This window comes from Echeneis naucrates, chromosome 11 (genome assembly GCF_900963305.1).
Source record: "Echeneis naucrates chromosome 11, fEcheNa1.1, whole genome shotgun sequence".
NCBI lineage: Eukaryota > Metazoa > Chordata > Actinopteri > Carangiformes > Echeneidae > Echeneis > Echeneis naucrates.
Window position 1 is genome coordinate 13,938,910 of NC_042521.1, and position 135,334 is coordinate 14,074,243.

General features: G+C 40.9%; 11 protein-coding genes across 23 annotated transcripts; 6 read left to right on the forward strand and 5 right to left on the reverse strand.

Annotated features, from left to right (window-relative positions):
* Nucleotides 1-9,484: 9,484 nt before the first annotated feature.
* LOC115050761 (sodium-dependent neutral amino acid transporter B(0)AT1-like) lies at nt 9,485-13,861 on the forward strand. The gene is made up of 12 exons (XM_029513809.1): nt 9,485-9,686; nt 10,031-10,171; nt 10,365-10,502; nt 10,593-10,774; nt 10,888-10,998; nt 11,622-11,734; nt 11,815-11,943; nt 12,036-12,192; nt 12,309-12,513; nt 12,619-12,778; nt 13,343-13,505; nt 13,661-13,861. The coding sequence occupies exons 1-12, from the start codon at nt 9,488-9,490 to the stop codon at nt 13,859-13,861; spliced, it is 1,899 nt and encodes a 632-aa protein (XP_029369669.1). The 5' UTR covers nt 9,485-9,487.
* Nucleotides 13,862-15,579: 1,718 nt separating this feature from the next.
* LOC115051456 (sodium-dependent neutral amino acid transporter B(0)AT1-like) lies at nt 15,580-23,746 on the forward strand. Its single transcript, XM_029514853.1, has 12 exons — nt 15,580-15,778; nt 18,427-18,567; nt 18,710-18,847; nt 18,939-19,120; nt 19,664-19,774; nt 19,852-19,964; nt 20,111-20,239; nt 22,421-22,577; nt 22,656-22,860; nt 22,965-23,124; nt 23,271-23,433; nt 23,597-23,746. Exons 1-12 carry the CDS (start codon nt 15,580-15,582, stop codon nt 23,744-23,746), a joined length of 1,848 nt encoding a protein of 615 aa, XP_029370713.1.
* A 1,925-nt stretch (nt 23,747-25,671) lies between these two features.
* LOC115051095 (sodium-dependent neutral amino acid transporter B(0)AT1-like) lies at nt 25,672-31,873 on the forward strand. Of its 2 annotated transcripts, XM_029514386.1 has the most exons (12): nt 25,672-25,990; nt 27,085-27,225; nt 27,368-27,505; nt 27,615-27,796; nt 27,884-27,994; nt 28,501-28,613; nt 28,759-28,887; nt 29,022-29,178; nt 29,257-29,461; nt 29,575-29,734; nt 29,822-29,984; nt 30,148-31,873. In XM_029514386.1, the coding sequence occupies exons 1-12, from the start codon at nt 25,792-25,794 to the stop codon at nt 30,313-30,315; spliced, it is 1,866 nt and encodes a 621-aa protein (XP_029370246.1). In that variant the 5' UTR covers nt 25,672-25,791; the 3' UTR covers nt 30,316-31,873. The 2 variants fall into 2 exon arrangements, with proteins under 2 accessions (XP_029370246.1, XP_029370245.1); XM_029514385.1 differs by having other exon boundaries at nt 29,022-29,461.
* Nucleotides 31,874-34,080: 2,207 nt separating this feature from the next.
* slc6a18 (solute carrier family 6 member 18) lies at nt 34,081-38,802 on the forward strand. Its single transcript, XM_029514855.1, has 12 exons — nt 34,081-34,234; nt 35,046-35,186; nt 35,554-35,691; nt 36,174-36,355; nt 36,445-36,555; nt 36,654-36,766; nt 36,855-36,983; nt 37,067-37,223; nt 37,355-37,559; nt 37,635-37,794; nt 37,894-38,056; nt 38,596-38,802. The coding sequence occupies exons 1-12, from the start codon at nt 34,093-34,095 to the stop codon at nt 38,800-38,802; spliced, it is 1,848 nt and encodes a 615-aa protein (XP_029370715.1). The 5' UTR covers nt 34,081-34,092.
* Nucleotides 38,803-39,686: 884 nt separating this feature from the next.
* Nucleotides 39,687-47,217, reverse strand: tert (telomerase reverse transcriptase). 3 transcript variants are annotated; one of them, XM_029514384.1, is made up of 16 exons: nt 46,955-47,217; nt 45,592-46,873; nt 45,334-45,523; nt 45,102-45,255; nt 44,837-45,004; nt 44,582-44,743; nt 44,393-44,494; nt 44,184-44,269; nt 43,960-44,076; nt 43,793-43,864; nt 42,929-43,117; nt 42,546-42,672; nt 41,429-41,490; nt 40,989-41,113; nt 40,756-40,893; nt 39,687-39,823 (listed from the first exon to the last, which is right to left on the reverse strand). In XM_029514384.1, exons 1-16 carry the CDS (start codon nt 47,168-47,170, stop codon nt 39,720-39,722), a joined length of 3,294 nt encoding a protein of 1,097 aa, XP_029370244.1. In that variant the 5' UTR covers nt 47,171-47,217; the 3' UTR covers nt 39,687-39,719. The 3 variants fall into 3 exon arrangements, 2 of the variants coding, with proteins under 2 accessions (XP_029370244.1, XP_029370243.1); XM_029514383.1 differs by having other exon boundaries at nt 45,102-45,523; XR_003841259.1 differs by lacking the exon at nt 39,687-39,823 and having other exon boundaries at nt 40,773-40,893; nt 40,989-41,160; nt 45,102-45,523.
* A 762-nt stretch (nt 47,218-47,979) lies between these two features.
* On the forward strand, nt 47,980-52,581 carry rbbp4 (retinoblastoma binding protein 4). The gene is made up of 12 exons (XM_029513382.1): nt 47,980-48,164; nt 48,772-48,922; nt 49,022-49,167; nt 49,330-49,503; nt 49,663-49,778; nt 49,916-50,076; nt 50,239-50,365; nt 50,524-50,601; nt 50,770-50,846; nt 51,186-51,243; nt 51,337-51,447; nt 51,819-52,581. The coding sequence occupies exons 1-12, from the start codon at nt 48,149-48,151 to the stop codon at nt 51,879-51,881; spliced, it is 1,278 nt and encodes a 425-aa protein (XP_029369242.1). The 5' UTR covers nt 47,980-48,148; the 3' UTR covers nt 51,882-52,581.
* nhsl3 (NHS like 3) lies at nt 51,974-94,885 on the forward strand. Of its 9 annotated transcripts, XM_029513366.1 has the most exons (14): nt 51,974-51,992; nt 62,251-62,344; nt 63,144-63,224; nt 65,281-65,519; nt 66,009-66,085; nt 66,220-68,083; nt 87,865-88,023; nt 88,258-88,301; nt 88,415-88,553; nt 89,118-89,225; nt 89,318-89,484; nt 89,576-89,761; nt 89,880-93,354; nt 93,709-94,885. In XM_029513366.1, the coding sequence occupies exons 6-14, from the start codon at nt 67,852-67,854 to the stop codon at nt 93,747-93,749; spliced, it is 4,551 nt and encodes a 1,516-aa protein (XP_029369226.1). In that variant the 5' UTR covers nt 51,974-51,992; nt 62,251-62,344; nt 63,144-63,224; nt 65,281-65,519; nt 66,009-66,085; nt 66,220-67,851; the 3' UTR covers nt 93,750-94,885. The 9 variants fall into 9 exon arrangements, with proteins under 9 accessions (XP_029369226.1, XP_029369222.1, XP_029369223.1 ...); XM_029513362.1 differs by having other exon boundaries at nt 65,281-67,065; nt 67,611-68,083; XM_029513363.1 differs by having other exon boundaries at nt 65,281-67,065; nt 67,679-68,083.
* On the reverse strand, nt 52,834-56,896 carry sync (syncoilin, intermediate filament protein). Of its 2 annotated transcripts, none has more exons than XM_029513372.1 (6): nt 56,754-56,896; nt 54,126-55,441; nt 53,826-54,040; nt 53,508-53,715; nt 53,212-53,336; nt 52,834-53,152 (listed from the first exon to the last, which is right to left on the reverse strand). In XM_029513372.1, exons 2-6 carry the CDS (start codon nt 55,431-55,433, stop codon nt 53,104-53,106), a joined length of 1,905 nt encoding a protein of 634 aa, XP_029369232.1. In that variant the 5' UTR covers nt 55,434-55,441; nt 56,754-56,896; the 3' UTR covers nt 52,834-53,103. The 2 variants fall into 2 exon arrangements, with proteins under 2 accessions (XP_029369232.1, XP_029369231.1); XM_029513371.1 differs by having other exon boundaries at nt 54,126-55,628.
* A 233-nt stretch (nt 94,886-95,118) lies between the features above and the next one.
* Nucleotides 95,119-99,647, reverse strand: yars1 (tyrosyl-tRNA synthetase 1). Its single transcript, XM_029513373.1, has 14 exons — nt 99,510-99,647; nt 98,951-99,022; nt 98,707-98,853; nt 98,430-98,605; nt 98,212-98,341; nt 97,947-98,027; nt 97,413-97,505; nt 97,172-97,307; nt 96,973-97,058; nt 96,719-96,854; nt 96,512-96,609; nt 96,184-96,377; nt 95,940-96,081; nt 95,119-95,747 (listed from the first exon to the last, which is right to left on the reverse strand). The coding sequence occupies exons 2-14, from the start codon at nt 99,005-99,007 to the stop codon at nt 95,637-95,639; spliced, it is 1,587 nt and encodes a 528-aa protein (XP_029369233.1). The 5' UTR covers nt 99,008-99,022; nt 99,510-99,647; the 3' UTR covers nt 95,119-95,636.
* LOC115050536 (SOSS complex subunit C-like) lies at nt 99,592-100,634 on the reverse strand. Its single transcript, XM_029513394.1, has 2 exons — nt 100,066-100,634; nt 99,592-99,730 (listed from the first exon to the last, which is right to left on the reverse strand). The coding sequence occupies exon 1, from the start codon at nt 100,478-100,480 to the stop codon at nt 100,169-100,171; it is 312 nt and encodes a 103-aa protein (XP_029369254.1). The 5' UTR covers nt 100,481-100,634; the 3' UTR covers nt 99,592-99,730; nt 100,066-100,168.
* Nucleotides 100,635-101,637: 1,003 nt separating this feature from the next.
* On the reverse strand, nt 101,638-116,592 carry mfsd2ab (MFSD2 lysolipid transporter A, lysophospholipid b). Its single transcript, XM_029513374.1, has 14 exons — nt 116,402-116,592; nt 113,542-113,667; nt 112,578-112,702; nt 108,716-108,839; nt 108,124-108,202; nt 107,837-108,012; nt 107,583-107,673; nt 106,970-107,088; nt 106,651-106,734; nt 104,888-104,971; nt 104,578-104,690; nt 104,352-104,495; nt 103,809-103,985; nt 101,638-103,717 (listed from the first exon to the last, which is right to left on the reverse strand). Exons 1-14 carry the CDS (start codon nt 116,483-116,485, stop codon nt 103,663-103,665), a joined length of 1,581 nt encoding a protein of 526 aa, XP_029369234.1. The 5' UTR covers nt 116,486-116,592; the 3' UTR covers nt 101,638-103,662.
* Nucleotides 116,593-135,334: the final 18,742 nt, after the last annotated feature.

Genomic DNA, 135,334 nt, shown 5'->3' on the forward strand with positions numbered 1-135,334 from the left:
TTAAACATAATGTAATCCAAAGTTTTCCTCAAAACAATCTCACTGTGTGTCCGCACCGTGTGTACACAGTACATGTGTGTGTATTGCACAGAATGTTGGTGTGTTAGAGTGGAGGAATCTTCAGTTAGTGTGTCGGTGAGCGGATGATTATCGAAAACATTGTTTGTAAATCGCTCTCACTGGCACATAATTTGAGGTACACACGTCATTTTCTCCAAAGTAGTAGAGATTCTTGTCCTCTCCTGAAAAATGGGTTTACTTTAACAGTCGGGCAATCCAAATTTGAACTGTGCCCCTCTAAAGGACATGCTCACCCCTCATATTACTCCCCATGTATTTTTCTCAGGCAAGAAGGAGAAATTTTCATATTTTTAAATCGCTCCCGTGTACACAGTTTACATCCTAGAAACACTAAAATACACACACAGCTTCAGACACGTGTTGTGGCGCTTAGTGTCTTAGTGTCTGTTTTATGATAGGAGTTACCGTTTCGTCACAGTATTGCCCCAGAGTGAGAGGCTTTGCAAAAGAAAGGAATCTGTTATCTAATAGGCTTTCTAAGATGATGCAAGCCAAGCTCACACACACAGCTGCAGTCAGTGATGTCATCAGACTGCTGATAAACTCTTACTACTGAGATTTGTGTTACACCGCAGGACACACACAGACACACACACACACACACACACACACACAGACTGATATACAGACACACAGCTGCAGTCAGTGATGTCATCAGACTGCTGATAAACTTTTACTACTGAGATTTGTGTTACACCGCAGGACACACATAGACACACACACACACACACACACAGACTGATATACAGACACACAGCTGCAGTCAGTGATGTCATCAGACTGCTGATAAACTTTTACTACTGAGATTTGTGTTACACCGCAGGACACACACAGACACACACACACACACACACACACACACAGACTGATATACAGACACACAGCTGCAGTCAGTGATGTCATCAGACTGCTGATAAACTCTTACTACTGAGATTTGTGTTACACCGCAGGACACACACAGACACACACACACACACACACACACACACAGACTGATATACAGACACACAGCTGCAGTCAGTGATGTCATCAGACTGCTGATAAACTTTTACTACTGAGATTTGTGTTACACTGCAGGACACACACAGACACACACACACACACACACACACACACAGACTGATATACAGACACACAGCTGCAGTCAGTGATGTCATCAGACTGCTGATAAACTCTTACTACTGAGATTTGTGTTACACTGCAGGACACACACAGACACACACACACACACACACAGACTGATATACAGACACACAGCTGCAGTCAGTGATGTCATCAGACTGCTGATAAACTCTTACTACTGAGATTTGTGTTACACTGCAGGACACACACAGACACACACACACACACACAGACTGATATACAGACACACAGCTGCAGTCAGTGATGTCATCAGACTGCTGATTAACTCTTACTACTGACATTTGTGTCACACTGCAGGATACACACAGACACACACAGACTGATATACAGACACACAGCTGCAATCAGTGATGTCATCAGACTACTGATAAACTCTTACTACTGACATTTGTGTTACACTGCAGGACACACACAGACACACACACACTGATATACAGACACACAGACTGATATACAGACACTGATATATAAACACACACACACACAGACAGACTGATATACAGACGCACACTCACGGACTGATAAACAGATACACACACACACACAGACACTGATATACAGACACACACACACAGACTGATAAACAGACACACACACACACAGACTGATATACAGACACACACACACAGACTGATAAACAGACACACACACACACAGACTGATATACAGACACACGCACACAGACTCATAAACACACACACACACACACACACAGACTGATATACAGACACACGCACACAGACTCATAAACAGACACACACACACACAGACAAATATGCAGAAGCACACAGACATACTCTCATTCATCAAGGTCAAAGTCCTGTCTGTCAAATGACTGAATCTAACGCAATCGGTTCGATGAACCGAAATTGAATCAGGGTGACTTTTGAGCGTGTGTCGGTACGTAGGTTGATTGTCCAGGTCCCGTGGCACTTCAAAATTTCCGTGGAATTTTCTATTTTTTTCCTTTCTTTCTTTCTTTTTTTATTTTACCACAATCCAACTGTCATAATAGTTTACTTTTATACAGTAAAGGTTTTTTATTACTATTATATCAATGTGAAGAAATTACTATTAATTTTATTGAAAGGAAAAATAACAGTCAACAGTATGGAACTTTTCCAACAGTTTATTCTTTGTTAATATTCTTTAGGAAGTGAATTATCAAATACATCTCTTCTCTCTTCTCTTCTCTTGTCCAATAACAGAACAGTGAAAGGTTGTTTAACAACGAACATTAGCACATGTGGGACAGTATGTGCAAACGTGAGCATGGGCTTTGCAGACGTATTTCTCACACGTGCAGCACACAACTTTCGTCTTGCAGTCCTTCTTCCAGGGGCAGAAATTGCATCTTTTTCACTTGCCTGGCCCAGCTGCAGCCTCATGTGGCTCGGGACAAGATTCACCTCCCTGAGCAGCTCTCACAATTGTTGCAGAGGCTTCTGTGCGGGGTAGGCGCTACCTTCTTGCGATGCATGTTCCTGTTCTTCGTCTCAGCCATTCAGGTTGGGTGGCTCCACTGCCATATCACAAAGGCATTGTATGATGAGACATCAAGGATGTTGTGGAAGATGACCAGGGGCCAGCGTGCAGTCATCCTTCTGCGGCTGTATGTTCCAATAACTTTGTCAAGGTTGTCCATGACCCCTTTAGTGTGGTTGTAGTCCAGGATGATGGCTGGCTTCCTGTCTTCACGATCAGTGATTTCAGCTGCCTTGTGCAGTGTAGTCAGCAGGATCACTTTCTTGTTCTTTTTTGGGAGGTAAGAAACAAGAGTGGTGGTGGGGGTGAAGGCAAACTAGCCGAGAAGCCGAGAAGACCAGTCTCCCTCTTGTTGCTAGGAGTGCAGGGGGGAGTTCAGGCTTGTTTTTCCAAACAGTGCCAACCATTTTGATTTTCCTTTTCAGGAGCTGCTGGCTTAGTTCATAGGAGGTGAAAAAGTTGTCACATGTGACATTGTGCCCCCTCAGTCCAACAGTCAAATCATGTACAACACAAATCCCCTGGTTCTTCTCGTTTGCTCCCCTGGGCAGCTTCCTAGTGTAGACAAGTATAGTTGGATTATCACCACAGGCCACCCATATTTTGATGCCATATTTTGCTGGCTTGCTTGGCATATACTGCCAGAAAGGACAGTGACCTGATACAAAAAAAAAAAAAAGACAAAGATTCCAATCAGTGAGTGTGAGTGTCACAGAAAAAAACCACATGAATCAACAAAGTAAAAATATTAATTTCAGGTAAGTAACATTACGAAAATAAAAATGTACCTTTGAATGGAACCAACTGCTCATCTCCTGTGACTTCAAGTCCAGGGTTGTAAAGGTATGGCAGACGCTCAACCCACTTGTCCTAGACGTCTTTGATGGCTGCCAGTTTGTCTGTCACACGCCTTGCTGGTCTTGACTGATCTTGTCAAATCTTAGCATTCTTGAAAAAGTGTGGAAGACTTTCAGCGGCATTGCCCTTCCACTGCCCTTCCACTCTCTGCATCCCAGAGACTAGATGTAGCCGCACCACGAGACCTAAAGACACCTGCTAAGATCAAAAGCCCTAAGTAGCCACGCAGGCCAGTCTGATCCCTATTTTTCCAGTTGTCTCCATATTTACGGGAACCCTCCAAATTTGTCATTTCCGGTATGATCTTTTCAATGGTTGGTGTGATGAACAGGAGGAAAGTGGAGGAGATGCCCTTGGCATGGGCAGCTGAATATCTTGTTGGCCCCGGGGTCATCCTAAAGATTATTTGTGCTGCAGCTCTTCCTGGGGTGCCGTCCGTGTTTGATGAGGACCATGTTATTTTACTGTTCTCGGATAAAAATGTCTCTCTGTCAGCTTGGGTCATTTCTTCTTGCCCACTCATGGCTTCAGCAAGGAACCAACTGGGGCTTCTTTGGTCGGGGGTATCTTCATATCCTCTCCACTGAATGTGTTTTACATTATGTTTTTTTTGTTTAGTCTGGGATCTTGTGTAATGTGAGGGGTTAGCTGCAGGTCAGAGGTGCATGTGCAAATTCAAGTTCAATTCGTACATCAATAGGAATCCAGTTTCTCTGTTGTGTGTGTGTTAGTGACAGTTTGTGTATGTCGTGTAAATGCTCTTATAACAAACGGGTCAAAAATGACTCATAAGACAGTGGTGTACAGCCCATATGGAAATGTAAACAAAACCAGAGTTTCACTTTTTTTAATGTTGGGGTCCCTTTAGGAAAAGTCATAAAATTTCAAGTTGAAAAAAGAGTGTTATATGGGTTTTGTTGCAGCTAAACATTTTGGTGGGTCATTTTTGACCTACAGGACAACACAAAGGTTAAAGAGGCTCAGATGTACCTTAGTGCTACTCTGAAAATCATCATTCCCAATAAGATCACATGATGTGTTTTTCAGGACATTGCCTGCATGTTGATAAGGCTGCACATATAATTTTATTGGGACATGATAACCACAAACACAATGTATGACTATCAGCCATTTAGAAATGACTGATCTGGATGCTGATGTTATTCCTATTCCTTTGTTTGCCTTCAGTTGTCTGACTTAACAAAACGTTTAATAGATTGAATCAAATATCTAAACTGCAAAAAAAAAAAAAAAAAAGAAAAAGAAAAAGTGTAAAGTCAAAACACAACAAAAACATATCTTTGCTCTAGTTCTCATGTATTTCTATTTCAAGTATGTGCTTCCTGGTGTTTTGGTTTTGTTTGTTTGTTTGTTTTGCTCTTGTTGTTGATGTAAATTGCACCCTGTGGAAGTTGCTATCCGTGCAGTGCAGCCAGAGTTCACTGATTCATTTGTCAGCAGCTTCTGTAGCAACCTTTAGACACCTCCAATGATTTCCCAGAGCATTAAGGGGCAAACTCCAAGTGCACCTTACTGTATTCTCCCTTATCGAAGAGGAACTCTGGAGACTTTTAATCATCTGTAGTTAGTCAGATGTTGCTCTGCAACCCTGCAGTCACTTTAGTGGCCTTGACTCTGATCTTAAAGGGCTTTCCAATAAAATTTATTGAATGTCTGTTCTCCTTCCTATAGTCACAAATTCACACAAACTTCTCCAAACGTCTCAGTAGGTTTCTTATTAACAGTTTGATTCAGGTTGGTCGTTTTGTATAAATCGCTGAGAATTTTTTTGTTAACGCAACAAACAAAAAATGGTTAAATATTGCTGGGGCAGAGTTAGACATATATATTGTGGTTAAGGTCTGAACTGGTTACTTTTCATTACAAATCTAAAACTTAGAATTGGTGTATTTAACTCATGCGTCTTCCATGTCACCATTAGATATGAAAACAGATTGGTAAATGATTGATACGTGATATTATAAGTTGTGGGAAAAGATGCAAATTGCATTAATGTTGACTGTCTATCACCACAGAGAGAACCAGGCAAATCCTAGAAATTACTGACGGGGCTATTCAATCATAGTAAAATTGTTGTGCTTCTAGACTGGGAGCTGAAAACACTCACACACACCATTCCTGTTTGTGCTTGGCACCAACAAGCTTCCTCTGAAAGCATGCCTGAAAGTTTCACTTTGGATCAAGAAGCTGGAGTCATTCCACAAGGATGTGATCTCCTATCATGGGAAAGATGGAGAAAGAAGCTCGAGACAGCCCAAAATAATAAAAAAACAAAAAAAAACACCCTCGCTTTCGACTCTAGTCAATGTGACACTACAAAATTTCCACAGTGGAAAGTGAAAAATGAATAAACTGACATGTAATGTTTGGTGGCATCACTAATATTAATGAATTACATACAACCCAATTTATGATAAAAGCATCTCTTACAAATTACATTAATCAATCAAAATCACATTAATTCAGAATAGATTACAGTTTTGTGGAAAATAGAACGCAGAGGGTTCAAAATAAAACCCCAAGATACAATCCATTGAACAAACACACTCAGTATTGTATAATAAATTGTATCATAAAATCATGATGCATCATTTGCATCTGCTTTAAAAGGGATTTAGGTAGAATATTAACTTGTACATGTGAACATCTCTGTGTGGCACTTGAAAGTCCATCTGGCATCATCATTCCACTCATGTGTTAAACCACTACACACACAGACAACCACTGAGCAAAGAGGGGTTTTTTTTTGTGCGTGGTTTGTGTTTAGTAGCTGTTTAACCCGCCTATCGTCCTCGGGGTCAACTTGACCACAGTCAGTCTTTATCATTCAAAAAGTAGTTTTTGGGCTTCATAGTTCATGACTTTTCCTAATTTGAGGGGGACAACTAATCATGGAAAAAATTACCATAATGATACTTTTTCAATTTGCTGTACACATTTTGTACACGTCAGTATTCCTCTGGGATCAATTTGACCACAAGCTGCTGAAGCTGTGTAAAACATGCCTGTCTGTGTGTGTGTGTGTGAACTCACCTACCTACACCTGCATGGCGATTATTTGCATGGCGACTTTTGATGTGTGCTTGTGTCAATTCCAACAATATATGCTGAGCAAACCTGCCATACACAGCATCAAAATTAGGGCAGCATGTGAGCCCAGCAGTCCAGCTATGTCTGCAATTTAGCTGGACTGTGAGGAAAATCTCTTGAAGTAACACCTGAAAAAAATCAAGGTCACAAGGGGTGTGCTTGACAATGGCTAAAGGACGTCATTGGCATCACATCACATGCGATCACTTTCCACATCTTACTCCCTGGTAAGGAACCAAAGCCCAGGCAGGTGCCAGGTTTGTCCCACCCAAAAGGATTCAAAGACAAGCATGACCTGTGCTCTCTCCAAAAAATATGTCTGCAAGGAAGCACGGTGGCATAACGGCATAACGGTTAGACTGCAAATACATCTTTTCAATGTCCTTTAAATTCACTTTCTCAGTGTCTTCCCAACACAAACCTAACAATGTCCTCTTGGTGTCTTATCTTAGTGTATTTCCATGGCTTTAAAACGCCTGATGTCTGAATTGTTACATAAATGCTTTGATGATATGTTTAAGGTGAAAAGTTGAGCAATCATCCAAGTGATTAAATTTTATCCTAAAGTGGGACATGAATGTATGAACCGATTGTCAGTATCATGGGCTCATGAACTCATTGTTTCCACTCCACAAGGTTTTCACTCAACAACACCTATAAACTGCAAAGCGTAAAGAGCAGGCTAAATATGGAAACATCCAAAGGGTGCTGAAAAGGGTAAAAGGCAGGAGGGGAACTCAGAAGTGGAAATGCAATTTCCCAACCATCCCCGTAACAATGGTGTAAAGATAAAGAACAGCTACCTTTCACAGCATTCAAAGAGTCAAGTGTTTAGTTCATGTTACTATTTATAGGTTCAGTGACTTGAGTAAGTGAGTGTAAGACATTTTTCTGTAGAGGCCATAACTTGACTCTATCTTGACTCTATCTTGACTATTTATGAGGATCATAATTTCATGGATGATTCATCTTTTTTTTGCATTGTACAAGCTGATTTAGACCTCTGCTATCTCCTGACAGTGATAGTGTACTTTCAGCCCCAAACCTAATCCACCTGAATCATCACTGAAGATAACAAAGACAATAAAACCTCCTATCACTGTCTTTGGGTGGCTGAAATATATATACTATGATTGCCACGCCCTGTAGATGGCTTCTCATAATTTGTAGTTAAAAATATTAATCACTACAGAGAATGAATTGGAGAGCTACCCAATAAAAAATGAATAAAATAATGATGATAAAGAACAACAAAAAAAAAAAAAAGCCATCAAAGCCAATGATCACACAGGGTTAGATTAAAAGGTTTCACACAAGGCCTTCACATTTCTTCAATCTGCCTGTTTATCTCAGCTTACCTTGGCATGTCCACAGTTGCTTTTACGATCTCTCCTTTCACAGCTTCAGTTGAGCTTCAAAATTTTCAAAGCTAGTTAAAGTCCAAGGTAACTTTTGAATTGTCACACCCTGTATGTTCACTTTCAGAATGTCAACTCAACCCTTCAGCGAAAAGCCGATACCGAACACATCAGAAGTTAACAGCTTTCAGAGACGGCACTGTAAAGTTTTAAAAGCCATATCCGTATCCGAATTATGAGAAAGTAACTCTCTGGGATTTGAAGCGCAAATCCCCTCCTGACCTGTCCTATGTCGCACAGTCAGAAGGAAAGAGACACAAACTGACTACAAATGGTCTTCCTAATTGTTTCATACATCCCATCACCATTTTGTGTATCATTGTGGTCATTTTGAAGCACTCTGTAGTAATTTTATGTCTTCTTTGGTTATTTCATGTCTCTTCGTAAACTCACAAATGAGATTAACTTTCCTCTCAGAAAGCATTGCAAAGAACCGTGTCCCAAAAACTTTAAATTCCCATCATCTCACAGCTATAAATGCCCACAACAGCCACAACAGCCTGTCTTTAATGATTGGATTAGAAAGGAGATTACACCCTTAATATGGCAATCGTTCTGAATTGCTTTATTCTTATACTACAGGGGAAAAAATATGATTCAAAGAACAACAGAAAAATAACTTGCTACTTTCAAATAGTGCTTAGATGGTTGTCATTATAAGAGCGGCTCAGCAATTGATCTGAGATAGTCCGAGAGAATGTTGACTTTGCGTGCTGACTGAAATGATTTTACTTCATCACTATGCAATAAAGCTGTCTCAAGAAGGTATTGAGTATTGTCTCATTGTTAAGATAAGCATTGGTGGAAAATTAGCCGCCTCTACTTCATTCTGTGAATATACAATAATAATAATAATAATAATAATAATAATAATAATAATAATAATAATAATAATAATAACAATAATAACAATAATAATAATGATAATAACAAGAACAATAACAATAATAATAATAATAATAATAATAATAATAATAATAATAATAATAATAATAATAATAGATATTATAATTTTTATTATTATTCCTCCCAACTTTCAAAAATTCATGAATGCCAAACTCATCTTTCACAGAAACACGCATCTCATGTGATTTATTAACTATTACCCCTGAAAGTTACGCCTGTTTCTGCTGAACTTGCTGACATTGCATAGTACAGCAGAGCCTGTAATGTGCTAGTGATAACTATAGGGTAGGTGCCATAGGTCGCATTTAATACCTCTCAATCTCCAGGGAATCAGGAACGGCTTCCGCAGAGCAGACTGTCTCAGGAAGGACACACAACCTCTTTTGTGCGTGAAGGCAGCAAACTAACAACCACTCACCACCGGAGAGATTGAAAGGAGCTGCCTCTCCTAATTCTGCTTCCAGATAAGTTTAAAAAGTGTCACAATGAAGCTAAAGTTACCAAACCCAGGACTGGATGACCGGATCCCGTCTCACGAGGAGCTGGAGAAAATGGAGAAGGAGGAGGCTGGGGACAGGCCAAAGTGGGACAACAAAGCCCAGTACCTGCTCACCTGTGTGGGCTTCTGTGTTGGACTTGGCAATGTCTGGAGGTTCCCATACCTTTGCCAAAGTCATGGAGGAGGTAAGATATTTCTATTTGAGCTCTTCTCTTCAAAATATCTAAAGAAAATTACGAAGAAATGCAGAAAGGAGTTGACTTTTTGTCACAATCATAGGTGTAACACATATAAGGGCTGTGCTTCAGCTACACAGCGGGGTGCTATGCATTAGAACATGTGAGTCAGATAACTGGTGCATATTCTGCTGAGCTTAGATAATTAAACATGTTTTTTTTTACAGTTCATGGGTGTCTTTATAAGAAAAGCTTGTGAAAGGAATAAGCTGCTGAATATTATATATTATATATTATAATATATTTTGCAAAACTAAAGAATTAAGTCAGTCACCCAGCTTGTACCTTTACAGGAGCCTTTATGATCCCATTCCTGATCCTGCTGGTTCTGGAGGGAATCCCGCTGCTGCATCTGGAGTTTGCCATTGGTCAACGCCTGAGAAAAGGCAGCGTGGGTGTGTGGAGATCGATCAACCCCCTCCTGACTGGAGTCGGTGGGTAAACAAAAAACACACATGATAATTATAATAACTAAAAAGGTAATAATATTGTTCATATAAACAGCTATTTAATGTTTTAACAAAAAAAAAAACAAAAAAAACTTTGATGGTTATTGATGGCGCAGCCTCACTTGAGCCATTAGAAATAAAAAGCACAACACGACTTACTGTTCCATTCCCCCTGCAGGTATTGCATCCTTGCTGGTCTCATTTTTGGTGGGCATGTACTACAACACCATCATGGCCTGGATCATGTGGTATCTCTTCAACTCCTTCCAAGATCCTCTGCCTTGGAGTCAGTGTCCTCTCAATGCCAATAAGACAGGTATGCCTTCATGGGTCAAGATAGCAGCCACCCAGGGAAGGCTGAGGGTATCTGACATCCCGTTCCTCATTCTTAAATGGCTCTTTGCAGGTGTGGTGGAGGAGTGTGCTCGGAGCACCACTGTCGACTACTTCTGGTACAGGGAGACACTCAACACCTCAGCGGCTATTGATGAGTCCGGGGGCCTGCAGTGGTGGATAGTGTTGGCCCTGGTGGCTGCCTGGACTCTACTCTATGTTTGCTGCATCCGGGGCATCGAAACCACTGGAAAGGTCTGAAAGTCAACATTGCCTCTGGGTTATCAAATAAAGGACTGATTTCTGCCACCATGCAGATATGTTCATTCAAATATAACTCTGTATTTTGTTATTCTCTCACTTCTCAGGCTGTGTATATCACATCCACTCTGCCATATGTGGTTCTCACCATCTTCCTCATCAGAGGACTGACTCTGAAAGGCTCAGTGGAGGGAATCAAGTTCCTCTTCACCCCAAAGGTAAGTACGGTTGTAAAACTGCATCCAACACTAACATTTGTCGGCATAATTTATTTTCAAAGGAAAAAAAAAAAAAAAAAAAGTAATACATAGTGTCACACATAACCCTCCAAAACAAATCTCATTTGGTTTTGGTATGATTTATGTAAATTAAGTATAACATGTCAGCAATAGAAAGTTAGTGCTGCTGGGAGATGGATGTTGGCCGCGTTCACTTGTTTTCAGTCTTTGCTTTGAACATAAATGAACGAAGTTTTATGGGAGCCTACTGTGGAGATAAAACAGGCAATAAACTAAGTTGTAGTTAACAACAACGATCCATGTCTGAAAACACAATGTGCCACTTAATTTGCAATTCAAATAGAGATTTATTGAAGTGTCTCATACATGCTTTCATTGACTGATAAATGTTGATAAGGAAAGTTCAAAGACTGATCTTTGACTAAATCATGGACAGACAGTTTCAGTAACAAGCGCTTTAGAAATGAAATAAGAACACAATTCAGTAGTGTTCATTAAACTGTGGGGAAATATAGTGTAGAGCAGACACATTACAACACGGAGTCATTAGTGTCAGAATCTCAGCTCAGTTTTGCTGATAATTTCTTTTGATTCTCTTTTAGGTGAGTGAGTTGCTCAATCCGGCAACCTGGCTGGATGCAGGTGCCCAGGTTTTCTACTCCTTTTCTTTAGCTTTTGGAGGTCTCATCTCTTTCTCCAGCTACAACTCTATTCAGTAAGTGACAGCCTCAAGTGCACAGTTACACAAAATGCCCTCTTATGAAGAGCTCTCTTCACACAATGTTTTCCCTGTAGCAACAACTGTGAGCAGGATGCCGTCCTCATCTCTATCATCAACGGCTGCACCTCAGTGTATTCTGCAACAGTCATCTACTCCATCATTGGCTTCAGGGCCACAGAAAAATATGATGACTGTATATCAGAGTGAGTTTCAAACTTAAAAAAAAGATGCCTCAAGAAACTGGTGCGAATCATTCATATCAGGCTGAATTAATCCTGCTGGGTTTCTTTTGCAGCAACATCTTGAAATTGATCAATGCCTTCAACATTGCTGAAGGCGAAATAACAGACAGCAACTACAAAGATTATCTGGGCCATCTTAATCAAACAAATCAAGAAATTGTCCAAGGTCTGGAGCTACAGTTCTGCGACATGCAGAGGTTCCTCAGCCAGGTCAGTGGAAAGAATGAATATTTGTCAAATATTTGTTCCACTAAAATCTGGACTTTTAGTCTCACAGGAATGATTAAACTGAAGATCAGCCATACCTTTGTTGTTTACTCCTTCAGGGTGTGGAGGGAACAGGTTTGGCCTTCATTGTGTTCACAGAGGCCATCATCAAGATGCCTGTTTCTCCTCTCTGGGCTGTCCTCTTCTTCGTCATGCTCTTCTGCCTCGGCCTCTCAACTATGTTTGGCAACATTGAGGGAGTGGTGGTTCCTTTGCAGGACTTAAGACTGTTGCCTCGAAGTTGGCCCAAAGAAGTTTTCTGTGGTAATTATCTAATGTTTCCTAATAAATTCAAAAACATTATTCACATGGGATTGTTAAATATGATCTACATGAGTGAATGTAACCCCCTTTTTGTCTTTTTTCCAGGTCTGACTTGCTTAATATCTTTAGCTCTCGGGCTCATATTTGCTCAACGCTCTGGGAACTATTGGTTAGCTCTTTTTGACAACTTTGCAGGCTCTATCCCACTTCTGGTCATCGGGTTCTGTGAAATGTTTGCTGTCATCTACATTTATGGCATCGATAGGTGAGTCTGTCCAGTAAGCGTTGCTGTAAAGTTTTGTGCCCTCATTGACCTAATTAACAGCCCAAAGCCACCTCTGTGCTTTTTCATATGTTGCTAATATGGCACAAATACACACACAGACTTACAATGTAAAGCAATACTAGAAACATGTAGTTATGACCGGTAACAAAATAGGAAATTATTACTTACTGTATTCTGACCTTGGGTCAGAGATAATGTGTAAGTCATCATTGGGGAGATAAAAAAAGTACACAGTATCTTGTGATTTAGCAAGACTATTTAGCAAGATTTTTTTTTCCAGTGCTTCAATAACACTGTTGATCAAAGTATGAAAAATATAACTGACATCTTAGCGAGATACTTGCTAAATGTTTAAATGATTGCCCTGTTGTGTTTTTGCGCATTAGAGCTTTAGTGAGAGTGAACGGACAGAGCGGAGCTCTTTGAAGTCTAGTCTGGCATTAACCTGTCAAATAGACATCAGGCTGTACAAAGTTGTCTTTTATGGATGCTTTGGTACACACTTATCTGACATAACATCTCCCCCTTATTGCTTCCATGCAGGTTTAACAAGGACATTGAGTTTATGATTGGCCACAAGCCCAATATTTTCTGGCAGGTGACATGGAGGGTGATCAGCCCACTCATTATGATCTTCATCTTGATCTTCTACTTCGTTACCCAAGTATCAAAGACGCTCACCTATTTGGTTTGGGATCAGGAATCGGTAATTATTTGGAGTAAAATCTAATGTAGTCACAGCAAAAAGACATTTTTAGATGTTGTTGACAGAGCTCCATTCTTTTTTAAAATGTGATAGAAATCACTTTTGTGAATTGTAAACATGTTAATTTTAACATTTCCTCTCGACTCTGGCTCTAGGTGGATTTCCCCACCCTTGAAAAGCAGCCTTATCCCTCTTGGATCTATGTCATCGTCTTCATCTTGGCCGGAGTTCCCAGTTTAGCCATCCCAGCTGTTGCCCTCTTCAAATTCATCCAGAGCAAATGCTGCAAGAAGGACTACAGTGCCAAGACAGTGGACACTATCTCTGCCAAAATACAAATGAGTGGCAAAATGTAGTTTTCCTTTTGATTATTTAAAGACAAAATGAGTCAAGGTGGAGTTGTTTTATTCTTGTTGTAAATTATTGCTTTTCTTCATACCCTGTGCACTGCACACAAGTGAAAACTGACTGGAAAAATAGTAAAACTTGAAGTCTGGAAAATATTTGCTCTGGAAAACAGTAATTGATAGCACTTACACTTAGTTTACTCGATTTTCTGACCCTTAATATCCCTATATAAATTTATTACTGTCCTGTTTACATCTCATACTTTGTCTGGGAAATGTGCATTCCTACTAAGAGTAAGAAAGGGGGGCTGATACGACTTGGCTTAGTCTAGCACAGAAACTGGAATGAAAGAAAGAAAAAAAAACCTAGCCTAGTTCTGTCTAAACATTAAATCAACACATATTTGTCTAATCAGTAAAAATAACAAGGTAGAAAAATCCTAGTTTGTCATTTAGCCAGATAAACTGATTCCCCCAGTTTCCACTCATCATGCCAAGTCAAGCTGGCCCTCTTCTGGCTGTAGGGGTATGAGAATGACATCAATTGTTCCTCACTCTCTGTAAGAAAATGAGCAAGCCATTACAAAATATTGTAACTTGACATGTTTCTACCATGGGACCAAAAATAATGTATTATTTTAATATTTTGTAAATAATCTTAAAACAAATGAGTGAATTCTTAAAATTTTTGACATATCGGAAGTACGTGTCTTTTTTAAATAAAAAAAAAAAATGCCACATTCATGTCAGCTTTGGTTTTTATTTTACTGTGATGGAGTGTTTTATTCTTTGGTGTATCACTGGACTGTATTTACACTGACACTAAATGTCAGGTTATAGTCTGGTAATAACCTTCTCAACAGTTAAAATTAAAGTATGGAAACTCTGGCGGTTGAGTGCTTAATGCATATGCTATATTATTGCAGGATACAGTTCCATCACAGGACCTATGCTGCAGGTCACACACACCCTCAAACAGGCAACTCAAAGCCATTTCCCAACAAGTGCCACTTGACAGTGGCAGGCCATTGAGAGGACCGTTATTTCTGCATTTATTGGCTTCTATGAAAATAGAGAACTGCTTATGCTGCAATGATGGCAGCTAGTTGCTATTTCCAAATATATTTCTTTAATAATAAATAATAATTCAATATCTACGCCTGGTGAATGTGCCATAATGTTTAACTTGACCTAATTTAATCTGTGATAATGTTCTACAGGTAAATGAAAGAAATAGTAACATATTAACTGGTTGAATGCTCAGCTGGCTGTAAATTTCCGTAACCTAAGAGTTGGACTGGCTATGCAGATAAGTGAAAAAAAGGCTATTTTATGGACTACAAAAGCTTTATTTGTTGGGAGAATAATATATGTTGCAGAATGAAACTGCATAAACCACATTAGCAACATGACATTAGCCTTTTTTGATAGTTCAAAGATTTTTCTTCAAGTGTTTCTGTCTATGTGAGAGGTTTTCAGTGTAATATGTTTTATACATACATATACACACATACAGTATATATACATATGTGTGTTTGTGTGTGTGTGTGTGTGTGTGTGTGTGTGTGTGTGTGTGTGTGTGAAAGTGTTCTGGCTAATTATTGATCTGTAACAGTAAAAAACTGTAAACATGTTTGAAATGCTGATGACTTGGATATGGACATTCACACTACTGTAGGCCCTTGTTAAGATACGTATCCCTCTGCTTCATCACCCAAGTGATCAGCATGAAACTAGTCTTTCCGAACCCAGGATTGGATCTCCGGATACCAAACCATGAGGATCTTGACAGGAAAGAGAAGGAGGAGGCAAGTGGCAGGCCCAAGTGGGAGAACAAAGCCCAGTATATCCTAACCTGTGTGGGTTTCTGCATTGGGCTTGGCAATGTGTGGCGATTCCCTTACTTATGTCAGAGTCACGGAGGAGGTAAGATGTGATAGAATTGAATCTGTTCAGCTTGAATAAAAAGTGTTTCTCAAATGCGTAGCTGTAAATGTTTGTACATTTGATATAAGGTTGAGGTGACCAGTGATTTATTTATTGTGATCTTCCATGTGTGACTTTTAGAGAGGGACAGTTTGGAGAGCAAATTTGTCTCCAAAGGGGTTACAACAGGAAGAGCCACTGCTAAATATCAGAAACACAAAACTGTTACCACCTCAGTTTCAACAAAATCCCTGGCCGTTTGGAACTGAAGATAAATGGAAAGTTAAATATGTAACTCATTCACGGCTATGACAGGATGAGGGCGCATCAATGATTCTCAGGAGTTCTTCTGGAGAAATGGTTAACCTATGAAATGACATGATATGATATGAGATAGAAAGATTCTGGGGGTCAGCAGCATATTGTCTCAAGTTACTGAAAACTGAAAACTGAATGCCGAGAATCCCCTGTTAACTTCAAGGGGTCAGGTCTATACAGTTCAAGCTGCTGTCCATAGTCCATGCCATCATCAGCAGTAATGTAGGCAGTAAACTGATTTTATACAAAGCAGAAAAAAACATTCATGGCAATAAAAAGTACATAAATTTTATTTATAAATAACTATTAATCTCTGTCAGCAGCTAAGGACTATTTTTCAACATATCATCTACGTTATATTTCATCCCCGGTCCAGTTCCACCAAATGAAAAGGCCGCGTTATGGTTATTTATCTATAACCTTTATTTTGAAAGGAAAGGAAAGTCCACCGACAGCAAGCTCTCTTTTTCTAGGACACCCTGAACACATTACAGACAAACACATCAAAACATCACAGGCACATAAATAGAACATATTTAATGAATGCACAACGCATGATTTACAACTAACATTTGTGAAAGGAAACACAATCTGGAAGTTAAAGAATTACTGGTAACAAGAACAGGCACTTGTGATTGCAACAGTGAGTAGATAGAGCTTTAAAAGCTTTCACAGAAATGAGATTATTAAGTTTTAACAAATTCTGTAAATTATTCCAACAATTCAGTGCATAGAAGGAGAAGGCTTTCCAAGGTTGGTATGTTACAGGGGGAATGTTCAGACTGATGTAGGACTGTGAGTGCGTCTGTGGACAAATGACACGGAGATTTAAAAGTGAGATTAAATATGAAGGAAGCTTTCCAAGTAGGGCCTTCTAGATAAATAAAAAACGATGTTCTTCTCTACAGATGGCAAGAGGGGACCAGCGGACTTTACTATATATTTTTACTTTAGATGTGCAATGGTGAGTGGTGAATGGATCACCAGTAACGAAACGTAACATACTGTGGTAAATTGCATCAAGAGGTTTCAGGGTTGATGGAGCAGTATTCATATGACATCACCAAAGGACAGGCATCATGGATGATTGCACAATGGTTTTTTTGCAATAAGTGGAGAAGCAGTTTTTATTGCTATATTGAAACCCAAATTTTGGCTCTATGTTTTTTTGTAAGACGTCCCACATGGCTATGAAAAGAAGGTATTTATAAGAGTTGACCATTTCAATTGGGTCACCATTCAGAAAAAGAATGCCCAGCGAGGGGTCACTATTAGTGGGATCTTGTAAATAACATGCATTTAGTTTTACTAGAATTCAGAACTAATTAGTGAGTGATGAGTGATGATTGAAAAGGATTGAAAATTATTGAAGGTGGCCTGAAGATTCATGACAGCTGAATTGAGGGTGGAAGCAATGCCGTACAAGATTGTCCATCTGCAATAACAACTTGGGATCTCCATGAGAAATAACCAACCGACTGAGAGGCTGTCTAAACCGGAGGAGCAGAGCTTATATAACAGGATATTGTGATCGACAGTATCGAAAACCTTTGACAGGTCGATGAAAAGTGCTGCACAGTGCTGGTGGGCATCAAGACCGTTTATAATGTTGTTAACAACGAGTGTTGTGGCTGTTATTGTGCTATGGCCAGGTCTGAATCCAGATTTTTGCGGTTGGAGGATGTTATTTGATTCATAAAAAGTCCACAAGTGCGCATTTACTAAGGATTCTAGCACTTTTGCCAGGCGGCAAAGTTTTGAAATTGGTCGATAATTGTCTAATATTTTAGAGTTTCCTCCTTTGAAAAGGGGAACGACCTGTGCTGAATTCCATACAGTGGGGATTATGCTAGGATAGGTTAAAAATGTGGGCTAAGGGGGAGGCAATTAAGTGGGCACTCAGGTGAAGGAGAAATATGTCCAGACCATCGTCACCTTTAGATTTTTTGAGGTCAAGAGAGTTGAGAACATGCAGGACCTCTGTGTGGATAACAGGTCAGAAATTGCTGCGGGAGAGGGAAGGGGGGAGTTAGGCGCAGCTGGAGTTTCATGCCAGGAGGTGGGATGAGTTGCAGCAGTATTATTATAGCAATGTTGACATGAGTAACTGCTTGTCATGCTAATGTGACATGACTCGTTCCAAATATACCTACACAAGGACAAAAAAGAGAAAGGCTTTCTTGACCTTTAGAAAATTATCAAAAATGGCCGATTGACCAACACTGTCATCCAAATCATCAGCCCAAAAGAAAGAGGAACTTGACTGCATGCTGCAGTGACGTGAACAGTTGTGTTCGCTGACAGTGAAACTGATTACCTCCATTTTCTAGGTGCCTTTTTGATTCCCTACCTGATACTGCTGGTGCTGGAGGGAATGCCTCTCCTGCTGATGGAGTTCGCCATCGGCCAGCGTCTCAGGAAAGGCAGTGTGGGAGTGTGGAGGTCGATCAGCCCATACCTGACTGGGATTGGTAGGTGAAATAGGCCGAAGGAATAATTAGTCCAAAGTGAGGGCAAAATTAAAGAATAATTAAATAGAATCAAAGTGGAAAATCACCAAAGAATTAACCCAATAAATATCTGATTTCATGCAATCTTGACGCTGTCTCGTAGGTATAGCCTCCATGTTGGTGTCCTTTTTGGTTGGACTGTACTACAACACCTTAATCGCCTGGATCATGTGGTATTTCTTTAATTCCTTTCAAGACCCTCTGCCCTGGAGTCAGTGTCCTCTTAATGACGATGGGACAGGTACTAAAATACACACATTTTTAATCACATGCACACTAAAGCATCCAGTTTGTATCATTATTAGTCATGTACATTTTTATTGACCCCATAGGTTTTGTGCCCGAGTGTCAACAGAGTTCCACCATAGATTATTACTTTTACAGAGTGACTTTGAACAGCTCAGCCACTATAACGGACTCTGAGGGGCTCCACTGGCCCATAGTCATCTGTCTTTTAGCTGCCTGGACAGTCATCGCTATCTGCTGCATAAGAGGCATCAGCACATCAGGCAAGGTTCGTTGAACCCTTCAATTACAAGAGTACAAGGATAATGGTGGTAGATTTACCTGGCAACTAGAATTTCATAATCATTGAGACAATGGGTACTTAATTCCAGATGGCATTAGATAAAATCAGACATACTTAAGTTTATCAAATAAAAGACTGATTTGTATAGTTTAGGCATTTAAGCTCTTCGATACAAGGGTTGGTTGAAAACGGTGTCACCTGCTAACAACTGGTTTACGCCAAACCAGGATGCTAAGAACGCTGTGGTTGCTGTTGCCTAAGAGCGAAAGGTCAAAAATTATTTCCTGCTGCCACATAGCTGTCATTAGTGTTAACAAATGTTTCCTTACCAGTTTACCAGAAACATGGATTGGCCACCAAACTTCCCTCCTGAGCTGTTTCAAGCTGTGGAAAGTAACAAGAAATCTTATTCAGTGACAGCAAACATACAGATAACCCGTTTTAAAGACACCAAAGCAAAAAAGAAATGAATCAAATATGTATCATTTCCATTACCAAATATGTGCTATTTCCATGTTCCAACCTCAGGCAGTGTACATCACAGCCATCCTGCCGTACATCGTGCTGGCCATCTTCCTGATCCGCGGAATGACTCTTAAAGGAGCTCTGAGTGGAATAAAGTTCCTCTTCACACCTAAGGTCCGTTTCAAATCGCCACAGTGGAAAAAATGTGCTGCATCTCAAAGCGATATTCCAATATGGCTTTGCTCTTCCAGGTTGGGGAGCTGAGTAAACCTACAACTTGGCTGGATGCTGGTGCTCAAGTCTTCTATTCTTTTGGCCTAGCATGGGGAGGCCTAATCTCTTTCTCAAGCTACAATCCAGTTCAGTAAGAAACTTTCAGAACATACACAAAACACCCACTCTTATTTAGCTCTCATAATTAAATAATTTTAATTATCTAAAAAAAAAAAAGATGGTAGCCACTGTGGGACACAAGGTGTCCTAACTCCTTTGCCTATATTCTTTTTCAAGCAACAACTGTATGCAAGATGCCGTGATCCTGACTGCGATAACTGGCTTCACCTCAGTCTACGCCGCCACAGTCACTTACTCCATCATCGGCTTCAGGGCCACTGAGAAATATGACAACTGTATCAGTGAGTGAGTACAGTACAGTTCAATTACAATAAACAAGTCTGATGGCAAAAGATACTGACTGTACTTATTAACAATGGGTGCAGCTGTTGCTATATTGTGTATTATTCACATGCACATACAGTAAGGTCCCTTTCATTCCAGGGATTCTGAAACCTGAGGTAGAGTCAGTCTTATTCCTTTCAATCACAGAGCACACAAGCATTCACACTTGAACCCAGGCCTAGGTTGAAACCGGAGTACCTGAAGAAATCCCACGCAGGCACAAGGAGAACATGCAAATTCAACACAAAAAGGCCACGGGCCAAGGGCTCAAATCCAGAAACCACTTACTGTGAGACGACAGCACTAACTACGGTACAGCCAGTTAAGCTCATCGCACCAATACATTTTCTCTTCCACTGAAATCGGTAAGCTAACAGCCCCAGCCTGCCACATTCTGAACCATTGTTGGCTCCAGTCTCCCCTGAAGGTGTAACTTTGCTAAGAGGTTGAAATCATAAACCATTGTCTTGTAGCTTCAATAATGACTGAAATTCTTGTCAACCACCTGCAGATCTTTCTTCGTCGAAAGTTACCCACAGTATTGTTGATGACGCGCTGGCTTGAAAATAACACAAAGATGAGAATCTGAGCTAAAACAGCACAACCTTGTAAAATGGCCAGATGTTTAGCAAATGTCTGGCTGCTTAAGCTGCATATTAATTTGAAATATATTTTGAAATACCTTTTGACATGACCAGACATGACTGGTTTTAGGATGAACCACAGTACCGAGACAGCACTTTTAAAGATTTTAAATGACACCAGGTGCAGTTTAGATAACCACAAACTGACAGTCTTGGTTTTACTGGATCTTAGCGCAGTCTTCAACACAGTAGACCAGTTCCTCCAGAACGCATGAAATTAAATGTGGGGACCCCCCAAGGGTCAATTTTAGGTCCACTTCTTTTTAATCTTTACATGCTTCCCCTTGGGGATGTCATCAAGAGGCACGGCATCAGCTTCCACAGTTATGCTGATGATACGCAGCTGTATCTCGCCATGTCTCCTGATGACACAGGACCACTTGATGCCCTCTTTAACTGCGTTTTAGACATTAAATCATGGATGGCAGAGAATTTCCTACAGCTCGACCAGGACTAAAGAGAGGTTTTAGTCATTGGTCCTGAAGGCCTTTTACCAAAACTACAAGATTTTAAACCTTCACAATCAGTAAAGAACCTGGGCGTTATTTTTGACACTGAGCTCACTTTTACTCCACACATAAAGAATATTACGAAGATAGGTTTTTACCATCTGAAGAACATAGCCAGGGTACGCCTGCATGCTTTTATCTCTGGCCGTTTAGATTATTGTAATGCCCTGCTCTCTGGTCTTCCTAAAAAGAGTATCACTGCATTGGCTCCCCGTCTGTTTCAGGATCGATTTTAAGGTTCTTTTACTAGTTTTTAAGTGTAGGTCTTGGGCCATCATATTTATCTGACTTGCTTTCATCATATCGGCCCTCACAGACCATTTAACCATTCCACGAGTTGGAACCAAAACCCACGTTGAGGCTGCATTCAGCCATTATGGTCCACAACTCTGGAACAGCCTGCCAGAGAGCCTCAGGGCTGCAGAGACTGTCTGTATTTTTAAAAGGAGGCTCAAGACACACCTTTTAAGTTTAGCGTTTAACTGATTTTATCTCTTTTTTTTTTTACTCTAAGTCTTGTGCATTTTTATTACCTTTAAACATTCTTAAATCTTCTTATTTTTAGACATTTTTTGACTAATGTATGTACTGTATTTTAATCTTTTGGTTTTTAGTTCCAGTGTTTCCTCGTGGGGGTTTCCTCCAATGGTTCCTCAGTGTCCTGCCCACTGTGTGGGCGGTTTTGTGTGTGTTTCGGGGGAGGGGGTGGGTTTTTCACTTTGTGTTTTATATTAGTTGCGTGTATTTCATGTTGTTGTTTTAACTCCGTGTAGCACTTTCTGCTGCATTTTTAATGTATGAAAAGTGCTATATAAATAAAGTTTGATTTGATTTGATTTGAGATGCTGTTTCAGATCTCTTACAATCACACTACTAAAGGTTCAGTCAGACCTTATGGACAGCAGAGGGAGAGACAGAAAGATGTCAGCTCATGTTTTAGAGACTTCTGTAATCCAGAGTTAGTAATCAGAAACATATTGTGTTTCTAGAAACATCATGAAGTTATTGAATGCGTTTGAACTTCCCGAAGAAAACATCACTACAAGCAACTATGAGACAATGTTCACTCATCTCAACGGCTCCTATCCTGAGATTGTTGATGGACTGGCCATGAAAAGATGTGACATGCACAAGCTCCTCAGTGAGGTACTAATATTGTTGAATATTTTTCATTTTCTTCAGTCACGACTGTGTTTTGCTCTAATCAGCACTGTGTTTGCTCAGGGAGTGGAGGGAACAGGTTTGGCCTTTATTGTGTTTACAGAAGCCATCACCAAGATGCCCGGATCTCCTGCGTGGTCCGTCCTATTTTTCGTCATGCTTCTCTGTTTGGGGGTCTCGACCCTGATTGGGAACATTGAAGGAGTGGTGGTGCCCTTGAAAGACCTGAACGTATTCCCCAAAAGCTGGCCCCATGAAGCACTGACCGGTAATCTGCTTTTCAAAGAGCAGTCAAATTCTCAGCTTTTGTTTACAAGTGAAACACCATGTGCATTTCTCTGTGCTCTCTGTTTTCATTTGTGTGTTTTTCAGGAACAACATGTGTTGTCGCCTTCATCATCTCCCTCATGTTTGCGCAGCCCTCAGGGCTTTATTGGGTAACGCTCTTCGACAACTTTGCTGGGTCTGTTCCACTCCTGACCATTGGACTGTTCGAGTTGTTAGCTGTCGTTTACGTCTACGGCATAGACAGGTCAGTGCTCCTTCAGGCTATTTTGCCACTGTCTGTGCCGTCAGTCTGTGTTTGCATTACATCTTTATTTTGCTCTCACTATGACAATACATTTTGCGACATTTCAAAACTTGTCAACAATTTTATAGAACCCTCTTGTGTCCCAGGTTCAATGAGGATTTGAAGTTCCTGGTCGGACATAGGCCTTCCATTTTCTGGCAGGTTTCGTGGAGACTCATAACTCCTTCAATCATCGTGGTTATATTAGTTTTCTATCTAGTGACCCAAGTCCAAGAAAAGCTCACCTATTTGGTCTGGGACCCCAACTCTGTAAGCGCACAAACTTTGTTATCAGCTCCTAAAACAGTGTAGGAATTTCCTGGTATATGCAGACAATGTATATTGTATGCAAAATGTTTTTTTTTCTTGCACTCAAGATAAAACGAGCCTTTTTCTACTAAAAACACTAACTATTCTGCTTTATCTTGTACAGGTGGAGTTTCCATCTCTGGCATCAGTGCCATATCCCTCGTGGATAAGTGCGGTCATATTTCTTTTAGCAGGAGCCCCCTGTGTTGCCATACCTTTGTATGCATTATGTCGTCTGGTCTTTGTTGCAACTGAAAGTATAAGAAAGAAATGAGACAAATTACCTAAGAGGCTTTAAACAATTTGAATAAATGTTTGACAAGGCTAATTTCAGAACACAACAAGATGCATGATTATCCACTTTGTCGAACATAAATTCCCATTATCAGAATGCTGACGTTTTGCCTGTTTACATCCATGCATATGTATGTTTGAACCATAATACTGATGTTTTATTGACAAACTTCATTGGAGTCCTGATACTTCTGCTTGTTTTGTGCAGTTATATAGGCGGTGTATAAATATACTAACTCCATGCCCAGATTTGATTTCTGGTTGTATTGGACTTTATCATTTGCAGAAGCAAGGTAAAATAAGCTCTCCCTCCATACATACTTTCTACCCACTCATCATAGTTATATATAGGGCATATGCATGGTTGTAAGGTTTTACTGTTGAGATGTTTTGTCTTTGTGCAATATCATTGTAGATAACTTTATAAAAGGTGTCTGATTATTTTCATTTTAGGTTCCTTTCTGCTTTTTTAAATTCCCTTTTAAAATTTCAATCAAATTTTCTTTCCTTTCTTTTTCAACACATCACTTCAGCCCGAAGAAACAGACAATAATGGGCAGCCAAATGGTCAAGAGGGGGCGCCATCATAGTGACACAATGTCTTAACTGGGCCTGGCTCTGACTGGCTCTGACTGCAGACATATGATACAGAAGAAATGTTAAATACACATGTGAAAATGTGACTGGTCTGCCATGGTAGTGAATGCAGAGAGGGATTGATGAGCAGTCTGCGGTGCTCATACATTATACACTAAATAACATTTACAACTAATAATAAGTAACTTAAATAACTAACTATAAGCGCAAAATGCATTTGAAGCATATTCTAATCAAAGTGAACTTTGTTTCTTGGTCATGAGTACAACTAAACATTTGGCTATTATTCACAAAAAATAATGATAGCAGTATCAGAAAACTTGACTACTTGAATGCCAATGTGCTGGTGACTCATTAAAGATTTGTGGTCACTCATTAATAAGGGAAAGGCATCACGGGAGACTGAAAATGAAACGCTATGACCTGAGGTCTATGATTTTAGACACATGCTACACAGTGAAATTAGCTGTACCCCTTCCAATGACTGTCAGTACAAAATAGCGATGTCTATGTTTAGAACACGATGGAAAAAGACAGCGTAAGAGCAATGTGGTTTTGGGTTCCAATATCAATCAAAAATGATATTGACACCCTTTATGTCCTGACATATTGTCATGCCACGAAGGAGTCGGTCCATGCTGGAAAATTACCATGACATCAAAAGTTCTTGAGGTTCAATACACAAAAACAACAACAACAACAAAAACCCAGTAAATTTGTAGATGTCCTTTCTGCCTTTTTTTCCGCAGGATATAATCATAAAGGATTGCTGTGATGCTACAATGATCATCACCTTTCATTTTTCATTTCATTTTTTCCTCCCCTCTATGGGAGTTATAATCTCAAACCAGTTGATAAGAATGGGTTGTTTACTCTTTTCATCCTATTCATCATTATTAAACAGCATTAATAGGTTGATGCACAATACCGTCACACATCAACAAGGGCCAGGGCAACTGAAAACTATTTTTACTGTTAGTTTTAAGTAGGTGTTGTTTTGTTTTTGTTTTTTTCGGAAAATCATCAAACTGTCTATCATCTCTACATGAGTTCATAAATCCAGTGACATGGCTGGAAGCAACTGAAGGTTTTTTCCCTTTGACACACTTGGAGGGTGGATTTCATTCTTAAGCGGAAACTCTACCCAGTGAGTGACTGCCTCAGCTGTAAAGTTAGAGTTAGTTTGGCGAACCTTCCATTCAACAGTCCTTTTCACTTGATACCCCATATTAATATTCTTGGAGCAACAACTCAGCAAGACTGGTAGCATAAAAATAGAAGTACAGAGTGCGCAATAGCCAATCTGAACTGCACCAGATAAAGTAAAAGATCATAAACATGTCTCACCCTTGGCAAGGGCATACTCCAGCAGCTCACTTCAACTGACAAGAACGTTAGTGTGAACATCTTTGCTTCAGCTGGGTTGCAATGGGGCTGGCCTTTCCCAACTCGGGCCTGGATCTTCGAATCCTTAACTATGATGATCTGGAGAGACTGGACAAGGAGGAGGCCAGCGACAGGCCCAAATGGGACAATAAAGCCCAATATATCCTCACCTGTGTTGGCTTCTGCATTGGGATCGGCAATGTTTGGCGGTTCCCTTACCTATGTCAAAGTCATGGAGGAGGTAAGTCAAGACAAAAGTGATGGAGGAACATCTGGCTGAATGGCTGAGCGTAACAGTTAGGTCTTTTTTTAATATCTTATTCCTGGAAGGACTGCTGACGGTATGTCACGGAAGGACCCTTGGACCCCTGAACTTTCAAAGAAATTGCTGTTCTTTTGAGTTTCTTTTTCATATCTGTCTGCGTGTAAAATGAATCACTATGCAGCCGAAATATTGACAATCAATGTAGAAAGGATTTAGATTTTCTCGTATGTGATCAACTCGCTGTTGGTTTATGCAGGCAGCAGAGTACATATAAGGATTGTTCCATTTTGTTATGGCTGGTGGTTATGGTGAGCATCTTTTCTACTCTGTTGCTAGCTTATATTTCCAAATATGTCTATTGTGGTTTGTGTTTGTTTTTGGTTGCTGCAACTGATATCTGGCTTTGGATCGTCCCCACTGGAAGGAGTCCCATGTTTGCAACTTGAGAGTGATTACGTCAAACATCTCAATTACAGCCAAGTTTGATGAGTTCTAAAACACTGCCTAGGCAGTGTAGTTATTATTATTTATGTAGTTATCGCGTGCCTTCATGCTGGACATTGCTTAGGGTCAGGGGTTTTTCTTCCAGGAACTTGACATGTCAAAACTTTAAAGATTGACAATGCAGCAACCAGGAAAGATGCAGATTCTGTTGGAATTGCAGAATAACAGTGATATTAAGAGACAGGACAGGCAATGTGTAACTGATAGAGCAGTATAGTCAGTCCTCGCATCTTTGGAGCCACAATTTGTATTTTTATGACTGCGCAAAATTAACCAAAATTGTGGCAAAAAAGGGTATTTTTGTCTGAAAACCGACAGTAATCAAGCTCTGATCTCCTGAGTCACTGAGTGACAGAGGTCACAAGTACAACACCCAAGGGTCATTAATGATATTAATAACCCTTGTAACAGCCTGCAGTAGCTTACAACCAAAGATAAAGTTTTTTTCCACTCCCAAGTTTTATTTTCCTGCTCAAGCAGGCAACACTTATATCCGGGCCGTTAAAGAAAGGTTTAAGATTGTCAGTTATAAAGTCTACCATTGATCACCAATGCACATTTTCCAGGTGCCTTTTTGATTCCCTACCTGATACTGCTGGTGCTGGAGGGAATGCCTCTCCTGCTGATGGAGTTCGCCATCGGCCAGCGTCTCAGGAAAGGCAGTGTGGGAGTGTGGAGGTCGATCAGTCCATACCTGACTGGGATTGGTAGGTGAAATAGGCCTAAGGAATAATTAGTCCAAAGTGGGGGCAAAATTAAAGAATAATTAATTAGAATCAAAGTGGAAAATCACCAAAGAGTTAACCCAATAAATATCTGATTTCATGCAATCTTGACGCTGTCTCGTAGGTATAGCCTCCATGTTGGTGTCCTTTTTGGTTGGACTGTACTACAACACCTTAATCGCCTGGATCATGTGGTATTTCTTTAATTCCTTTCAAGACCCTCTGCCCTGGAGTCAGTGTCCTCTCAACGACAATGGGACAGGTATTCAGAAATACTACACATACACACACACACACACACACACTTGCGTAAGCACCCTACACTGTGCTCATGATGAATATATTTTCAAAGATCTGTTTCTTCCTTGCAGAATTTGTTCCCGAGTGTCAACAGAGCTCTTCTGTGGATTACTATTTTTACCAAGTATCTTTAAATAGTTCAACCTCAATAGCTGACTCAGAGGGACTCCACTGGCCCATAGTTGTCTGCCTGTTGGCTGCCTGGATACTCATCTGTATCTGCTACATCCGGGGGATCAGCACCTCAGGCAAGGTTTGTTGAACCCTTTGTTAAACAATATTACTGAATTACCACCGTCATTATTATTACACCCTTTTTACTGTGCTGTCATCACTTCAGGCGGTGTACGTCACTGCCATCCTGCCGTACATCGTGCTGGCCATCTTCCTGGTGCGAGGACTGACTCTTAAAGGAGCTCTGAGTGGAATAAAGTTCCTTTTCACACCAAGCGTACGTTCACTTCTTGACAGGGCAAGACTCTATATGAACTATATATGAGATGGGCAGTCATGCACAACAAAGCAATATATTAAATATTAATTGAACACCCAAGAAATTAACCCCCCCCACACACACTTTCAGTACCATGGATAGCCCCACCTGGCCAGCCAAGCTTGTCAGGTAAGATATAGTGCCAAGTTAACAACCTCAGATTCCATCCTAATCCTCAACTCTATGAACCATAACCCAATCAAAACTAGGCTTCAAACTAAAACAGTGGTATGGTAGACCTTTCATTCAACAGGGAATTAGAAAAAAAGACCTCCCATGAGTTACCTTCTGCAGCTGAAGTCAAAGGAAGCCCCCACTATTTGAGGGAGTTCAGCTTTGTGGATCTGTTCTAAATGAACATGGTGAACAGAAAAGCTGTCTGATTATTTTTGAAAATTTGACAATGGGAAAAGTCTGATACTTGGCCAGCCACCGGTGTTTCTCAAAGCCAAATGATTTTGCAGGTGGAGGAGTTGATGAAGCCTACAACTTGGCTGGATGCAGGTGCCCAGGTCTTCTATGCCTTCAGTATAGCATGGGGAGGCCTCATCTCTTTCTCCAGCTACAACCCTGTTCAGTAAGTGACATTTAAAAGACCTGATGTCCTCCATTACCAAAAACAAACAAACAAAACAGCCCGTTCAACTCTTATCTAGCCCACTTCATAAGAGGGCGGCTTCTGTCAGATATGAGGCACCCCTCATCTTCTTCTCTTTTTCAAGCAACAACTGTATGCAAGATGCCGTGATCCTGACTGCGATAACTGGCTTCACCTCAGTCTACGCTGCCACAGTCACTTACTCCATCATCGGCTTCAGGGCCACTGAGAAATATGACAACTGTATCAGTGAGTGAGTACAGTTTCAAAGACCGTAAGCAGGCCCTTTTTTTTTTTTTTTTTATTTTGTGATAAACAACTCCGAGTGCATATGTGTATTTAAAAATATATGGAGAGTTGCTAATCAGAAACATATTGTGTTTCTAGAAACATCATGAAGTTATTGAATGCGTTTGAACTTCCCGAAGAAAACATCACTACAAGCAACTATGAGACAATGTTCACTCATCTCAACAGCTCCTATCCTGAGATTGTTGATGGGCTGGCCATGAAAAGATGTGACATGCACAAGCTCCTCAGTGAGGTACTAATATTGTTGAATATTTTTCATTTTCTTCAGTCACGACTGTGTTTTGCTCTAATCAGCACTGTGTTTGCTCAGGGAGTGGAGGGAACAGGTTTGGCCTTTATTGTGTTTACAGAAGCCATCACCAAGATGCCCGGATCTCCTGCGTGGTCCGTCCTATTTTTCGTCATGCTCCTCTGTTTGGGGGTCTCGACCCTGATTGGGAACATTGAAGGAGTGGTGGTGCCCTTGAAAGACCTGCACATGTTTCCTAAAAAATGGCCCCAAGAAGCACTGACTGGTATTCTGTTTCATAGTTAAAATGTACATGTCAGCTTTGCAACTCCAGATTAATTGATTTTCAGATAAACAAACTCTCTCTCTCTCTTTTTTCTGTGTGTGTGTACACTTCAGGAACAACATGTGTTGTCGCCTTCATCATCTCCCTCTTGTTTGCGCAGCCCTCAGGGCTTTATTGGGTAACGCTCTTCGACAACTTTGCTGGGTCTGTTCCACTCCTGACCATTGGACTGTTTGAGTTGTTAGCTGTCGTTTACGTCTACGGCATAGACAGGTCAGTGCACAAACCTATATTTAATGAATATGGTATTGTATGATACTACTCAGCTTTTTAAACTTTTAAAACCATTTTGTGTGTCAGATTCAATAAGGACTTGGAGTTCATGATTGGACACAAGCCCTCAATCTTCTGGCAGGTTTCATGGAGACTGATCAGTCCTCTCATCATCCTGGTTATATTAGTTTTCTACCTGGTAACTCAAGCCCAGGAGGAGCTCACCTATTTAGTCTGGGACCCCAACTCCGTAAGCACATGAACTTTTATCAGTAATCTAAGAATTCACATTTGGATGTCTGATTGAAAAAGAGAAAGCGATGATGATTTCTGTACCTAATGCTGAATCTTGCTTACACTACAGGATATAATGATTCCTGATATCAGTAATCTTACTGTTTTGTGGTTTACAGGTGGACTTTCCGTCTCTAGCATCAGTACCCTACCCCTCATGGATAGGCGCAGTCATATTTCTTTTGGCAGGCGTCCCCAGCCTTGTAGTGCCTGTGTATGCATTATGTCGGCTGGTCTTTGTTTGCTGTAAGAAAAAAATCACATCAAGAGAACAAATTATGCAATGATTGTAACATTGGAAAAGATGCATGTTTTTAATTTATTTGCCGTGTTGCTTTGACTAAAAACATGTTTTATTTATTAGCTTTTCAGATGCATTCTATGGGGTATGCGCATGGCTGAACTGTTAGTGACATTGGTGACTGCTAATGTAAACTGATCATGTTTATGCTCCAGTTTTGTGGCTGAACTATCATTACATTTATTGTTTTACAGCCTTTTTTTTAAATAATTGCAAGACTGTTTTTCTTCTGCGCTCTATAGCTGCTGATCCTGTTCAGCAACAGGCTTATAGATTTGTATATGAACACAGCATGCTTGTAAGTTTAGTCACTATTTTTTTTGTCCCTTTAAAACACCAACACCACTTTTAACAGAATTTTACCTCCATGTTGTTAATTATTCAATAATTCACAATCTACTCCTAATTTAGCTGATTAGCTTTGTTATAATTTAGGTATGTGCATGAGCTGTAACTTTGCAGTTCATGGCTAAGAGGACTTTTTATTCCATGACCAAAACTGTATATGTTTGGAAAGAGAGTTACATTAACTTTATCTACAATCATCAAAGGGAATATCTGCTTGCATTACAAAAACTGGCAACACGGGCCACACACACACACACACACGCACCAAACTGTCATTCTAAAGTCAGCAGAACTATGCTGAGCTGTTTAAAGAGGTGATGAGGTGTGGGAGCACTACCATGTTGGCCTACAGCCTCATAACCACAGAGGCCATAAGTCTGCTGAGAATTTTTGGACAGTACAGAAGATGAGACTCCAGACAATGTTCATGTTCCCAGACAAGAAGAGACAGCTTACAAATCTGGAGTCACTCTGCAGTGAACACAAGACAGGGATGAGTATCAACATTATACACACCTCCTTGTCCCTGTCACACACACAAACACACACACACACACACACACACACACACACACACACACACACACACACACACGTACACACACAATTCATAGCTGCAGTTTGTACAAACCATGTCAGGTTATATTGTGTGCTAACAGTGTCAAATACAGGAGTTAATAAGCTTTTAACTAAAACCGTGGGATGTGAATACAAAATGTGTTCTTAGGAGTTTCAGTATCCACAGTGTTCCAGTTACGCTTCTGTGGAAAATTACAGAGAGACAGAGGGTCAGGATAACGCCAGGTCAGCAACCTATCACTGGGCTAATAAATACAGAAAGACCACATTCTTAATGTGGACATATTAGAAACTCACCTGACCTGTCTGAGCCACTACCCACCACATCACGCCTCAGCAATGATATTAACAACATCAAGATTTGTAGTGTGAGGTATGATTTCAGATATTTGTAAACTTTACCAGCATTCATGTGACTGTTTTGTCTCATATAGAAATGTAGCATACTGTATGTGTTGACTAAAAGTGGATATATTATCATCACATGCTCTGAATATGTGACAATATTAGTTCATAACATATGTGAAATATCTGTGGCAAAGTCTGTACATATGTTAAAAATAAAAGCTGATGAATTTTTATATGATGCATCATGGTGTGAGCACATAGTTTATGTTAATGACATATTTGATTTATATAAGCAAGTTTAATAAAACAATAAAATTGATATGGTTATAGTTGTTGTTTGTTTTTAATTAATATGAAACACAACCATTTATGCATCCCTGTATGTGCATAGCGCTCTCTCTCTTTTATAGATTTAAATAATATTTCTAATATGTAGTTAGGTGAATAAAATATTTTAACAGGCACACTTCTAGAGGTTTAATAGTTCATTTCTGCAACGAATTTAATTTTATACAGCTCCTGTAATTTAATATACAAATACATGAATTTGGATATATGAGACTCACTGCTCTACAGTATGATGAACTAATCAGTGTACATTTTAAATCTGTTCTTCATTAGCTATTATTTCACAAAATAACAAACACAACAAAAACAATATCAGTTTGTCTATTTCTACATTCCCGCTCAGTGATAATATCCTGTGATATATTATGCCTGAATTCACAGTGATACTAAGGTGAAAGTTCACAGATGCAGAGAAGATATGTACATATGAGGCTTTTATTATTGTCATGACTATTATATTGACTCAGTTGCTTTTTAATCAGCAGATAAGCGTTGTGACTACAATTGCAATCTGCAATCAAAACGGATGCTGCAGATTAAGAAAGACTGGACCAAAAACTTGCATTTGATATTGAGGATGATGAAACTGCATCTCATTCATATCTTGTCAGCCAGTTTCAGCCCTCTATCTATTTGCTTCTCTTCTCTGTAAGCTTACATATACTTCCTAGTAAAGCTGCTCTCAGCCACTTGTTTTTCTGTTTCTGTAGCCAGAATATGAGGCGTGGCCAACTATGACGACATGATAACCAGCAGTAATTTCCAAGCCATTTCCCTTCTGCTGTTGTGCGTTAGTAAAATGCAACAAAATCGGTACCCACATGAGTCAAGACAAACACTGTGGTATGACTTTGGCTATATTTACTTGTAAAATGATCAGTCAGAGACAAAGATAGAAGCTAGAAGTTCTTATTTTATCTGTCACACAGTACACAACCGCCCAAAGTGCACCTCTGCCCATCTGTCAGTCACTGAACAGAGTAGACAAAAGAGGTATGCTTCATTCTTGTGGGGCAGCAAAACAAATTTGCTAAATTGGCGACACTGCAGGCTGTAAATATGCCCCTGGAAGGTAATGTTCGCGTTATCATGGCTCAGTCACATGGCCTTCAACTGGCCAATTGTGTCACTTTTTAAAGTGTTTGGCTAGCTGAAGTGGGTTAAAGTGTTGTTGTGTTGTGGTACCCATAAGCCACCCATTGAAAGCAATGCAATATCCATTTAAATGTATGTGTTTTCAGAATGTGTCTAGAAAAGTCAAAATTTTTCTTTAGCACTGCATATTCCTCATTACTCAAGTACCAACACACCAACACTGTGCATTAAGTTGCAGTTGACCTGAGTGAATAGAGAACAGCTGAACTTTACATTGATTTGACAGGAAGATAAAGTGTTGAAAATATCCTAAACTATATCCTCTTTTTAACAGATAATGAATTGCTTATATATGTATATATGAGCATCTTTTTATAGTATTTTATATGTTTTTTTATGATTTTTTCTAATTTTAATCATTTTGTATTTTCTAAGATTGCTGAAGCAGACACATTTGGACAGATACTCAGAAATTGTTTTTCCCTGGAGGTTTTCACTTTTGACGATATCTACAGTAATTTACTGTACATTTGTTAATTTTACTGTTCTGTTGTAACAACATTTAAGTAAAACGTCTCTCTTTTTTTTGCATATTAATGATCAAATTTTGCTCTATGATTACGTTTGTTTGGATTACTAAACTGTGGTCATGACAAAACCTTAATGAGGTCTCTTTTTTATTGACTGCATCTAAACCTTTTACAACACTGAACCATCATCACCAGGTTATCCATTAATTTGAGGATTACACCCATTTGAAACAACACAGTTGTTTGAAATCTGAAATTCTGACTCATGGCTGAATCTGATAAGCTATTAAAAGACAGCCCACTAAAAGGAGTCAGATAGAGGGCAAGAGGGGAACAGTGGACATCAGTGACGCTAACCTGCTCATGTCAGTATTCATTCTGACGTATACTGAGGCTGAGATCAGGACAAGAACTCTGGATTGAATGAAGAAATACACACTACTTGTATGAAGCGTATGTCAGAAAAGAGGGATACATCCTGTTAGATAACTGTAATTGCACTAAGCCAGCTGAGGATGGGCAAAAAAAACAACTCCGGGGCTCAGGAGAGGCCTAAATGGGACAACAAGGTGCAGTATCTGCTGACATGTATTGGTTTTGCAGTGGGACTTGGAAATGTTTGGCGTTTTCCCTTCTTGTGCCAAATCTATGGAGGAGGTGAGATGCTACGTTTACGTTAAATTTTCTGTTGACATTGCATAATATCTGTTTGTAAGAGATTAAGTGTTTTATCACCTGACAAGAAATCTAGGGATCTTTAAAATTGCTTTAAAAAGTTAAACTGTCAGATCGGCAAAGATTGTCCTTTTGTTTTAGTGTAAATTAATCATCAACAAATGGAGCTGGGTAATCATTGTACACAGTCTCATCTATGCTTACCTGATCAATAGGGGACATTTCATTTCTTTTCTCTAAGTAAACCAAATTCCAGGATTTACTTCTTCATAGTACTAAGTCAGGTGTCTTCAAACCCAAAAGAACACCTGACATTCATTGGCTAAGTAGCAAATCACATTAATTTCACTTTAGTGTGTTTGATAACCACATTATTTCATATTTGGGATTTAAATACCATTTTTTAAATGTTTGCACTCCCCTGACTTTGCTCCACTCATGTTTTTAGCAACACTGAAAAAAAAAGAAGAAAAAAAAAAACAGTCAGCTGATTTCAAGAATATATTTCCATCTGCATCAATCTTTTTGTTTGGTATTTCCATTTTTATACAGCCCTGAAAAGAATCTGCCCTACAAGTTACATCAAGTGCTTTGATGTAACTCCATTGTCATTTATATATAAATAAATTAATTTGTTTTGAAACCTATTATGCTTTTATTTATTTTATTTATTATTATTTATTTATTAAGAAGCATTTGGACAAGACAAGAAAATGATCTTGACATTTCTTTGCAAAGAATGTTGGTAAAGGCTCCTGTAAAACTCTGAATGTTTGCCAATGTTCGTCTTCAGGTGCGTTCCTCATCCCCTACCTGATAGCTTTGGTGTTCCAGGGCCTCCCTCTGCTCTACCTGGAGCTGGCTATAGGACAGAGGCTCCGCATGGGCAGCATCGGTGTCTGGAACTCTATCTCACCAATGTTGGGTGGACTTGGTAGGACACCTAGGATTATTAGTAAAATGTATTAGTACATTTTGTCTACCATAGAAATACATCTTTTCAATATTCAGCTTTATTTTAATGAAATTCTGTCATAGCAAAACTGTAAAACTTTAAATATTAGCAAAACTACAGCTGTTTGTGTTTGTGTAATATGCTTCGAGACTCAAATGCAAAGGTAGCAGAAATAAATTTGACTATTACCACAGAACGGCTCATCTTTGAAAGTTGCGTTTAAAAACATTAAAAACAAGATAGAACAATTTCTCACTATATCATTGAAAAAGAAATCACGTCTTTAAAAAAAAGTTTGCAAACGGATTTTTTTTTCCTCCCTCACAAAATAACTTTCTATTTGTAGGCATTTCTTCCATGGTGGTGTCATTCCTGGTGGGTATTTTCTACAACACCATCCTGGCCTGGGTGCTCTGGTACTTCTTTCACTCCTTCCAAAATCCCCTGCCGTGGAGCCAGTGTCCAGTCAATGACAATCTCACAGGTAAGAGGGAAACTCACCTGCTGGTCAACCTATATTTGTGTTATTGCGTTTATTTCACAAAATATATTTACCCTTAACATACTGAACTAAAACAGAGGGGACTGTTTTAATAGGTGGATCTTTGTGTTTGAGGTCTGATTTAGTAGGAAAACTACTGGGTTGTTTTATGGCACAAAGGAATATTACAGTAGAGCATAAAACACAAAGAGAATATTGTTTTTTCACAGTGACGTGTGACAAAGTCCACATATTTTTTTCATTAAATTTTCCTGTGTTTTCAGTAATCGCCACGCAATACTTAGATGTCATATTTCGGTGTGCGGTAGCACATTATAAATGTAAAACACAAAGAAAATGTGATACTGAATATTAATTTATGTGTGATAAGCTCCGTTAAATGAAAATAAACAGAAATAACTTCAAGCATTTAAATAATCCTTAAACACTGAATGGGTTTTTCACATGTGCACGGATCAATGAAGGCTACAATGAGGAGTGTGAGAAGAGCACGCCAGTGAATTATTTCTGGTACCGTGAGACCCTGAATATTTCGCCTGGCATCGAGATCAGCGGCTCCATGCAGTGGTGGCTGGTAATCTGTCTGGCCACCGCCTGGTGTATAGTCTACATCTGTTTCATCAAAGGCATTGAGTCCATGGGAAAGGTTAGTTATCCCAGCAAAAAAAAAATATATAAACACAAATTTAAAGATCTACCATTGCATCCTAGTAATGTTTGATTTGAAATTTCCAGGCTGTATATGTGACAGCCACCTTCCCTTACCTGGTGTTGACCATTTTCCTCGTCCGTGCCCTCACTCTGCCTGGAGCAACTGATGGGCTCCTGTACCTCTTCTCTCCTAAGGTGAGAGAGCTCGTTTGTTGCTGTCACAAGGGATGACATATGTGCCTCTTCTGTCACAGACACAATGACCTGATTTGTTAACTTTGTACTTATTCCAGTGGAGCACGCTGTTGGACCCTCAGGTGTGGCTAGACGCTGCCACCCAGATCTTCTTCTCTCTTTCTGTGGCCTTTGGAGGGCTCATAGCTTTCTCCAGCTATAATGCAGAGAAGTAAGAACTAGCACTACCTTAAATATGCGATCATTTTTCAACGATTTCGTTACCCAGCAACAAAACAGTCTTGCTCTGTGTCTATTAGAAACAACTGTGAGAGGGATGCTCTTGTAGTAGGAATAATAAACAGTGCTACATCTCTGTATGCCTCCATATCCATCTTCTCCGTTTTGGGATTTAAAGCTAAGACTGCCTTCACCAGCTGCCTACAAGCGTACGTATGAACATCTGTTCTGTCATTAGAAAACTTTGCTTTCTCGTACCAGTGAGTCTGATCCTTTTTTATTTCCTCTGCAGAAACATCTTGGCTCTGACCAACCACTTTGAACTTTCAGATCAGGACATGACAGTGGATAATTACGACAACTGGGTTGAGCATCTAAATCAGACAAATCCTGTTGAGCTGGACAAGGTGACCCTGAGGATTTGCGACCTGAACAGGTTCCTCGACGAGGTATTGAAAACACATTTCGGTGATCTTGACCTTAAATCCTATTTCTTTCCTGAAGCAAGGGCATCATATACTGGACTAACACATTCAGGCTTCCTAATTACTTTCTTGTCTCTTTCATCTTCCTTCTCCAGAGCGCTTCAGGCACTGGCCTGGCCTTTATCGTGTTCACTGAAGCAGTAATATCAATGCCAGGCTCGCAGGTATGGGCCATACTGTTCTTTGTTATGCTCTTCAGCTTGGGGCTCTCCTCCATGTTCGGAAATTTAGAAGGAGTCCTTACACCCATCAATGACCTCAAACTGATGCCCAAGTGGATCCCTCATGAGCTCCTGACAGGTACATTTGGGGCTGTGTTTTTTTTTTAAGGTCAGTAGTTAGTGGCCTCTAAAAATATTTTTCTCTGTTTTTCAGCAATCCTCTGCTTGATATCCTTCCTGGTAGCTCTCATCTTCACGTTGCAGTCAGGAAACTATTGGGTGGAAGTTTTTAACAGCTATGTGGGCTCTGTGCCTCTACTCATCATTGCATTCTTTGAGATTATTGGAGTCATTTATATCCGTGGAATGAGAACGTAATTTCTTATTCTTCTCCTGTTCAATATATCAAGCGTAGTCTGAACAATTTTAATTGCAGTTTGTTCAGCATTTTCTCTCCTGTGTCCTCACTCCAGTTTCAGTGATGACATATATTTCATGACGGGGAAAAGGCCCAACATCTTCTGGAAGGCGTGCTGGATGTTTATCAGTCCTGTGATGCTCCTGGTCGTGCTGATTGCCTATGTGGTCATCCAGGCACAGAAGCACCCAACCTATCCTTCCTGGAACACAAATTATGTAAGATTTGTGAGGCATTGACTTTAATTCTACTGGAGGGATGAACATCAGTCCTCCAAAAGATATTCAAAAATTGCATTTCTGAAGAAGCAGTCTGCCATAAGTGTTCAATAGGGTTGAGATCTGGTGACTGTGATGGCCATAGCATACGACGCATATCATTTTCATTCTCATCAACCCATTCAATGGCTTGCGTCTTTTGATTGAGCTTTATCATCAGATTAAAAAAAAAAAAAAAAAAGCACATCTACTTACTTCCTCTTGTTAAATCTGGATCAGGCCCAATGCCCCGACAACATTATCAGTAAAAAACATATTTTTGACATGTTTGAGACTCATGGTGGACCCAGACTGAAATGAACCAATGAGTCACAACAGACTCATTGGTTAATTACCAATATGATGGACATGTCAGAACACACACACACACACACATTTTATATTTAATATATAAGGCTGTACTTTTTAAACAACTTTGAAATTCATTCAATATAATTGTCTTGTCATTATATCTAATATATGTTTGTCTGTCTCTGTAGAAAGAGTTTCCTGAAACAGAACAGAAGCCATACCCAGACTGGGTCTTTGCCATCATCGTGCTCCTCTCTACCATCCCAGTGATCTCCATCCCCTTGGTGGTCATTTATAAATTAATCTGCTGTAAGATCAAGGGATCTTCTCCTCGCACTGAACTCAACCCATACTGCAACGAGAGCTTTGAGGTTGAAACACAGGGAGGGAAGTAATGACGAGCTTTGGAGAGGATTCAAGTCTCAATTTTTCCTGATGACTGTCTCCAACTGTCACCAACTCTTTCCTCTTAAATCACAGGACAACTGACATCTAAAGATTCACTTTGAATTTATTAGGCACTACCCTTGTAACTTTTCATGTTTTCATTTATCAGGATTTATCAGGACCTGGTCTACAAGATAAAACAATTATTAATTTAACAGTTGAATTCAACAATTATCTCCACTTTGACAAAGCCTCAAATTTGAACACAAATGTCGCAAAAAGTTTTTGCATGAGATTTTAATCTTCCTGCTGTTTCCTAAAAGATCAGTGTATAGGCCACCATTTGATGTACTCACTCTGGCAGCTGACAATATTTCTGGGACTATTATACATGTATATAAATTGCAAAGTGATGTCATGCCTTATTTTGCTCCATGGAAAACTACCACAAAGTGTAAATCAAAGTCCAGAGAGACAAACTACTTTCGATAGAAAAAGGCTGGTATGGTAACTTGATAATTTTCAGTTGTTCAGCTTTATTGATATGGAGTTTGTTGCTTTATTGGTTGTTTTTATGATTTTTGTTTATCATTTAAGTGTTTTATAGCAGATGCCAAAGTGCTGCTTTCCTCTCTTGCCAGCGTTTGTGACACTGTTTACCAGATACATTTAATTATTTTGGCACGCAGATAGATCATATAAATCCATACGACTGATTTCAGCTCAATGCTCATGGCATCATCTGCAAACCTGCGCAAGACACAAAAAAAAAAAAACAGAGAGCAAATGAGAAACTAGCTTTAATGGATTTTGGGGGAAAAAAAAACCCCCAACAATACCAAAATCTGAACTTGATACTTATTCATATCTTTCTATTCTTTGGTTTCTCAATTGCTGGAGGCAGCAACTGCAGCCTAGTGGTAGTCTACATCTGGATGGCTAAAAAATCAACTGGGATCCTGGGGTTTGTGGCCTGTCGGACCCTGGCCAGTCTCAGATCCCCAAGTTGCCGCTCCAGACTGCGCTTCCCTGTATATGTATGACAGCAGAGGATACAATGGAGTCTTTTTTACTGCATTGGTGTTGACCTGTGACTTTAATTTGCCTGAAAACATTTATTTTAAAAGGTGCAATAAAACTGACTTGAGTACACGTAATATGCATGTAGTGAGTTGGATTAATCTCACAAAGTCCACATTTAAAGGGTTTGGCCTTCCTGGCATTTTGCAACAAGGATGTTTTATCTTTCCCCTCAAGACTAAGTTTCTCTGTGGGTGCAAAGCCTGCTATTGCATACAGTCTTCAGATAGAAGTCAATTTACTCCTGCAATTTTGTTTGAGCACACTTATTGGGACTTTATTTGATTAGGTGCTGCAGTAGGTATCTCATTGCAGCATCCTGCACACAGATGGCACCTCACACACATACTTGTAGAATGTCAAAAAGCTGTTGCCTTTACACAGTAGCAAGCATGGCACAGCAGGAACGACTTCATCAAAAGTAGGAGTCTTGTGAAACAGTGTTGGAATCAGTCGTGATTTGTGTCAGTTTACATCCCTGTAGTTTTGAGCAATATCCCCTGAATGAATAATAATAATAATAATAATAATAATATAAAGGAAGGAAAAAAACTAAAAAAAAAACAAAACAAAAACGTTGACCCTTCCAATCAATTTGACGTTTTCCATGAGAAAACCTTTGAGCATAATATTTTTGAACTTGAGTAACACATTTGAGGTCTCAGAGACCACAGAATTTTTGGATAACAGAATATTCAATGATGAATCTGTATCTTTTATGTTAACAATTCATTTCTTTTTCCTGTTCTGCTTATTTTCAATGGGTTCATGTCTTCCACCTGTGTCTTGCATATGTTTCAGCTTTGGCTTGTTTTTACTATAGCTGTGTTGGTCATATTGGATAATTTCTGGATATGTATGAGTTGTCTGAGGGTACATACGTTTGTGCAGGTGTGGGAGCAAATCCTTATACAGAGGTCGGTGCTGTGACAGGACCACCAAGAAGGAAAGACAGAACAGAAGCTCTACTGCTTCATATTGAATGACTCCTGTCTGAGCTCTACTGCCTAAAGCCAATCCTGGAGAGAGGAGAAGAGAGAGGTTAAGTAATGAGATTAAGCTTTTATTTGGTGCAATTTTATCATTTTGCAGATGTATGAGGGGGAAATGTTGCCTTTGTTGCTGAGCCTGATGAGATTGTTGGCAAACTCAGCCATGTCCCATATCATCTGCAGGAAGTAGAAATGGTTCTTAGCAACCGTCTGGCCAAAGGGCAAACTCTGGGCACACACATGGAACCTAAAAAGAAAAACATGAAGAGGCCACAGAGTATACAGTGGCAGGTCCTGCCCATTCAGTTATTTACACTGGAAAGAAAAAGAACAATTTCTCCACAGCTCAGTGTAGGTATTGATTCCCAACCTCTAATGTGTTTATTCTAATCGTAGCATTATCTTTACAGGCACATTTATTAGGTCAAAGCAAACATTGGACATCAGAGCCTTGGGTTGTTGATGGAGACACATTAATCACACTGGCCATTCAATTTAACTTAATCTGAATAATTCATACAGGTTAACAGACAGTGGTATCTGTGTAAATTATGGTCTTTACCTGCATGCGTGAAGCAGCACCAGCTTGTAGATGTTTTTGTAGATTGCCTCAAGAGAGTTGGTCTAAGTCGGAAAATAAATGTATTATTATAGTCAACACAAAAGTGCATGTACAGAAATAAAAGTAAAATTGAAAAATAAAAACTTTAACTTGATTAACACACCTAAAAAAAGTCCAATAATGTTTATGGAATGTATAAATAAGTCATCTTTAATATTTGTTCATGATATGCAATATAGGCTGTTGAAAATTATTATGTTATTTTTTGCTTTATTGTTTCACCTGTACATACTCTACATATTGATATCTGCTTGTCTCTTATGTATTTCAGTAAAACTGCATGAGTCACAGCCCATTATTAGAAAACAAACTTGTAACTGTTATGTACCACTTGGTTGCTGTTTATTTTGGGACATTTCCGACTGGTAACTACAGATATTTTTGACTCTAACCACTGATAGGTGCTGTCCAGGAGTTCCAAGAGGAAGTGCAAGTTCACACAAATTTCTTTACAAGCGCCATCCTGTGAGGGAGGAGGCTCCTTAAATATGATATAGCTAATGTGTTGCTTTTCATGCCGGTAGCACTAAGTTAATGTGAATGGATGTTGCTTCAATTCAAGTGAGGGAAAAAAAAAAAACAAACAAAAAAACAAAAAAAACAAAACAGCTTCAGTTTATACATCTGTGGTGTATGTACAGCAGCACTCCTGGATGATAAACTCGATGCTGGTGTTTACAAAGTATAAGATTTTATCAATTTTAATGTAGCATATAGACTATACTAACATTTGTAAATCAACCACAAGTGTAGCTGTAACCGAACTAGACCTTTTTAGCTTTGCTGATATTTAGTCTTTAATTACTGGACAATTCAAAATTTGACCTGATGATTATACTTTTCAAAAAGATAAATAAATAAATAAATAAGGGTTCAACTTTGTAATTATTGGGTATTAAGTATAGATACACAGGGAAAATTAAAACCTTATAAATTTGAAATTCAATCTTTGAAGTGTATAAGCAAATGCAAATATCAATGCATAGATGTTAACTGTGTTTATTCGCAGACCTTGAAAACTTTCTTTGACTTTTAAAAGCATTTTTGTTCTCCTGACCTTTAGGTCCAAGAACAGGGCATGGCATTTGAGTCTGAGGATGGTCATCAGCTTCCTCCTCATTTGCTGTCCAGCTGAATGGAAGGAACCCAAAGTGAGGCTGTAGCGCAGAGAGAGGCCTGCATAGCTGTCATGGAAGGAAAGAAAACAACTTTGGGAATAACAGATGCAGTCATTAACTATTATATTTGCTAGAATACTTGTCATACTCTACACACAGAAATTGTCTCAGTTTATCTGAAGGTACAAGGTACAGAGGAGGACTCACACACCTTACAAGACACCATAAAGTCTAACAAACCCTATCTTTCTGCGTCAATAGAAAACTGCTTGTCATAATTCTCAGTATCAGTATTATCATCACAGCTGACGGGACCCTTCACCTAGAATAGTCCTTGTGTATGTCCAGTGAGTTTGTATCCAACAGGAGGCCACACCAGGGGAAGAGGCAGTGGAGGGGCAGCACACGAATGCCAGGACAAGAGCCCACGCTTTCTGATGCTGGAAAGTTCACCACCACTTTCTGTGGGTTGACCATAAGCCCATACTGTGGTACCCCAGCCAGCAAGATCCTACACACCAAGAGCACATTAGCTGCTTTAAAAAAAAAAAAATGCTTCATATTGTGTTGAATCTTTGGCGGTACAAATTCCAAAGATTGTGTACTTGAATTTCATTATATATTACTACAACTTTGATTTTATAATCTAATCTGTTTGACGTGGAATTAAACCAGCTGGCATTATCGAGCAATATAATTTGCTCCTCTAAATGTTGAAACTTAAGTCATTCTGTCTATTCAAAAGAGAATATAGGAGAAATAGAACACTAAAGAGAAAAAAAAAAAAAAAAAACTAAAACAAAAACACACTGGTACATTTATATATTGGATTGTGTGGAAAATGAATAGCAAGTCAAAATATATTGTAATGTCTCTAATTATAATTTTGCTGAAAATAATGATTGCTATTTAAACACAATGAGCGCAAGTCCAAAGAATTCAACCTTATCTACAGAAATGACAATTTGACTGCTTTATCTTAATGCCCATAAATAATGTGGGTGGTAATGGATTTTCTTAAGGTTTGACATAAAAATGTTTAATAATATTATTAAATCATATTTTCATACAAGTACTCAAGTAAAGATGTGGCAGCTCTGCTCAATATAGAATAAGTGTCGGTTAAGACAACTGCATCATACAAGCAGTTACATGTGACATAAAAAAAAGCTGGCACGAGTCATACTTCAGGAAGGACTCCGCTTCATGCAAATCTGGGGAGATCAAGAGGAAGTCATCCACAAGTCTCATCAGACACCTACAGGAGACAGAGAGATGGAAGGGTGAAGAAAGTCTGCCCTCTGCTGCTGCACATATGAAAATACAGCTAAAATACAGCAAGATCCGCTGTACCCTTTCTTCTCTTTTATATCTTTGAACAGGACATTCTCCATGTGACCATAGCAGAGACAGCAGAGCAGACTGGACACAACCGATCCTTGAGGAATTCCTCTGCACTGACAGTATGTCCTGTAAAACACAACCCCAAAGGCACTTTCATTACCTGAGCCTCATGCAGAAGAAAAGCAATGGTTATGAAATGATGCTGAGAAAAGTAATTTTGGGTTGTTGCTTACTTTTTCCCAAACTTAACTATGCTGCCAGTTAGCATTTGGGTGAAAAATTGCAATGCCTCCCTGCCTTGTAGATCTGAGCAGAAATGCTGCAAGAAAAAATATTGTTGAATTGATAAAAAGGAAAAAAAAAAAAAAAAAAAAAAAAAAAAAAACACAAAGCGGAAGGTATTAAATATTTTAACTAAAAAAAAAGACACAAAGGGTTGCACCTGCTCTACCAGTATGGCATGATGAGCTTTGCCACGTTTCTGCAGTGACATCACAAACCCTTTCATGTTTGTGGATCCTATGTTTTCTTCCAGGAAATCTGCCTGTATGGATACAAACAAAAATCTTGGTCAAATAATGTGTACACCAAAGAAGGAAATACATGAGCATATATGAGGGAATGATAGTACTTGTCTGATAAAGGACTTTTTGAGGCCTTCGTAGGAATCAGCCCAGATCTTGGCATAGCGACGGACAGTAAAAAACTCTTCCTGGACAGGGGACAGGGCCTCTCCAACCACCTCAATAAGTTTGTCATGGGGCAGACTCTCATAAGCTCCACTCACGTCAACCTTATTAACAGGGTAATGACAGCATGAATAAATGTAGGTGAAATTTCCTCATTTTTGTGCTAAAAGACAAATAATTGCATTAAAAAGAATTACCTTAGCAAAGTAGAGGGGTTGAGGTTTTTCCTTCTGGGCTGGAGCCAGAGACTGCAACACTCTGTGGATATCCGTCATCCCCCACACTGTAGAGCCCAGGAGGGATGGAGTGGATTGAACACAGGCCTGCAGCATATCTCTCAAGTCTCGGACACGCCCGCGGTAAAGCTGCGGGGGTGGGGGGAGTCCAAAAGCCCTTGCATGCTCACAAAACACATTGCAACTGACAAGTCATTGAGAACCTAAACGTCATGCAAAAATGTACCCGTGTTTTGGCATCTGCTCCTATGACTCGAGTGATAGGCCTCATTCCATCAGTCTTTGGAATGAAGCGAAGGCGTGAGATGACAGTGGTTTTCGGGAGCGATAACACTTGTGCTGAAGTCAGCTCCTCCATCTGACCCTTGGAAAAGTGATTTCTAGACCACAAAAAATGGTTTTTAAGCCCTTTGTCTGCATAAATTACCCTTTGCAGATGCGTGTGTACGTGTGTAGACCTGAAAGCAAGATCCTGCAGTTTGGCCCAGATTTCCTGTCTGTAGAACCTGAGAGCATTCTTCTGAGTGATGCTCTCTGTGACATAGAAACAGGCTCGGATGAGGCTTATAACATAGCCATCCAGAAGCCAAGTCAGGAACTGACCCAGGATCTGTGTCCGGTATGAGAGCTCACTTGGAGGGAACCTGCCTATAGGGAGCAGTTACATCAACCAAAAGTATATAGCAGCAGAAAATAATTATTTACCACCTGCTTACCTGTTTTACTGATCTTCAACCAATCACAGTCATTCACCTTCATCTTCCACAGCAGTTCTGCCAATGAGAGCCTCTCAAATTTACCACTGCGAAGGAAGCATCTAACCCTCACAAAGAAATTTAGTCGGTTGTGGTCAGAGCCCCACAGCTCATGTGGGATCACAGTGGAGAGACATTCCCTCACAAACAGGAAAACCCGATGAGGTGCGCAGTGCTGAGGCAAGAGGGAGCTCATTTCTGCATCAGTCTTTTCCACCAAAGGACACATCCTCTGCAGGATTCTGTTGTACGGGCATCTCCTGTGTTGACGCAACAGCTGACTGAACAGAGGGACTGCACTTAAAAAGCGTCTTGGAAGTTTCTTTGGCTTCCGCTCAACTCCGTTTAGATAAGCCAGTCCCTCAAAAAATACTATTCTCACAAGATCTTTCCCTTGAAGCCTTTGGGATCCATCAGCACTCTTCTTCTTCCTGTTGAGAAGGAAGCCACGCATTCCCCTTCCACCATACATTAATCCCAGCGTGCGGATAAAACACTGCGAAGGAGGTAAAGGGGGGAAAAGCCCAGATCTCCAACTAGGTCCTCCCTCCATAGCAAGTGTGGCTGTTTCTGCTGGCTGTTTAGAACCAGTACTGCCACTAACCAAAGGCTTTATAGATAGTGCTTGTTCCACTGATGTGTGCTGCCCTTCCATCTCTGTTTCAGAGCAAACCTGTTGTATTTGCCTTGTGGGTTCGTGCTCTTCTCTCCGCCTCCTCTTTCCTGAACAAGTCACAACCTCCTCCTCATCCCCCGCATCAGTTTCTCTCTTTCTTTTCCCCTTCTTCTCTTCTACCTTGATTTTATTCCTCCTCTTGCCGGCTGCAGGATTTTCAACTTTGTGTTTCCTTCTATGGCTTTTAAATCGAGCGCTGTTGCGTGCCTTGGAAGGAACCTGGATACTAAACCCAGTGGGTGCAGAAGTCATGGACACCCTGTCATACACAGGAACACCACTCACCTGGAAAACACACGAAGGGAGGACTGCCACAAACACAGAGCAGCTTTCCAATATGTACCGTGTGATGTCTGTGCCAAGACGTATTGTGACTTTCCTCCACAAGTCGCTGCCATGGACATAAGCAGCGCTTTGGGTTATATCCCCTTTGAATTTGAAGTGGTCTGCATCCCTCCCTTCCTGAGCCAAAGACTGTAAGTTATAGCCATGTGCCAGGACGTTTCTTTTTCTTTTTCTTTTCAGAGTGTTAAGAACAAAGGCCAGCAGCTCAGGCAGAGTGCAGATCTGTGGACATGACATAAGCAAGTTAGCATCACAGCTAGTATCAGCAACAAGAAACAACGCTACAGGACAGGGAAAACTGACCTGGCTGCAGCTTGGTACTTGCTGTAGCTCTTTGTCGAAGCACACAAACACAGTCCGGACGAATGTCTTGAAGCGGTTTGTGTCTGACGGTTCAACCAGCACTGCCCTCCGTCCCTCCCTGAATACGACGCTTTCCGCGAACTCCTCCAGCGTCTGCATGTGCCGATAAAGTGACCGGAGGATGTCAAGCACACGGGACAAATCATTTGTCGACATACCGAAACGCTTTGTTTTCACTCTGGAAAATGAAACATCGCGCAGTATTAAACGTGGCGAGTGCTGTTTCAAGGGCCCGCGTCGCCGTCAGTCAATGAGAGAGCAGTTTAACAGAAGTATCCAATCAGACAGCCTCATACTGGATCATGGAAATCGCAATCGACCAATGGAGAGCAAGAAAAGGAATGTTGTCTTTTTCTGACCAGAAGTGGAAATGAAGTAAGCAATTTGTTGCAGTTTTCTTCCTAGAAAAGATTGAATAAAAATAATAATAATATATATATATACACATTTATATCTAAATATATATAAATATATATATTTATATAGGTATATAGGTATTTTGCTACTTGTGAAATAGAGTGCTGAAATAGAGTGACGTCTAGAAATAGAGTGTCCCTTACAAATAAGAAAGTGATTAGGGCTAAACAACTAGATTAAAACACATCTGAAAAATAGGCACATCAGTTACTAAGGCAATATTTGAAAAAGAAAATAAATTTTCATAAGGGTTCCTTTGGAATTAAATTGACAGGATCATAGTAAAATCCGTAGCATATCAATTCATGTTGGATTCTAAAAATCAATGGCTTATTTTATAATGTGCTTCTACGAATGTGACACGTCCAGAACAAAAATGGGATTTTAAAACATTTTAAAATATTAATATATTTATACTTGAAAGTGTCACTCATCATTAGCCAGCCTTTCTACTGCCCTCCACTGCTTCGCTCGCGCACAGCTGCTGCGCTGTGATTGGTGGAGAGACGTCTCTGTCTCTTGTACTGAGCGCGCGAATGTACCCACGTCTTCGCCAGCCTCCGGTTAGCTGTTAGCTTAGCTTTGTTCAGTCCGTGCCTTAAACGACACAGGGGGTCTACTGGCACGCCACGAAAGGACCAGAAACAAGGCTTTTTGACAACGCTCGTTAATTTATCTTAATTCACCGTGGTCTGTGCACTATTTAAGATACCCGCAATGGCGGACAAGGAAGGTAAAATGAGGGGGTTTGTTGTCGTCAACGACAAACGCTGTTATCAGACTTTTATCAAGCTAGCTGTTCCGCTAGCTTAATTAGCATTTAGCTGCCGTAGATTCGGATCCGATCTTCACCAGTTACAAAATTAGTATGCCGAAAGATCCACCGTGAGAGCCTTTACACACGTGGTATTGGTTTGCAGGTCTTATTTTTTTGTCACATGTAAGCCACTAGTTGGTATCAGCTGTTACTTATCGTTCGCAACAAAGGGTGCTGCACAACACTCAATTTACAGTAGGTGAGCTACCTTTGTAGCAAGAAGATATTTAATATAGCTAGCAACGGTAAAGGTTATATGTTACTGTAAACATTACAGAACCAGAAATACTTTATTCCCAAGATACACGTGAAAATACTGGGTTGGAGAGTTGATTCTTTTTTTTTTCAGTTAAAGGGACGCTTCTTAATAGCTGCTGTCCAACCACAAAGCCCCGGCTATCAGTGGAGTGTTGACTTAAAGTTGCGATACACTGTTGACTTTCTTAATATTAAACCTAAATAACCAAATGAAAACTGCAACTAGCATCCATTCTTTACTGGTTCCGTTGTCACTCAACTACAGCTGGTGCATTTGACGATGCAGTGGAGGAGAGAGTGATTAATGAAGAGTACAAAATCTGGAAGAAAAACACCCCCTTTCTCTATGACCTGGTTATGACCCACGCTTTAGAGTGGCCCAGCCTCACAGCTCAGTGGCTGCCCGATGTCTCCAGGTACACACTGGACCAGCAGTAAAACTCATACATGTTTATACAGACTTTTTTTGTAAGTGATAATAACATTAATGATCAAACTTTATTTTCTCCTTACAGGCCAGAAGGGAAGGATTATAGTGTACACCGGTTGGTGCTGGGTACTCACACGTCTGATGAACAGAATCACCTGGTCATTGCCAGTGTACAGCTTCCCAATGATGACGCCCAGTTTGATGCCTCACATTATGACAGTGAAAAAGGAGGTTTGAAACCTTTGAAGTCATGTGCTTAAAAAAGTGTACATATCCAGGCAGAATATAATTTTTATTATATTAGAATATACCAGTATTCTGGTGTTCCACGTGTTTAAGTTAAATATCCAATATTGCATCGCTCTGTACTTATTACTTTGTGTGTCCCTGCAGAGTTTGGAGGCTTTGGCTCTGTGAGTGGCAAGATTGAGATAGAAATCAAGATCAATCATGAAGGAGAAGTTAACCGTGCCCGCTACATGCCACAGAATCCCTGCATTATCGCTACAAAGACCCCCACGTCAGATGTGCTAGTGTTTGACTACACCAAACATCCCTCCAAGCCAGGTACAAAGATCACATACAGAACAATACATAGGTAAAGATGCCACGTTGTTGGACATCCTTTGAAAAATATAGTTTTGTACCTTTAAATTCATTATTACTGTGGATGTGTGTTTCATACTGTGAAGTAAATATTGTGCTTATTCATTTGGTTGTCCGCAGATCCAAATGGAGAGTGCCGTCCAGATTTACGTCTTAGAGGTCATCAGAAAGAGGGCTATGGTCTCTCCTGGAATGCAAATCTGTCTGGCTCTCTGCTTAGTGCATCAGATGACCATGTAAGAGAAAATTTTAAGTTAAATGATTGAGAGCAACACACATTGAGTCACTGATTTTAAATTGCAAGAAGTGTTGAAACCTGGGATCTGAGTTATTGATCTTGTATTGATGATCCTTTATCTTTCCTAACCTATAGACAATCTGTCTGTGGGACATAAGCGCTGTGCCAAAGGAGGGGAAGATAGTTGATGCAAAGACGATCTTCACTGGTCATACTGCTGTGGTGGAAGATGTCTCTTGGCACTTGCTTCACGAGTCACTTTTTGGATCTGTTGCAGATGACCAGAAACTAATGATGTAAGAAGCTTGATAATGAGTCGACTCTCATGGACGGGTGAAGTGGTTCACCAGCAATGTGAACCACTTCACTCCACTTCATTATGTGATCTTATGAGTTCTTTGGATTTTTCCGAATAATAATGATCCGAATGAATGACTCCCCCCCCCCTTCTCTTGCAGTTGGGACACTCGTTCAAACAACACCTCCAAACCCAGCCATGCAGTAGATGCCCACACTGCAGAAGTGAACTGTTTGTCATTTAACCCTTACAGTGAATTTATCCTTGCCACAGGCTCTGCAGACAAGGTATGCCACCTCTTCCCAGTTGTTCCTTTTTAGTTTCATTGTAGTTCTGTATGTATGTTTACACCTCTTCAACTAAATGAATAATGAAAACATTATTGCTGGTTTGAAAGTGCTAGAAAATTTGGCAGATGTGTTTAATACCTCTATCTTGAACTTAGACCGTTGCACTTTGGGACCTGAGAAACCTTAAACTGAAGCTTCATTCCTTTGAGTCACACAAAGATGAGATCTTCCAGGTAGGATATTATATATTAAAATTTTACAGTCACCAAAGAGACACCGGAATAAATAATTACAATGTCTTATAAATATGTTCAAAATAAACATATGTACTGTGAGATAAGCAATTTCTGACAGATTTGTGAAGTTTCAGTTTTATATGTTGACCTAATTTGCTGTTGCAGGTTCAGTGGTCACCTCATAATGAGACTATTTTGGCATCCAGTGGAACAGACCGTCGCCTCAATGTCTGGGATCTCAGGTAGACGATTTAATATCAAGTTCCAACTAAATTGTTGCAATCCCCTGCCACTTTAGTCAGTGTTGTACTGTCTACTGATTTGTGAACAGGTTTTCCTCACCTAATTAAACCTATCCAGGAAATAGCTGATTTCTGGAGGTCACTCAGCAGTTGTGGAAATAAAGCTTCTGAATAACAGACTACCTGAAGTAATTTCCATTGTAAAACACAGTGAACATTTGATTCATGACAAAGATGTAGCTGCATCCAGGTGACACATGGGGCCAATCATTCAGCAACATGGTTTAATACAAAGGTGAACATTCAAGTTTAAATTTTGCTTGTTTTTCTGGGGCTTAGTAAAATTGGTGAGGAACAGTCTCCAGAGGATGCAGAGGATGGCCCACCTGAGCTACTGGTGAGCGTCATTGACACCTCATGCTTTTTGATGATTGAGTTTCATTCTTACTGGCAGTATTTAGTATAAGAATTACTTTTCTTCTGTCTATAGTTTATCCATGGAGGCCACACAGCTAAGATATCTGACTTCTCCTGGAACCCCAACGAGCCTTGGGTCATTTGCTCTGTGTCTGAAGACAATATTATGCAAGTCTGGCAAATGGTAAGACTTTTAGTGAAACATTTTGTGTATGTGTGTGTATGTATATATATGTGTGTGTGTGTATGTATGGAACGTTCCTTCTATGTACAATGTATGAAAGGGAATTACTTTACTTGAAAGAAAAACACATGCAAAATCACAATTTTGCAGAAACATTTGCACACTGAAATTTAAGACAACAGCTGCAAAGAGAAAATTTAAGTCGAGCTGGATTTTGAATCTAAAATTTTTAGGTCAGCACAAAGTGACAAGACAGAAGTGAGAAACAGTGACTATTTTAACGTAATAAATCAGGTGTGCGTTTACTTTTTGTTCGCTTTATAATGTTTGCTTATATCTGTCTGAAAATACGTTTGAATGGCTTCTTGTAGGCTGAGAACATTTACAATGACGAAGATCCTGAGGGTGCCACAGATCCTACAACCACAGCTTAACACATGTGCCTTCATCTGATTTTTAACCTATAACCTCATCCCAAACTGCCATCTCAGAGGATCCATGCAGCTACTTCTTCCCATCCTATTCCACATCACTGGTGGGACACGGTATGTCGCTAATCACTGTAAATACAGGGAAGAGAGGATTCATGTACAGCCCTGGCCCCTTTTGGAACATTCAAAGTGAAAACCTCCCTTTTTGCTCAGTAATTTATTTCCTGAAGAATATCAGCCATGTTTTTTGCACTTCATATTAAAAGTATATTTTTGTAATCAAATTGGCTTTCCCGTGTACACTGAAATGTTTTAGCTAATGCATTTTCAAAAAAGCTTTTTTACAGCATAACAGGCCAATATAAATGATAATATAAACAAATACCTGCTTTTAGTGTACACTGCTCCATACTCAATACTTCTGATAAGTGTTTGTAGAGAATACCATGTTTGCTGCAGAAGGCTAATAATCAGTTAACTTGTTCATATTTGTTCTATTTTTGAATGAAAATAACAATAGATTATTTGGAGTGACTTTGCATTTGAAGTCCCACATCCACTAACTTTAACCAGACATTACTCATTTGAAGCTATTAATTTTTGTCTTGAGGAAGAACATTTTCTATGTTGAAGATTTGGCAATTGTACAGTTATAGTTGATTTTGTTTTTTGCATTCTTAATAAAATCTTTCTTTAGACTGGGTTTTTTTAATGTCCTTCTAAGCTTAGAAGTATTTCTGAGCAAACTTAAACAATTCCCATCGTGAAACATTTCGCAATGCCTGATCACAATTTGGTCAGATGACCTTTTCATGTGTCTGCTGTAACGTCTCAGTGCGCTCCTGTCTCCTGATCGTACTCTCACCCTATTACTGTGTCACACTGTTTAGTTCTTCAGTCATGTTGCCCTTATAAGTACACAAACCCTTCTCTGCTTCTACGTGCCAGACATTAACTCATCAGTCGTACTCAGGTTGCAAGAACCGTAAAGCTTTTATTCATAACAAAAGACTCTTAAAGCTGCAGTCTAATTCATGTTTACAGACTGTTCTGAGAACGCCAATCTTAGTTTTATGTTTGAATCACAGCATTTCTCTTACTTTGTATCAAGTGTATTAATTGACCATAGGTGTTCACTATGTTGCAGGAAGAATAATAATAATGAGATTGTCATTAATTGCAGAAGCATGTGTCGCGGGCAGGTTTTTTAATGGGGGGGGGGAAATTACGTTTTCTCCCCATGGTTGCCGTTGTTATGATCCTCAATGGCAGACCTGTAAGAAGAATGATTTAAATAGAGCTCTTCCCTGCACTAAAGAATTTTTCATATTACCTGTAAAGGAGGAGTTGCTTGGTTAGGCTGTCTCTCAGCTCCTCTATCTCTTTGGTTTTTTTCTTCTGGATATTTAACTCTGTCTTCAGTTCTCGGCTGTTCTCCTCCAGACAGTAAACTGTCTCCTGTAATGATGGAACACTTAAGTGCTTTATCAAATGATGCCACTTTATCTAATATACAATGGAGGAATGGAGGATGTTTGTCTACCCCCAAAAATGTCTCCTACAACTTGATATGTTTGTGTCCTTTCCATCATCCCCTTACTTAATCACTTCTCTTATCACCCTACTCACCTTGTACTGCCCCAAATCCTCTTTCCGATGTATTTGGATAAGTTTCAGTTTCTCCTCCAAACAAGCCCGTTGGAGGTTCAACTTTTGGATCTCCTCCCTAAGGGGCTTCAGCTGAGCCCTCAGCTCTTGGGCTTGCTCTTTGGCTTTCACCAGCGCTCCTGCTGCTGCCTCTCTCCTCTTCAGCAGTGCCAGTAAAATGGGTTCATACCTGAATGGGGCAACCGATGAACATTTAATGAGTTGATTAGTTGAGATATAATGGGCCTCTAAATGCTCTATGTGTTGAGTGTGTAAACCAGTTGGAGACAGTGACAGCACCTGTCCTCCAGGGCTCTCAGCCCACCCTGCAGGTATTGCTGGATGTCCCCACAGGAATGCCGCCTGCACTCAGTCAGCTCCTCCTGGGTGTTGGAGGTCTGACTGGAGCTCTGAGCGTGGATCTTAGTTTGTAGTTGCAAGAGCTGTTGTTGGTGTGCTGACCTGAGCTGCCAGCCCTCCTCTGTCAATTGAAGCAGAAGGGACTGCAGCTTTTCCTGCAACATGGGAGAGAGCGGTTCTTGTATCTGGGGTTGCTTTAAAATGAAATGGGCAGTTAGAGCTCTTGTTGAAGTGTCTTACCTCTTCTCTCCTTAACAGCTCCACCTCACGCCGCTGGTTGTTCAGAGAGGCCTGACTGTGGGTACAGTCTCTGGCTATGATGAAAAGCATCCTTTTCAGCTTTCTCAGCTCCTCTTGTAGCCCCTGTCTCTCTAGGTTGACCTTCCACAGCCTCCTCTCCTCCTCTGCTCTCATCTCCCTTAGGCTCTGTATCTCTTTCTTCCTCTCCTCCCTTCTCCCCTCTTCCTCACTCTTGAGCATAGTCATCAGCTCTGCTACTTTGCTGTCAATGTGCTCTTCTGTTACTTCTTCCTCTTTATTTCTCCCCTCTTCTTGCTCTTTGTTTTTATTCCCTCTTAACTCAAGCACCACTGTCAGCAGCTCCTTCCTCCTCTTTTCTAATTGTTTAACTTCCTCGATGCACTCCTCCATCCGTGAACCCAGCTCACCTAGTTCATTCTTACCAGATCCTGCATCAGTGGGGTCTAGGCATTCTTCAGCTGACATTTCAGTGTCATCTAACTTAGTCTCATTCATATCTCCCTTTGTTTCTGTGATCTTGTTGAATGTATATGACTGTGATGGCTCTGAAAACATGAATTGTGGCTCAAGAACCCTGTGGCCTATTTCCTCTGACCTCTCCAGCCTTTCCATTGAAATGTCATCCTTGGCCTCACAGCCAAGCAAATGATTTAGTTGAATTCTATCTGCCCCTGAACCTACAACTCCATTTCTGCTGTTGTTGGAAACTTTTTTTGCCTCTGCATGTTGAGCAGCCCAGGATTCTAACTGCATTGGCTCAGTCTCCAATTTCACTGGCCTCTCTTGCTCTCTGGGCACCAGTGTTGTGTCCTGTTGGAAAGGAGTCTTCTTGCTGATGTGCACATATTCGTAGCCTGCATCAGTCGCCCAGCCTTGCGGCTCAAAGTCCATCCCAGTCTCTTCCATACAGCTCTCCAACATGGCCAACATTCCCAGCAGCTGGCCCTCGTACTCCACCATCGTTTCACTCAGTTTGTTGCCCGCTGAAGTGATGGGCATCTCTGTCGTATGAGAAAATTTAGTAGTCCCTCCACACCTGTTACTGATGATGCCCATGCTTTTCAACTGCCCTTGTACTGGCTGGTCTTCTGGTCCGGCTCCTTCCATTTGTGTGTCAATGTAGCTTGTAGAAAGATATGCTTGGGGAGGTAAATTTGTTTCTTTGTAGCTTTCCATTGTAACTTCTTCTTTGCTCTGACCAAAGGGAATACCAGTTAGCTCTTCACAGTTTTTCAGCAAGTCGTCCATCTCCTGCAAGTAGGGCTTAATGAGGACGGATGGATTCATCTGTGTTCCTGTGAAGCCAAGTTCAGATCGTGCCATGTTACACTCTCTTTGATCAACGAAGGCTCTGTCTGGCTCCCCATCCTCTTCTTTGATGAAGAGCGGCTCAAACCCAGTAGATGCATTGCTGTCACCCAAGTCCTCCATTGGTTTAGCCTAATTATCGTCCTTTGATACAGATGAGCTTCAAAATCATCCCTAGTCAAAGTAAATGAATACATTAAACTAGCTAATGAATATCAAGAATGATAGCTGCAGTCACAACGCATTTCTTAAATACTAGGCCTCGTCTGCACTGATGACCTGTTGACGCAGGAGCTAATATGTTGGCAAGATTCTTCTAAGCTATGTTGATGTCATTGTCACATGTGGGCATGCAAGGGTGCAGTTCATCAGAAGTTATGCTATGAGCAGCTGTCCTCTTGGGCTTGATTCCCTGGCATTCAGTGTGCTGCTTGGCAATAGTCAGGAACAAACATCCAACGAGCCGACTCATGTATTCACAAAACCACTACATTACTCATATAAACACATACAAGTGTTTTATGTCTCCTGTGCCATTACACAAATTACATTAGAGATTACATTATCATAACATGTCATTGTGCCAATAGATTGGCATTTGCACTCTCCCCCAATGAATAATTTGCCTGTAATTTCACCCTTAGAGGTGTTTGCCAAGACTTTCCAGAGACTCTCAGACAGTAAATTGATCAAATTGACCCAATAGTGTCATCTCACACAGATTTGTGATTTAGAAAGCCCATGTAGGACAGGTGTGGCATTTATCTGATGCTTTTTAATCCCGGGCAGAACCTCAACCCTCAACATATTTCCAGATGGCTCTTTAGCTTTTATATTAGAATCAAACTGCAAAAATTTAAATCAAGTAGCAAAATCTATAGCACCCACCCAGTCTTTGGCTCTATCATTTGTTTCTTTTTTATAATTGTCTCTAGTGCCATAATTTTGTTCTGCATGACTGATCAAAACCTTTGAAAGAACATGACAGTGGCCAGCTGTCCTGCTGTAGGACAGGCATGGGCATGAGGCACATTCCTTCAGACATCCACCACCCAAATACAGTGCTGGCCTATATTTTCTGACCATTCTATCCCCAACCCTAAACAACATTTATGGAGATATTTCTCTTATGATAAATAAATGAAAGACTGACATTGTTTTAGATGTTTGCATAGGTGGTTGCTTTGAAGCAACAAACTACAAATATGGTAAGTCTTGGTGTTTTCATTCAAATTTTTATCAGCATCATTAATAAACTATCATGTGCCACAACCAACTCTATAACTATATTGAACTTACCTCTGCGCGTATATCCGTGCGTCTGTCCCTGTGTTGTATCCTCAGAGGCAACTTGTTTGAAAGCAGTTGTGGTTCAAAACGGCAAAGCAAAATGAGCACCAAAGAATGAACAGGAGCAGTGTAGTGTGCAGATGAACTGAGAGAAGAAGGGGGTCGGGGGGGACGGGTAAAGACAGTTGACCCAACCTCCTCGGCTCTCTCAGCGTGCTGCTATGTGTGACCATGACTACCTCAAATCTGTTTAGGTTTATTAATAAATACTGGGCAGAGAGAAAGGAGCCACAGCAGATCTTTTCATCCTGAGAGAGAGAGAGATAAAGGATTTGCCAAAACAGGCTTATGTGAAAGAGACAAAACACCTGGCAGTCACATTCACAGTCCATTTGTAAGAGACATGATATGTGATACAGGTTGTTACTGTTTGTCAGTAATTATGTATTAAACAGAAAGAAAACCTGCATCAGAAAGTGAAATGAAATTGCTCATTGTCTTGATGTCTCATCACATTTTGTGTCAGTAGAACTTGACTTAGTGCAGAGAGAGCATCTCTGACAGGGGGTCTTGTGTAACAACAGATGGACTGATGGCGTTGCAGCTGGGAGCATTTATTACGGCTCTTGAGAGGTGCTGTTTTTGGGGTTCATGGTCTGTATGTGTGTTTACGATGAAAGAGGCCATGGCTCCTAGATTCCACTCATGCCTCCTCATTATCACAAGGTCTTTAAATAGCTCCCTGTAAGTTTCAGGCCACTTCCCACGGGGGGATCGGTTTTCCCTTCAACTTCTGACCCCAACAATGGACCAGGTGGTTCTCCTCTGTAGTCTGAAGGCAGAGAGGATGAGACAGAACTGTAGAAAACTTAAAAGATGTGGCAGATATAGAGGATAGGGAAATGATTCCAGGATAAGAGGTGATGTGAGATCAAGAAAGACAGTGAAAACAGTGCAACCTGTATCTTATGCCACAAACTCTATATTTTTATGCCCATTTTGCCAAAAATGAATTTAAGTTCATTTTAAAAACATTGTCAGGTGGTTGCATTCCCTTTTTCCTATGGCATGCTTTTCTTAATATTTCAAGAAACAAAACAAAACAAAACAATAATATATATACTATAACATGTAATAAATGGCACCACTAGATGGCCTCACAACTCCGCTCATGACGGTAATAGAAATGTGCATATGTTCCTGACTGCAGAAGAGATACAGTTTCAACTTCTCAACCTAGCCCTTCTGACTTTTGTTTCTGCAAACACAAGAATCATTTCGATAATAGTCAGAATCGTCGCAAACTGTAAATACACGATTAAAGTGTTATTTTAGCATTAGCACAATCTAGTTTTTAACGTGATGAAACAAGATAATATACAAGGGATTGAAAGAGAAAACCTCTGTTGAGCCCATGTGGGCTATACATGAGCTATGATCAAAACTAATATTCATTTATGAAAATCCTACAGATTATAATTTTTTTTTTTTTTTTTAATAATTATGCTTTTGTTTTCTGTTAACACCCTGTGGAATACTATCATTCAAATTCAGTCTTTCCATGATAAGTTGTCCATCCCTTGTGCTCAAGAAAAGATGTAATGTTTATCTAATTCTCCCTTGCTGACAGCTGTGACTCTGTTTTGCCAAGTCTGGGCTTTGTGAGATAGACAGTAATTTACATGGTGTTATGTCCACAGATTATGTGTTTGACCATCTTAATTTTATTGTACTGATCCACACTCACAGACTTCCAGGGACTCTTCTTCACTTTCCTGCATTTTTTTTTCTGCTTTTTCTCTGTCTTTCTTCTGTCATTGTCTTCTAAGAGGATGGAGGCAGCATCAGTGTGTGCGTGGGTGTAGAGCAGAACAGGGAAAAACCAAATATTTAAGGGGGCGATGCGGTTCAGAACTGAATGTCCCACTGAGGGAGACCATATGCTGGAGATTCAGTTGGACTAGTCTGTTACTGTCTGCTCCAATCTGCAGTATGGTCCAAACTCACCAGAACCTCCTGTCACTATATCCTCCTCTTCCTCCTGCTTTTCTTCCCTCTGATGAGTCAAACAGCAGCAAGTCAAATTCTGTAGCCACATTGCAGAGAAATGAGACATATTGTTCACATTTCTAAACCTTTCTGTGAAAAATGCTGACAAGCTGACATTTCTTAGCTCAGAATGAAGCTGTGGTGAAAGACCACCAATGCAGTTCACTTTTTAGTGCATTATTCTATTCTAACTTGTAATTGTGGGATCAGTCAAGATTCTCAGATCATGTACCTTTTTGTGTCTTTGACTGGTGAGCTTCAAGAAGGATTCGGTCACAATCGATTCATGTGCTTATGCATCAGCGGAATAGCCAGATATCCTAAAAATTCAGTGATCTGGATGAACTTATGATTATGGCAGGACAGAAAATTCTGCAGTTTTCTTTGTTTATGCAGAGTTAAGTATTCAAAACTAAATTTAAGACCATGATCTCAATCCAGTTGAGCTCAGTGCGAAAATGCAGAGTAGTGTCCTCATTTATAATTTAAGTCTACGTCATTTCTTTGTATCTCAACATCATTGCAAATGACAAAATTGACAGAAACCCTTAAAGTTAAGTTTGTGGTACTTCTTGTTAATAGATAAATTTGTCCTTATCTTGGATAGACAACAGTTTGATACAACAGAATTTAATTGTCAGGAAGTTAGAAAAAGCATAGGCACACTTGATTATTTCACTTTCACACCAGTGACTCCCAGAGATACGAGATAAAATTCCTTGCCCAAGGGCACCATTTATTGAGATGGAGGACTGTTTGCTCATTCAGTGTCCCCAGGCACATTGTCTCAGTTGGTCAAAGGATTTCAACTGGAGAACATCTGATAACAAGTCCACTTTTACAAACTCTGCTTTCTCATTTTCGTGTTGCCTGCTGTCCCTGCTGTGTTTTAATGACACTGACACTTAAGTGGTGTTTATTTAAAGAGACTGCCTCTGCTGCGTAATTGTCAGCCGCCATCTTCTTACTGTCATCAGCCACCCAGTGTTTGTACCAGTTGGCTTTTTACAGACTTAAGGGATCACTTAATATAATGTAGTATGTAAGCAGATGACCCCATCTCCTCTGTGTGTTTTTCCACTGGTCTGGAGCAAGTACCTCCTCCATTTGAAGATGATGGACATACTTAGTCTTAAAAAGACACAGGAACAAGCTGTAGCTAGCAAGAGGATGTTTGGTCTCCATGTTTTAATGTTTAGGTAGAGCCTAGGGATTTCAACACTGTCAACCTTTTCTGACAATCTTTAGTGTTGCACCTTGCCCTCACACTAGAGAGGAAACCAGTTCCCATGAACTGGCCTGGCTCTTAGTTGGAAAGATGAGACAGCCTGAGACATGAGCCCACATTTTCAGTCACTGTTTGCTTTGTAATTATGGTTGTTAAACCTGACCCAGAGTGAACAAAATGGACAGTTAAAGACACCCTCTAATGAAAATTTCATTTTTTAACCCTTTTAACATGCCCGTGTAAGACTCCATTAGGCAAGTAAGCAGTCAACACAGTGAATGAGTATTTCCATCTTAGAACTGTGGTGATTCATAGATCACATACCTGAGGAACTGAGGAACAAAGCTGCCTACTGGCAGGGGTGGGGAGCAAGCAAAATGAACCCAGAATCTGAGAAAATTCAGTGCCGGAGTTTACATTTACACAGCCGCCAACACTGTGCCACCTATTTCCAGTTACAAACAAACAAACAGCATGAATGATGCTAACAAATATGTGGCTGCGTCTCGATGACTGTTGCCAAGTACTCTTTCATTAGTCAACCTGACGCAAGTAGTATAGCTGGGTCAAGACCTGATTAGACATTCTAAGTAAGAAAGTAAGATAAGTAGATGTGCCTTCATCCCAGCTTTCAAACATGCTTAAAACATGCCTGGTGAGGACCTTAAACCTTTAGGTGATGCTGAACATTAGTCAACCGAAGCAAGTGATGAGCAGGGATATTAAATTGATGCTCAGTTGTTTTTTTTAAGTTTTGAGTAACCTGTGTGGATGTGATATGGGGTGAAGCTTTTGCATTAGTGGTAGGCCTATAGCATTTATCCTTCAGTATGATCTCTAAGAAACACTGTGTGCAAATTTCCTCAAGCATTGGCTCACAGAGCTGCTAGCGTAGCCTCAGACTGTTGTTGTTTCAGTGTCGGTATGCATGGATTTCACTGAAAATACACCAACATGTCATCCACCACACTGAGTTGGTATATAGCGGAGCATTTCTCTGAGTCACCCTCCTCTTTCTAGGGCCACTTCTAGCACAAACATGTATCACAACAGCTAAGAGGGCAGCCAGTTCAGCTCCAGCTAGTTCATAAAGCCAAGCATTCAAAGCTTAAATGTAAAGTCAATGTTGTAACTGTGCTGAGTCATTGGCTGTTGCACTTATGTCCATGTTTCCATCCTTTAAAGGAAATGGATTTTACTGTTTTAAGATGGCTGACGGTATGGTATAAATGTTGGTTTGGGATACTAAAGTAAATATTGTGATGGATACTTGCTTACTTTTACAACTACAGAAGTTAAATAAATTCCTGCACATTCCCAAAAGCCATGCACATAATCCCTGTTGTTTTCAGAAATGGTTTAAGATGAGAGAATCACCACTGTTTCCAGCTCTCTTAATTAGACGTTGCACGAGTGCCAATCCTGTTATTTTAGTAAAGATTCGACAGAGGTCACCTCAGGTTTCCTGACTATGACGTCAGTGCCTCATTTAAACGACCCCCTGGAGAGATTGAAAACAGCCAGATAGATCCTCTGCGAGTGGAGAAAGTGAGAGACAAAGAAAAAGACTGACAGAGGGATAGTTGGCCGAATGGATGGATGATTGGATGGGTGGAAAGCTGTGGCCTTTTTTGTCCAGTTCCAAACAACCAAGCAGCAACCACACCCTCTCAGGAATTCCTGCAGTAAAAATATTTCATGTTGTGTTTTTAAAGGAGCATTTCTGCCTTTTCGTAACGTTAAGTGTTGTGTTTTATTTTATTTTTTTCTACCTGAAACACCCCAATGTTACATTATGGAGTATGTTTTTTTTTTTTAGTTTTACATTAGTGAATATTGTTTATGTTGACTAATACTCTGTGCTTTGTGTTGAATAGTTATTAAAAATTTACCCTGCAAAATTAAAGGAAGGATAGATATGAATTAACCCATAGAATAAGATTTATTTTTAATTAATGTTATATGATGATGATGATTAATCTTTCCTTGAGTCAGTCACAGTCATGGAAAGAGTGAAATGAGTGAAACCTGGCTTTACTAAAAATAAAAAATATAATAAAACAATTGCAATATAAAAATGCAAAATAGAGACTTTTCTGAATCAAAACTATCTAGATTTGGTCTGAACCTGTATATTTCTGCTTGTATTTTAATTTGAGTGGAACGTGTGAGGCTATTTGTGTATCTTAATGCGTGTGTGAATTGCTAACCAAATGTCTGTATGTGCAGCCAGTGTGTTTTGGCTCTGACCGCTCCTGGATTCTGAGAAATTCTTGTCCACTGTGCAGACAGCTTCACCCATCTCCATCAGACACAGAGTTTTGTGAGTTTGCTCTGGCTGTGTTCTGCTATTGCATCTTTCAGTAAAAACACAAGGAGTGGAATTGATGGTCATGGACCTTTTGTAACATTTTGCCCAGGGAGGGTCTAGTTAGCCTAAAGCAACAGCCATCAACAGGCTTGCTTGAACTTGTCCAAGGAAAAGTTAATACTTATTGGCTACCTCCAAGAGTCTGAAATAGGGTCAGCACTGCAGTTCAGTTCCTCCATTACATGATAGTTTTAAGTTCAAAGCACTGCAACCTATTGCTATTCTTTTTACTTGTTAAAAAGGTCAAGAAAAGGCCATTAGTGAATGTGTGATATAATACATACACTTAGTAATTAACACAACACTTTTCTGAATAATGGGTATTTCCTATTGTAATTTATGTACTTGCATACCAACATATCTCCAGAAATTGAATTGCGCATTCATCTTTGGTAATTTTAGAGTCATAAAAATTCTAGAGTTTCAAAGAGTTTCCGTTTTAGGCTCGAAGTGACAGATTGAAGAAAATTGCCCTCTTTTAGCCTTATTGTCTCTGTCGTCTCGCTCTTCAACAATATTGTTCCCAAGAGGCACCATAAAACAGGCAACTGTTCACTCTTATAGCTTCATTTTCTGCAGTCTCAACTCATATTTTCTCTCTCCTCTCTTCCACATTGAACTCAAACTGCTCACCAGAACTATGGCTTTGCAGTATTTCCTAAATTCTCTACATTTTTCCTGTGTAATCAATGAAATATAACTCCTGCAACTTTATAACCTTATGGTCTTTTTGTATGTCTGTTTGAGGCAGGTCAGAAGAATGCATAATTGCCTGCATCCAGGAGGAGCAGCAACAGCGTGCCTGGGCAGGGAATGCTGGAGTGCAGTAGAGGTCAGACTTGTTTTGTTTTGTTTTTTTCCCTTACCTCCTCCCATTTTCTTTTCCTTTACACTTTCACTCTTAAACTGCTTTTATTTATATGTTTGCTCATTCCTCTTACCATATCACCTTCTTTTATCCCAAACTCACTGCCAAGAGACATGAATGTCTATTCTAGACGCAGGCTTGTTACACAAAGCTGTCTCTGTTGCACAGAGGATTCCCCTCTGTGGTCTTCACAGCCGACTATCAACCTGAATTTTCTCCCTTCTCTCTCTTACACTATTATTACAAACCACACATTTTTCTCTGACCTAATTTCTTGGGATTTTTTTCCTCACCTCCCTTTGCGCTCCTCTCATCTAAATTTGTTGGTGTTATAAATAGCGAACCGTAAAATATAATTTGGGAGAGATTTGTCCCTTTTCCATGCTTTCGATTACTCACTGGTTCTTAAAAATACTGTACATCTCTAGAGTGTAAATATGTGCACAGACAATGTTTTTGTGTGGCTGAGGCCTGTTATCGTGGCCCTAGATGCAGTTTGAGTTTAGTTAAGGACGGAGGGTAGCCAATGTAGAAAGAATGTGTCTCTCGCAGAACAAAGGCAGGTTGGGAATGACAATACTGGTCTGAGAGAGCTGGGCTTATCCCAACCGGCAGTATGGATTTCCTGCCTGCAGCCTCCTTTCAGTCACATCCAATACACACACACAATGAGACCAATGACGGAAAGTTCGGGTTGGTGTCACTACTGATTTAGGGCTCCCTGTTTATGATACTGTGAGGCTGGATAGTCTCAAGGCCTCCAATGTCCTTCAGCAAGGTGATTCCCTCTAACTGCTGCAGTAAAGGGTGCAATCTTATGCTGCGTGTCAGCTATATTTTTTATACTCTTTTACATTGGTCCAGATACTATGATATTTCATGAAAAAATTGTGCAGGAGGTACAAGATCAAAAAAGGACAGGCTTAGCATATTAATTGTACGCATGTTTTGAATCCATGTGAGCGCTTGATTTGTGAGGCACCACAGGCTTCAAGTGATTTGCATTGCATGTTGCTGTTGTTGTGACTGTCTGAAAGTCTGTTGGTCAGTGGTTATGTTTTAAACGCACACAGTTTTCCAGATTCAGCTTCATTTTTTTGTAAGATTTATTATTTATACATCAAGATTAGAACAAGATTCTGGATACCTCTATAATCACGCATCCATAAATAAACATGATCCCACATTGTCTGTATTCTTCCACTAATGATATAGAATTAAAGTGTGTTGCAGCTACATAAGAAATGGGTCTCCAAACTCTCTTAAATATCCCATTGCCTTATTTTGCATCTTACTGTACAGCCATCTCAAGTAGTTTTCATCACAATTTTGCCTTGAAGCAAGAGCAATAACATCTCCATAACAAATTCTGTTTCATCTCGTCTATAACTGAAATTCTTGGAAAAGGATATTGTTGTCCATGTAAACATGGCCAGTAAATATATCTATGGCAGTTAAGTTAAAAAAACAAACAAACAAACAAAAAAAACAAGATGAAGCAAAAAAGAAAAAGAAGAAAAAAAGAAGAATAGGGGAGGATCAGTGATACATTCCCCAGTAGGCTCATAGTGTTCTGACAGTTAATGATTTTGTACCTTTTGTACCACAAATACACACACACACTCACTAGTACAGACACTCGCTCCCTTGCAGACATACTGAGTGTGGCTGTTTTCTATTGTATCGCCATGGAAACCTTAAAACATTTCAATATGTTCGGCATGAGTGAACCAAACTGTGACTCATTTCAGCCCCTCCCAATACACCAGGACACGCATACTGTGTGGATTCCCCCTCACACATGTATCTACACAATACACAGGCATGCATGCACACACAGAGTAAATCACAGGGACATTTTACATCGCATCAATTCATAGCTGTGTGTCTATGTGTGGGTGGCTGTAAAAGCAACAAGGTGTCAAATGACAATTTGACACAATATTTAGTGCACAAAGCAAATTCACTCCACGTGTTCATGAGCTTATGATTTTCCATTATGCTTGCCTTTGTGATACAGGAAGAGACCACAGCTGATGTACTTGAGGCATGATGGCCATTAAAATTGCTGCATGAGGACCATATGTTTTTCCCTACACTATGGCTGACAGAGAGATCTTTGGGTCCTGTGCCGGAATTAGCCCAGGAATCTCAACAGACAGGTCATTTATCTCATCTCAGGAGCTAAATGAAGAAGTTTGTAGATGAGGCAGAGCGTGCGACACAAAGAGTTGGATAACATCACCTCCAATAAAGAAGGTACATTTGATGTTACTGTTGACAGGGACCTTCTACATAGCAAGAACCAATAGCAGGAAACAGGAGGTGACTGCAACATCTCTACTGTTGAGCCAGTTGTTTGTAAGGATTTTATTGCCTTACAGTGTCACTGTTCCAAATGTAGACCAAGAGCTGGAGCTAGCAAACACAATGAAATTATTTTTATTATTATTATAATTATTTATTTATTTATTTATTTTTTGTCGTAGTAGTAGATGTAATTTAGATGGAGATGTGTTGCGTTTTCAGTAGTAGTTCAGTTGGATCTCTATTTAGATTAACAAACTTCCTCCCATAATGTTGTTTGTGTTTGCGAGGTTAAAGACAGTTTGGTTAAGTTGACTCATTCTGTTTACATTCTTTTGGAAGAGATATTACAAAATATTGTGCTGTTCCACCAGCATTGAGCATACCACTTGCAAAATAAGAGCTCTTGTTGCTAATTGTTTAATTGTATTGTGGTCACAGGTGTGTCTCAGTCTGCTCCCTCAAGGCTTTGACTCCTCCACCACCTCCTGTCCTCCTGCTTCCCCTTACCTTCCCCAGTGGGTCCCTTCCTCATTTAAACCTGATGAGCTAGTCATACCACACACGAAAATGCACTGCACTCTCTTTTGACAAGAGTCCCGCCCAACAACAAACACAGATATAGTGATGCCAGCTTTTCACATCCCCACAGCTATCCAATTTAAAACTCCATATTTCAGTGGCAGAGCTGGGACTACAACTGGACAAGACCTAAAGGTAACTGGCCCTGTGCAACTTGCCCTACCTGTTTGTCTAATTGCTATGCATGTTATATTTAACAAGGGGTGTTGGATTTCCACCAGACTGCCCAGTGACAGGAAGGAGCTACACCCTTTTATTGACATAAAAAGCAGGACCTCTTCACCTTTATCAGACCACCTAACACTAGAGTGTACTTTTCCAGGATCCAGTCCTGTCTCATTGGATTATTTAAAATAACAAGACAAAAATAAATTAAAGAGCAAAAAATATTGCCTGTGCCCTCTGTGACAGCTGGATAAGAATGAGATCAGGCTTACTACCTCGTATTGTCTTATAGTAAGGATTCACCAATCCAAGATGGGTATTTTTCTTTCCTAACTGCCACAATGATTTGCAACCTAGGGGTTCCCTTCCTATGGGAGACTGAGATGACTGCACCTGATCTCTGGAAAAGAGGCTAAGAGAAAAACCAAAAAGGAAAGCCAAATGACAAGAAATTACTAATGGTCCTTTCAGGTCAAGTGAACACTGATGCAACACTGAAGCTAAAATCCACAGCCAGCACCAGAAAGAAGTACCTAACTCCTATGAGCGCTGTGAGAGGTGGGAGGAGAGGCTGGCTCTCATGTTAAGGGAGGGACCGGCTGTTCACAGAGCATGGAGCTTCATTCACTCTGCTAAACACCAACACGCGCGCACACACACATGCGTATATACATACACACATGCGCCACAAGGCTGTTCTCAGGCTGAGCAAGAAGTGGATGAACAGAGGAGACGACAACACGTTCACTGAGTAAGTTCAGTGCATGTCTGATCATTTTGCATTGTTGTGGCCACATGTAAAGACATTTCTTGTCTTCATCTGCGTTCTTTGTATGTGTCTGTTTCTGAAGTAAAAAGTATGTATTCATAGTATTTTCCACAGTTACTTTTATTGAATTACGCTTCTTTTTTCTTCTCTAACTCACGTATACACACTTTTCTGCTGATGCAAACCACATGTCACACATGCATGAACACACACATAGACACTGCAGAGGTCCAGTTCTCCTCCCTGGGGCTTCTTCTTTCCAAACACAAAAATGAGAGAATAGGGAGAGGGGGGAAGAGTAGTGAAGGAAAAACTTTAGTAAGACAATGAGGGAATGCTCTTGGTCTTGATATATTATTAACAGTTTTTTAAACAATGTCTCATAATTTTTTACCTTTTTATTTTGTAGTAATCCTCTGTGAGTTAGACTTATTCTAGTTAATCTCCCTGTTCTAGTCTGCTCTTTCTCACTGTCTTGTCCCTGCTTTCTCTTGTCATTCTGTCCTCTCTCTGGCTTTCATTTTCAGCTTTTCTTTTCTCTCTCTTTCCATCTTGCCCTGTCTCCCTCATTTTGCTGATGTCATTGTTGTCCCAGGTGGTGACAGACAGGAAAAACAGAGACACTAAGTGAGGCCAAAGAGGAACACGGTTTCATCAAACCCTTGAAAGGGGGGTGAGGACAGAAGAAAGACTGCAGTTTTTCACTAGAAGACACGCACTAATTTACGTGGAGGTACTGGACCTTAGCTTCCAGGACCAACCTCCAGGATGTCCAGGAGGAGGTCTACAGGCGATCTGGTGCCAAAGGACATCACTGAGATCTTAGCCCGGGAGGCAAGGGCTCAGCGTGGGCAGAGGAAGCCGGGAAGCTCCCTGGGGCAGGCTTTCAGCTGGTTAAAGGGCAGCCGAAAGAAAAAGAGCATCAGCAATGGATTGAACAAAGCTGGCACTGGTGTAACAGATGCAAAACTGGGGCTCCAGAACCACGATCCCACAAAAGGTGAGTGTCTCGTTGCATTATACTGTAACTGTAATGGAAGATTCTGACACCCTAACCAACATCAAACACTTTGACCATGAAAGGGTCAATAAAAGTTGAGTGACCAAAATAAACTAAGGGAGGAATTTTGGTTTTATCCTCTCTCTGCTTACTGTTTATGTGTAAGTCTGCACTCGCATTTTACCCTTTGGTTCATTCTCACTGCTGGCATGAGAAAGTCAAAAATGTCATAGTACGCAACTTACCCAGAATGTGTCGCTGTACTAGTCAGGAACAAACTGATTATGGAGAAGATGTAAACAGAGTTAAAAAATGGCTGGAAAGATCCAAAATATTGCTAACGTTGGCCCATTTCATCTGATGTGCCAAAGGTGGTTGTGCTGCCCCCAAGTGGCCAAATTACCCATTATTGAGGTTTAAAAACAGAAAATCATATCTAGCATAGTTTCTGTTTGTGTCTCAACGAAGTGAGGCATACAGAGGCTGTCAAGGTCCAGCTTATTAGAAGATCTGTGTTTTGAATCCATGGCGTATTGCTGTGTATTTCTGTCTTGTCGTCATGGCCACAGACTTTAGGGTCAAGGTGTTTCTGAGAAGTGTTTTGATTTTTGCATAGAGATGAAAAGTTAAGAGAGATTTAGTTCTTGTCAAGGCATCAGTCTGTACATTTAGAACCAGGAAATGGTGAAACACATACACACTCATAGACTGACACTAGGGCCTAATCCCCTTTTTCTGTTTACTGATGCGTTTGCTTGGTCGGCAGCACAGAGATTACCCGCAGTCCCTGTTTCCTGTTTTTGTTCCAACTCTAAGGCCAAACTTTTCCCTTCTGTCTTTATATATCAGTGCATGCGTGTGTGTTACTTTAGTAACGATCCAACATTTCTTGAAAGTTCAGATGGATATTCTTTTCAGACCTCCTTTTAGAAAGTTTCCTTTGTGGTTTTTGTGTTTGTTCCGCCTCAAAGGGTCTTCCATGAGCACTTGTCATGAGAACTGGATGGGTCACACAGACAGTGACTTCATGTGAAACATAAGATTAACTAGTAGTAGATCTGATAATTCCCCAAAAATTATGTGGTCAAAGGCTGATGGTAAGAATGTGTGGGAACCATACTTTTGGGATTCCCATTTTGAGTCTAAAGAGAAGAAACAGATCACATAACATTCAGCTAGGCCTTGAACTGCAGCTTCAGTTGACACCACAGAGATGTTTCATAAAGGATGAGGACTGGCATGTTGCTCATTCACTGTATTGAACTATTTTTATATAGCATTTTAGATCACTGACTGGTTCTTGTCAAAGGAAAACCTGCTGCCAACACACACAGGAGGCCCTTAACCTGGGGTGGCATGTTTTACTCCAACAAAAGCAACAATCAAGCAGTTTGACTGGATGATATGTTCCTTATTTCACAGCATGTGCTTTCTCTCTCACCTGCGTGAGTGTGTGTGAAGAAATTAAGCCATTTGGATTCTTTTTGTCTCCTCTCCTCCTCATACCCACCTTCATATTTGCCCTTATTTAACTCTTTGATCTGTATAAGACTATACTGGTTTATTGTTGTATTTATTGATTTCAGACCCACATAATTTTACAACACTCTCCATCATACACGTTACACTAACCCTAGCCGCTGCACCTTTTTGTTTCTTCATGATAAAATTTCTATCATCTTTGTGTCGTCCCCATTACATTTGGCTGTCCAGCACTGACTGCCAACTATATTTTACAGAGATTATTAAAAAAAACAAAACTGTCTTTGATTTGTTGAATTCCTGGGGGCTATATATCATAGTGGTTTGTGTGTGTGTGTGTGTGTGTGTGTATCGAGGTCTGTGTAAATGCATGGCGGCCTGGATGCCAGATTGGGGCTAGAGTTATGTGATGAAGAGAAGAGATTACAACGAATGACAAAGCCCCATTCAGCTTTGAGAGGACTCTTAGGGAACAGTCTCTCAATGCTTTTTTAATTAGAGTGATTCAGAGCAAGCAGACACACACACACACACACACATACATACATCTTTCTCTTTCTACTTCAAGTTTTTACTGTCCTTCCCTATTCATTTCTATATTGTAGTGTTTTTGATTTGCTTTTTGGGTTGCTCAACATCATTTATTCAGCACAAGTATGGGTGTGTTGGCCTTCACTACTTGTTTTTGTGTCATCAGTGTGTATTTACAGTTGTGTATCAACGTCTGCGGTGCTGTGTGTGACCAAGTGCTACCCGGTATCACAGGGTATCTCTGTTTGTGTGTGTCAACGTCATATTGCTGGGCTTAAGACGGCGCCATCCCAACAGTAACACTCATTACATCATCTCCACACACACACAAGGGCGTATAGAGCCTCTGCAACTACCTGCTTTGTCCAGCACAGCCCATCTTTGACTGGCTGTTTCAACGGTGAGGTCATAGTGCGCAATCCCTGGGATTCCGCTTGTGTCTGTGTGTGAAGTCATTGTTTTCTACATGTGTGAAGCCATGTGTGTCTGCAGACGATGCTTTTTACTGTATCATTAATGCAGACCTTGTAAATAAGTTTGGTGTAACTCCCATTGTTTGCTTAATGCGTGTGTGTGTGAGTGATGGGGGGGTGCGACATCAACAAAGCACACTTTGGGTGTGTAGAATCACAAAATGTAGTGCAGATTACAGACTTTGCTAAGTAACTGGGCAGCAAACATCTTATTAAACAGAACATTGTATACTTCTTTCGTTATATTACAGGCCACAACTCAAGGCTACTTTAATACAGCAGGGAGTGGGAGGAGTGTGAAAGTTTAATGCAACCCCAGCAAACCACCACCACCACCACCACACACACACGCACACACTTTGATGAGCAAGGTAATTTTACCTGGGTAAGCAGATACCTCCAAACCCTCATCCATCAACGCAGACCTAAAGCTGTGCCGGTGAAGTAAACGTTTCTCAGGCAACTACATTGTCAGGGGCACGGTGCAATATAGTGAGGCAACAATGGGGTCCGGCTGTGATGTCAGGGTGAAACATTAATCGTCTCTCAGGTCACTTTTAATGTGTTTTAAAGCAGCACATAGCAGAGGAGGGGGAATGAAGATTGAGACGGTGCAGAAATAAGAGAGACAGATAAGAAGAACTGGGGCCACAACAGCTTCATTATTGCTAATCGGATGGCTCATAGCTTATTATATTTTCTTAAAGGGACGTGACTTTTGTGTTTTAAGTATCATACGCACATCCATTTAAGGGCAAGCCCATACATATAACATGAATTATAGACACTTATATAGTTGCAATTAAAATCCAAATCCTTTGTATTGTTTATGGAATACGAGCAAATGGATTGTTTTATAGGAAATAGGGTGCGTTTGATGTGGTAGGGAAGCAGCTGGAAGCCATCAGTGTGGGACCAAGGGATTGGGAGTCTGTATACACAGGGATATTGAACTCAATTACCCTAAAGACTGTGTGTGTGTGTATATGTCTGTGGCTCCTGTTATGTAACGTGTTGTAAAAGATACACCTGTTGAACACTGTTTACCTGATCCAGCTGTGCGTTCTCGCTTTCTGGGTTTTTCTTTTCTAAAGAGAAGAGTAGACCAGACGATGACCAAGCAGCTCAGGAATCCAGTCAGTCTTAAGTAACATTTCAAGCCATATATGTTCTGATGACTAGAGGCTGGTAAAACATTCTGGCAATGTACCTTCATCTCGTGTTTCTGATTTAAGATTCTGATCGATCTTCAAACTGACATGCTTTTATTTAGCAGGCCTAATTGAGTCCATAAGAACAGTACAAGTCCAAGAATAACAATTTACAAGCTGTACACATGCTACCCAGACCATTAGTTATGATACTACTGAGACCTACATACATGTTTATATAAAAAATACAAAGACGACATGAAGAACTGCAGTTTTATTACTTTCCTTGCCTGTAGATGGCGGACAATAGCATTTTTGCATCTGCCAGTAGGTTGCACAATTAATAACATCCAACTGCAGAGCTGCAGTTTCAGTTCAGTTTTGAGTCGGGGAATGAGTTTGAGTGCTTTCCGTCGTGTCCTTAGGTTGTTTTTTGTATTGCCATAGCAGAGTATTGCCACAAGATGGGAGTGCTTGGCTGATGTTGACAGATGTGGTGATGGAGCCCATCAAGGTCATTCAGGTCAATCAGCAATGACCACCTTTATTATATTATTTTGCAACTGTTTTAAATAAATGTTGCGGTTCAGACCACTAGACTCAGATGTCCCCGAGCCTCAGACACACACATACATGCGCACCAATAAAAATCCTCACAGAAACATTTTAAAAGGTAGATTCTCCTACCCTTTCCTGTGTCCCCAGTAATGGTCACCCTGACAACCACATCCCCCGACGACTATTCCCTCACAAAGGCATTCCTCTACACTGCTGTTCTTTAATGTACGCATGTGCACGCACACTCACAGGCACTTACACACAGACTGACTCGTTTTTTGCTCTTCTTTGAGTTACCCACAGCTGTCAAAACCTAAAATCTCTCTTGACAGTGACACAGACTTTGATCATACTCATATTTAAATGCATCTAGGGCACATTTGACATGGTACATTGCAGCTTCTAGGTGAAGGCACGGTGCAGACACACACAGATACCGACAGATTGTCTAATGCCCTCTATGACTGATGAGTCTGTGTACTCGGAGTACTCTACCAGGACAAATGTACTGGGTGTGGTTCTGTTGGGGCTGCCTTTGGAAGCCGCATCTCTCTCTGATCAGTTTAGCACAGCTCAGTTTACACTTTGCTTAAGTGACATCATGCTCTCACTTCTTTCTCTGTCTCTCACGCAGATACATTAGCAAACTTTGAGTATTCTTGTACATTGGAAAGTCCCAGTTAACTACTTCTCCTCTGAAGACACAAAAAGAATTCTCTTTTATACTGCAAACAGTGAAAGATTATAGATTATTGTTCCTGCAACCCTGCAAGTCTCCCCTTCCTCATTGCCCCCCTTTCCCTCTCAGTCAGTAAATCGGCTTTTTATTGGACCGCTTTTTATCTTCCGGCAGTTCTCTACACATCAGAGGGATGTGAGGAAACGTGATCAGGGTGGCTGTGATGAGAAGTTCATGGTTTAATTTTCTTCCTCTCCATCATCACTCTCCTTTCTGTCTTCCATTTTGTGCCAACATGGAAAATCAGTCTCACATGAAATGGGCTCATATCATTTCTCATCTTCCATATATCTCCCTACAACCTCCTCCTGGATGACTGATATTGATCTACAAGCTCCTGGAGCGGTGTTACTGCCACTGAAAAATGGCAAAGGTCTTTATGGATGTGGAACATGCCTGATGTTGAGGAACTCTTAATTTTTGGGGCTGCGAGGAAGGTGGGAGGGGGAAACCAGAACATAAGAACCAGGGACATTAATAAGTTACATGAAAGATTCAGAGGTTTGCAATTCATCTTACCAAACTGTTGTGTAGCATTATTGTAATATTACGCTATTTAACCTAAGCAGTGATGCCTCTGCAGAGTCTCCCCAGCTTCTTTGTATGCTACATCTGGAGCAGCATCTGTATTCTCTCTAAGCATAGCTAAAAAGTTCTCATCTCAAAAGAAGCTTTGATCTGTCTGACCAGCTGACTGGCATATATCCTGCTCTTTCCGGTTGCTATCTCTATGTTTGGACTCATGCTTGTTTATGTGTGTTGTGAGGAGTTTCAAAAGGTGCCAGACAGCCAATGCACCAGTATAGATCAGCTGAATTATTGAGTATCCTTTTCACTCTTTGTAATTTCCACCTCTTTCCGGTACCTCAGTTTGTGATGATGATGAGTAAGAAGATGAAACACTTCTGATCATGGTCATATATTGACCTGCTTTTTATTACTCATTCCTGCAAATAGATACTGCTCTGTTCGAATCAGCAGCTGTCAGCGCTGCATGTGTCAGTGGAATCTGTGTTTTCTTCATCACCATATTGTGTTGACAGGATCTGTCATCTGTACTCATAATGGTTTGCAATATTGAAAACTGATCACTGCTCACTCATATAGGAAATCAGGCAAGGTACACAGCTGAAGTGTTCCATTAGCCACTCAAGGACGATTTATTAATCTTTTGATGTGCTTTGTAAGTGTGTGTGTGTGTGTGTGTGTGTGTGTGTGTGTGTATGCGTGTAAGTCTTTGTGTTACCCTCTCCAAGAGTAAAAATGCTCAGCTGTGTGAAAGCTTAGCCTGAGAGTGCAGCTACACAGAGGCATAGAGTGGGAGGGGCACTTGCACTCACACACACACTTGGTAGTGAGCTTGTCAGTGGATACTGCCGTTGCTCCAGCAGCTGGAGGTTCATGATTAGAAGTGTGTCAGCTCGGAGAATAGGGCTGATTGGAGTGTTTTCATGGCATTTTTGTGTTCTGGATCCGTGTGTGTGCACGATAGAATTTCAGCCAGAGTGTATTTTGTTTGAGAGGAATGGTGTCATTGGGTCTTTAGGTGTGTATGTGTGTCAGCAAGACTGAATCAGCAGGAATGATTTGACTACAGGGATTCAGGAGCACGTCACTGACTCAGGGTGGGTTTTCATGCTGGAGCGTGGGGGACTGTGGAAACATCTTACGAGAAGGAATACCAATGTAATGTTACTCAACAGCAAGATGATAGACCCCCTTTAGGGGGCTTCAGGACTGCCCCAGAATGGGGAACAGCATACAAAAGAAGAAGAAGGTGGAGACAGAGAAAAACTTCTCTGCACCCCTGTCCCCAAATCCTGTCCGGGAAAAATCAAAAGGCTTTTGGCTGTTCAGTCGTCCAGACAAACTGAGAACAGGTAAGAGGTGTTTGAAATGTCTGAAGGGGAAACATATATTTTCATTGTCACAGATGTTCATTTCAAAATTGTGATTTTTATTCTATTCTCGTCAAATGTGACTTATCTTGAAGGTAAAGAACTTAAGAGGGGAAGAAATTGGTGATGACTTGTGTGTGGTCATGGGCATGAGAATTAGTTCCTACACTAAGCCTTTTCAGCTGCAAAGTGACATTATTCCACTGCTGACTTTACTTTAGTCAGCTTCAAGGTTTACCGCTTATTGCACAACTGTGCAGAAGATGGTTGTCTGTGTTTGTGTGAAGGTTTCATTGTTTGTTTTTTGCCCTGTTGTTGTTCTGGTCGTTTGTTTTTCCAGCTGACAGATGAGAAGTGTAGCACAGGATTTTTATAAGGTTTACCAAACCACCCCCCTCCCCCCCAAACCTTTAATGCCACAGTGTGCAGGCGTGTGTGTGTGTGTGTGTGTGTGTGTGTGTGGGGAGGGGGGCTTACTTTATGACTATGTTATTGCCAGACCACTATAGCTGCAGTGGAAAACAGAGCTTACCCTGTCCCACGCTGCTCATTGTCTCTGTTAACTGTCCCTGAAGCAACAGCAACAAAAAATCCTACCTGAATAACAGGTTTAACACAAGCTCACAGTGACAGAGACAGATTGTCAGATAATCAGCCACTGAGATTTCTCCTTTGTGCGCATTAGTCAGCATAAATACTTCTGTGATCATAATAGATAATGACCTTGTGTGCATCCAAACACATCTTGTTTTGTTTATCTCTCAGGGTGGTCGATGTCTGTGTGGGTGAGGGAGTGCGACTGCTGTTTTCTGTTCTCCAGTATTCACCACCCTCATTCATTGGGAGTTTATTCAGAAACCTGGGGTGTGAATGCATTCCCACATTCCAGCCCATTTCCTTACGCATGGACACCCATTCAGCACAGAAGCACCGAACTTCTCAGAGCAGGTCGAAATTAGGCTCAGTCACTTTTTGAGCTAGATAATCGTGGCTTCTCATTTGTGGATTATATCAAATCAAATCAAGTCAAAGCCGGATTGAGCAAAAGAAGGGGGATGGTGGCTGTTGATGCAATCTTCCTTTAGTTTGCTTCATGTTGGTCTTATTTATATACCAGTAAACCGTAGCTAATGGATTAAACTACAAAAGAGGCAGCTACTACACAGCGCATGGTCTCTGTGCTGCAGTACTGTAGCCTATAGTTGTAGTAGGATAATGTAACAAGCCAGAGATTAGCTCAGTGAACAGATCCTCATATGTGCGCCTGAAATATGTGTCATCTCTGTGGTTTAGGCTGCACTCCAATCCAGAATCCTTGTGTCCTTCACAGCACCTGAGGGGGCTGTTGACACTGCGGGCTCTTCACAGACTGGGAGACGACTGGATCTCACACATGCACTCCATGGTTGTTTCTGCATTTGTGCTCAAGGTCGCCCATTCATCCACTCATCCCACGATTCCACCGGCTTTTGCTTAGTCACCTATCACCCTGTCGTCATTTTATGGGCGGATATTATTTTCATGATAAGCCATGACCATGAAAGCTGCTGCTGATATGTTTTCCATTGAGCTCGGAAACCAGCTGAGTTCTCCAAAAGATAACTTTTCTTATTTGCGACAGTAAAGATGATAAGAGTTGAGATGTTTCCAGCTCAGCTCAAGAGTCACAAAGATGCCAGTTCATCTGGTGATGTGAGCACTCAGCGGCCGCACCAGCTAAGATTAGCTGACTGTGAACTCATTTTACATCCACAGGTGGTCAGTGATGTGGAGGGAGTCAGGCACACACACTTTTTTGATATTTTATAAAATCATGCAATACAACATCTGCAGATGTTTCACATTACCTTCTCATAACTGTCCACTGCAGTGATAACCTCAGCTTGGCTTTATCACTGGACTCAGTACATCGCTGAATTAAAATGAGACTTAAGAATGAATCCACCTAATACGCAACATTACTGTAAAAATTAGAAATATCAGGACATATTGTGGCCTTTTGCTTTCCCATCTCATTCCTCCTCACTTCACTCTGCTTGCTCTCATTTATCTCCTTGACTTTGGGATTGTCAGCTTGTTATTTATCTTCCACCTTGCAAAGGTGTGACATTTGCATTTTGGACACAGTGAGATTTACTAAGACTTCTTGCATTTGACTGTGAAAAAATGGCAAAAAAAAAGAGGGGGGGGGTGGTTTACAGATTGAGAGTTGAATTAAAATTAAAACTGATGACAGCATTAGGGAGGGAGAATAGAGGGAAGGTGACTTTAGTGGAGAGAATATAATAGGAATAGGGGACAAAGACATGAACACAGTGTGTAGTGATGTGTTTAATTTGAGAATAAGGCTGCCCCTGAATTTCCCTGCCATTTTCATTCCGACTGTCTTGTGCAGTGTGATATTCCATATTCCATTATCCTGCTGGGTTTGGCTTGCGTAAGCCTTTTGATTTCTCTAAGCAGGGATAAGACGTTCTCTTCATGGTCCTCCTTTGAAGATCCCATTTACTACGTGCCACAGTCAAAGTCAGTCACTCCCCTCAGAGAGCTTAGGCACCACACAGTTGGATAAAGAGAAGATGACTTTTCTTGTTGTTATCTATCCCGCCTACACCTCGTCCCATCCTGTCATGTTCTGTTGCTGTTTCTATCTGTGCACTCCTTTTTCTCATTTTCCGCACAGGCAGGAAATACCTGCACACAAGTTCCTCCATTTCCCTTGATTCTGTGTTTTTTCTGCTGCTTTTCAAGCCATATTTTTCATCACAGGAGATGTAACAATGGGAAGAATGACTCTTTCTGTAACCCACCTCTGTGTTGGTTCTTTCTTCTGTCTCCCATTTGTCTCCATCTACATCTTCAGAATTTTTCTTTTTTCTGTGCTGTAGACTAAGTACCATGGTCTGTTCCAAAGCCAGTGAGAAGCCTTTCCACACCCCTCACCTCCCTCCTGTGACAGTAGGACCCTAAGGGCAGTGCAGCCTTTCTTAACTCTGCCTTCTTTAATTGTCTTTGTCAATGTTTTACCTGTGCCATCAGGCTCTGGCCCATTGCACCAAACTGGAGAGGAAGGGAGATTGCCTCTCCCCTCGGTTCTCTCATCTTATGTCCTTCAGCACTGGGAGCTTTTGTTTCCCTCTTTTAAACTGAAAGGACATTTTTGGCAGCATGCAATTGTGGTTAGTTTGAGTACTCTTTCCCTAAATGTAGCATAGCAAATTTTTACTCACTGGATGGCAACTGCAGAACACTTTCAAGTTGCAATCATTCCTTTTAATGAGCCACAACTCTTTAGCAAATCTCGCCCATGCAAAAATAAAGGGCTTTTGGAGCATTTGCAAGTTTGCAACTTTATGACTGAACCAAAAATTTAACTTGAGCCGCCATTTGCATGCAATCATGAACTTGCACTGAGGAGACTGGACTATCCGTTCATTGGATAAAAAAACAACTGTTTATCCAATGAATGGATTACACACATTAGCTAATTTAGGGCGTAATAATATGTTAGATGTAAGGTGTTGAACAATTAAATTAAAATATTATTAAAACCATAACATGGACAGGTGCAATATGTAAGTTCTGCCATTGAACGTTGTATTTGAGTAACATTTAATTCAAGTCACCACACAGCTCTGGTTCTGACCATGTGTAAACCATGTTGCTGCTCAAATCAGTGGCTGGATTTCTGTCGTCAGTATAAAAAGACTCAGTGTGTGGATTGCTCTGTAATGGGGCTCAGTCCAGTAGCTTCCTGCATCACTACCTAAATTCAATTAGAACATCAAACACACACACAAACCTTTACGTGACCCTGCTACTCAAAGGCTTTTTCAGCTTTTGGCTCGGCTGTTATTTTTCAACCATGTGTCCAATCTGTAATCTGAGACTTGTGACAGTCTTAAGCATGTCCTGTCCTGCTGATGGAGAAGAAAGCAAAATCAAACCTAAGGTTAATCTTCAGTGAAATTAAGTTATCTATCAATTAAGGGGGGATTTACTTTCCTCCTTCTGCTGGAAAAAATTAAATCTGGCTTTCTGCAGATCTGACCTAATGTTTTTGGATCTTCATGACCATAAAATCAGGAATATTTACCAACATTTGCCCAGCACCATAACAACGTAATATTTGTACAACTTTTGCATTTTCAGGAAAGCTTTAGAACTGTAAGAGATGTTATTTTCCTTCAAATAATCTGATTATCTGGCACTGTGGTCAGACAGGAAATGTGGACGCCAATAAGGGTCAATTAGATTGAGTATTTTAAAAATTGTTATCTGTAAATCACCCAGTGTAACCTTGTGGCAGTAACACAAATTTATTGCTGTAAGATAGAAATAATTAAGGCTGTGAACTGTTACATTTGTACTCAGACATTCATGTATTCTTACATATTGTTTTGTCATGACATACAAACTGTATTGCTCAACATTATTATGCAAGATCAAAATTAGTGGCACACAAAACCTCCCTCATATAGCAGACCACCGAGTAGCTCCGCATCTAAAATTCAGCTCGTTCTTTAAGATTAATGCTTTTTGCAAATGGCCTCTGGCAAACAATAATTTATAAAATACAAACTGAGTCAACTGTTGTAATGCTTTGGGTATTTTTGCATCATCAACTACTTGAGTTATGTCATCTCTCTGCTGTCAGGAGACCTCGGACTCATGTAGGCAGAGACGGTGGACTGCGGAGATGAGTATTGGTGCCAAGCAGATGGTGTCAGGTCGCTGCCAGCCAAGGCCTCTTTTTCCACTTCAACATTTGGCAACAACCTTAATCTAACACACAACCTTCTTTTCAAAGCGATTTACAAGTGTTTTCAAACTGATTCAGCCAAAATGCTTTTGACTTGTTTACAAAAGAGCTCAGTTCATTGACGGTGAATAATGGGATTTCACTGATGAAGAGTGATGAGGAAGAGTGTTTTTCTACAACACTAATGAAGCCACACAATTGGCAGAATATAGTTGTTGTTTTCTGTGGGCAGGAGGCGCGTGCACAACCTGACACACACAATCCCACAACACTCATTTGCTTTCACGCACCCTCACATATTGTAACACTTCTGCATAGTTTTGTTGCCTGTGCATGTGTGTTGTGTGTTTTGGTGTGTGTGTGAGTTACATGTGTAGCGTGTATTGAAAACAGACTACATCTGTTCAAGCCTAATGTGTCTGGTGTGATTTCAGTGATGCATAGTCAAATGAACTTAAAACTGTCTCTTCATTGATATTTCACAGCACAGAACATCAACAGATGTTTTCTTTTATCCGCTCTCTCTCTTTTTCGCCTCACTTGATGATGTTGATGATGCTGAAAAGCATCAACATTTCCACAGTGACAGAGTGAGGGCTTCAGCCTGAACGCATGGGATAATATTTTACATTGTAACAGCTTCTATATGCATAGCTCACTGTCACAGCAGTTGGTGGCTGAATCACATGTAATTAGCCCATTAATGGAGTCAATGTACGGAAAAGAACTAGGGATAGTTGTATCACAGAAAAGTTAACTTCTGTAAATCTTTATGATCGCTTCCTGCCTTTCAGTGGAGAATTGGGAGAATTACATGATGTAAGTGACATTCTGGTTTACAAGGACAGTCAGGCAAACATTCTGTTTTACTAATTGGACCAGACTGTGACATTATGATTTTGTGTCATTGTTGCAATTCAGAGAAGGTCGTGGAGGTTGGCAATTTTTATAGCTGCTAAGTGTGAAAGATTGATTTATTTTTTTTTATGCGAAATAGACGCCTTTACCATCTCACTGGCAGTGTTACGTGTCAGCTTCTTACTGACAGGTCCATTCAGTCAGATAAATGTTTCTTGTTACCCCTGTAGACAGCTTTTTAATGAGTAAAGAAATTAAGTCCGATGCTGAACTGATGCAGAATATTTCAGGTTAACAGCTATGGCAATGAAGCAATAGCAAAAATGTCAAAAATAGCTATTTTAGTGTACATGTCATTTTTTGGATATGTTAATCAGGTTGGCTTATCATCCAACTTTCAGCAGAGCAATGAACTAGCAATTTTCCTAATATGTTAAATACATAAATACAGGTATACATAAATACATGATTATATATCACAAGAAAATATTAATATGCCCACTTTTTATGGAGATGTGTTTCAAGCCCAAACCAGTCCGAACCAGCTAACTAAGGCCCAACAAAGGAGTCCCACTTGAGGGCATTAAACCTGTTCTGTCCTGTTATGTCCTGTCTTCCTCAAAGATGCATCTGTGCAGAGGCCCTTGGTCTTTCATTACGTCATCAGTCAAACAAGCCCAACATGAGGGAAACATTGTCTTTGATAACCCGCATAGCCTGTGAAGTTTTCGTCTCGTATATTATGTTCATACCTGGAAAAAGTCTCTTTGGCTCTACATTGAAAACAGTTGAGTCTGATTTATTCCTTTCACCATACTTTGTTCTCGCATACTTTTGTGTGTCTCATGCTCTAACTTTCCAGGGCTCTTTTCAATTTGTCTCTCAAAAAAGCTCTTAAGTTGGAATGAGAAGCAGCAGAAACAGCTCATTCACCTTCAGGAAAAATAACCACAATCCCCTTAACTGGTTGAAAGAGAGAGGAGAGAGAAGAGAGAGTGAGAGGGGGATGATTACAAACATATAATTGTAGCTATTTTTAAGGGCAGTGGGGGCTCCAGCAGCTAAGTTTAGCTTAGGGTGTGTGTGTGTGTCGTGGCAGAGGGTCCTGGAGTGCAGTCAGTCAGCTCAGGTTTACATTCTGCTCCAGGTCAGGATTAAGAGGTGCAGTAAATACGGGGCTGATATCTGGTGAAGTGACACCAGGTTAGGTTAGGACATACAGTACAATGCACTATCAAGGAACTGTGTGTGTTGATTGAGCTGATATAATGTTGAATACAGTGATGTCAGCTCAACTACTTGTAAACTGTCCTGGTATCTGAGCAATATTTTAAGAGCTTTGCACAAGGCCACTGCATAACCTGTAATCAGTAGAGGTGTCACTTACTGTACTCTGTGATTTATGTCCTCCTCCTGCCCTGTACCCTCCCCCTCTCCTATTCCCATTTCCTCTGCCCTTCTCCTTCTGTCACACACCTCATCTCTGCTGTCATCTCACAACACCTCCAGCATCCTGTAGTGCAAGTTTTACATTTTGTATGTTTTATTTTTAATCCATCTCTTAAGGATTAGATAGGATCAGATAAATACAGCTAGTGTAATCTAAAGTTATATTTTCTTCTGAGTGGGCCACCTGCAAACATTGTGAGATATTGTCACAACAAGGTACGTGAAACATGAAATATTCCACCGGATGTACTCGTACAAGGTTTGGAGGTTAGTATACATCTCTCTGCCTCTGGTTAATGCTATACCACCCAATGGAGGGGCTCTCATAACTCAAGTCCACTACAGCAGCCATAGAATACAAATCAGGGGTGCACCAATGAGCTGAATAATGACATCTGTGTGTGTGTGTGTGTGTGTGTGTGTGTGTGTGTGTGTGCGCGCGCGCGCGCACTTGTGTGTTTCAGTGGTTGGAGGTTTATTGCCAGTCACATTTTAACCCTTCTTCCAGTACAGACAGAAAGAGTAAGTGCACTGGAGAAAATGATGTTGCAATAAAATAAAGGTCATTGGTCAGAGTCGCCGCTGTATATCCATCAGTAGCACTGAGAATGCTGAAGTGTAAACACGTGTTAATGTGTTAGACTGATAATGCTATATGTTGATAAAACCAAAACAATGTAGTTACCACAAGCCTGTAACCACAATCCTGATATAAGGTTCCGTTTGTCTGAACATTTGTTATTTTAAATTCTATTCCATACATACATACTGGCCTGCTGATGTAAATAAGTGGATTTATCCACCACTGCAAGTAGAAAATGTTAACACAAACATAGCATATTTTGCAAAGTTTAAATCTGTTTGGGTTTGCTTGGACCAAAAGTTTTGGGAAATTACTGAGCCTCTAAAAGATTTTCTGCTTGTATTTTGATAGGTGTCTATGTACCAATCTCACAGGAGATAAAAACGCGTTTGTTTATGTTTTTCACATTTCATTTTTCACTTTACATGCTCTTCCTTGTTTTCCCATGTGCCTTTCTAGTGCACCCAGCATGTCCTCATTGAAACACACACCCATTGATGCACACACTGTGTCTGTTTTCAAGTGCAGCTTGGCGTAAAGTGGAAACCCTGTAACTCCTTATGGTCCAGTGGCGCCTATGCTCACCCGATACTGATGTTGAGATTATGACAAAGGCAGAACAGTGGTCTCTCCCTCCCTCTCTCTCTGTCACTTTGTCTCTGCCTCCTCGGTACAGCAAATGAGAGGGTGAGCCGAGGACATAAGATGAGCTAATATTCACGACATTGCATTTTTCAATCAACCCTTGGTCAGGACTTGGTCAGTCCACTGAGGGTTTTATTTCACATGTAACTGCCTTTTCTCCAGGAACAGTGCCTTCATTAAACATACTCAGCAGATGACCTGCTGTTTCTACAGTCTCATACTTGCAGAGACAAGAGTTAGAGTTGATGCAGCTCTCCCTAGTGGAGCCAGAAGCTACATGGGTGTGTGCAAGGAATGACAGCATTGACACAGACCAGCTTGTTTGAGTCATTTCTCCTCAGAGATATGTTTGTCTCTCTGTTCTGATAAAACAGAATTGAGACCTTTTATTAGATATCTCATCCTCTTCTCTTTGTTATCATCTTGTTTTTTTGAATGTGTGGTGTTTGTCATGAGGAGATGCTAACTACATACTGTAAATACTATAGTGCATATCTAATTCTAGTGCTCAGGCTATTCTGCATCATGAGATGTAAATCAGTGAAAGAGAGTGGCATGTCGGATCATTACAGTTGTTTTTTGAACATGGCTCTTACTAATGAGCCAAGTGCTTTTTGGCTTTCTATTCTTCAACAGGCAGTTTGACCTGCTAACAAGTCTGGCTCAGCTGATTTATGTTATCTTTGGAGTTCAGCAAATTATACCTTCAAATGTCATGCTGCTTGATTTTAAATTGTTTAAGGGAATTGTTTGGCAGTCAAATATCTGTCATCTATTTGGTTCAAGTGTGAGTTTGGGGAATCTACATTAGCACAGAGTTAGTATACTACTTTCCTCTGGTCTATTTCTGGGTTACTTGGCTTATGCAGTGGAATGGTGGGTTGTGCTCATTGAATCAAAGGGATATGAAGCCCCTCTCTCCCCTCTGCCCTCTCCCCAAAGACCAGATGGTGTCTGTTTAGGCCATCTAATTAATATTGATATGAGGGTCTTGGTTAACAACAGGGGGGTACACATGCCGGGACAGAGACCCCCAAAATTGGCACTTAGAAAAGGTCTGCCTTGAGGGGACTGGGTGTGGACAGATTTATTCTGGGGGAAAGGGAGTGTTTGGAACTTAAAGAGCCAAATCGCCACAGAGCAAAGCAGTTTTCATATGCACATAAGCCCCCACATGCCCCATATTGGTCATCTGGCTTCCAAAAATTTATATGGATTAGGAGATAATGAGTACGAGTTCGCTGCCTGAGTGTTGTCATCCAGAGGATACTTTGAGAAATAAACTAAAAACATGGTGGTAAAGGAATGGGATGATTGCTAGGTGACAAGCGGTGATAGAGGGAGCACAAATGCCAGGAGGAGTGAGGCAACGAGATGGACAGGTTAAGCTAGTGGCAGCATTAATCCTTTGGCGTGGCTCCCGTGTCTAAAGCTGTTCTCCTGAAGGCCTCAGCTTGTTCCAGCCCTGCTAACCCCGGAGCTGAACCACAGCCAGCACCCCAGGCTGGTCAGTCTGACCCCTCAACACTGTGGCCATTTCCTCACTGAAGAAGCTTAGTATCCCCACTTCAATTTTCAAGTGCCAGGAGTCCTGTGCTAGTGCAGTGTGGGTAAAAGTAATTGTGTTACTACCCTCCAGCTGGTCAGGCGTACGAGCCAGCTGTAGCCCCCTGCTGTTCATTCCCATTGGGAATAAACATCCATTCAGAGGGCAAGTGAAATAATCCCAGGACACAGCACCAGTTGTGTGTTTGGCGAAAAATCTGTCTTTTAGGTTTTTGTGTTTCATGCCTTCTGCAGTTTTTTAATGAAACAGTTGTAGGCTCATAGAAACTCCTCCACACACTCAACACCATCAGAGATGATGAAGTGAGGCTATGTCAGCTATTTGTAAGTCAAACCCAAACTCTGTAGCTTCAAGGCTAAAGGGCAGACAGGAAGAGAAAGGCAAGAAACTGCAAAGAGGGAGAGATTGGCAGAGACAGAGGGGTGGAGATGGGCAGTGGAGAAAGTGATGCTGTGATATAGATGCACTCTACATTGAAATTGTTTCCTTGTTTTCCATCACAGGGACATGGCCTCTGCTGTCAAAAGTAGCCCCAGCAGCACTTTGATAATGTGAGTCAGACCGACGCATGATGCTCAAGGCTCTCATTAGAGATGAGACAATGACAAGTAGAATTTTATAACCTTAAAATATATCTGTGATTATGGTGCAGTTGTAGCTTTTATTCTGCTCAGAGTTGGAAGAGATGACAGTAAACACAAAGAGAATAGCTTCTACTGCTGCATCACATTCATCACAGGAGAAATAAATAACAGACTTCTAAGTCATTCAGTTATGTTTTGTTTACCACCAACAATGGGTTCTGAGGTTTGCTGTTGCTGATTGTTCTGACGATGTAAGGTGTATTTGCTCAACTCAAACAAGTCTTTAAAACTTTGATCAAAATCTTTGAATCCCCAGGATGTCAAGATAAATCAAGCTTTCCTCCTGTTAAGATAGGAGGAAAGGGAATTTCTTTTGTTCAACATTCTTTTCTTTTTAAAACTGTTTTTAATCTTCTAAATGTAAAATCACTCAGGTTTAATCTGGGGGTTGGCATGATTGCTGTGTGTCTATACACTTGCACGTGTTTGTGTATATTGAGAGACATGGGGGTGGAAGCCTCATGAAAGCTGAACTTTGACAACCATTTTGCTGGGGGGGGGGGGGGGTCTTCATTTGACAATAGAGAGGGAATAGCAATGGATGGAGCCAGTGTGAGCAACCAAGCAAAGCAGAGGGAGAGAGGGAGCAGAGCATGGGGGAGGGAGGAGGGTATCAGGCTCAGGGATAAGGCAGCTGGGACAGGCTGCTTTGGCTGGAAGCAGATCTTACTGTTCACTCGTCCTCCCCGAGTCACTCAGACAGTGTGCAGGAGAGAGAGAGAGACTCTCTCTCCTCTTCATCTTCTGCTTTCAAGCTCATAACATTTTTCTGTCCTCGCAGTTCAGAGGGTCTGGAAGTTGTTTTGATCTAGATTTTTTTTTTCTCTCACAAGTGGCAGGAAGAGGAAGACCTGCTGGATAATTCTTTGCTTTACCACAGCCTTTCGAGTTTTGGTCTGTCATGGCACTAATGTAGGCATGGTGGTTTACTTGAGGAAGAGCCTCCACTCTCTGCTGTCTGTCTTCAAGAAGAAGGGTGAGTGCTGACTCACCAGGAGTAGCTTTGACTTTAGCTTCCCAACAGAAATGAATGCTGGTTTATAAGACTACTTCTAGCTTTGATGGATGGGGTTCTGGTATTAAGTGTTTCGTTTCACTGTTGAGGCTGTGATGTGATGGATTGGTGTATGTATTTTTGTTATAGTGAAAGATGGGATTGATTTCTTGTAACAGTTGTGGTCTCTGTCTCACACAAACATACAAACACTGGCATGCCAGAACTGAGGTTAAAGGCAGGGTTGGGGTCCTCTCTAATGAGATAAAAGGCTTAACTGATTTTCTGACGATCGTCTTAATCAACCAAAAACCCTAAACCTTCTGGTGGACTCTCAGGGAGGGCTCCCGCTAATCACAACTGTTGTTTACAGTACCTCACCAGTAATGAGTAATATAAGTGGTGAATTGCTGAGTCTAATAGAGGTCCTTAGACTTCCCCTTTTTCCCACAGCCACACAGGGGCAGGCATTGTGTCTGGGCCGTCTCACCTGTGTGAATCCAGTCTGAAAGTGGTGGGAGTGTCTGTTGCCTTACACACAGACTTGTGCAGTATGTACATTGACACTTGCACAGTATTACCTAACCAGGTGAGACTGAGAGCCACAGTGTTGAATGTGACAAAAGAGGGAAAGAGGACACTGCACACTGACCTTCGACTAAAGAGCTGCTTTACATGAGTGATTTTCTGTAGGCCATGCCCTACACATTCATACCCACTTCGTTATGCTTTACGTACTATATTAGCTTGTGTTCCCAACTAACACATGATGCATGCAACACAAAGGTAAACAATCAAATGTTGTACTGTTTTGGCTGGTTCAGAAGAGGTGCAATCATTGAACTTCTACAAAACCCCAATATTGTGTTCTGAGATAAGTGAACAAAAGCGGTCAGGGACATAGCAGGCTTTGCTTCTACTGACTGTTTTTTTTTTTTTTTTTCCCTGTTCGGTCTGTCTGTCGCTTGGTGTGTTTAGCTGTTGTTTAACAATTAGTAAAGCCACCTTGAAGAAAAGAGCCAAGTCCTGTTCCCACGCAGGACGTCCCACAGCAGGGGGTCCTGAGGCATCTTTACATGTGCACAATCCAGATTATCTAATCCCAGAGTGACCGGCGGGGAAGACAGATACTGCAGAGGATTAGCCAGGCAATAGTTTACCGTTGACTGTCTGACTGAGATGTCTGACCACTAAAATGCTCATCTGATGAGATCTGAAGTGTGTGCCACGTCAAGGATGCAGTAATTAATAGATGCACACTCAGGCCAGGTGGAGGCACAGAGGATTCACCGCAAAGCTGATCAAATGCTCACCTGTCAGGTCTTTGTTTGTTGAGCTGGTGTTACGACCGGATGAAGAGGCAGCAGTGGGGGCACTTGGGCATAGCTTATTAGTTTGTGAGAAAAACTGGAAACCATTTCTGCTTTCCCTTCTTCCATTCTCACAGCTGGTCCAAAGGGCAATGAAGACCAGAAGAGGTTGACAGTGCACTACACAACCTCTCAGCACCAGCAGGAGAATGTTTTCATTGAGGGCAGCAGACCGCAGTACCTGGAGGACCTGCACACCGAGGCTCAGGAGGGGCTCAAGATACTTCAGCTGGAAGGTCAGAAACATTCACTGGCTCTTTACTTTACTCTTTCCTATCCACATACTGCCATAGATTTGTGGCATTAAAGCTGGATCAGGTTTGTTGGTGGCCGTTTCTCAATGAAGGGCACAAAGCAAAGGGCATAGTTTATCCACCTTTTTACCCAAGAGTGCATCGTTTATAATGTACAGATTGAGGGTGAGTTTATCAGATTCTGTGTCTTACCCCTCTCCGTTTGTTTTTCCGCAGAACATAAAAATGGAGTCAACTTTCCAGATGATGAGAGCATTGCTGTAAGTACGCCAAAATTCTCTGAGTCATTTTCCCTGCTCTTCTTACACACAATGAATGCCACCTAAATATTTTTGTATTTGTGCTTGTGTGTGCTCATGTGTTCGTCCCATAGTCCTCAGACACCCTCTGTCCAGAACAGGATATCAGCTCCAAGGACAGAGGTGGCTATGCAGAGTCGATATCCACCACCGGGAATACTGATACCACAGTAACCTCTTCTGTGTCAACAAGGCCTGTCCTCACCCGCCAAGGTATACAACAACCCTGTTTCTGCTTTGTGTGTGTAAAAGAGGAAGCAGCCGCATTTCAGAGCTAAAAAAATTCATCAGCTAATAAAAAAATTTGCTAATCATAGCACTTGTAAAAATACTTGGAGTTTTTTTTTTTTTCCTCCTTTATTTCTTTATGACGGGTGGCTGGCATGTACTTATTTAGCATGCACGTCTCATTCCCAGCTGCTTGGAGCCTCTGCAGTCATGGTGCGAAATCAAAGAAAGAGGGACACACATACAATCACACACACTCATAGCTTTTTCGGTTTTCTCAAAAGTTCTAAGTATTTAAAGATGGCAGTGACTGCTGCTGCACTTCATAACTGGGAGGCAAAGTGTGCCATGCTGTGTGTTCATCCAGAAAGTGCGATTGGTATTCTTATCATATATTTAAAAAACACTTGTTAAAATTCTAAAGAAAATCCAATCTGCCGCAGTTAAAATACATTATCGTGCATTGTTCTCATCATTTGACCAATTCAGTCTTCATGCAACATTCTCTCTCCTTAAGTCCAGTTTCTAAAAAAGTTCTTCCTTTTTCAGGTTCTACATTCAAGCCCCTGAACCCAGTAAAAAGATTAGATAAGATCAAGAAAAGGAGCAGGAGGACCACCATCATGGGTATACCAAACCAGGTCCAGAAAGAGCTTGGTATGTTTTTAGCATCATCATTGCATAACCAGTAAACATGATAAATTCCTGGTGGTGTTGTCATGTTGTTGAGTGAGCCAAAATCTTTCCAGCATTGCATAGAAGCTCCACCTTCCAGCCGCTTGATTCTACCCAGCTCCCAAATCACCAAGGACAGACTACTGAGAGCCAAGCAGGTGTTGTCATCATTCCTACAGTTGATGGAGGGGCTCCTGCAGCAAATAAGGAGGGAGCAAGAGTTCACCTTTCAGAACTGGAGGTACAGAAGTAATTCATAATATTCTGACACACATTGTGGTTTGTGTGTTTAGTCAGTCAGCTATAGATGATGGCCCTCTCTCACTCCTGAGCAGGCTTCTAGAGATGAGCAGCTGCTTACGAAGCACCTCCAGGCAATGTACCAGGATGAGCAGCCCTTCAACCACCAGGGTCTCTGTCCCACCTCCAACCCAAGACCCAAGTCTGTTGCTGTACCTGGTATGACCACTTCCTCCTTCTGTCCCTCAGCAATGTTAAGCTTCCTCCAGGAACCACAGGTAAGAACAAGATCAAGCCCATGGATAATTATGGCCACAAAATGAGTTACTCTTCTAAAGCTTCAGTATTTTAACAGATTTTGTCCTGACCATTTAGCTGTAAATTCTGTTTTTCTAGGGCCCAGTGATGTCCATATCTCCTCAGGCCACTTATTTGTCCACAATCATTCCAAATGCGGTATTACCAGCTTCAGTTGAAGTCATAGAGATTGACCGCAGCAGCCGAACTCGTGGTAGCAGTGTCAATTATGGCAGCAGTGTCCGCACTGTAAGCAAAAACAGCCTTGCATCTGGAGACTCATCCGTCAGCCCTTTGTTGTCCAGAAGATCAGATGGTGACGGTTCCCAGGCAGAACATTGCTGCAACGACTCCACACCCTTGACCCCGTCAACTTCAGGGTCACACTGGAGTGAGTCACAGTCTTCCAAGACCATTATTTCAAACTCTTCTTCTGTATCCTCCAAGGAGAGCACACACAGTGGTAATTTCCAGACAGCGCGTTTCAATGAGAGGGAAAGCCAGAGGGAGCACTCTGGGGGAGCTCAAGACCAATTCAGTCTGCATAGCTCAGCAAGCTCCAACAACAAATGTGACCATGTCATTGCAGGTGAAGGATCTGAATCAGTATCAATAAATGCTGGTGAGGATGCACAAAGCAAGCGCAACTCTGCCCGTAGTCTTTCAGTTATGAAGACAAAACAACCTCCAGCACCTCCACGGAGAACAAATTCTCTCCATAATAACAAGATCAAGGGTAGCTCTAGGGTTGTGGTTGGAAGCAAAGAGCTTAATGATTCTGTATCTGAAGAGATGGTACCTAGTACAGAAAACAAGGTAACAATGGATGAGCTTAAATTTGTCACAGGAGATACAAGTAAGCCCCTCGGTCCTGTATCAAACGCTACTGGATCTAGCACTTCAGATGTTACCTCTAATCCCCTGAACTCAACACACACACTTTCCAATGAGGCTGGAGGGTCACCAGAGCCTCAACCAGAATTCAGCAGCTCCTCCCCACAGAAATCTCCCTCAGAAGGGGGGAAATTTGAACGGACCATGTCTCCTTCCAGTGGCTACTCCAGTCAGAGTGGAACTCCAACACTTTCCCCCAAAGGCGTCTCCCCAACCTCCCCAGAAAAACAGAAGACGAAACCTGTCAAACCAGAGAGATCGGTGTCTCGGGCCTCATCCTCAGCAGCCTCTCCTTCCTCTTCTCTTACCTCTCTATCATCAGGCACATCTGAGCCTGTCAGTACAGATGTTTCCACATGTAGCCTCAGTCTGCCTCAACAGGGAGCTCCTGTAACTCCAAACGAATTCACGCCAAATAACAACTTGTCAACCCTGAGAGTAGAAATTAGAGAGCTGTTGAACATCCCACCACCTCCAAAAGTAAAAGCACCATGTCCTCCTCCTCCAGAGACGTGGGTTCACAACAGACGCACCTTTGAACTTCTATGTGGACCCTGCCCGAATGCCAGCAAAGAAATTCCCAAAATTCCACAGCCACAGGATTTCCTGGTTACAAGGGCAGAAACCCAGACTAAAGCCAAAAAGGAAGTGCGGGTTTTAGATGAAAAACAAACCGTTAAAATCAAACCTGTCTTAGAATTGTCTGAAGGAAAATCAAAGCTTGACACATCGTTAGCAGCAGAACCAGAAGATTTCCACAAGGAGCTGAAGATCAGAGATTGTCCAGGTACCGAAACATGGGGCGAAGAAGCAATCGCAGAGTTTCAGACACCAGAACAGAGTAGCAGCCCTGTAGTGAACAGCCACAAGAGGAAAGAGACAACTTCAAAGAAAGAGCCCCCTCCTGTGATGAAGAAACCGTTGACTGTACTGCACAGACAGGAACTGTCGTCAGAGCAGTCAGGAGACATTCAGAAAAGGGAGATGAGTGGCAGTGTCGCGAGTGAAGTTCACACAGCTGATGAAAACCAGGCCATTTCTTCACAGATTGAGGATACGGCTTTAGTGGATAAGAACAAGGTTGAGACGGACAGAAGTGAGATCCCCTCCATGCAGACACTTGCGGTAGAAGTTCCCAAAATTAAAAAGGTCTCGCCACCGCCTAGCCCTCCTCCAGCATACCATCCTACACCTCCTCCTACAAGAAAAACACCTCCTTCTTCAGTATCTACACCGCCAGATGAGTTAGAGAAGGTACAGGAGGAGATCCATTTAGTCGAGTCTTGCTGGCCACCTCCTCCACCTCCTTTGGAAGGGGACTCAGTCTTTGATGGCGGGGACGAGGTAGATTTTCCTCCTCCTCCACCGCCATTCGTATCAGACAGTGTGCCATATGTGATGGAGAGTTGTATCAAACAGCTGGATGGCCTTAAAGAGGCTCCGCAGGAAGCCGGAGAGACAAATAAGGCCTCAAGTGAGACTGTGGGACCTGTACAGGGACAGAAGACTGATTTGCCCAATACTGTTCATCAATCAGTAGTATGTGACAAGAAACCTGAGGCTGTGGAGAAAGTCTCAAAGGATCACACCGCAGAAGAGATTTCCTGCACAGTAGTGCAGAATATTACATCCCTTCCAGATAGTGCCCCCCCTCCACCAATGGATTCACCTCCATTACCACCAATTACAAGAGCAGAAAACCCAGTAATGGTACCTGCCCTAGTTCCTTCAAGCAACTTCCCAAGACGAGACTCAGTAAAAACTGAAGATCAATCTGGGCCTCCAGTCAGTGTCCATTCTCCGATTACGGTCCCCATTGCACCACCTCTACCAGCAGAGAATTTACCCCATGGGGTCAATTTCAGAAGGCAGCCCAGTGTGGCAAACCGGGACACCCGGAGCAAGGAGCTCCTCTCTCGCCACAAAAGTGCAGCCATTCCTAAAGAGGATGCTAACATACCTCTTGTCACCCCTTCTCTGCTTCAGATGGTTCGCCTCAGATCAGTCAGCATGACTGAAGATCAGCCAAAAGCATCCACTGTGGACAACGCCACAAATGAGGCAGCTCCAGCTCAGGAGAACTGCCCAGTCTCAATCCCAGGACCTCAAAACATTCCACAAAAGCCAATCCGCAAATCCCTGTCAATAAAATCTCCCCCTCAGACAGTAAAAACATCCTCTGGTACACTGAACACCCCTTCAATGCGCTTACAGGAAGCCATCCGCATGAAAACCGCAGCTATGTCTTCAAGAGATGGTTTTCCTTCCAGATTGGGTGTGAGATCGCCCCCTTACAGCTGTGTCAGTGAATCAGGAGCTCTGTCCCTCAAATCACCTGAGGGGTGTGATGTACACAAGTCCCCAGCCTCTACTGCCAGTTTTATCTTCTCCAGGAGCACAAAAAGGGTCGTCATAGAGACTGCAGCTGCCTCCTCACCTGAAGCTCAGGCAAGTTTGAAACAAAGTTTGGCGGCCGAGCTCATGCATGTGTCCGACCAATCAAAGGCCGCTGCTTTCTCCAACGGTAGGGTGAAATGTGACAAAGTTCCTCCACCGGTGGCTAAGAAGCCAGTGAATTGCAGCATCAGTCCATCACAGCATCACTCATACAGTGTAGAAGGAAATGGAGCGACAGGAGGAGCAGAACGTATGAGTGGAATTACACCTGCTGAGACAACAAGTACGTGCATTAATAAACCCTAAAACCATGATGTTCTGACATTATCTTCTGTGACAGTCAAAGAATTGCCAGTCTTCAACAGTGTACTGAGTAGTAGCTTATGTTTTTGCTCTGTGCCAGCTAGAAAATGTAACCACAAAACCTCCCCCCCAATGCACAACAACTTTAAGTTGCTATCTTACCCACAGCTTTTTCCTGTCAAATGTACAAGCATGTTTCTTTGTCCACCTTAACCCGAAGCTCATGATAACGTCTCAGTAACTGAATCTTTCAGGAACAGAAATTTTGGTTGATCCTGTAACTGTCCGATGTTAATACATCTGTGACTAACTTCTATTTTTCTTCCTTCTCCAGCTACGAGAGTGACAGCAGACACGATTGAAACACTCTTTTGAAAGAGCTTTTTGGTGATCAAAGCCAGACCATACTCATACCAGGAGCAAAGTAAGAGGACAACTCACAGTGAGACATTGAACTCAAGTGTCTGAGTTTTGCTTTGTGCTCTCTAAAAGCCTTAGCCTGTTTATGGCCTTTCTAGATATTTATGCAAAAAATGTGTTACCCCCAATTTCTTATGATAGCTTTATTCTGGAGTATTTTTCTAAGCTATAGTTTATCTCTCATTAAGGCTCCTCAGGATGAAATGGTGTATGTTGGCTGAAGTGTAAATATTTGGCTTGAGTGAGATCGCCTCCTAGAGGTTGAAGTAGGTAGTGGCCACTGCAGCTCAGTGAAACTGTCTCAACATCGCATTTGTGTACATAAGTTTGTCTGTTTTTTCCTTGTTGTAATATAATACATGATTTTCATGGGGATTTAAGCAGTTGGCAGAAAAGACAGACAATGAAATCCACTGCAGGGCACGACTGCCTTTTTGATCGCCTGTTTTCAGTTAAAGATCTGAGTAAAAGCACATGATAGTCACAGTTTTAGCCCTGGCATTTCAGTGTGGATAAACTGAGCTGAAAAAAAGGGATGCTGCATACTTAGTAGAGAGATGTTTTTTCAGTCAGTACAGAGGCTTTTTTTTTAGCTAGCTAGTTACAGTGATACCAACTGCTAAAAGTCTACACAATCCATTTCTTGGACATAGAAAGGGTTGATTCAACACGTTATACAAAACCTTTTTAGGAAACACTAACAAATGAATTCTATTTATTTATTTGGGATTGGTTCCACCAGTAGCACTGTCAGTCACCTTTTCCTACCAAATATGAAATATTTAAGAAACTATTTAAAAACCACTTGTAGGGTTATGGATGTGAAGATTTGCCCTGATGATTGATACACTGGAGTAGGCGGAGTCAGAGCCTCTGAAATTTTCTCTCTAAATCTTTGGCCCAGGCCTTTCTGATGGAAAAATAAAGCTCATTACTGTTTGCACAAAATGCTTTCCCCCTGCAAAATCATAAGAGTGAATTATACTGACTCTTTATAATGGGTCAAAAATCCATGTTTTCACAATTATAAAGAATTATGTACAGTTATTACTTCTATAAATAAAATCTACGTGTAATAAATGCTTCCTGTATTGTCATCAACGTGTAATTGCCATACATTGTTTTTGTGATCTAACGCAAACATTGAATTTCTGCAGACCACAATACAGCTTTTATTTCAGATTTGAAATCAATTATTTGATTATAACAGTTGTTTAGTTATTGATATCTGTACAGCAAGACCCCAAATGCAACTGTCATATAGAACAAGGAAAATCCATTTTTCTTTCCACAAATCATCTCTGAAACCATTCGTAAACTACTGTTATGAGTTAGGTTTAGCAGATTGGTCACTACCGTTACATTAGCCATGAAGGGAAACAACACAAGTGTAACTTTACCCAGGAAAAATACAGAAACATGAAGTCCCTTTTTTTTTTTTTAAGACCTGAGATTCCCTGTCAGATCCTACCAGGGATAAGCCACTGGTTCTTCGAAATTCAGGGAAAGTAATTATCTGATTTGTAGTAAGTGTACATTTCAGGGTATTAGTAAAACCATCAATGCCCAGTAAACACAACAGACATACAAATGAATTAAGAGTGATTAATTACATCATCTTTGTTTTAAGCAACTTCTGTTTAGAGAGATTCCGTATATTTTTCCAAATTAGGTCAAAGCAAGGTAATAGTTTCTCTCAGTCAGTCTGAAAGATCAGAGATTTTGGCATCTCTGAGAAAACATATGGATGAAGCTTGACCCTTGTTGCTATGGCAGTTTGGCAATGAGTGTATTCTTGTTGCAGGCTGGTTGGCAGCAGCAGAATGAATGTGATGCACGTATTTAACTGATGCTGCCTCCTTTCAGTGTCTTACATGTGATCTGTCCAAGTTTGGTCATCAGTTGCTTGTCTTTCCACTGAGCAACGTACTCGTCTGATATCTTCAGGTCGACCTGGGAGAAGACAAAGATTGGAATCACTGTGTATACATACACATTTTAAATGTATTATTCTATTTAGGAAAAATATTGCTCAATTTAACACACCGGGTTATTCTCTCACAACAGACAATATATTTTCATAACAGCAAAAGCATTGCCATTACAAACTCCATCAAGTATAAGTTAAATCTGGCTGAAACGCACCTGTAGTTTCTCCCACACCTTCTTCTTTGGGTTGAGTCTTTCGTCTGCTTTGCCTGTCTCATACCCTTCGACAAAGACCTTTTCCCCTGGCGACGAACCCTCAGGAGGGTCTAGAGGCTCCACCCTCCTTGGTTCCCCTTCACTAGAAATCAGGGTTAGTCTTAGGTTAATGATTAGGTTAAGAGACAAGCTGTATTTGTCTCTGTCAAAAAAATAAATAAACAAATAACTAAATGGCACTCACATGGAGGCACATAGCAGCATAGCTTGTGACTCAATCCCTCGCATCTTCTGGGGTTTGAGATTGCACAGCACCAACACCATCCTGTCCTGCAGGTCCTCCTGTGAGACATAGGCCACCAGCCCACTGACTACCGTTCTGGGCTCCGCCTCGCCCACATCAATCTTCTCAAGGAACAGTGAATCAGCGTCTGGATGCTGAAAGTAGGACAGGGAGGACACAAGAGTCAGAGTGAGAGGGGGCTGTAACATCAACGCATCATCTCAAAACACAAACTTAGATTGTATGATGATCAGATTTTTCAGCAACGAGTAATATCTTAATCTCGAACCTTCTCCACACTGATGATTTTTCCTACTCTGATGTCTAATCTGGAAGGGGCCAGCTCATCGTCCTCTCCTCCTCCTCCTCCCTTGGCACCCTTGGTTTCTGATTAAACATACATAAATGATAAACTGATCACTCTGCTATATTTGGCTTAAAAACATTCAAAATATATGTGAAGAAGCCACAATGGGACAGTGGGTGGGGGACACACTTGTCTTTGAGGGGTCAGGATAGGCAGTGTTGGTCAGCTTGCGGAGCTCAGGCGACTCAAACTTCTTTCTGATTGGCTCTAGCAGTTGGTTTAGTGCAGCTTCCACTGAAGCCTTCAGGTCACCCGGGTGGATCAACTAACAAGCGATAGGGTCAACAAGGATTAGATCAGACTGTGAAATGTAAAACTTGTTGCAGACATATCATTTCAAACAAACTTCTATTCTCTAAATAATCCAGTAAAATACACTTTACCTCCTCAGCAAAGTCTTTCTCCACCTCATCAAACCCTGTGTAGATTTTGTCTCCACCCCACTTAGGATCTCTTTTGATGCAAAACTCTGAACACATGAACCCAAATTATTAACTTCTTTTGTTATCCAACATTTCTTACAGTTTGAGGAGAATTCCAAGACAAGGGTAATAGTAAAATATTTAAGGATGAGTTTTCTACCTCCACGTAGAGGGAAGAGGACGTATTTGACAAAGGAGAGGACACCGTTGTTCTGGATGTTGCCTGGCTCACAGAAAGCCTTCTTCAGCTTCTTCTTCACATCCTCTTTGGAGTCCAGCAGGTCAATCTTGGACTCCTGCAGCCACAGATTATCAACTGAGTGATGACTTATAATAACCATTTAAAAAGTGCTCCTAAAAATGCAAGCTTTTTAAAAATCACAATTTATCTTCAGGCTTACTTCTTCTGAGGAACTCATCTTGGCTCCAGTCAGTCCTGGTACCATTGGGTTCATCAGATGGGCGCGTTTGGTGTAACCAAGAGAGGGCAAGTACTGGAGACCATGGGAAAAAAAGCCCCAGCCACATTTCACAAAAAAAAATTAAAGAGGTCCTGTCTCATCAAAGCAAATGAGAATTTCCTTTTAGTTAATTTCTTTTCTCATTTTAAGATAAAACAGCAGGTGTAATGCATACATGACTCAGAGCATCAATAAAATCAGCTTTAACTTTGATAGAACTTCTACAGAAAACTTTGCATTAGAGCTTCAACACTTTCAGTGAATCTCAACAGCCATATTCAGGTCAGATTTAGTGGTAAGGGTAAAATAAACTGAGCAAAAAATATCAGGAAGCCAAGTGGTACCATCTACACTACACTAAGTTCCATACGAGATTAAGAATTTCTTAAAAATGAAAGAGAAGTGTCACTATAGAGAGGAGACAATGAGTGAAAGGTTGAGATGTGTGTGTCAAGATAGAGGGGGTTGTGGTACCTTCTCTGCCAAGGTGAAGATCTTCCTCTGGTCAACTCCTCCAAACTGAGCATCAACCTTCAGGTACTCCTCATCCAAAGCCTGAGGACAAAAATGTGTTACATTTACTGCTGTTGCAGACGAATTGTTAGAATGCTTAAGCTGTTTAAAAAAAAAAAAAATATTTATAACAACAATTTTATATTTTGTTGACATTTAATTAATAGAATTACTGTAATTTATCATTGGGACTGCTTATACTCTGTCAAATAAAAAGTGTTATTACCTGCAGTCCAGGGTAGAGCAGACCACTCAGCAGAGGATGCTCCACCTGTTTAACAACCTCAGCACCAGCCTTTTTAGCATCATGCTCCGTTACCATGGAGGACAGGCGGTACACATCCAAAGTGTACTCTCTATCAAGCAGTAAAAAAGAGCACATAGCATTAGATTTAGTTATTCAGATCATATCAAGGTGGTCGGAGGGGGTGTCAGTCTACTGACCTGCTGAGCTGGTAGTCAGTTCCTTTGACAAACTTGAGTTTTTCCAGAGGCACACCAATGCTCTCCAGCATGGCCTTAATGACCTGTTCGTAGTATTTCACCCTGAGCTCCAGCAGCTCCCAGGGGGCCTTCATGTTGTCAAGGTAAGCGTGCAAATCTGCAAACAATATAGTGACCTACGGAAAAAAAGAAGAGAAAAGCGACACAGTAAGCTACCGAAAAGCAAATTAAAAGGCCTTCTTGACAGCAGAAGGGATGTTCACAGCGACGTGCCCACCTCACATCCAGCCTTGAGGAAGTCTGCTATCTTGGACATGGGGACAAAGTAAGCGACGTGGGGTTTGCCTGTGGTCGCCGTGCCCCAGTAAACCTTCAGCTCTCTCTCCTGGAGTACCTGCTTCAGCTTGTCCTCTCCCAGGACTTCCTGGAGAACATACTCAGTTTCGTGAGACATATACACATATATATCACATATATATAAATCACTGTATATAAATACAGTGTCTGTGTGTGTCTCCCACCTGGAGGTTCCTGGTAATAAGGTCAAACTTCTCATCCGGACTCAGCTGATCAGCCATGATGCAGATTCCTGACTGAGGACAGCAGGTTGAGAATTGATGTGAGTAAACAGCAGAAGCAGCTTTATGAAGAATATGCGAGTCCAAATAACTTTCTGTTTGATGTCGCCTAAGCCGACAGACTAGAAAATGACACTAGTCTGTGCTAACCTGGCCGTTGCCCAAAACAGTATTTTTATATATCATTTCCAGATTCATCTTAAATTACGACGGATTAAGAAAACAGCCCGTGTGTTCAATTTATAGGACAACTGAAACACCTCCAAAGAACGTTTTAGATGTGGTTTTATTCACGTGTCAGGTGCCGGGAGGGGACTAACGTGAGACCCGGAGCTGAGAGAAAAGCTGAATCAACCTAAAGGCTAAAGCTAAGCAGCTAGCAACAAGCCCGTGTGTCGCTCAGGTTATTTAGCTTCGGGTGTGCGGCCTGTTACATTTTTAGCTTATGTAGGCGGCAGTGACGGCCCACCATATAGCAACACGGTACAAAGAGCGGATTTACCTCTAAACCTGAGGCCTTATGGTGGGACGTGGGTGACAGAAGGAGAGAAGCCGGCAGGGTGGACCAGTCAGTGAGGTTGCATCAGCGACACCCGCCGCTCTGCTATCGACTCACTGGAGGAAACTCCAGGGGAGCGCAATCAAACGCAGATCGCAGGGTTCCTTTTACTTCCGGGTCCTGTCACAATCGGAGTCCGATATTTGCTGAGATGCAGGCGTTGGCTTGGGAAAAAAAAAAGAAAAGTGAGGTGCACAGGAGAGGATGTTAGCAAGAAACATACATCTTGTCCTGTGTGCATTTGTACTGGAATTTAATGTTCTTCTTTTACCGTCATTTGATTAATTGTGTTAATCCCCCATGAAATCAAAGGAAAAAAAAGATCCTCAACTAGAAGCTCCAGTCTCTTTCAACGCCTATTATAAAGAGGCATTAACACATCTTCTTCCAACTACATAGGTTACTCTCGACAGAGCAGACAGACCAACACTGTGTTCAAACGGCATGTTTTATTCTGTCTGGGGCATTTAGATGCCTAAATAACCACGAGATGGCTTACAGGACAAATACGACAGAAAGGAAAGAAATGGAGCAACAAGTGTGATTCAGTCTGTGAGGTGCTGTCAGCGTCCGCAGGTCCCAGAGAGAGCGGAGGTCCGGGGTCAGAAATCGGGCTCCAGGCGGGGGAGCACCGGCAGGATGAGGTTCCCGAAGGACGAGTCCTGGGTGATGAAGAAGCCGGACGAGTGGACGTGTGCGTGTTGCAGGGCGGCCTTCTGCTGGGCGGCGATGTGCTGCTGCTCGGCGCTGTCCCTCGCCTCCTTCAGGCTCGGTCTGGACGACAGCGGGATGTTGGCTCCGGGGCTGTTCATGGACTGGCTCTGCAGCAGCCGCCGCTTCTCCTTGTCCAGCTCCGCCAGGATGGCCACCCGGGTCTTGTTCTGAAAGCCTGCAGCTGGAGGGTTGGCCGCCATGTCGGCTTCAGTCCATGAAGGCGGTGGACGTGGCCGCTGCCGCTGTGTTTTGGTTTAGAGTGGCTGTTTGCGAGCGGCCGATTAAAATTTGGGCGCCGAACAAGCAGCTAGGTGCTAACGCTGCCACCTACTTCCTGTTCCGTCCTTCAAAATAAAGGCGCGTGAGTTCCCCAAGAAAGGAATTACTTGTTTTTCATCAAAGGCAAACACGTGTGCATTAATTGTAGTGAGCCACGCCCAGAGCGAGCTGGGATTGGCTCCAGCACCCCGGAAACGGATAAGCGGTAGAAGATGAATGAATGAATAAATAAATGAATAATTGTAGTGGTGGATCCCTATTTTTGATAGGAATGGAGGGGTGTGTAAGAGAATAAAAAGAGGGAGTGGTGCTGTGAGCCGTCGAGAGTTTATGTTTGTACCTTAACAACAGATCATTAACGATGATCCTGCTTAATGTGCACTGTGAATATATTGAGACAACATGGATCTTAAGAATGGCAGAAATGGATTAACAAGTCAATATTAAACGGCGTTGCACAAAATCCAAAGCTGATTATTGACCCTTTTCTCCTCAAATAAACCCACAGAAGGGACCTGAATGCAGGACAAATGACCCATAGCCCCCTTTCAAAAGACTTTGGTCAATTGTCATCATTGGAACATTTTTTGTTTTCTTTTTTTCACAAAGCATAACTTTTTTGTTTCTAACTTGTGCTTTTTTTTTTTACGGATGCCACTTTTTAATAACATCTTAAAAACTCAACTTTATATGTATATGTGTATATATGTATAATTACCACTGCAACTGTATCCATACATTTCATTCACTTTCACAATTTAAAGATTAGCTCTACTATTTAATTAAAGGAGTTCAACAGTAGATGGCAGTAGTCTGCAATAAATACAGTAAATGTAACAACCACCAGTGTGTGCAGAGCTGGAGTCTCTGCAGGTAGTCAAACTAAAGAGCTGCCGGAGTGAACCCTGCTCCTCAAGTCACTATGATTGATGAGCGGCATAAACATTTTCTGCATGTATATCAATGCTATGTTAACCTATTGATTGTTGCTTTTGACATATGTTGTTTTCCTTATATGAAGTCTGCTTTATATCGTTTTTTCTGTACATCACATTTACTTCTTTAGATGTTTTATTCTTTAAGCCAGGTGGCATTTAATAGTTCTTGTTTCTGCTCTCACAAGCTGCTGAAGGCCATTTTGGATGTCCTGAAGACAGCGTATTGAAGATGATATGAGACAATTAGGAGTTTTATTAGTGTCTTCAGTATGCATTTGTTTATAGGTCATTTACCCATAACATGCATATATATTGTGTGGACATTAAAAATGTCCTCCACATTTTTGCTTTGTGTTAGACAATAGTATCAAGCGTGTTGCCAATTGTTTCATGTTACACTTTTCGATTAGTATTTATTACCAGTATCTTTTTCCATCTTTTCTTTAAATAAACTACAGAACAATGTACATTTCACTTGCAGCCACAAATATCAAAGATATTTACAGATTTACATACAATATATACATATGCACAGTTGGCATGTACACAAGGTTTCTGTGTCCCAGTGTGCTTAAAGCTCACATTTGGCTACAGCCTCAAGTGTCATGAGGATCTTCAGTGAATAAGCCACAAAAGTCAAAATGTTGACAGAATAAAATAGGATGCACTTTACACAATGTACAAATATAAGTGTGCGCGTGGGTTAAACTGGCACCATGTTTTTATGTATAATATCCAGTATTCAGGATAAAAAGAACTTCTGGTGAGGAAAATAAAATAAAATAAAAAAAAGTGAATGAAATATGAACATTTTCACATTTGGCAACTTAGTTGTCAGAAACAATAAGTCAAATATGTAATAGTATGTATAACATATGACACTGTGTGTACACATTTTCATATCAATAGATATGTAATATTTCAATCCTTATATGAATGGCAGGATTGAAATGAGCACAAAGCATCCTGGTGGTTCTGTAAACATACATATGTACAAAGAAAAATAAACAACCAGGGGAGACTAGAACAAGTTCACTTCCCCACATTCTCATCTTCCTTCTTCCACAATAGCATGCTTCCCTTATTGAAGGCATATTGAGCAGATAGTGTTGGCAACATGCATTGAAAAGTGTGTGAAAGTTAGAAAATGTAACTCCCACCATTGTCCACATTTTTAAATCCATTTGGAAAAGATAGACATTTAAATAGATTTAAATACTACAAGCACCAAGACTTTCCAGCAAACACAAATTAAAAAAAATAAAATCAAAACTAATAAATATTTAAATAATGATATCACTAAATTAGTTCAGGCTGTTGGGTTCAATATTAAGGAAATGGGAGCACGTAGAGAGTACCTTTCCTTCTCGTCAATACATGCCCTGTCAGCGAAAAAGTAAATCATGTAATTGTTGGATAAATATGGTATTCGTGTAAAAAAATGATGTAGTGGTTTCAGTATTATGACAGAAAACTAAAGCCACTAGAGCCATTCAGACTCTGCTGATGTCCCTAGTTCCAACATGGCATCTTTTATGTAAAAACAACACACACACACAAAGGATAATAAAAAAAAAAGGGGGGGTGGCTACTGACTGCTTTTGGTAAACAATGACATTTAAACCTATTGAAAATACACAACAAGTCTAAGATGACTCAAGAGCAAGTCAATAACCCCAAAACAGGGCTGAAATTAAGGCATTATAAATTTTTGTTCAAGTTTCTTTCAATGTTTACATCTCTGAAGCATAAAGATGCTGGTAGTGTTCAAAGTCATTAAGGTATGTTGTTGTTTGTAAGAAGAGAGAAACCAATAATAGAAACAAATTATACCCCCACATTTGAAGACCAGTCTTTAAAAAAAACAGTTTTCCCCTACAGTACTTAAGTTGTGTTATATAGAAAAAGTAAGGCTTTAGAGGTCTGACAAACTAAACGAGAGAATTTCATGCCTGGAAAAGTCACATATAGGGACAGTAGGAAATCGGTCTTCACAAAGGCCTTTGTGTAGCTGAAGCAAGACCACTGAATCAAACAAGTTTTGGAAACATGGAGCAGGTGTGACTGAACAAGGCGAAGTCTGTGATCCAAAGGACTCTGTTGGACCTGCCCAGGGCAAAATGCCAGTCGTTCACCCAACTCGTCCGTGGGTCTGCTAAATGGTCCTATACCACGTTGGCTAGCTCTGTTGAGTCTGTGTCTGAATCTGTCTCGTTGTCCCTGCAAGAGAAACACAAATGTCTTATGTTGGACTTTTGCCTCTCAGACACTCAAACACAAGAGAGCAGTGACCTTCAGTCCTCAGCCCTACCTCTGCTCCTGCAGCAGTTTGCGGTTTCCTTGCCTGCGCTCCTCATCAATCGGATAGAAGTACAATATGATCAGACCGATGATGATAAGAGCTATGGGGGCGGCGGAAACCAACACTTTCAAGGTTAAATGCACTTCTTCAGGTTGAGAGCATCCTCTACTGATGTAGCCTGCGAAACTAATGAAAGAAAAACCAATCATGAAAATGGAAACATGGAAAGTTTTACATCATGATGCAAAGTATATTTTTGTATGACTATGTAGAATGGACAAATCACTTCTTTTTTTTTTTTTTTTTTTTTTTAGTAAAACTAGGATCTCAATATGAAAGGAAATTTCCCACTGAATGTTTGATCAAAGCACATCACTGTTGAACAGTGAGTCATGTGGTGGATGAACTCATCTCACACATACAGTGTTGCTGAACTTGATCAAATGAAAGCAAAGCTTGCTTTGATGTGGGGCATTTGGCTGAACCTCATATTGTGGCAAAGAAAAAAAAAGTCTATATAGGCTGTCAATGTGTGAGCACATGAGTACTTACTCTAAACTGAGTGTGGAGATACCCAGAGAGACTCCAGAGGCAAACTTGGTGAAGAAAACGTAGAAAGAATAGAAAAGAGCCTCATGGCCGGTGGAATTGGGGTTCTGCACTTGGAAATCATCAATAACATCAGGCAGCATGGACCTGAGACCAAAAAAAAAAAAAAGTTATTAAAAAGTAATGTTTTTCAACTTTAATGACAAACCAGGGTCAGTGAGGGTCTTACCAGGGCAGCAGGAAGGCCACAGCCACTCCAACCCCAGCAGCGAAGGAGACGATGTAGGTAACAATCAGGTTGCTCTTCAGACACACCACCATGATCATGAAGGGGACAACGGACTAGAAAGTGCAGACATGCATTAGACCAAGAACTCTCACTACATCAGCTGTCAGCTTTCAGTTTTACTTCCCAAAGCTTGTTCTTTAAGAGTCTTGAGCAATTTACTCATAAATCTTTGTAAAACACTTAATTCCTGTCTATATTACAGGCCTCATCTGACTAAGACATGGTGTTTGGACATGATTGTGGGACTCACCAAGGTGCCAACATAAACCGCTGTTTTCTTCCCAAAGCGAGTTAGAAACCACTGCCAGAAGGGGATAACCAGAGTAGCGGAAAGCTGTGGGGAAAAAAAAAACAACATGAAAATTGTGGTAGACCTGCTGTTTTTCTTTTTTCTTTTTTTTTCACACACACACACACACACACACACACACACACACACACACACACACACAGATAACTGAACAAGTTCCAATAAATTCCACAAAAGACAGAGCGGCGAGGAGGAGGTGAAAGGGATGGTCCTCTGTGTCAGGATGCATAACAGGAGGAAGTATGACTTTAGGTGCATTCAACGTCCACCACAGTGACGCAGAAGCACTTCTGACCTCTCATGTATGCCAAACACAACAGTGGCCGTGGAAAAGAATATGGCCTCAGCGGCTCTTCCCAAAACAAATTTGAGCTCAATGTGAAGGCAAGTTCCACAGGAGTCATGCTAATGATGATACAGGCGGCGATGGGCTGAGGTAAAGATAACACCAAGCACTATATTTTCCCAACCACCTGTTCTTATATGCTGAGCTGACAAAGCGAAACTACCCACACATTACATCTCGATCTGTCACAACTAAAACCCTTTGATGCGGTTTCTTTGCCTACTTTCTAAATTTACACATGATTTCACTTCCTTCCAAATGCCCCCTGCAATCACAAAACAGAGACAAAAATCCTGTGAACTTAGTCAGAACTTGCCCTCGTGACTTATCAGCCTTACATAAACATCGTAAAGATCATGTTAATCACCTTTATCTTCTGATTGTAGCTCATAAAGCTTGTTTTACACATCTGGCCTGAATGGCTACAACCGGGAAACACTCATCCAGCTCCAGAGAACGAGCCCCTTACCTATGTAGACACGCGGCTTCCTTTCTTAAAGGTACGTCTGTCAAGCTCAAAGGAACACACAAGGCTAATTTTCTCTGTTGCCTTTGATGGACTCTCCAACTGCTCTCACAAAACGTTTCAGTTCATTTAACCTCCATCCCCTTCCATCCACTAACTGACAAATTACACACTATATAACAGCTATTAGCTAGATTTGTGTAACTTATTTTCTAATAAGAGTCGAACCATCACCTCAGATTTCTGTCAGTGAGGATTAAGATCATTTATGGTGATTAAAAGTAAATCCATAAGAAGCAGCTTGTCTGAAAGATCACAGTTTGGAAACCTTTCAAAAAAGAAGTTATTCCATTGGCTCTTTAATCCTTTCCATAAAGTACAGGATAAAAGCATGTTATCTTTTCAACCTCTTTAACGTGCACTTTCTCACCCTGTGCAGTCATGCTGTGCACGTTACAGTAGGCATAGTCTTTGGGTCAGCTACCTTCTTTACCTGCCAAACTCAAAGCTGAGCGCTTCCATGATGTACGACACTTCTTTTACATAAAAAGGAGAGAAGAAGCCCATGTGGCTCCCTTACTGCCCATGGGAATGGGATACCATTTAGGCAGATGAGTCAGAGTGGACATACAGAATGGGAACGGGCAGCCAGGAGACACTGCTGTCTGGCCGAGCACAGAGTGGCTTTGTAACAGCGTACAATTTATGTGTTGGCCCTGGGAGCGAATTGCTGTCTCTGATCTGGAGCTAATGGTTTAACTTATTCCATACAAATGGGCTGTCCAAGGTTTCAAGTGATGTGATGTGATGTGAATGTGGTCATTGCTATGGGAACGATGCACCTATATGCGTGTGTGAAAATGCAACCTGAATATGTGTGTCTGTGCTCACCATGATAACCAGAAGAATATTCTGGAAGTCGTTTCTGAAGCCCAGTGTGGAGCTGCAGAACAGGGCGAAGTTTCCCTCCAGGAGCTGTGGGGCCAAGCACACAAAGGCACTTCAGTCAAACTTTGAACACAAATACACAAACTTGGGCCAGTCAGATAGAAACTCCCTACAGCATAAGAAGCAGCTGAACTCAGTTACCAAAACACACCCTAACATCAAGCAGATGTTGACAGTCAGATGATACTAGAGCCTGTTATTCACATACCAAACATATATTAAATATACAGTTAATTCTATACATGCATATTTAAATACACACCATGAAGGCCAGAGAGGTAAAGAGGAAGACCATAACCAGTTTGGCATAAGGTCCATGCCCCATCACCAGCTTAATCCCTTGGAAGAAAGACATGGGCTCTGACCTGGGGCGGCAAGACTCTGAAAGGAGTGAAAAAAAAAGGGAGGAAGTTTAAAAAAAAAAAAAATACATATTCACTTAAATTCAAATTTAGTTCCTCACTGTCCTGTGGCATAGTTTCTAGATGAATGTCCATGCCTCTCAGACTGGACAATAGTCTAATTAGTTCCCATCCGTGATCACGAGGTGATTAATTCATCCAAAGCCTCAGTGTTCTCACAGCCGTCAGCCCACAGTCACACCATAACATACAGCTACAACACAAATGCCAGAAACCGCTCTGTCACATGAAAGATGTGCTTTGCTGCATCCAATCAAGACTTTAAATGACTGAGGGACTATTATTTGTGAAAGCCGCTGGGCTTCCAACAGAATATGTTTCCATGTGCAATGTGTGCTTAAAACGCTAAGACTGACATAAAGGTGTTTTACTTTATGAAGTAAAGCTAAAAATTAGTTGACAGTTATTAGAATTCATTTATGAGGCAGTTTGATTGAGAGATAGACAATTTACCTTTTTGCTCTCTCACACCAAAGAACAGAACTACAGCACAGAGGACATAGATCAAACAGATGACACCTGAGGCGATCATGTAGGCAGCTTTCTGTGGAAGAGGAATGAGGGAGGAGAAGAGTTAAAAAATAAATAAATAAATAATAATAATAATAAATCATCCCAAATTTGGCTGTAACCCTTCTCATCAGCTCAGTTAAGTTCTTAGTCTTTACAACTAAATAAATGACAGATAGATACGTAAATTTGCTTACCGTGTGTTCCAGAGAGATGACAGGCTCTGAGTCATTGATCCCAGCAGACTTGAACGAGATATTCAGGTCCGTTGGGATGTCAAAGGGACCTGGGACGCAGGGCGCGTTGGCCATGCCTACTATCTGTCCTTGGATAGCTGTGCCCAACACTGTGCCCAGAACTTCAATTGTCATCCCTGGAGGCATCAAGGGAAATATTTAGTCACAGAGGAGGCGATGCTATTCAGGTCTTCTCAGTGAGGAGACTCATTGAGAATCATTTCGCATTTACTAACTGTGGTACTCACTGTATGCAGTGGCTGAGTCTCTCTCTTTCTGCTCCGAGCTGATGAACATGGTGAGGGCAGAGTACGGCACATGGAAGCACTGATGGCAAAGGCAAAGAAAAACATTAATGCAACTCTTTTGGTCATGCAGAGAAGTTTTGTGTGTTCTGGAAAAAGAGATTAATAAGTATCTAAATATAACAAAGTAGTGTTGTTCCAGCCAAAGCCAAGGAACAGTTGAGTATATAACCCTCCATAAAAGTAGTTATATGCATTTTTTTGTGGAGGGAGGGCTATACGATGTTAATTATTGACATCTGGAGGTGCTGTTGTATGTTTTAACTAGTTTCAAGTCTTTATGCTTAACTAGGCCAATCTCCTAGCTTCAAGTTAAAGATTATTTTCGATTGTGAAATGTAAGGGTTTCATGACAAAACATGGCTGTGATGATGAAAGCCGTCAAATGAAAGCCACTCAACCTCTGATGATCTAGAATTTCATAATGAGTGTGATGAGAGATTGTATTAATCTTGATGGGAAGTCAAACTTTTCCATGAGCATTTATTGCGAGAGAGAGACAGAACATCTATGGCTGCCTACATGCGGTACTCACCGTTTGAAGGGTCTGGAAGAGGCAGTAGAAGAAAAGGTACCAGATGACTTTGTTGTCCTCAAAGGGAGGGACGTACCATATCAGGAAATAGGAAAGCACAGCCAGAGGGGTTGAGAGCACGATCCTGCACATGGACAGGAGTGAAAAAAACAACAACATCAGTGGATGGAAACGTGATCCTAATTGAGCATGAAATGCCTTCACTCAATAACAATTATGAATAGAGGGGGCATGGCATTACATAACAAATTGCAGCCATTGAAGTGTGTCTTTGATTATGTCTATGCCAACTTCTGCTACAGGGCTTCGCTTGAGTTTACTTCTTCTTGTTTGCAGTCATTGCATAACTTTCCTGGTGATCAGATTCATGGGACAGGTTCACCCGGACAAGTTATGAGATTGTTTCACACTGTGTTTTACTTTTGTAAACAAAACTGTGCCATCCTTTACCACGCCTCCCTCCTACATGTGTCACGTCCCGTAAACACATACCATGATGTCATTTTAAGAGGAAACATTTACGAAATCCTGGAGGATGGTAATCCCTTCCGTCTATTCATTTGGTCACGACACTCACCAATCAGATGAGATTGTGAGCAGAGCCGAGATGCTGATATACAGAGGAAATATACAGATACACAGAGGAAAGAAAAATAAAACTTCTGGAACAGGAAACATCTGTGGTCAATGGGCTCCATCTTCTTAATAATTAGGTTACTCACTCTTATTAGAGAGGATATGAAATCATGTGCCACATATGTGCATACCACTGTTGTTTCGGAAATACGTCTCACCAAAGCATCAGCTACAATGCAGCCGAAGAGAGAGAGCAGATTCGGTGACTCTTAACCTCATGTGCAGCCGAAATCTGATGATCAGTGTGAGCTATGGGGAGGGGTGTTCAATCAACTCTCTCACGCACGTGATGTGATTAACTGTACACTTGTCCAATGTTATTCTGGGAGTGTCTAGGAGTGCTGTGCAGGTCAAGGCATTTGTTTCTCCTGGAGACGACAGTACACGTAGGCATGTTAAGGCTCTCTTCCTCGGCGCTTCCTTTGACTGTAGCCCAGTCTGCTTACTGAATATCCCCAACATACTCATTATGGTAGTGTACACATAAAGACTGAGCCTCTGAAACATTTTAAAATAAACTTTGATGTCTCGTCTTTTTTAGTGCACGCTGTCCTGAAAAAGATTGTAGGGCTAAGTAAAGACACGAACACGACCGAACTGACATAAGTGCTGTTCAAATCCCCCTTCTGGAGTCATATTCATATGTCCTCTGAAATAACCGTGCTGACTAGGGAGGGGTGACTTGATCTCATCCAACCTCTTGGCTGTTAACTGTCGACTCAAAGGCTGATATGGAAAAGTCTGTAAAACCTACTGGTTCTGAAATCAGAGAAATGCTGTTTTTATGATTAAATCATTAAATTCATGTGAAAACAACCACATCTTAACATTCAGCAAAGTTGACTGAATTTTAAATGTATACCGGGCAAGGCAGACATCCAATTTTAGTTGTAAAGTTGTGACCTAATCAGCATCTGATGAAGTCTGTCACTTATGACTGTGGCTGTGCAGCAGCACCAAGAGTCATTCTGCACCTTGAACTGCAGTAACCTCCTGAATTCTTCACACACTTTAAAAATCCAACCCGAGCTGACGCTATTGGCTGAGGAAGGTGGTGTGTTGTGGGAGCGACCAATGAGAAGCCAGCCTGACGACTCTCCCCTCCCCCACTTCCTGATCGCAGAGATTTCAGGATGTAGCTGCTCTTGTGCCGTCCGCATCCCATCACATCTGTACACGTTTTAACAGCCATTAAGCGACGTCACATGACCTAACATGCTGGTCATTCCTCCATGTCGCCCCACCGCCCACACCCATTTGAGAGACATCTCACTCAACACAAGAATGACCCACTTTTGACTCCAGTGTCAGCATCTCAACACTGGCTGAATATTGCAATAACGATATCCCCCATTCACGACATCATAATCCTACATGATATACATTTTAATAAGCTGTTATGTGAGTCTGGAAAAAGATGCAATTTCTAAATATTCCATTAGATTACTCTTTCAGGGAATATGTGATTAAAACTCCAGAGTTGGAGCCATGGCAAATTAAAGTGATAGTTATGATGGTAGCTGCTTTTATGAGAAGCAACCAAATGACCAAACTAGCTCATATGTTGTGCTGTATTTTTAATAAACTGCCTGCTTGTCCCATAAGTGTCAGAGCAGGAGTACATTTATTTTGGTATAACAAAACAGTTGATCTTGGAGTTTATCTTGGCCCCTTTGGGGAGCTGCTGACCAAATATACAGGATGATAATTCCTTTGTGTTACTCATAAAATCACTTCATTATGCAAGTGCTCTCCCTGTATGCATTAAAGTGGTAGCTGCCAAGGATCATTGTAGCTGGATTTCTAAGACACACTTAGTAATTATGTACATATTTAAATCAAGCTCCCAGGGGAACAAACTGCCTTTAGTTCTCTTGGCTGAATTTGTGCCTCCCTAAATTTGTGTGTGATTTCCTTGTTAAAAATTTCCTCATTTCACTTTTCCTCTACTGGCTCATTCTCTACCCAGAATACCCTGCGAGTTACGAAATTATCCCAGCTACCACTGAATGGACAGTGGGCGTAAAATATTCTCAGTGCTGACAAGAGGCCGGTCATTTCTTTAACAGGCAGCTCACGGCGACACCCTACGCCACTGTTATTAGACATAACCGTGTGAGCTGTAGTCCTCAAACACAGATTCCACGAGTGTCTGCAATACTTGGAAGTGAGAGAACCACGGGCAATAGTCACAATGAAATACCCCATAGTAGAAGCTAACCCTCGTAAGAGGCTTCAATAAGAACATTTGGGGGAGGGGATATGGTGGTTAAAAAAGGTCAGTAACCTTTCTATGGAAAAGGGCTTAAGAGTCACAGGTCTCGGACTCCATTAGACTGACTGCCACACACATTTTAACGTGAGGGGCTCTCTCTCACACACACACACACACACACACACACACACACACACTTGTAATTTTCTTTATATTAAAGAATATATTGCTAGATTACAAGTTAAAAATTACGAGGCCCTGTCAAAATGTCAAAAAGCATCACCCATACAGAGAGCCCACTGTCTGAATCCTTGAAATGGTTTGTGTTGCTCCTGTGAGGTGCAGCCTCGGTAGCAGGCAAGAGTTATATTTGTCAAGGCCACGCCAGAGGCCACGCTGTGGGAAACCAGCAGCTACATGAGCTCTTTATTTGAGTTTGGTTCAGGTTAAAAAACAAAAAAGGCTTAGTACCTTTATGTTTTGGCTTCAGCAGTCCAGCCTGGACCATTTCAACTGAAGGCATGTTTAGTGGGTTATTTTATTGCATAGCACAGGAGCAGTTTAGTGGACCTTTGCCTGTGTGTGCGCGCATTGCTGAATGGAGATGGGGGAGGGAGCTTGAATGGCGGTATATGCATGTGTGGGCAATAAGGAAATGGTATGTTGCATCAGCATGACCCATAGTAAACTCTCTTGAGAGCTGACACTGATGAGGAAGTCCATGCACAGCCCTGTTCCCCCCTCCCACCTACCTAAACACTGACACATGAACAGCGAATAACTGAAAAACTGAGCTCTGACTCACTGAAGACGACAGCAGACCCCTCCCCTTGAGCATTCCCAAAAGGAAATGCATTTAAAAATAGCGACGCAAGTGGGCCTTACCAACAACAGTAAAAGAAAAAGTGACAGTTTTAGAGGAAATAGGAACTTTACCAAAAAGCCCTTAAAATGCAGCTCCAGCTGAGTTAAGTCAAACAGTGTCCGACAGTGTCCTGCAGAGAGACCTACCATGGCATCATGCGCCCAAAACGTGTCCATGGGCTTCGGGAGACCAGGAATCCCACAGTGGGGTCAGTTATTGCATCCCATGCTCGACCCACAAACAAGATAATGGAGGCATAGAAGGGGTCCACCTGTGGATGTAATAGACATCATGATTACAAAAACAAGTAACAACTCTTTATTACCAGAGAAATATCGTCTCTGGCACTGAACGTGTGTCAGTAAAGCACCCGCAATAAACGTCACAAACAAGGTGATAAACTGCTGGAGGTGCCACTTGGCAGTTGGGCCTGTCTGGTGTTAACTCAGCATTGTTCAGAGGAGACAAGCCTAAGTGGAGGCCAGGCAACAATGCATCACTCCTGACTGTACAGACTGCACCATGCTGCGTCAGCCAATAGACGCTTAATCAACAATCCCAGGAGCTGGACAAAAAGCTGAACCCTGGGAAGCTGTTGACTTTCACGATATTGTGACCTTAACCATCAGATTAGCGTCAGAGCCCATTAAAGCAAGCCCTTCCTCATTGTACTAGCATCGCCCCCTCCTCTACATTTTTCAGCATAAGCCACTGTAAGCCTTTTTACACAGCAGAGCCCCAACATGGAGTTGATAACAGAAAGAAAAGAGTAACATTTTCTATTCCTCCTCTTCCCCTCTCCAGGACAATCAGATCATTTGTTGCTGAGCTTTGGCAGTCACGATGTTGTGTATGTGCCTTATGAAAGAGGGGCTTTGAGAGCACAGGAAATACTGCGTACACCTCCAAGCCTGTAAATGCCACCTCACATTCTGTGGTATCATGGCACAGTGTCTGAAGGACAGTGGTGGATGGACAGTATGTTCTCATCCCCAGTGAGGTGGTCCTTTCAGGACAGCAGAGAGGTTATATTTAGGACTATGCTACAGAAGTGACACTTAATATCCGTACAGCCATCATGGAGATCTGGAATCATCTCAACCAACTCACCTGAGCCACGTCCAGTAGATAGATTTGTAGGAAAAATCCCAGGGCACATCCTGTGATCTGGTAAGGTGCTCCACCAATGGCATAGCTTAACTTGTTGCAGATTGACAACCGGTTCCTATGTTCATGCTGGCGAAAAGAAAGGCAAAAGTTAATCAAGGAAATTATCAAATACAATAACCCCAAAAGCAGAAGCCGGATGAGGAAATTTTACACACAAGTGCTGACATAATGGCAGGTCTGTCTGCCAGGGTGGCAGGCTCTAAAGCACATTATTACAGGGAAGGTTAATTCAGAAAAACTGGCAACAGCAACTGAACCATAACAGGGTGCTGGTAATAGGGGAGCAGCCAGTTAGTTATTCTTGTCAGGCTTATGGATGGAGAACTCAATTTCTGTCCTAACAACTTAATCGTCCACACACAGTTTATTTAGCCTTTAGTCCCACCTCTCTCTAACTAGTGTGATTAGGAGAATAACACATTTGATTGCCTCAGAAGGAATGTGTCCTACATTCGTAATCACCAATGAGTCTTAAGAGACAGAAAGTTCAACTGGTCAAAAGCTGAAGACCCCATTGCATATCTTGCGGAAGTCAAGCCCGGCGACTGGGAAACAAGAACGCTTCGGTGGTTGAACAACAGCTCATTCTTCCTTACCTTCCTCTCTGTACATGTAATTATTTCCTTAAGAGACCGACACTAAACAACTCTTGATAGTAACACAAATGACTGGTGAAAGCCAACACACACCTAGGAGGCCTCACCTTGGCAGCAACCTCTGCTACCTCCCGACCAATAAAAAGGATGTGTTTGGTGTGGGCTTATCTGGCCTCCTTTTAGTTCTTCAAACAAGCTTAGTTACTGCTACTGTTAACAGCCGACTTTGAATTTTACATTTCATTTGTATTTGCCTGACCAGAAAACAGACATTGCTTCTTTGCATCCCTCAAACACAGCACAAAGCATGTCTGCGAGCGTGAATGAATAAACCGACAACTGTTCTGCTGATACACCCAACCAAGTCTTTGTTTAGGTGACAAAATGCTATGCAGCTAAAATGAGAAACAGCCACCTTGAAAACACAGAGGCAATTATGCAAACTGCACTGGCGAAACACAGTGGTTGGCACTGAACAGTCTCATGGATCAAACTTGACTTTGCCGTGTGATCTTTTAAGAGTCCTAATCAAACTGAACAATTAGAGCCCTCTAAATCTGACGAAAGGATTCATAAGCACAACAATTTTAGCTGACTAAACTACTAACATATCATCACTTCTTTGCACAATTTGCTGCACCCACTCTGCCTGGATATTTTTGCCACTCCTAGATTTAACAATCCTTTGCAGTGACTGTACTGTTGTGAATCACATTAAATCACAGAAAGCTCCACTGCCTATTTGTGCCTTTCAACATATATATATTTTATTTCAACACAGCTTTGAAATGAGCCCACACTTTGCATTGTGCATTGTAATTACAATTACAATTACAACCAATTACACTGATGGTTTCTAAAAAAAAAAAAAAAAAAAAAAAAAAAAGGTAAATAAATAATCCTAAATTTCATGACAACATTGCTTTGAAAACATTATCCTAAAACAATGACATGCAGCTTTGCATCTATACCTCCGAGGCTACTGCTTCTGTTATCAATGGCACCAGTGATAATGTGACATCACTACACAGGTAGAAGGGTTTCGACATGCACTGCGTTGGCTGTTTCAAATGTTTAAAGGCAGGAAAAGCATTTTTGATTCCAGATGAAAATCGGATTTTTCAAAGTGCTGTCGGCAGCGATCAGGAATCAGATTTTGGGTGCGTTTTCGGGACAATGCCCCCTGTCTGATCCCTCTGTGTCTGACACGTCGCCTTCACCGGTTATACTTCCTGCTGCAGTCAAAGCAATGGGAAAAAACGAAAACCCCCCTGAGAAATGCCCCCGAAATACCAAATAAAGAAGGGGGGGGGGGTTTCCTAAAAGGCGACACTTCAGAAGCAAAATTAGCTGTCCAAAAGAAAACAACAAAGCAATTCAATAAAAGGTCATCCATGTCAATACATTTACGTGATGTACACAAGTTCCCCCCCCTCGGTTTGCTGCTTCAGTGACAATTCACACATCACACATTTTAAACAGAAAGACACGCAGCAATGACAACATGTTTTCTTTAAATGTTTCGTTGTAGTTTATAGACGCCAATTTATCCTTTTTAAAAAAAAGTACGTAAATGATAATAAGAAGATGAGACAGCTTAACAGGGAGTGTGCGAACGCAGCATTAACACATCTTGTTGGTAAATGAATCTGATCAACCCGTTATTATGGGGAAACACCCAGCCCTCTACATTTGGGTTGCTTCTTCACTGACATTTGAATTGTAAGCTTCCACTTCATGCACTTCGGCAGCAGAAATTAAAGAGGCATGCAAAGCAGAACTAATACTGTAGTTATATACGCGCAAAAGCGCCGGTTTGTACCATTTAAACGATTTCATCTCGGGATGGGCATAAGACGAAAGGAAGATGAGGGCAAGCAAAAAGAACTTCACGTTTAGATTTGTATACATTTTTATTTTTTTTTTATTGTTCGTGTTCTATAAAGGGGATTCGCCAAACTGTTTTAAACTGTTGTGAGGAAACATCACAGTGATCGAAACGCGCCCAACAAACGACGTTAGAGGAGTCAGTGTTTTAAAATGTCACTTCATTCATCGGCGTTTAAACCAGAGATCCGCTTTGTCTTGGTTTATTAGGCCACTGAAATAATCCAAAGAAAAGAAATGGAAAGGAAAGAAAGTCAGAATAAAGAGGAATTGCCACATAGGCGGTAAATATGAATTAACACAATGAATGAACTCACCTTCCTCGTAAGTCCATCCGAGCTGGCGGGTTTGTTCAATAAACTGGCGCTGGAAAATTGTTCACCTCCTTCTCCTTTGGCCATATCAAAGCAACTGGTTGCTCTGCTTCAAATTTGACCCGGGAAAATTATAATTTAAATTAAAATCCCTCAAAAACTGTTTTTTTTTTCGATCTGGGTTTCCCTTGATATCGCCGTGGACTATATTTGGATAGTGAAGGTGACACGGCGGCAGCGGACGGTTGTAGTAATTTCAGCAAACGCCCCGCCCAATTTCTAACGTGCCATTCACCCCATATTGACTCCGCCCCATGAGGGCGGGGCCTATCTCAGCTGCTCCGCATACGTCACCCTGCTTGGGGGGGGGTCGCACCCTCAGCTTTTCCCCGGAGGCTCTGAGTACACATGGCACGTAAATCTAATCCAAATAAGTCAACAAATAAATCTGTTTCGAAAACAAACAAATATACGGTTCCTATATCTCTCTAATTTGGGGTCTTAGCATGCACAAATGAAATGGATAAAAAATATTTATGCTAACATTATATGAAGATATATTATCCCAAAGCCTGTTCATATTTTAATATTACAGCCAATTAAAGCCGGAGAGCACTTTCCAGAAAGTAAATGACACATTCATTAGAAAAAAATACTAAATATACGCACTTTGGTTAGATAAACTTCCATATACAAATGAAAGATGGAAAATGTTATAGTGTATAGGAATACAGCAGATTTTTTTTTATATACATTTACATAAACGCAATGAACAATATGTGATCGGATTAATTCTTCATAAATTCAGAGGCGACATGTCCCCTGGAAATTTACCGCTTTGTCTCAGTCACATTCACACGTAGCCTGTGAACAAGCAGCTGTTTACAGGCTACATGTGAATGTGACATTCTTCAGCCCAATATGTTTGTTACAGACTTAATTGTCCATGAAGACATGGAAGTGTGACGTCAGACTTTGCGGACTAGTATACCAACTAACATGAACTAACATGAACTGATGAAGCCCCTTGGATAAGAGGCGAAACGTCTTCAACGTCTTCATAGACAAATACAAGTCCAGTTGCCTACGAATCAATTTTGAAAGAGAGAACAATGACCTGGATGAATGAGAATCTTCATTTGAAAACGTTTGTTTTCAGTGCAAAATGAATTTGAACACATTCACTTCTAGTGCAGTATACACTGAGCATGAAGGCAAACATTTAGGATTGAGGTGGCCAGCTGAGCATGCTTTCAAGTATAGGTCTACACCGACTGAACAGCAAAGTAAAAAAGATTGTAGAATAAAGCAATGCCTCGAATGACTAAAAAAATAACATCTATTCCTGGAACATTTAGGACATTTTGATGTTTTGGGGGTTTTTTTTTGTTTTTTTTTGTTTGTTTGTTTGGTTTTTTTTTCAGCTTTTCTTCCTAGACTCCAAAGTACTGTTTGTTTGTAACTGTATGCAACCACTTGCGTGTGTGTGTGTGCGTGCGTGTGTGAAAAGTTAGGTAGAATTAGATAGATAGCTAGTCTTTGTGTGTGTGTGTGTGTGTGTGTGAAATTAGGTAGAAAGTAAAGTAGAACAGTTTGCCTATGTGTATTAGCATGTAGATACAATGGGTCACTACTGTGGCCAGTGGGATTAAATGGGTTAAATATAAGAATAGAAATCAAATTTGGGATGATGGAAAACTATTTTCTGTCTTCTCTTTCAGTGATAAACAGAAATGTTAGTCTCATAGACTTTTATTGTTGAGTAGTGTAAGATCCCTACAAACTCAATACTGTGCACAGCCAAATTCATCAAAAGCAAGAAAATATACACTAGAAACAAATGTATACTTCTATCAGTTGCAGGATTATATTTCAAAAATACTTGCAAAAATGTTCAGATGTACTCACTAATATTTACACCTTAAACTTCTACTGCGCTAAAAAAAATGCTTGTTTGTCTTTACACAAGGTTTTTTGCATCAATAGTTTATCTAGGCAAATAAGTGTGTATCTTTGTGTGTGTGTGAGTGTACAACTGTGCTATCTTTGGTCAGTCGTGGTGTATTTTAACCCTCACATGTCCTACATAAAACTCTAGTGACCGCTTTCCTCTGTACTGACCATCACTGAAGACAGTTCAAAGCAACCATTTCAAACTGTTATAATATGAGCAACATATAGCTTGAATGCTGTGTTGACGTATGCACGAAATTCCTCATGTGTGGTAGAGCAAACAACTTTTCTCATGTGGGTTACTTGCTGTCCAACGGCCTCTCAACTCCTCTGACTCGGGTCTTTATTTGCAAAGCGTCTTCTGCTCTGGCGAGATGCTGTGCAGCCAAACGTATGTACACAGTATGTCCCTATTTTAGCAAAGCATACATACCATGAAGCCTCCAGTGTACAGTCTGAATACTCATTTGTGTGTGTGTGGGAGGTACTTCTGGGTTGCAGGACACCTATAGATATCAGCTATGTTTACTTAAGATCACACATGCATGGTCTCTTTGCGATCACACACACTCTTAGACAAGCTGCTGAAGTTCGATCTCACACGTGCTACCTCCCTTAGCTCAAACATTGCTTTGCAATGCAGTTTTATCTCTCAGCCATTCACCTATTTGTTTACACGCACCCAATACACAGAGCCAACATACACACACACACACACACAACGAACATCTCCTGAAAGCATTATCGAACTTGCAGCACTCAAACCTTGACCTCGCCAACTGTGCAGTCAAGTTCAGTCAATATGAACGGATGTTGTTTGAATCTGCAATAACTGGAAATCAATGCGTGTCAACATAGTGCAGATTAGATTAGATGGTTTACTGTATTGGTGAATTGAGGTGACAGTGGGCTCTGCTCAGCTCATCTCTGAGTTCATGTAAGACCAATGCTCTCAGGCAGGAGGAAGGAAATTTAGTGGTAATACTGAGCGACTGTCAAAATGTCAGTTTCGTGGGAAGAAATAGAAAGACGGTCACACTGAGGCAGATGAAAGAAGAAATGTTGATGTTTTGCATAAACTTGGGGAATGACTTCCTAATATGAGAGAACATCACTTCATTTTATTTTTCATATAGTTATGAAGAGCAGATAACGCTATTTCCTCTCGCAAGCCATCTAACCTCTGCAGCTGCACTGTACTCAGTCCGATGTCTGATCAGCCTGTTGTGGGCCTGCCTGAGCACAGGATGCACTGAGAATTGTGGCTCTGTTATGTTCAAAACTGATGTGTCACTTTACAAACAACACTCTCAGGCAGATGCAACTACAGAAGTTGCAATTAAGGTAATTACTATCTTATCCTGGATTTAAAACGGTTTTATATGATTTAAAGCAGAAATGGTAATTTCAGTGAGGACTTACATTTGATCTACCCGAGATACTTCGCTTCCGTTTTCCTCACCAGGATGTCAGAATCTTTTTGGGTTTTTAATTGTGATGTCTAGACTTTTTAACACTAACATACAAAACCCTGCAGGATATACCTCCGGTTTGGACCACACCCCAGGGAGTTGGCACCAACACCTACAACAGACCAGAGGGTAGGGAAACACACCTTTGGGTCGGGGGGGGGGGTTGTTCCTCAAGTATAAATGTGTAGCGCTCCCCATGCTTGGGGTCTTTCTTCATTTTTACTGCTCGTGTGATTGTCGACTTTTTCTTTGCAAAGAACATAAAAACCTGTCGGCCGGCAGAAGCCTCTATTTCATTCTTCACCAGCAGCAGAGAATTTCCACAACAATTTGCAATATGTTTCTTTTTTTTTTTGTTTCTGTCATATTTCATATAGAGAATGTATATCGACTTAATCACAAGTGTGACCAAATCTTACTGGGAACAATTTTATACTCCAGAAAAACATTACTGACATTTCTAAATTAGTTTTCAGACTTGATGTCTATTCTTTACATGTGCAAGACTATATTTTAGCATTTAGCTTTATCCCCTAATCGTCAGCCCATTTTCACACAGTTCTCGTTTCTTCAGCACCTGATGTCTCGTCTTTGTAGGGCCAGCCTTCTTATGACTTGGAGTGAAATAAACTCATTGTACAAATGGCAAACGACTGCACTGTTTTTCCTGAATGTTTATTTTAATCAAGAGGGACTTGGCCCTACTTATTGAAAAACAAACCCCCTTGGGTTTTCCTACAGCAAGACAAAGCCTTTTCACTGCACCTTGAGGGACCTAACCTTAATCCCATGGATCAGCTTACCTGTCCCACTTGTTGTAGACTGGCTACAACTTTAATGTGCATCCTCAAAGGGCCTATTGTGACACTGTTTGTAACTTAGAAGACAAATTAACTTAAGTGTCTTTCTATTTGTCTTGTGGCTGTCATGTTGGAAAATTTGTGAAAGCAGGGTCACAGTCACATTAGAAGCTTGATCCAGATGTGGTCGCAACAGAAACAAGCCCAAGTTCTTTGTCATGTGTTTGTATTGGGTGTGAGTGATTTTTTTAGCTTGCACTGGCACTGGTACTGTTGTAGTCACACTTGTTCACAGTTGTTGTTGGACATCACACTTGTGATGATGTTATCATGTACTCTGGGATTTTACGTTTGTGTATGTGTAGATAGTACACATGATGCAGTACACATGAACTTGAGTAAAGCCCCGTGATGATGTGCATTTGTTGCCAACACTAATGGTGCGGAAATTTCAGAGAGCAATACCATGTGAGGAATGTAGAAGCCATCCAATAGGGTGAGCTGAGCTTGCATGTGTCAACCAAGAAGGGGTTATAGATAGCTGCAGGTAGGATGGAAACTCTGGATGGAGGGGCAGGTGCGCACATGTACACAAACACATAATATTGGGAGAGGTTTATAGAGGGGGGTGCAGTGTGAATGGGGTTGTTGAGTTTGCATGTTTTCCACGTGCCTGTGTTCTCCCTGGAACTTGTGCCCAGTAGAATAAGAACCTTTGCCCACAGTTCAAAGGCACGCAAGTTAGGCTAATTGAAAACCCTGAATTAGCCAGACCATTGTTCAGGTCTGAACAACGCCAGCTGTCACCAGCTAGAGTCCAACCACAGCCTTCAAAGGACACGCAGTGCAGGTGTGGATGGATGGTCGAGAGTTTTCCTCGTGTGCTTTGTGTTCAGAGGGCCAAGTTATCACATGAAGTGAGTTTCAGAGAAGACAGATTTATTCGGAAGCTGTAGTTATCCTGCTGGCTCACTTTGCGTGAGGCTCCAATGCACGCTGAGTGAAAAGGGATATGTTATAATTTTATCGCAATGTGATATGAAATGTGAGTTAGATAATCACTTTGAACTCAGGCCAACTTGACTTGGCATCATAACTCATTGTGTCTGTGACCACAAGTGATCTTCAGGGCGTAACGAAAAGTTTCATCTTCAGTATTACACTCTGCCTGTTGTGACTTGCTTCACATACACATCCCTACGTATTTGTGCTCATAGAACACAACTAAACCAACACATCTATGGGAAGAATATTGCTATGTTCGAACTCATAAGTAAAGTGCATTCAGGTCAAGAGCTCTTTTTATACCAAAATTACATGTTAAATGACCAAATGACAGAAACACTTGGGGACAGTTTACTGATCGACGGGGAGTTTGCAGACAACCAAGTCCAAGTTCTGAGTTGCACCTTCAGTTTGTTGCAAAACATTTCTGATCTGATTCAACGTACTGCACTACAGAGGCTATAAACATAGATGGTCATATATCTCATGTGTAAAAAGAAAAGGCCCGCATTTACATACAGTACATGACACACTATAAGCCATTTCATTTGACCTCAGATAGCTGGTAGCCATTGAAATTGCTATTCATACATTTTCATTTCTTGGCTGATTACTTCCATGCATTTTCACCATTATCTATTCAAAGATGAAGAAGTCGGAATACACCCTCTGTGCTACATTTTCATTATAAAAACCAAATCACTATCAGAAAGTGACTAGATGGGCAAAAGCTATTTCAGTAGGAAAAAAAAACAAGGAAAAAAGACAAGCGTTAACACTGGTATTGCTTTTGACCTCTGGAGACTGCTCTTGGCAAGGAAAGGAATGTAGTTCAATACTAATGTTTTTAGACTGGTAAGCACACAGCTTAATGATTATATTGGCTATGTTGGCTTGAGCAAAACTTACAAATAGCTAATTTAAACTGGCCTGTGCTGTGAAAACGTCCTGTTGTGGATATTTGGGGAAGTACTACACAGCAAATGAAAATCATACCCAGATGTGTGCTGATGTGTTCAAGAAGTAAAAGTGAAATTTTAATTTACATTTTTTCAAGACAGACATGAGAACATTGTCAAAATGCTGGCCAAAAATCAAACCGATAAACTGTCCGCGTCACTAAAAATGTTATTCTATGCTGCACTCCTGCTACTGAAACCCAGAGAAAAAAGGTGTGAAAAACTTTCATCTCCAACTAACACCTCTTTTGTGTTTGTGGTCAAAATTAGAGTAGAGTATAGAATGCAAAAATCATCCGTCTCTGCCACGAGCCCACATCTGCTGCAGACACAGCAACCCAATATGAAGCATATTAAGAAACCAAACGCAGTGTTGATCGCACTGAGGTGATTGTTTCAAAGTTCATATTTCTTGACAGTGTGGCTGAGATTGACAGAACATTGAACCTCACTGTTATCAGAGTGGTCTGACCTCATTGGCACCAAGACATGTTACCCAAACTGGTAATGTCACTGTGTTGGGATTGGCCATCTTTTTCCCAGCACATGGCAAGGCTGTGGAGGCCTCAGGCGAAGATGCATAAGAAGAGACTTTTGCACATTAATTTGCTGAATTTGTGTGATTTGGTACTTTTCACCATAGAAATCCCCCATGTTCATACAAATGTGCAGACTCTTCATTAAAAAAAAAAAAAAAAACTACAGTTGAGTCAAAAGTTTAAAAAGGGTGTGGGCTTTGTGTCTCATCGCAGTCCAGCAGGGGCTGTAATTGGAGAGGAGTTATGTATCTATTCTCCTCACGGGGAGGTACATTATATGCTCAGGACAAGACAAAAACCTTAGAGCAATAATAATAAATACTCAAAATCTCACACCATGGGCAATATCTATAACCTAGGATGTGTTTTTAATGTAAGCAGTGCATATCTGGATGCGCCGATGCAGACATCAGAGAACCTCCAGAGATTTTTCCAGCACGTCTTAGGAGAAAAAGTGAGAACAAGAGATTTGTGAGAACGCAAACAAGACAATGTCGACATTCGTGGACAAAGCAATGTCCGCACAAACACAAAAATCTTGCTGCAGCCGGCTTAAGGAGGAACACACTACACAGGTAAATGTACAAAGCGAGTGATGTGCCAAGCAAGCTTTTTTTTGTAATTATAGCAACTGCCTTTTGACTTACAGGAACTTCTAATTGCTGCACCCTACTTTTGTTACGAAATTAAAAACAACTTCAGGTTTATGAGGTTCTACAAGGTAAAATTATATCAGGTTTGACCAGTGTTATGAGAGATTAAAACCACAGATCTAATCCTGTCTTATATGTCTCATCAGCTCTACAAGCTAAACTATCAAAGTAATGACTGTAGCTTCATATTTCATCATCAAACTTCTTAACTAACCGTCAGTACTGATCAATATTAATCAGAGGACAGGCCTCAGTTTCAATTTAGAGCAAACGTGTTTAGCATGTCCCACGTCATATGTGAGCACTGTACAAGATATTACATTACACTCATCTCTGGCATTTTCATTTTAATGCAATGCACATTGAGTGCTGATTCAACTGGTGTGATCAATTGTGTGGTTTAGAAGAAATCGGCAGGTGATGTACAGGAAAAGTACAATGAGTTTCATGTAGTTCCATAACCACTACTTTAATAAGAATAAGTATAATATTAGTTTTCAGTATACAAAAATGAATGATTATCATTATAGGGTCATGGTTTTTGCCCTACAAGGAAGAGAAGCCTTGTGACCATAAAAACACAGCATGAGTAATTACTAAACCATGCGTGTGCGTACACACACACATACAAGCATGCAAAACCATAAAACAAAGTCCAGTTTTGTAATTAATCCGCCGTGATTGAAAAAATATTATCAATTATCAATTATAATTTGTTTACCACTTTATTATCACCATCGCGAGCCTTAAAATCGAACCCTAACACAGCTATAAAAGCTAATAGCATCAATCACAGCCACAGCTCAATCACATTTCAGACTAAGCTCTCATGTTTTGGTCAGATCATGTGCCCAGTGCCACGTGGAAGAGCCCTGTGGTGCCACTGTGTAATGATTCAGCTGGAGGTTGTCACAAGCTACCAAAGGTCACTTTGACTCTTAAGCGCTCGCCTGACATCAGTGCTACGGGGGTTCACAGTCGTTCATCAGATTGATTTGTTGGTGAATGAGTAGCTCGAATTGTTTCTGCTGGTCCATCAGACGTGGTGTGTGAGCACTGAAATATTCAGTAGCTCCCTCACATTGTGACGTACTACACGGACAAGAGCAGCTGGGGTGTCATAACATACCTCGTGCAGCTGGCTGTGTATGGTTATGCTCTCAGAAGGCTGTATTTAAACTTGGGATGGAAACTGTGATGTATACAGGAGTGTGCATAGATCTCTATCTGTGTGAAAGTGTGAACACAATGTGTTGGTGTGTGTGTGTTGCTTGCATGCGTGTCTCTGATCCTCAGGCGAAAATAGACAATGGCCGTCAAGGAAACTGGTGTTCACTGCTTCACAGCCAACAGGTTGGTCTGTGAGCTCTATGATATGGTTTGTGCTGTCATCTCTACTACTTATATGCCTTTCCATGAAAAAAATAAATAAATCTCAGTATTTATGGCCATGTATGATAACAAGTACAAGCAATGCATGTTTTTGTTTTTTTTTCCCAAGTTCATTTGCAAAGCCCTTAAGCAGTCAGACAAGGTCCAGTAAAACAATGAACACGCTGTTGGATTATTTCCAGGAGCAAACCATTATCTGAAGTCATTAGCCATTATCTTGATAACCACCGCGGAGATGTCCCAGTTATTGCCTTCTGGTTCCTGCTTTCTATAACCTCTTTAAACCTCCTCTCAGATAGTGTCTCTGAAGTGAGTGGGATATCAGTTAGGGAGTGAAATGAAGTGTATCTCATTGAAAGCACAGTTGCAGTCAGTACAAGTATTCAAATCTATGACATAATATAGTGACCTGTCAACAATGGGCACATTCTCTGGTGCTGCTTCATATTCTTCTAACTTTTATTTCTAACTTTCATTGAGGACCTAAACTGCTCTGTATATCTATATCTCTGTATATCAGAGAGAAAGAGTTCAGAACAACCTACAGTGTTGTGGAGCAGAAAGGAAGGTCACCTTTAATGTCAGGACATTGTTTTGCTGACCTTCTGCAACTTTGCTGCCATCTTTTGGAAGATTTGTTAAATTACAGTCTCTGTTTCTGACACTATGACTTATGGCATTTTTTATTTTATTTTTTTTACTTTTGACCACAAAATACATAACATAACCAAATTTTTAAAACATTCCAAATTGTTCTCCCTCAACCTCATTGAAAACGCTTGGTGTTTTTATCTCATATATATCTACTTGTATGTGCGCTGAATTTATGTCCTATATTTGTTTGTCGTCACAATATCACCATGTGGGAGTGTGTAATTCATGTCTGAAGCGTATGCAGCTGCGCTATAGTAAGATTGCACTGTCTTTCTCCATATTAGTTAGTCTTACTGCATCCTGGACTTTCCTGAATGTGGCAAAGAGATTGTGACTGTATAGATAAACGTGTCCACACTTAAAGAATAACAAATGACATTTATCATTCACAGTATTTCTTTTTGCCGTGATCATATCTTGATCTCTGCAAAGGCTGTTGGGGACAGTTGAGCTCATATGCTGAGAAAGATTATGACCAGCGGAGGGCAGTAAAAGTCAGTGTTTGTGTTGTGGTGACCAGAGTTTGAGCTGTGCATTTTTCAGTGTCGGATTCAAACTGTTACACAGACTGAGCCATGATGATACAAGCACTGCAGCAGTAGGCACTGACTTTGACTAAAGGTCAGGTTTGGTGAACACGACAAAGAGTCCTCATGTTCAGTGACACTATCAATGCACGCTGTTTTCATCAAAAGACCTTGGCACTTAAACGCAGTGCTCCTGGGGCCACAAAAGAAAGAAGTCTCCCTTCTGGTCCTTGAGCTGAAGCTGTTGTTGCTGAAGTAGAGCTGTAGAGCTGAAGGGCTCGCAGCCTGCCGCTGCTGTCAAAGCATGACTCTGGTTCATGTCACTGTTTAACTCTGACAAGAAGCAGAGTCAAAATTGTGCCATTCTGAAATGCTACTGCCGCAAATAGAAAAACTAATTCTATTTCTCATATCGTGTTTCTGAAACAGGATTAACTATAGACGTGGTGGTAAAGTCAATTTTGTCATTTTTGTTTAAAGACTTCTGTCTGTACCTGAAGTCAATAGTAGTTATGATGTGGGAACAAGAGACATTACAGCCTACACACATGGCATTACCCACCCATTATTTATCATTTAAGATCAGCAATGTTCTGATGGAAAAAAGGTAGAATTGAACAACTTAATACTGAAAACTGAGTTTGCCTGTCTACACTGCAAAACAGAAAAACAAATGTTCCTAATTGGCGGTGCTAGGTCAGTTGATTTCTGCATTATAAAGGGCGGCGGAGAGTAACAGATTTCCGGTTAGACATAATGTGTGACATAGTTTAGAAACAAATTATAGATTGAATAATTTTGTAATTGACGGACTTGCATCTGCTAGGTGCAGCCCTGCCTATGGACAGCTATAGATATGTACAGTACTATGAGGCTGGTGCTGCTGTCAAACCATTGTTTTACACAACTTGTTTTTCTTTATTTATATTGTTTATACACATTTAATTGATGGTAATTTAAGGGATGCTGTAAGTGCAGGACAATCAGCTCCTTTGTGTTATTAAGCAATTAAGCTATCTCCAGTGCAGACATTTCCTTTGCCACCCTGTTATCCTGCTCTGAATTACAAAGCGAATGTAGGAGAATGTAAATGTGATTACTTCAGGGACTGCTGGAGACACAGTGGATCTTAGCTGACCACCAGTTTGGAGTGTATCTCTTTAAGCAGGGTAGGGGGAGTATTGGGTGATGTCACTGCTACCTGTCTGATTGACTGAGTGATTAATCACCAGGGGGCTCGGAGTGGGAGGAGAGGGCGACAGGGATCGGATTGGAATGAGGGAGGGAGGGGCAGCAGACTGATCAATCACTATGATTGACAAGCTCGATCTGAGGATCATCATCCCTGGAGGATCCGAGGATACATCACCATAATCAGACGCACACGAGAACACACATGCACATTATGTAAGCTAGGCTGAAGCACACAAATCTGCATTGAAATTCACATAGGGTGTGTTCACATGCATGTGTAAATGCACACAGACAGAGCTGGACAAGTGCACACAAACTGCCATCGCGGCGGAGCCAACACATGGGTGCTGATTGTCTCCCCCATCCACTCTTCAGTAATATGTCAGCGTGGCAGAAATACACCCTGATACTGGTCTGATAATAACCTTACTAGGGATGGATTTACTGCCATGACACACACACACACACACACACACACACACTCACTGCATTTGTGATCATCACCATATATTAATGTCAGCAACACATTCTCATTATGGTATCTTGCAAGAGGAGGGAGAGCAGACTCACAGACAGAGATATACAGCGCCGTATTAGATTTAATGCTGCCAAGTGTGTGCATGTGCACAACTACTGAGAAGAGCAGTACTCAGAAAAACTTGCTGCATCACATCTTTTCAGGAGGAGTGGATGAATATTCAAAAAATCCCTCCCCCACTTCTCCTTGTTCTTTGTTATCCTCCCACCACCCACCCACCGTTACAGTATCATATACTTCATGCTGATTAGTGGCAAATTGCTGGTTCAGAGACAAAGACATCTGCCACTTGCCAGGACTGACACATGGAAGCCCACCCAGAGCCCTGAGGGAAGAGGCTGCCACTTCAGAGACCACAGACCACCATCAGGGTCCCTGATTTCACCCCCACACAGCAGAAATACTATATTTGAACAATTTTTTACTCTAATTCCCGATATGTCTTCGTCTTTTTTGCCAAATTTTCACTTCTTACTTTCTGTTCTTCTAAAACATACGATTGATGCCAATCAGACATCAGCTTTATTTTTTATCCCTCCCATTCATCTCATAATTTACCCCATATCCCTTCCCCCCCAGAGTAGTAACATTACAATAGGGGCAGTGTGTACCAATCACAGAAGCTCTCCCTCCCAATAGTTAAGATGTAACAGGATGCTCCTCATTGATGTCTGCTCCTTATTACATCTGGCTACTCTGTGTGTCTGAGTGTGGTTGTGGCCATGTGTGTGTTATGCAAAATTCACAGGCGAATAAGGACCACAACGCAAACAATGAATTTTGGAAAAACAAGATACAAAAAACTGAATTATCCATTTATTTTGAAAGTCCTTCTCAAACACTTACACACGGTGAGTAAAAACAGAGAAGGACAAAAAGTGTCAGTTTTACTTCAGAGCATATTATTCATGAATATGTACCCTGGAAAGAGTAGAAATATTAAAAATATGTACTCTTATATTCAGATTTAAATCAGGCAAAAGTAAAATAATAACTGCAAGAAATCCATGCATAAAACATACAGTATAAATACAATACAATGTAAAATTTCAGCTGGTTATCTTATTGCATCGCTATTATTTGAATGGATCATTACCACTGATGGAATAATATGTAAACAGCAAATTCTTCAGGGATGATTCTTTGACAATGCTTTATATTTTATTGTCTGACCATCAATGTAGATTCTGAAGCTAAAATGTTTTATATTGGCTTCTGTAAAGTAATTGGTACAGAAACATGATTTCTCACATTGAAGCACTTGGTGGTTCTTATTGCTTGACAAGAGCTTCAGTGATTGCAACAAAAGTTTAAAAGTTAAAAGGTTATAGTATGTTCTCGTCCACGTTTTGTGGTTGTTACCACTCGATGGTTATCATTGCTGAGACGGATCATGCTGAGCAAAGAAATGAAGATTCATGGTGAGAAAGACAGGTAATTAAACAGCTCTTTCTGCTCACAGTTGCTAACAAGAGCAAAACCTACAAATAGCTCATCTAAAAGCAAATTATACCAGTGTTGTGCAGACAGTTCATCAGCGCTGGTCGCAAGGGGCTCAGAAATCAGTAAATGAATGGATGCAGCATTAAACTGGAGTTACTATTGACCGTTGCACATGAAAGGTCCACCAGGAGTCAGATTTAACTGTACTGTTATGGGTTAAAAGATGATGATGAAATGATTTGTGGCATTGAAATTGTTTGTGTGTGCGCATGTGTGTGTGTGTGTGTGTTAGTCAAAGATGCATGATAATTGAGTTTGTTGAGCAGAAAGATTCCCAGAATGACTTGAATTCCTTCAGCCTGTGACCTTCTGGCTGCAATGTCAGAAGGCCATATGCTTCACAGGCAATAAGGCGAAGATACACACACGTTCGCACAAACAACTGGCAGCCACAGTTTGGAAACATTTGAGGAGGAGCTGGAGGAGGTATTGTTAAAGTTAACCATTGTATCTTCCTCAATGAGGACGGTGAGGGACAATTGCCATGGGTACTTCCCTCCCCCTCCCTGGATGTGAAGGAGGGGGGCATTTGTGGAAGGAGATGGAAGAGCAGCAAGTCTTTTAGTGAGGTGGGGATTCAAAGAGACCCCAATGAATATATGGTCCGAAACAGCAGATTGTGCGTGGGTGCTGAACAGTCGCAACCTTTCATTTGGAAGCCATTATATGTCAAATGCTGAGCAAAGAAGAAAAAACTCCCACAATTTTTTCTGGTCCATCTCTGAAACTTCAAAGTTTTCTATAAAATTTGACCCGGCAAGATTTTCAAGAAAAGCAAGAAAATGTGTCCTTCTCCCCCTGCACAGGTTCCCATACTGACCATATGGGCATTATCACGAGCGACCACTGTTACTGTGTCTGGGAGATAAAGTGAAAGTGTCGTCCTCTCAGTGATCGCCTGCATTCATACAACAAAAGAAGTGAATGTTACCCTTGTTCTCTCTTCCAGATCCTGTTGTCATCTACCCTATACATTCAGGGATGTAATCGTTTCCTAATAATATTTCACTCACGTAGTTGCCTCTTGCTGACAGAGTTATCATTACATGCAGCATGATTGTATTTTATAACACAGTAAGTTTATCATGCATTTTCACATTTTGACCAGACAGGAAAATCCGGAAATGTAAACCGTGTTCATAGAGGGGGAGTCAGGAGGACGGCGCGCAGCTTGTGTATAACATCCTCTGGTCTCTTTCTGAAATCCAAACCAAATCATGTTGAGTTTCCAGGTAGGCAGGAGTCTGTTGAGCTACATTATGGGAAAGGTAGGATCTAGTTTGAAACATACTATGGACCAAATGTAATAGTACATCTGGGTATCTTTTGACATCTTTTTTGACTCATTGACTCACATTTTTTATTTTTTTTTTCTTAATCGAACTAACTTCAGGTCAATGAACGGCATTGGTGGAATGAAAGAAATTCAAGAAATAAATTAATGACACAACACAATACCAGTAGTAATCATTTTGAAAGTTGAATTTATTCTTTATGATCCATTATTACAAAAGAAACAAACAAAAAAAAAATTGGTTTAGATAAAATACTTGCTATTATGATAATAGCTGACATTAGGCTCCGCAATCTAATGTAGCAAAATAAATTAGGCAATGTATTATGAACTATGAAATCCTGGTAGTTGCTGGAGTGATCTGTGTTGTCAGTCTCGTTTTGTTTAGAGGCATCCTAGTAGGGAGAGACACACCCACAGGGCCAATACGAATTACTCTTAATTCGCAAACGGCAATTAATCTTCATGAAGTGTAATTATGAGGTGAGGCGGTCTCTTCCACCTCCTTTTATTTGCACAAGAAATTCTCTTCATAGCTTGTACGTAAGTGACAAGATAGACATAGAAAAGACGCACATGTGGTTCTGCCATCTTATTTCCACTGCAGTTTGTTCATCTGCATATCAAACAGCATGTCTCAAAGCCGTTACAGTCAAGCCTGCATGAGCACTTGCACCCACTTGTTACAAAGGAAACGGCACACATGCAAATAAAAAAATGGGCAGTTTTGGTAGAATGACCATTGTTTTTCATGAACTGGTGTGATAATGTGGAAGATAATACGTCCCTCTCTTTTTTTCTATCAACTTCCTGTACTCCTCAACCAAAACAGATGCCATCCATCAGTCTTCACTGTGACAAGCCAAAGCCACACTCCCTTCTTTTGATCTCTCGGCAGGATGTTTTGTGCGCGTGTGTGCGCCCATCTGTGTCTGGGTGCCCATCTGTAGGTTACTACAGATCCCTGCCTCTGCTGCCTCAGGGCTATAAGGCCTGCTCAGGACCAACATTCAGCAGCACCCCCATCGCCCCTTCAAGCTGGAAGGGATGAGCTTTTAATATAAATAGAAATCTACATAAATGCATAAATTGACCTAACCTGAATTTTCACATAGACAAAAAATTTTGACTGAGGAAAATGTCTCCTCCTTGAAAATGACAATCCCATTGTTTTGCCCAGATTGGATACATTAATACTGTGTTTTTGTCGACAACTATTTTGGAAATCCTTCATCTTGTCTGAACCTTTGCATCCCCCACAGCTGCTTTAGCCACGTTAGCCCTCAACTAGTGATTCTAGTTATTTAGCTCCCTATGGGACACCAGATACCTCTCACCATCTGGAGGAGAAGCAGATATGTTCCCATTGCAGAAAAACATTGTGGGGTCTTTATGACGCTGTGTCTGCCTCTCTGGCACAATATTCCTTTTCTGAAAATCGAAAATTCTTTACTCTGTTGCCATGAAACTAGCCAAGCCATTGACTTAGAGTATTTCAAAGTGGAAATAACATGGAAAAAGTGTATTAAACATTTTGGTTGGGGATTGTAACAGTGATCTGGTAAATGAAACTGCACCAACAGCAATTTGGAATGCTTAAATGCAACTAATAAAATTACACAATAACAACATAAGTTGCGACATAGCAATGAAAAAATGTATCAAACTATAATGCTGACAATTTCCTTTTGCCTTTTGTGTTTCAATTTTATGAGCTAGACAGATGTCTATGGGAGGTTGGTAATGGTTGAGTTGTGCACTCGTGTTATTCTTTTGTTTGATTTTTTTCTTTTCACAACAAATAAACTCAAATTGCATTAAAGACTTGCTTCTGAGGCTTAATAATAATAATGATAATAATAATAAGCATTTTTTCCAAATATGTTGTCTCCACAACTTTGGGTTGACACTGCCACTTCACAGGAAGAAGCATTTGGAAGGATTTTCTTGAATAACTGCATGCAAGGAAGGTAGTGACCAAGAATTTCCAATAAATGTGAAGATGAATGACAGCACTGCAACAGATTGTATTTTTTTTTTCTTTTCCATTCCAATCCCTGTCAGTTTTAAGGCCACGTTGTAAAATTATATCTGACAGGCACTTCAGCTCCAGATGACAAAGAAAGGATTCATGCTCAGTCAGATGGCAGATAATTAGTTCTCACCACTAGATGTCTTAATACTTAACAATATGTCCTAATTGGCTGAACACAGCAAATGGTGAGTGGGGCAGTTATGCAATTTGTCAAGAGTTATATAGAGACACACATATGCTGAATTTTGTTTTAAGGTGACGGCGTCATACTGGAATAAAAAAAACAAAAAAACAAAAAAACAAAAACAATAGATCAAATTTTTATGTATAATGTAAAGTTCACCTGAAGTGACACACCAATGGGGAACTGTTCTTCCTAACAGTTGTCTGAAAAAATCTATAGTGTCTTGGTTTTGTTTTTCTGGCATCAAACAAATGGGCTTTCATCTGCTGTTTACGGTAGCTGTAGACAGCCAGGCTGCGAACAGCAAACAGATGAAGACGACAAGCAAGCAGGAATCTGCAGGGCAAATAGTACAAATGCTCAAAGTGCCTGCCCCCATGTTTTTTAATGAAACAGGAAAATTCTATTTAGGGAATAATGAGAATTGCACAAAGGCCATTTTTGCATAACTCGTTATCTCATTATTTTGTTTTTTTTTGTTTGTTTTTGGCTTGCCTCAATGTTGGCTGGTGACTCTCTAGTTGCTACCTGTGTCCTGGGTCACCTCAGCAAATGTGTGGTTATTTTAGCAAATTTTGGTTGATTAGCCTGCATTTGAATTAGCCTTGGGTTGGTACAAAACACCTTGCTGCACAAACAATACTGATGCAAGTGTATACTTGCCAAAGTTAAGAAACCAGGTGCAGCAGTCTCGCCACACATAGTCTACCTTTGAGTCCATTTTTGGATTAGCCAGGCACTGCCAAGGTGGGGACAGCAGAGAAGCTCGATCTGAGCTTCAAAACAGCTCCTCAGAAATATATGGTTGAACTCACACTTTAGTACTGTAGCAACCAGAAGCCAGACTTGGCTGTTCTCTCAGGCATTGCCCGTGGAACCAATAGGAACCAGGTCCTACCTACTTTCAGCTGTCACACTGCTTTACCAAATGGATCTAACTTGCCTACTTGTAACCAAAATACTAGAACATCTCATAGGGATAGTTGTGTAAAAAAAAAAAAAACAGGAATGAATTTACTGACAAAAGCAATAATAGCACAGCAGTGTTTACAGCTTTTTTTTCCACATCCTCAAAGTGGCCAAACAAACAAACAAAAACAAGTTAATGCTGCTTTAAATGTTTTAAAGATTAGTGGGGAATGCATGGTTTCATTGTTCTTTCTTTCATTATTTGGGGAGTGGGTAGGACAAGCTAAGATGTTGCAAACACAATGACATGGTAGGATGTCTGTTTGTCTGGGTTTTATGGGGTTTAGACCATCACCAGCTGGAGGCCACATGTCCTTAACCCATCTGTTATATTTACCATTACGTCATCAATAATTGCTAAAATTGTGCCTGACGTGTGCTGAAGAGAGGGATTTCTTTTTCCCTATGACTTAAAAACTTTCTATTCAGATAAATTGATCACTGCAGATAAAAGCCTCATATGAATGCAGACCCTTCACTCATTCATGTTTGCCACGGGTGACTCACAGAGTTGGAGAAGCTGATAAACAAGAAAACAACAGCAATACCAGCACAGCAGTGCCCTGTAGAAACTGAGCCCTCTCAGTTGGTTATATTACATGCATTTACGCATATACATGTATATACACTGATCATTTCCTGGACTACAGTTATGTACTGCAAACGCAAAACAGACAGTGATAATCACTAAAAATGTTATCACACTACTATTTGCTTGTATTTGCTTACCACAGTATGGATGCATAAATTGGATTATCTGAACTCCAGTCTGAGTTTGTGTATATATCTGTCAGTGCGTGTGTGTGTGTGTGAGAGAGTGTCTGTGTCAGCATGTACGATGCATCAAGAATGCTCAGTAATATTACTCTGCCAAATATCAGCTATGCAATTGCATCATTTTTTTCAAGTCTGTTCCTGTAAACTGTTATCATTGCATCTCCCTAAATTTCCACCATGCTCCTTATTTTTTCTCTCCTCACTCTTTCCCTTCCTTTGTCCTCACTCTGCTGATGTATATCACCTCGTCTTTTTCCCAACTTGTCCGTGCATTCTCTTCTAGTGCATTCTTCTTTGCGGCATCTTTTGTTCTTCCCCGCTCTTCCCTTCTCTTTCTCCTACAGACACTTCCTATCCCCTTGATTTCTGACACACCACAAATTGTATATACCCCTCTTTTTTTTTGCACTCACACCCTCACTCTTTTACCTCTCTTTCTCACTCTCTCTCTCCCTTGCTCTTTCTCCAGGGTACAATCTGTGCTGACA

Excerpts from the sequence above, each read along its gene's own strand:
- LOC115050761 (XM_029513809.1), top strand. The coding sequence starts at position 9,488 with ATGAAGCTAAAGTTACCAAACCCAGGACTGGATGACCGGATCCCGTCT. Across the intron at positions 10,775-10,887 it reads GCATCGAAACCACTGGAAAG|GCTGTGTATATCACATCCAC; the intron begins GTCTGAAAGTCA and ends CTCACTTCTCAG. Across the intron at positions 12,514-12,618 it reads GCCCAAAGAAGTTTTCTGTG|GTCTGACTTGCTTAATATCT; the intron begins GTAATTATCTAA and ends TCTTTTTTCCAG.
- LOC115051456 (XM_029514853.1), top strand. The coding sequence starts at position 15,580 with ATGAAACTAGTCTTTCCGAACCCAGGATTGGATCTCCGGATACCAAAC. Across the intron at positions 19,121-19,663 it reads GCATCAGCACATCAGGCAAG|GCAGTGTACATCACAGCCAT; the intron begins GTTCGTTGAACC and ends TTCCAACCTCAG. Across the intron at positions 19,965-20,110 it reads TCAAGCTACAATCCAGTTCA|CAACAACTGTATGCAAGATG; the intron begins GTAAGAAACTTT and ends TTCTTTTTCAAG.
- LOC115051095 (XM_029514385.1), top strand. The coding sequence starts at position 25,792 with ATGGGGCTGGCCTTTCCCAACTCGGGCCTGGATCTTCGAATCCTTAAC. Across the intron at positions 28,888-29,021 it reads TATGACAACTGTATCAGTGA|AAACATCATGAAGTTATTGA; the intron begins GTGAGTACAGTT and ends TTGTGTTTCTAG. Across the intron at positions 29,462-29,574 it reads GCCCCAAGAAGCACTGACTG|GAACAACATGTGTTGTCGCC; the intron begins GTATTCTGTTTC and ends TGTACACTTCAG.
- slc6a18 (XM_029514855.1), top strand. The coding sequence starts at position 34,093 with ATGGGCAAAAAAAACAACTCCGGGGCTCAGGAGAGGCCTAAATGGGAC. Across the intron at positions 36,984-37,066 it reads TTCACCAGCTGCCTACAAGC|AAACATCTTGGCTCTGACCA; the intron begins GTACGTATGAAC and ends TTTCCTCTGCAG. Across the intron at positions 37,795-37,893 it reads TATATCCGTGGAATGAGAAC|TTTCAGTGATGACATATATT; the intron begins GTAATTTCTTAT and ends TCCTCACTCCAG.
- tert (XM_029514383.1), bottom strand. The coding sequence starts at position 47,170 with ATGTCGACAAATGATTTGTCCCGTGTGCTTGACATCCTCCGGTCACTT. Across the intron at positions 43,118-43,792 it reads GAAGCGGAGTCCTTCCTGAA|GATCTTGCTGGCTGGGGTAC; the intron begins GTATGACTCGTG and ends CTTGGTGTGTAG. Across the intron at positions 40,894-40,988 it reads CATCAGGCTCAGCAACAAAG|GATTGGCTTTAGGCAGTAGA; the intron begins GCAACATTTCCC and ends TCCTCTCTCCAG.
- rbbp4 (XM_029513382.1), top strand. Across the intron at positions 49,779-49,915 it reads TTAGTGCATCAGATGACCAT|ACAATCTGTCTGTGGGACAT; the intron begins GTAAGAGAAAAT and ends CCTAACCTATAG. Across the intron at positions 50,602-50,769 it reads ACAAAGATGAGATCTTCCAG|GTTCAGTGGTCACCTCATAA; the intron begins GTAGGATATTAT and ends TTGCTGTTGCAG.
- sync (XM_029513371.1), bottom strand. The coding sequence starts at position 55,577 with ATGGAGGACTTGGGTGACAGCAATGCATCTACTGGGTTTGAGCCGCTC. Across the intron at positions 54,041-54,125 it reads AGCTGTTAAGGAGAGAAGAG|GAAAAGCTGCAGTCCCTTCT; the intron begins GTAAGACACTTC and ends CCCATGTTGCAG. Across the intron at positions 53,153-53,211 it reads AAGCAACTCCTCCTTTACAG|GTCTGCCATTGAGGATCATA; the intron begins GTAATATGAAAA and ends TTCTTCTTACAG.
- nhsl3 (XM_029513362.1), top strand. The coding sequence starts at position 67,852 with ATGTCCAGGAGGAGGTCTACAGGCGATCTGGTGCCAAAGGACATCACT. Across the intron at positions 88,554-89,117 it reads GCCTGTCCTCACCCGCCAAG|GTTCTACATTCAAGCCCCTG; the intron begins GTATACAACAAC and ends TTCCTTTTTCAG. Across the intron at positions 93,355-93,708 it reads TACACCTGCTGAGACAACAA|CTACGAGAGTGACAGCAGAC; the intron begins GTACGTGCATTA and ends TTCCTTCTCCAG.
- yars1 (XM_029513373.1), bottom strand. The coding sequence starts at position 99,007 with ATGGCTGATCAGCTGAGTCCGGATGAGAAGTTTGACCTTATTACCAGG. Across the intron at positions 98,854-98,950 it reads TTATTACCAGGAACCTCCAG|GAAGTCCTGGGAGAGGACAA; the intron begins GTGGGAGACACA and ends TATGTTCTCCAG. Across the intron at positions 97,506-97,946 it reads TCTTCACCTTGGCAGAGAAG|TACTTGCCCTCTCTTGGTTA; the intron begins GTACCACAACCC and ends CATGGTCTCCAG.
- LOC115050536 (XM_029513394.1), bottom strand. The coding sequence starts at position 100,480 with ATGGCGGCCAACCCTCCAGCTGCAGGCTTTCAGAACAAGACCCGGGTG.
- mfsd2ab (XM_029513374.1), bottom strand. The coding sequence starts at position 116,485 with ATGGCCAAAGGAGAAGGAGGTGAACAATTTTCCAGCGCCAGTTTATTG. Across the intron at positions 104,972-106,650 it reads ATATTCTTCTGGTTATCATG|CTTTCCGCTACTCTGGTTAT; the intron begins GTGAGCACAGAC and ends TTTTCCCCACAG. Across the intron at positions 103,718-103,808 it reads AAACTGCTGCAGGAGCAGAG|GGACAACGAGACAGATTCAG; the intron begins GTAGGGCTGAGG and ends TTTCTCTTGCAG.